General features: G+C 48.7%; 2 long non-coding RNA genes across 8 annotated transcripts; one reads left to right on the top strand and one right to left on the bottom strand.

Annotated features, from left to right (window-relative positions):
* Nucleotides 1-30,743: 30,743 nt before the first annotated feature.
* On the bottom strand, nucleotides 30,744-117,463 carry LOC140496605 (uncharacterized). 6 transcript variants are annotated; one of them, XR_011964332.1, is made up of 5 exons: nucleotides 84,738-85,580; nucleotides 84,488-84,571; nucleotides 65,570-73,562; nucleotides 32,047-42,235; nucleotides 30,744-31,283 (listed from the first exon to the last, which is right to left on the bottom strand). It is a non-coding gene; the product is annotated as an uncharacterized lncRNA (long non-coding RNA). The 6 variants fall into 6 exon arrangements; XR_011964335.1 differs by having other exon boundaries at nucleotides 30,744-32,175; nucleotides 42,148-42,235; XR_011964333.1 differs by lacking the exon at nucleotides 84,738-85,580 and adding an exon at nucleotides 117,087-117,463 and having other exon boundaries at nucleotides 30,744-42,235.
* Nucleotides 86,309-107,006, top strand: LOC140496606 (uncharacterized). Of its 2 annotated transcripts, XR_011964338.1 has the most exons (3): nucleotides 86,313-87,440; nucleotides 93,870-94,134; nucleotides 94,238-107,006. It is a non-coding gene; the product is annotated as an uncharacterized lncRNA (long non-coding RNA). The 2 variants fall into 2 exon arrangements; XR_011964337.1 differs by having other exon boundaries at nucleotides 86,309-87,440; nucleotides 93,870-107,006.
* Nucleotides 117,464-144,179: the final 26,716 nt, after the last annotated feature.

Genomic DNA, 144,179 nt, shown 5'->3' with positions numbered 1-144,179 from the left:
AGTCCCATGCTCCCCCGCCAACCCCGCTGCCCTCTCAGGCAGACAGATCCACCTCCAGTTCCCAGTGAGGATCTGCGGGCATGGACTGTGGGTCTCAGAGAAGGCTCCCTTCTGTGCCTCGGTCAGATTCCCAGGGGTTCCTCTACTGGGGATTGGTCTACTGTACACCAGTGGGGCAGCTACACCCCAGTCCAGTAGAGCGGTGTCTTCAGCAGGGAACATATGTTGCCCCCCCACCCCACCCCAGCTGTGGCCCACTGGAGCAACTGGCTGAGCAGGCCAATACCTCCACCTGCAGGGCAGAGAGAGCCATGGCAGGACTGGTCCAGTACGAAGAAACAAGCCTGGAATTGGAGCTGGAAGAGGAGGAAACTTGAGGCCCATAATGGGGCTGAGACTTGCCATAGGTCACCCAGTGAGGTAGCAGTTGAACTGGGTCTGGAAGCCAGGCCTCCCGTGTTTGACTCCCAACCTAGGGCTCCCTCCGCCCCAGAACATACCTATGCAGCTAACTTTTGTTTCATGAACCACTAGGAAGGCCAGGTACCTACAGGTTAAGATACCCAGAGACACAGAATCTGGGTGGCTAGCTCCCTCCTGAGTGCTGAAAGACTGCATGCTAAGGACTCCATCTCCAGTCCCAGCCCCGAGGGCTTGGAGTTTGCCACTGGCAACCAGAAGCCCTGGGCAGTCTCTTTGGGAATTCTCCCCAATTCCTTACTTGTGCTGCTGTCTCCAGGGCTGAGGGAGAGAGGGATGAATGACAGCTGTTCAGAAACCCAGGAACTCATTCCTCCCTTTTTATCCCTCTCCTTCCATCTACTCCATCACTCACATCTATCCAATGGAGTGATACACCAGCAAACATTAGGAACCGAGTCCTCAGGGCTGGGCCTACTTAATACATGCTTTGGTACTTTAAATTGAGGTCCACAATCACTCAAACTCTGTGTATATTGGTGGGATGAGGTACCTCAGGATGGGGGTGGGGTGGGTAATGTAACTAAGACTCTATAACATTGAGGTAAATGCTTTTGCAAAAGAACTGTCTCTGCCTGCTGATTGTTAAGGGTTTGGAGCCACCTACAGGCCTACCTCCCTTCCAGGACCAGGGAAGCAGCACCTTTCTAGGGACCCTATTTGTCAGGGTCAATTTAGAGAGTGATGGGAGGGGTGAGAGGCAGAGGGGAGGAGGAAGAGAGGGAGGGGGAGGAAAAGGAGAGGGAGGAGGGGAAGAGGGAGGAAGAGGAGAGAGAGGAAAGGAGGACAGGGAGGGGAGGAGGAGGAGGAAGAAGGGACAGAGGTATTATAGATACATGTATGTATACATACACAAACCTAATCCTAACCTTAAGGCTTCCTAACCTCCCCATATGTATATATGTCTGCACACACATGCACCAAATCATATGCCTTCTCCCTTCTTTCTTCTGCCTTCTCCCCTCCTTTTTCCTCATCTCCTCCCTCCTTGTCTCTCTTCCTCTTCTAATCTTGTCCATTGGATTCCTGTGAAAGGTACTGTGCTCAGGACCAAGGGGATAAAGACACAAACTGAAGTCGATCCCCACCCCCAGGTCTTTGCATTCCACTGTGAAGGGGTCGATGAGAAACAGGAAGAATAAACAGAGAAATAGAGAATGATCTCTGGACCTTAGTTTGTCTTCTCTGTACAATGGGGGAGTTGAACAAGATGCTCTAAGGCCCCCTCCAGCCCTGATATTCTATTTTTAAGGGCCCCTTCCACCCCTGTACCTCAGTTTCCTCTTATGTAAATTTGTGGGCAAAGGAGAGCCAGGGAAGAGAGCCTAGAAAACACTTAGGAGGCTGGCTGTGGGTGCCTGAGACCACTGGAAGTGCACTGCTGCCCTCTGCTGGTGCTTAGGCACTATTGGCTGGTGATTGGATTCAGAACTGGAAGCTGAGTTGAGTCCGAGACTTTCACCGTGCAGAGAGATTATTAGAGGCTGCCCCAAGGTCACAAAGCCAGTTTAAGTGGGTTGTGTGTTCTGTTCATGAAAGTTACATGTGCTCACATGAGGCATACATGAGGCCAGAAGCTGACAGTCTGCTCTCCTGGAAGAGAGGGGGTACTGGGCTAGAATTGCATCTATATCTTTTACACTCTATATAGGTTTCAAATTAATTAATTAATTAATTTTGAGTTTTCAGCATTCACTTCATAAGATTTTTAGTTCTAAATTTTCTCCCCCTCCAAGATGAAATCTGATATAGGCTCTACATATGCATTCATATTAAACATTTTCACACTAGTCATGTCGTAAAAAGGAATTAGAACCAATGGGAGCAGCCACGAGAAAGAAGAAACCGAAAGAGAGAGAGTGCAAATAGTCTGCTTCACTCTGCATTCAGGTTCCAGAGTTCTCTCTCTGGATGTGGATACATTGTCCATCACGAGTCCTTTGGAGTTGTCTTAGATCCTTGCATGGCTGAGAAGAGCTAAATCTAACAAAGTCAGTCATCAGACAATGTTGCCGTTACTGTGTACAATGTTCTCCTGGTTCTGCTCACTTCACTCAGCATGCGTTCATATAAGTCTTTCCAGGCTATTCTGAAGTCTTTCTGTTCATGATTTCTTATAGCACAATAGTATTCAATTGCATTCATATACCTCAACTTGTTCAGCCATTCCCCAATGAATGGGCATCATCCTAAATATTTCTAGATTCAAGCTGAGCTTCTGATGGTTATGCTTAAAAAAGTGCTGCAAGCTATACATCCCAGACTGGGCCCCCTTCTCACCAAATGAGCAAACATATCAAATAGCAAATAAACCCATTTATCCACTTGATAGCAAACAGACATCAGAAAAGGTGCACAGAGGAGAAGATGTGCCAGGCAATACACAGAGTCCATACACTCCCTGATGTGTCAAGATGTCCCAGCTCAGCTGAAAGAGGATGACAGATCTCACTGAGAGGAAATTCCCCAAAACCCCAGTGTAGCAAATGGGAGAAGGGCCAGATGGAGACTACCAGCCCCCCTCCACGTTGGCTTCTTCCTAGTCTATCTTTCCTGTCTGGAAACTAAAGAGAGTCTGTAACCCAGAAGACACAATCTCTCTTCTCTCAAGCTCCCTTCCAACTGCACCCCTTAGGCAGGTATGAAACATTGAATCATCAATCCCTACCAATGCAAATGCATAGTTGCACCAATCAGTCAGGATTTGGACCCAAGTCTTCATGACTCAAAGTCCAATGCTCTGTCTTCTGTGCTATATAATAATGTGTAATAACTAATATTTCTTTATGCAGGTCATTCCAAAAGTCTCATTGCAATTTTAAGCTATTAAAACCTAAAACTGCATGGAGATGTTTGGGGCACCCTTTGCAAAATGATGGACATCCGTTGTCCCATCTGGTCCTCATGAATTGCCCAATTCCCCATTTTACAAATGAGAAAACTGAGACAGGCAGTGACACACACACATATATGCATATATAAACACATATACATACATATATATGTATATGAGCAATGCTGCTCATGTCTAGCCTAATACAGATATGGATGGTTAATAAGAAGTCAAAAAACTTAAGTGTGGCACAGTGAAAAGTTCACAGGATACTACTTAGTCAGGGGACCCGAGTTCCTCTCCCTTTTGCCCTCTGCACTCACCTAGCTAGGCCTAATGCCCCTTCAAGCTTTCTGCCCATTAGCCAATGATGTGTCTTCATGGCCTCAGTCTGCCCTTCCAGGTCACAGCCCCTTCCACCCTTGAAGGGACATGTTCAGAGGCTATTGTGCTTTATAAAGGGAGTAAGGTCACAAAAATATCCCTAGGGGTGTCTCCCCTGCCAGGCTGATCTTCAGCTGGGGGAGAGGAAGACCCTGAAAGGGAAGGAGGCCCCAGAGAGAAGTGAATGAGAGATGGAGTCATGCATTTATGAAGCCCTACTATGTTCCAGGCACAGCCAAATGCTGGGCATACAAATGTCAGCAAAATAAAAGACAATGCCTTTCCTCAAGGAGCATCTGATCTTCCGTGGGAAGGAAGGTGAGGAGTGCTTGGGAAGGACAGGGGCAGGTTACCCCTGCAGGAACATGGCAGGAAAGTCCAGAGAATGAACGATGCCTGATCTGGGCCCATCCTCGTAAAACAAGTATCAGGCAGAGCTCCCTAATGGGAGAAGGAGATCTCGGACAGGGGAGGGCAGAAAAGGAGAACCACTGCAGTGTGGGGACTGGGATACAAATGACTGGTCTGAACACTGCCTCAGATTGACTGAGCAAGGCTAGGGAGGGGTGACTGGGTTTGTTCTTGGTTGCCTGGGTGGATCCTTCTCCTCTACCACTACCCCCAGCTCCATAACTTAATGAGAAAACACCTGGGCTAGTGGCGAGGCCAAAATGGAACTCGTTCCTTCCTCCTTCTCCCTGCTCCTATGTTCCCTATCTAGTAAGAGGGCAGCACCATTCTGAGTCTGTCAGGCTCCCAACCTACAAGGCATCCTGGGCTCCTCCCTGTGTCCTTTCCAAGCTGGTCCCAGGGCCTTGTAACATCTCTTAAACATGCCCCCTTCTTCCCTCTGATACAGCCCTCACCCTGGGACAGACCCTCATCACCTCACACCTGGACTACTGCCCTAGTTGCTGGGGGGGTCACCTGATTCAGGTCCATCCCTCCTCCAGGCCATCTGCCATTCAGCCACCAAAGGGACATTCTAAAGCCAAGGTCTGACCATGTCATCTACCACTCAACAAACCCCAGTGACTCCATATCACCTCCAAAATCAAATATAACATCCTCTTTTAGTGTTCAATGCCTTCTATCACCTAGCCCACTTCCACCTTCTCAGTCCTTTTATATCTTACTATCCCCCAACACGCACACATACACACACACGCATGCACGCATACACGTACTGTTCCTCATACAAAACTCCAGACATTCTCTCTGCCTGGGAGGTCCCTCCCAGCCCTGCCATCCCCTCTTCTAAGGCTCTCCCAGCTCTGACATCTGCTGTTCTAAATTCTTTTGCCCTTTTGCAATGCTGTCATTCCCCATTTTGTTTTCTATGAGCCCCACTAGGGAGGTGTGTGTTCTCTAGGAGGGGGACCTAAGAGCTCCAGAGCCAGAGCTCTGTCTTCTTCCTCTCCACCAGGGGCTGACTCAGGACCAAGTCCCTGTGCTCTCTCAGCCTTGGGTTCTTCTGCTTTGACCCTACTTGGAAGTTGACCCCACGCCCAGCCCCAGAATCAGCTGGGTGGGGCAAGGCAGGCAGAACCCAATGTGCCAAGCCAGAATCCTTGGCCCCACTTATGCATGCTCTTGGGCAGGATGGAGATTGAGTTTTACCTGGAATGGTTTCCAGTGAGTCTTATAGAGATTTGCTGTCATTTCTGGAGAGTACTGCCCCACTCTAGAACTGAATGTTCTCTTCTGACCAACATTTAAGTCAAAACAGCCACTGAGGATACAGACCACCACTAGGGGTGCCAGAATGCACAGAGTGCAGGGCCTGGATTTAGAAAGACTCATCTTCCAGAGTTCAAATCCAACCTCAGACACTTACCAGCTGTGTGACTCTGAACAAGTCACTTCACTTTGTTTGCCTCAGTTTCCTCATCTGTTAAATGGCTGGAGAAGAACATGGCAAGCCACTCCGGTATCTGCCAAGAAAATACTGAATGGGGTCACAGAGAGTCATGTAAGACTGAAAAGACTGAACACCAAACAGTTCAGGCAACATTCTTCACCTATAGTCTTCCATTCTTTGCCAAGCACAGGGGTAGGCAGGAGTTCTTCATTTGTCCTGCATCATGATCCCCTTGGCAGCCCACTGAAGACTATGGGCCCCTCTCAGAATAATGTTTGTAAGTGAACAAAAGGTAATACACAGGATTTCCAAGGAAAACAATTATCTTGAAATACAAGTCTCAAAATACATTTAAAAATAAAAACTTCAAGGCACAGAGCCAAGATGATGGAGTAGAAAGACGAACCTGTGGAAACTCCCCTTATGGCCCCTAAAATACCTGTAAAAATGATTCTTAACAAATTCTAGAGCAGTAGAATCCACAAAATGACAGAGCAAAAGAGATTTACAGCCCAAGACAGCCTGGAAGGCCTACAGGAAAAGTCTATCACACTGGGCTCAGGGCTGAGCACAGCCCAGCCACCATGGGGCACAGCAGGCACAGGACTGGAGCAGGCCTCAAGGCACCACTGGCAGTAGTAGTTCCTGGATTGCTCAACCCACAAATGCCAAAGACAGCTTCAAAGGTCAGTGAGAAAGTTCTTTCACCTGGGAGAGAGGGAATCTGATCTGGCCCCACTGACAGCAGCCACTGAAGTGGCAGCATGCATTTTTGGAGCCCTTGGCTTAAAGATCCTGGGGGAATTGAGCAGCTGATCAGAATCTCAGTCCTGAGAAGTGGCCTTGGAGTGAGGAGGAGCACTGGCTGGTGGAGGCTCTGGAGAGGCAATCCTGCTCACAGAACAGAGTTTCCTCTCCCATGATTGTGCCACCATGGAGGAACTGAGAACTTACAAGTCCCCAAAGAATACCTTACTCTTGACAAAGGACTCAAAAGTCAAGTAACTAGCTAGGAAAATGCCCAAAAAAAGGGGGAAAAAATAAGACAATAGAAGACTACTTTCTTGATGAACAGGTATTTTCTTCCATCCTTTCGGATGAGGAAGAACAATGTATATCATCAGAGGAAGACCTAACAGTCAAGGCCTCTGCATCCAAAACCTCCAAAATAAATATGCAATGGTCTCAGGCTATGGAAGAGCTCAAAAAGGATTTTGAAAATCAAGTAAGAGAGGTGGAGAAAAAATTGGAAAGAGAAATAAGAGCAATGCAAGAAAATCATGAAAAGCAAGCAAAAGTGAAACCCTAAAAATACTGAAGAAAATAATACCTTTAAAAATAGGTTAACTCAAATGGCAAAAGGGGTCCAAAAAGCCAATGAGGAGAAGAATGCTTTAAAAAGAAGAATTAGCCAAATGAAAAAGGAGGTTCCAAAGTTCACTGAAGACCTTTAAAATTAGAATGGAACAGATGGAAGTTAATGACTTTATGAGAAACCAAGAAATTACAAAACAAAGCCAAAAGAATGGAAAAATAGAAGATAATGTGAAATATCTCATTGGAAAAACTACTGACTTGGAAAGTAGATTCAGGAGAGACAATCTAAAAATTATGGGACTATCTGAAAGCCATGATCAAAAAAGAGCCTAGTCATCATCTTTCATGAAATTATCAAGGAAAGCTACCCTAATATTCTAGAACCAGAGGGCAAAATAAGTATTGAAAGAATCCACCAGTCACTTCCTGAAAGCGATCCAAAAAGAGAAACTGCTAGGAATACTGTAGCCAAATTCCAGAGTTCCCAGGTCAAGGAGAAAATATTACAAGCAGCTAGAAAGAAACAATTTGAGTACTGTGGAAATACAATCAGGATAACACAAGATCTAGCAGCTTCTACATTAAGGGATCGAAGGGCTTGGAATATGATATTCCAGAAGTCAAAGGAACTAGGATTAAAACCAAGAATCACCTACCCAGCAAAACTGAGCATAATACTTCAGGGGGAAAAATGGCCATTCAATGAAATAGAGACCTTTCAAGCATTCTTGAGGAAAAGATCAGAGCTGAATAGAAAATTTGACTTCCCAAGACAAGAATCAAGAGAAGCATGAAAAGGTAAACAGGAAAGAGAAATCATAAGGGACTTACTAAAGTCAAACTGTTTACATTCCATTACAAAGATAATGTTTGTTACTCTTGAAACTTTTCTCAGTATTTGGGTAGTTGGAGGCATTACACACACACACACACACACACACACACACACACACACACACATACACACACACACATTTATATAGACAGAGAGCACAGAGTGAGTTGAATAGGAAGGGATGATATCTAAAAAAATAAAATTAAGGTGTGAGAGAGGAATATATTGGGAGGAGAAAGGGAGAAATAGAATGGAGCAAATTATCCCTCATAAAAGAGGCAAGAAAAAGCTTTTTCAATGGAGGGGAAAAAGGGGAGAGGTGAGAGGGAAAAAGTGAAGCTTGCTCTCATCATATTTGACTTAAGGAGAGAATAACATGCACACTCAATATGGTATGAAAATCTATCTTACACTACAGGAAAATAGGGGGGAAGGGAATAAGTGGGGTGGGGGATGATAGAAAGGAGGGCAAATGGGAGGAGGGAGTAATTAGAAGTAAACACTTTTGGGGAGGGACAAGGTCAAAAGAGAATAGAATAAATGAGGGGCAGGATAGGATGGAGGGAAATACAGTTAGTCTTACACAACATGGCTATTATGAAAGTCTTTTGCAAAACTACACATACATAGCCTATATTGAATTGCTTGCCTTCTCAGTGGGGATAGGTGGGGAGGGAGGAAGGGAAAGAAGTTGGAATTCAAAGTTTTAGGAATTAATGTTGAGAACTGTTTTTGCATACAGCTGGGAAATAAGAAATGCAGGTAATGGGGTATAGAAATCTATCTTGCCCTACAAGAAAAGAGAGAAGATGGAGACAAAGGAAGGGAGGGGTATGATAGAAGGGAGGGCAGATTGGAGGAATGGGCAATCAGAATGCATGGCTTTTTGGCGTGGGGGAAGGGGAGAGATGGGGAGAAAATTTAGAACTCAAAATTTTGTGGAAATGAATGTTGAAAATTAAAAATAAATAAATAAACATTAAATAAAATAAAAATAAAACCTTCATGTCTCTCAGGTCAAAATCCCTGGTCTACATTGGGAATTTTGCTTTCTGCTTCTCCAACAAGTGTTCATCCCCTGTGAGAGAACAAACGCTCAGAAATAATCACCATAATAAAATCACATTGATATTTGTTTGACTTTGTCAGCCCTTTACATTTACAAACCACTTTCTGGTCCTCTCCACCACACTGTAAAGTGTAGAAATCTTATCATTTTACAGGGGAAGGGACAAAGGCCCAGGGATGCAGTCACTTGCCCAAGGTCACACAGGAAGTTGGCAGAAGCTGGACAACCTGATTTTGTCCAGGACTCCTTCCTAAGTTCCTCCAGTGACTCTGTAATGGTCCCTACCAATGGGCTGGTCCAGAGAATCATTGGATCCTTTAAAACCATTATTTTTTTAAAAGCCTGTTTTTATTCAGAGCTGTATTTCAAGAAATCATAAATGAAAACTGCACGAGAAAAAAAGTCCAAGGATGGAGGGGGTGGGGGGAATTCAGCTTCCAAACCCCAAAATATCTTGAAAATATAAGCCACCAAAAATTATATTCCCAAGGCCAGAGCACCCACAGTGAAAGGATACGGTGCCCCAAGTGGAGGGAGTGCCCACATGTGGTGAGAGGCCACCGCTGGATGTGGCTGTAAAGCCTCCACCTCATCCCAGTCGTGATTGGTTATCCTGACCTCTGTCCTGCCACTAGACGCTGGAGGAGAGGGTGAGGCTGATGCCTCTGCCAACCTCTGCCTCATTTACTTTCAATTCACGAGCACATCAAGATGTCAGAGGACAATGCTGTCTGTCTTCTTCAATGGCTGACTCCCTTTGTCCTAATGGATTCTAGAATTGTATCAGAAATCATCAATGATGTCCATGTGGAAGGATCTGCCTTCTCCCCTTTCCTCCTGTTGGCCCAACTTTTGCTGGTCTCCAGTTCATGACACCTCTGATATTCCTCCATAAGTTTTCAAAGATGCACAAGTCAAGGGATTCAGCCATGGCAGCCACTACAATTCTTTTGAAGGGCCCAGTTTGTATCATAGGACTACAGATTTAGAACAGGAAGATCTTTAGAGACCCTCTGCTCCACCCGCTTTTCTATTATTCAGATGGGAAAACTAAGGCCTTGTGGGGTCAGTGACTGGACCAAGGTTGCACAGATGACAAGTGGCAGAACCAGAATTTGAAGCTGTGTCCTGTGACTCAGTCCCGTGCCGTACCTTCCAGCCTACTGACTTGATCAGTGAAGCTTTCATCTTACTTTGGGTTCCAATTCCTTATTCATAATTTTTCCTCTAACCTTTTGAATCTCCAAATCTCTCTCTTTGGTAATGAAAATGGAAGCAGAGCCCAGAATTGAGTAGGTTTGCCCTGTGTTCTTCCCATGGTCCATCATTGTAGTCTTGGGGCCCCCAGCCATCCCTTTTCTATCCTGAGTCTTCATCAGGATGGTGTCATGACTGTCTGTGTGACAGTGGGTGAGTCATCGTCCTTTAACTTTCTGCTCCTTGGCTTGATCCTTGGACCCAATGAGGGGAGTGGAGGAGGTGACTTCTGGGCTCCTTTCCAGTGATGGAGCCAAACTGCTGCTACTCAGGCTTGGCTCATTCCGAGCTTGAGACCTACTAGGCCATGGGAGAGACTCCAGAGGGTAGCCATTTCAGTCCCTTGCTTTTACCGATGAGGAAACTGGGACACAGAGGGGATGAATGACTTCCCCAAAGTCACTGTGGCAATTAGAAGTGATCCTGCACCCTGCTTTTTAAAATTGGTCTAGAAAAAGCCCCCATTCTCCTACCCCTAGAACCACATTCCATCTCTAGACCACTCTCCCTTTTCTTCCTCTTCATTGTGTCCTTTATGAAACTTTCAGAATTATACTCCTGAGAGCTTCCCCTCTGCCCTGAGCCCACTTTTCCTACAGAGTTGAGTCCACAGAATCCTATCTATCTTTTGAAATCTGTCCCCCCTTCAGATGTAAGGGGAAGAAATGTCAGACAATGCCAGGTTTTCCCGTCTTTAGGGGTTACAAATTCTGAGTTGAAGTAACAGTTTTGCCCAGCCCCCACTGCCCCTTAGTCCCAATGACTCCCAACCCTCACTGCCTCCCCCAGTTCCCCCAGCATCTATTGCCCCCCCAGCCCCCACTGCCCTGTAACAGCTCCCATAGGGATAGGCTCAGGGCTTCTCTGGTGAATATTTTATCACCTACTTGCTGAAGAAGAAAATTTCCCCCAAGACACATTTCAGTTGACTTATGCATTATTCACATTTTCTCCATCATTTTCTTAAGTCTAGAAATCAACCAAAAGTAGAGCAAGACCTGAACTGTAGAATGTATGGATTTCCATGCCCAACACTACCCACTGTGCCATCCTGCCTGCCTGTCCTTTTTTAAAAGTCTCCCTCTGGTGATGTTTGTTTTCTCTCTTATGTTCAATCTGTGACCCAATAAATGGAAAGGCAATGTAGTCCAATAGAAAAAGACCTGGCAGTGGAGTCAGCCAGCCTGGCTCTACCTGGGCAACATTTGGAGTGGGGATGGAGTAGAAAGGATGGATATACATATTTATTAATCACCTACTGTGTGCCAGGCGTTGTGCTAAGCCCTTTACATAGAATATCTCATCTGATTCTCACAACAACCCTGGGAGTTAGGTGCGATCATTATCTCCATTTTACAGTTGGGGAAACTGAGGCAGACAATGAAGTGACTTCCTTAACTGAAAGATGAGAAGATTGAACTAAACAGCCTCTGCTGGCCTTTCCAGTGCTAAATCTATGATCTATGTTTTGGAAGTCTGGAGGTCTGGGTCCAGCTTCAGTTCTGCCATTGACTTGCTATGTGAAACTTTGCGTAAATCCTGGCTCCACTTGGAATCTCTGTTTTCTGGTCTGTAAAGTGGAGGCACTAGACTAGAAAGTCTTGGAGGCTCCTTCTGCTCCCAAATTCTATCCCTCTATGATTGGACCAGTGGAAAGAACACTGTACTCTGTCCCAGGACCTGCGTTCCAATCCTGCCCCTGCTTAGTCATCTGTGTGACTCTGGATGAACATTGTTCCTCCACAGGCCTCAGTTTTCTCCTTGGTACAATGAGAGAGTTGGATCAGATGGCCTCTGAGGGTAAGAATTCATGAAATGGGCACTCTACAATCCTCCGGTTCAGTGAGAACCAGCCTTCCCAACCATTCTCACATAGGCCACAAGATGGCAGCCGTACTTCAGGAAAGAAACAATGTACCTCCATGCCAGACTTGAAGATAGGGAGCTTACAGAGGAAAGGGCCTTGAGATTGCCTTCTATGTGGTCTATGTTGGAAGTTCCCTCTCACATCTGGAGAGCATAGGATGGTCACTTCCAAGCTACAAAGGACCTGAAAGGTCAACAAGTCAGGAACTGAGGCTCAGAGTTGTGCCTTGCCCAACTTCCAACAGCTGAGGAGTATCTGAAGCAGAATTTGCACCCACATCTTCCTGAAAGAACCCAGCACTCCTACTATACTGGCATACTATTGTACCAGGCTGAACTTTGTCAGTTCCTGCTTGAATTATACCTTAGAAAATTCTCTTTCTGGGAGAATCGTAGAGGTGAGATGGAACAGTGGTCTTGAATTTTCCAAGCTGGCCAGGATGGCCATAGAGCTTGGATCCTTGAGGGGTGAGTCCTGAATTCCTGTGGGAAAGTATAGATGACTGTGGGCTGGACACAAAAACGCTGGGTCTCCAGGGACTTCAGCCTATTGATTCTAATAGAACAGAAGTCCTCTGAGGGCAGAGACCATAGCACTTTGGGTTTTATATTCCCAGCATATAACACAACTCCTCGAGTATATCATTATCAAGTACCTTCTATATGCTTATCATTTTACAAATATTCTTCCATTTGAACTTCACAAATGCCTTGGGACAGAGATTCTATTATTTCTGCCCATTTTACAATTGAGGAAACTGAGGTAGATAGAGGTTAAATGAATTGCCCAGGACTATATAGCTAGGAAGTATCCGAGTCTGAATTTGAACTCAGGTCTTCCTGACTCCAGACCCAGTGCTCTACCCACAGGGCCACCTAATTGTCTTCTCCCTTTAGGATACTACTGGTAACCTTGAGTGCTTATGAGCCTTCTAAAGTCACAAGCCTTCTAAAACCATTGTTCACAAGCCCGATCTGGTATGCTCTAGATAGCTTCTAGAAAGGGGAGTCTTTATTGAGAAAGCATAACAGAGATGGTAATTGCTCATTCCCCACCCCAGGTGGGGATACACTTGCCCATGGCACCCCTAAAGTCTTTGAGGAAAGTACCTTACGGTACAGTGGGAGTGAAGCACATGCACAAAGAATAAATCTGGCCCTTTCCTGGAAAGCTTTTCATCCTTCAGAGAGTGGGTCCCATCCACACGGGTCCCACAGCTAGCTGTTCTCTCTGTTCCTGAAGCTACTACCTTCTATATCTTTAGAACTCAGTTGCCAGTAGAACCTCTCAGATGTCTCCAATGGCTCTTCCTGCCTGCCTCACATTTACCTGGGCACTCACAACTCAGGGTGCTTATTCACCTAAAGTAAGGAAAGAACAAACTTCCAGACCAGACATGACTCACTTGTGGACATTTAGAGTCCAAATAGGGGATGGGATGCCTAGCTTTTCCCCTGGCGACCCCAGTGTTCCTCCTATCCCATCTGCTCAAATCCTCTGAATGCACACTCAGCTCAAGGCCATCATAAATGTAGCACTTTGGAGCCAGACTGCCGTCATTCTGTCATTGGTCAGGCCCCTACCCCCACCTCATCACATTGAAAAAATGGAAAAAAAAAAAACAAGCTTATTGTTCTATTGACTCATTGTCCAATTGTTTTTAAACATTTATGATGAGATTTTAAAGTGGAATGTTAAAAGTAGGCTATTAATCTACTGCATTTGTCATTTTCAGGGGTCTGAAACAAAAGCTGGACCCAGAAAATACCAAGTGGGGTCTGTATGTGTGTATTCATGTGTGTGTGTATGTATGAGTGGGTGGAGCATGAGTATATGTGTGACTGTACATATGTGTGATTGTGAGTGTGTATAAGCATGTGTGGGAGAGACAGACAGTCAGATAGTGACAGACTGAAACAAAGACGGAGAAACAAAGATAACTCAAAGGCAGCTTTCAGGAGTGTGATCTCTTGTAGTAGAGGAGAGAATCAACTGTGTAAGAGAAAGAGTCCCAGCCATCAGGAGTCAAGATCCAGAGGAGTAGGAATGAAGAACCTTGCTGACTAACTCACCAAAGGAACCATACCCTGGGGAGAGCAGGAGCAGGACACCAAAGAAAGAAAGGACATCAGTGACCTACTGGACTAGAGATTTGAGTTACCTTTGCTACATGTGTTTCTGACATAAGGTCCTCATTTCCAGTGCACCCAAACTTTGTGCTCACCCTTTCCACTAATTTCCACTAATGGAAATGTTTATACAAAGCATTATTCAATGTTTGCGAGAATGTGCTCCCCAGTTTCTGGACCAAACGTTTTGCAATTACTGTCCTTCCTGTTGCTTTGTATCATCTACTGGCAGACCATTAAAGACAGTGCACTTGTGGCGGCTCATGACCCATCATTTTAGGACTGCAGACCCACAGAATGTCTTTGAAACTGGGGGAAACTGCCCTCCGGTTGATCTAACCCATAGATGTGCATGTGAGTACAAGTTGGGAGAAAAGTGGTACTACACTATTAAATCCTTTGTTAAATGGATAAAATGATAAATTTTCTTTCAGGTTAAAAAAGTATTTTTACATTCTTTCTTTTTTTAATTAAATTATTTTATTTGTTTTCAGTGTTCGACAATCACTTCCATTTATCTTAGATTTTTTTCTACTCCCTCCCTCTCATTCCTCCCTTCCTCCTCACTCCCTCCCTGAAACAGTTGGTACAGTCTTATATAGGTTCTACATGTACTTTCCTATTAAATACATGTTGCATAGAAGAATTAAAATGAATGGGAGAAACCATAAAATGAAACAAAACAAAACATAATACAAAAGAAAATGGTCTGTTTCTATCTGCGATGCAATTCCACAGTTTTCTCTCTAGATGTGGAAGGTGTTTTGCCCCAAGAGTCCATTGGAAATTTTTTAAGTTCATGCATTTCATTGAAGTACTAAGTCTACCAGAAAAATTCCTCACACACTGTGGTTGTTGCTGTGTATAAAGTTCTCCTGGTTCTGCTCTTTTCACTCAGCATCAGTTCATATAAGTATTTCCAGGCTTCTCTGAAGTCTTCCTGTTCATTGTTTCTCATAGCACAATAGTATTCCATTACATTCATATATCACAACTTCTTCCGTCATTCCCCAATTTGTGAACATCCCCTTGATTTCCAGTTTTTGGCCACCACAAAGTGAGCTGCTATAAATATTTTTGTACATGTGGGACCCTTTCCCATTTTTATGATCTCTTGGGGATATAGTCCTAGTAGCGATATTGCTGGGTCAAAGGTCATGCACATTTTTGTAGCCCTTTGGGCATAGTTCCAAATTGCTCACCAGAAAGGTTGGATCAGCTCACAGCTCCACCAACAATGAATTAGTGTTCCAACTCTTCTACATCTCCTCCACATTTATCACCTTCCTGTTTTGTCATGTTAGTGTGTGGGTTTTTTGCTTGATTATATTAACTTGTTACAAAGGAGGATTTATATTTTATTTTGTTTTGGTTGCATCATGAGGGCAAGGAGAATGATAGCAACGTCAAATTTAAAAACAAAAAGCAACCTGCCCGTGAAGCAGTTTTTAAAAAGAAGAGAGAAGGAGTAACAGAGAGGTACTGCAGATAAGTGGGATAGCTTTGGAACTAATGATCTGACTTTAGTACATACTTTAAAAAAAAATACCAACTTTTATATCCTGAGACAATAAAAAAGGCCTCAGTGTTTGAGAGGAGGGAATGTACTTTGTGTATGACATATTATCTGGGTTTTTATTGGAAAGTGTCGGTTCTGTGAAAACAAAATGTATAAATGATGTTTTCAAAAAAGAAATTGTTATTTCCATGAAAGTGTGGATTTACAGTAATTTATTTAATAGCTTTTCCTGGTTTACACATTTTTACCTTCTAAGTGACACAGTAGATAGAGTGCTGGGCCTGGAGTCAGGAAAGTCAGAGTTCTAGCTGTGTGATCTTAGACTGAGCTTCTGTCTGCCTCAGTCTCTCTATATGTGAAATGGGGATAATAATATCAAGGTTGTTGGAAGGATCAGATGAGATAATATCTGGAAAGCACTTCACACAATGCCGACACTTAGGAAGAGCTTAATAAATTTTTGTTTGCTTCCTTCTTTCCTTTCCTCCCTCCTCTCTTCTTCCCCTCCCTCCTTCCTTCATTCCTTCCTGCCTTCCTTCATCTGATCCTCACAATAGCCCTGGGAGGGAGGAAAACCATCATAGGATCCTAGATTCGGATCCAGAAGGGACCTCAGAGAAGGTTCCACCTGAGTCAACCCTTACATGTTACAGATGAAAAAACTGAGACCCAGAGGGAGCAGTGATTTTGCCCTAGGTCATTCAGAGCTACTGGTAGCACTGGAATTTGAACCTAGGTCCTCTGACTCCAAATCTAGAGATCTTTTTGTTACACCAAGGCCATTCCCCCATTTTACAGATGAGAAAACTAAGGTCCAAAAAAGTCCAAAGTCACATTGAGGCATTCTGAGCTCTGTTATCCTAGACACTGGCCCTTGATGGCAGTTGGCTTTCCCCTGACAGCTTATATTCCAAGTCCTGCTCCTGTGACCTCCTAGGTTTAAGAGCCTACCCAGCTCTGCTGCTGATTTGCTGTATGACCCTGGGCAAGTCATTTGCTGTTCTATGCTTTGGGTTCTTCCACTGCCCCTTCCTGTTCTAAATCCTCTATTGATATGAATGGCATTCCAGGATCAGAGGCGCTGCTGGACCCCTCTCTGTTCAGGGGAAGCAATGCTAGGAGGATAGAGGAAACCACCCTGACAGCCCAAATATCTGGGAGCCTTGAAGAGTCTTTGGAGACCCATGAGGATTATGAGATGGCTCCCACCATCCCACCCCTGCTCCTTCTCCAAAGAAGCTCACAGAAGCCCAGGCCAAGCTGGGGCCCTGCCAGAGGAGGTACTGAGGCAGGGGAATAAGTATTTCTAGAGCACCTACTATGTGCTCGGATTTTCACAGCTGTTGTCTCATTTGATCTTCACTTGGCATCGAACCTGGGCACCACATTTTAGAAAACGCTTAGCTTTGCTCTATGTGTAGCTGGGATGAGGCATGCCATCGCTCCCCTTTCTGGACAGTTGTCTAGGGGAGACCTGTTTAGAGATGCATGGTTGCCTTAGACTAGCATAGATGATTCCTTGTCAGTGTCTTTGGGGGTGACCTTCTCTCTCTGACCAGCCTCACACAGCCCCCTAAACTAGAGTGAGACCTGTCCCAGGAGTAAAGCCAGTCTCAGGACAAGAATTTCCTCCATGAAAGCCCCTCCTTATGCACATATACATGCTCGCACACATGTTCACATGCTCACATACATACATACATGCTCGCAGACATGTTCATACACATACACACACATTCACACACACATGCTCACACACATAGTGGCCAGTCAGCTTCTGCTCATTTCTCTTATAGGTGGCTCAGGAGGGAGGCCCAAAGCTGCTGCTCTGCCCCCTGGAGCCAGGCAGAACCAGGCTAGTCCCTCTTCCCCAGGAGAATTCTCCTGAAGATGAGGTTGGCATCTGCATGCTCCCCCCACACTCCAGCATTCCTGGTTCTGTGTTCTAAGGCCCTTCCCTGCCCAATAGCAAGCTATGGCCCCTAGATCTCCTAGAGAGCTGGCCCCTCCAAAGGATTCTGGTCCAGATGTGTGATTTCTCCTCCAGATTCCCCAAGAACAGTTTTGTTTCACCCTTGCCTATTTAACTGCTGGTTAACAGGATGGCCCAAGAATAGCCTCTTGGAGCCCTTCCTTCCTGTGCTTGGGGTGTTCCCAGAATGTCATGAGAACCCTTGTTCCTCAGACTGCACCCTGCCAGATCTTCAGGCCCTCTCCAGGCCAGGCCTGGCAGGCCCCAGGGCTCCCCACTGGGCCCCACTTATCTCTCCCACCAAGTTCTCAGAGTCCTCCCTAAACAAAGGTCATCTTCCTTCTGGTCCTGAGAGAGTATCAATGCCCCCACACACTTTGGGCAGAATCTTGGAATCTCTGGGCTAGAAAGGGTCACAGGCTGGGGTGACCCCAGCACTCTCCCAGACTCTCACATACTTCTCCTACAACCTGCCCAAGGTAAGAGCCCAAAAGCCTTCAGAGACCTAAGAAATCATTTGGCCCAGACCTGCCCCCCCCATTTTACAGAACAGGAAACTGAGACAAAGTGACTTGAACGTCCTGCAGTCAGGAGCAGCAAAGAAGACACTCAAACCCCACCTCTTAGACCCCAGAGTCTGCCTTTAGCCCTGGGCAGCTTTCCCAGAAGCATCATTATTGACAAGTCTGGTTCTCACAAGTTTGCTGACCATGGGGACTGAGGTCTTTAACAGTTTATAGAAGTGAAGTCACTAGAAATGCTGCTGCTGAAATAGTACACATAATGAATAGGGAGGGATGAACATTAAAGAGGGACTTTTTTAAAAAAAGGTACCTTCCAACTCTAAGTCAGAGACAGACTTGAGATAGAGATCTCCCTGGTGAGCAGGGGAATGGATTCAAGGCCAGACTGGAGACTGATAGCTGGTGGGTAGGTCTATGTTGTTTAAAGGCTTGGCCTCCAAAGGCAACAACTCTTTCTGGGAAGGAAATCTGTGGACAGTCTAGACTCAGAAAGATGGATTTCTTTTCTTGAGAACAGCTGAGGAGCTTCTCCGACCTGATGTCAGGGTGTGGAAGGGTCCACTACAGCTTAAGCTGAGCTTAATGGTGAGGGAAGATGGCAAAAGCAATGCCTCTTCTGATGGAGAGGAGGTGCCATGGCATCTGGGAGTGAGGGTCCCCTGGGACCATGAGATACCCTGCAGAAGGCTGTTGTTGAGGAAGGACCAGTGGGAGCCACATCCTGACAACACTGGGAAGAAGAGAGCAGCAGCCTGGAGGGAGGCTGCTCAGCTCCTGCTGTCACTGAGCATGGATTTCCTACAGTAATGTTCCTCCATGCCTGCTTCCTGGGCTTAACTAGTCTTCCTACTGAGGGGCAGAGACAGAGAAAGAGGGTGTGTAGAAGCTGATGGGTTGCTGGTCATCTTCTGTTGTTTCATTAAATGCCTTTGTTTTAAATGACCTTGGGTGACCCTGAGTGAGTCCCTTTCCCTCCCTGGGTCTCAGGTTCCTCCTCAATGAAGTGAAGGGATTGGTCCTTTGAACTGTGCCCTCTGACTGGGGAACCAAAGCAGGAATGAACTTTTGTTTGTCTATCATCCATAGAACAGCTCTACTCTGGGGTGGCCCTTCTGGAAGCCCCTCATACGAGAGAAGGCCATGCAAAATCACTCAGTGTAGGGGAAAGGGCTCTCCAGGATCACAACTCCACAGCTCCATGTAGTAGAAATCAGCCACTGACCCGGCTCCAAGTTTAAGCTCTGCCGCTGGCTACAAGGCCAACTTGGACCAGGCATTTCTGTTTCCTCCCCTAAAACAATGTGGCAGGGTTCTGGGAGCCCAATGAAGTCAGAGTATTCCCCAGCTGCCTCCCCTCAGCATTCTCTCCCTCCTTCTTGGCCCTGGAGACACACACCCCCAGATCCCCCAGGTGCCTCAGTCTCCTTCCCTGCTGGCTCCCCAGCCGACCCTGTGGTCTCCCCCAGGACATCAGCCACCAGGGCCATTCCCTGGCCCTGTCCAAGAAGACCAGCATCAAGGCAGGCAAGCTCAATCTCCTTGTGACCATGATCCTCCTAGCCCAGGGTCAGGGACACTTTCAGCTACAAATGCTTTGCTTTTCTACAAAAGAAAATCCCTGGCATCAGGACCAGCCCAGGAGCATCCTTCCTCCAATCTCATTCCTATAACAGGATCTCAAGGACAAGATGGGAGGCAGGGACCCCTCCCCAGAAGCTGCCTTTCCCTAGTTCTGGTCCATATCTACCTGGGATGGGGGTGGAGTGTCCATGAGTCCACCAATCCAATCCTACCATTCAAGTCCCTGACAGACAGATGTTATCCTGATTGACCCAACCAAGCGGAGGGTCCTTGAACCAAAGCAGGAAGCATTTCCCCCAGTGACCCCATGGGCCTTGGGCCTGTCTCTCTGGCCTGATCCAGTGACTTGGTTCCATCTGCAGCTTGGAACTGAGACCTGAGGCCCAGGCCCTGAGAGGGAGCTTGGGAGGCAGGAAGAAGCCCTAGCCCACCTCAGTTTCCTCCCTTCCCACTCTCAACCCAAGGAAGACCTTGTCCCAACTCAACTCCCTACCACCTCAGGCCTTCTCCCCCCGGTTAGTTATTCTCCTTTAGTCTGTGTTTGTCCTGACTGTTTTTCTTATTTGTACCTAGTCACTTAGCACCCTGCTAGGCACATAATAGGGAATGTTTATCCAGTTGTTGTCTCTCCCATCAGACTGGACATTCAACTGTCTTTTATCCCCAGGACTTAGCTCCCCTGAAGGAGCTCCATGAATGCTGTTAATTCACTAACTGACTAAATGACTTGAGAACAAGGGAGAGACTAGCAACTATAGGGCTTTACAAGATGACAGTGGAAAATTAGCCATTCACCCCCTCACTCCCAGAGTGGGGAGGAGGGCATGTTGGAAAAAGATTCCAGGAACTGAGAATCCCCCTTTCGCCACAATCTCCAAGATGAAGCCCAGCCACCCGCCCAGATCCAGGCACACAGAGAGAGGGGGCACATGTTTGACTGGGGGTTGTATCAGTTATTCTGACTGTGCCTCTGGAGGAATTATCCTGGATTAACTAAAAGCTAATTGTCAGGCTGACTAAGCGATATCTACTGATGATTCCTGGGGAAGCACATGGGGGGCTGGGGAGCCAAAACATTGCAAAATCACCGTCCACCCTCAGGGAATGTCAAGGCTGGGAGGGGCCTGAGGACAAGGAAAGTCCAGAATACAGAGAGGAGGTGTAGCTGCCTCTCTTGGAGGCCCCAACCTATGGTTCCAGTGGGGTTTGAGAGAGGGGCTCTAGCGTATGTGTTCCAGCAATGCCTGCCCTCAAGGGGGTCACTAATTGTGTGCCCTGGAGTATGTCCCTTCCTTTTTCTGCTCCTGAAGTAAGTAGAAGAGATGTCTAAGGTTCCTTCCATCTGACAGTCTCTTTTATGATCTAAGACCCCTCCCAGCTCTGATATCCTCTGTTCTCTGGCCCCTCCCAGCTCTGACATTATACATTTTAGGCTCCAAGATGGAACCCATATCTAGGCCATACACTGTACCTATTCTCAAGCATATTATTCTTCAGAGCAAGCAGAGAGCCAAGTTCAAATCCTGCCTCTGACCTTCAGTTTCTGTGGAACCTCGGGCAAGTGAGGAGTTTTCTCCTCTCCAGGTTGGACTAGATGCCTCCACTGGCCTTCCCAGCTCTGAGATTCTGGGAAGCTTTGACTGAACATCATCTTCAAGTCCAGGGTAAGAAGGTAGGAGGAAAGAGGAATAATGGGGGCTGTAAAGGTTAGAGGGAGAGACATCAGGAAACTGCCTAAGGTGGGGAGAGATAGTGAGCTCCTCATCACTGGATGCCACTTGTCAAGTGCATGAAAGGCCCATGTGGCAGAAGAAAGGGGCCTGGTCTGTGGAGGTAAGAGGACTTGGGTTCAAATGTACTTCTAGACAGGTCCCTTAACCCTCTCCTAACCTCTGTCCTTGATCTGTAACTTCTGAAAGAACTTAGGACTCAGGGAGCAAATATCTCATGTACAGAAGGGGCTGAGAGAAGCCAACACCACCAGCAAACCCTGAATGATCAGACAACACAGACAAGACTCTACACACACACACACACACACACACACACACACACATACACACACACCCTTCACACGCATGGTCAGGCACACAATACTCTCCACACACAGAACGCACAGGCTCAGGCATGTAGTGGAGCCCTGGTACTGCCCACTCCTTATCCCAAGAATGAGACATTCCTGGAGCCCCATGTGGATGAATATTTCATGAAACTGAATGAAAACAAGGCTCATTCCACCAAAATTCCCATTAGAAAGGACTTTATTGAAAAACTGCCAAAAACCTGTCCTGGCTGCCCAGCCCCCAGTGTGACCAGCCTTGGACAAGGACTTAGGGACTGAGGGAGGAGGGAGCTCACCCCAGTCCCTAGGTGGGCACCATGCCATCCCCTCAAGGGTCAGGAAGCCATTTGCAGCTGTGAAAGCCCAGTGGGCAGCAGTGGGTGGACCAGGCTGCCATGAGAGCCCGGTGGGCAGTGAGTGAGCTGGGCTGAGGCGGCCCCTCAAGGAAGGCAGTAGGTTGTATAGTTATCTTCTGATTGGGGCAAAATCACTACCCTGAAACCACACAACCTACTACCTCACCCCGCCAAGGCGCCGAGCAGAGACCATCTGAGGCAGTGGCCACACAGGCTTCCTTTCAGTCTCAAGCAGCAGGTCCTGAACCCAAGGGAAGGGCTCTCCAATCCCTGTTCGGCCCCCCAAAGCTGAGGCCCTCTCCTAGTCTCCTGGTCCATTTCCCCCATCATCACCTCTCGAAGCCCCCTGCCTTGCCAGCTCCAGGGTCAGTGCTTCTATCCACCTAGACTGAGCATTGCCTTGATGCTCCCCTAGGACTGGGAAAAGTTGAGGAGATGGCTGGCTCTGACACTCTATCTAAGTGACCTTGGGTGAGTCTTTTCCCCTGCCTGTGCCCCAGGGTCTTCTGGAAAAGGAAAGCTGGTCAGAAAGTTTCTAAATTACTTCTTGCTCCAAGTCAGAGGCTTGTAACCTCCCAAGTGTCCTGGACCTCACGGGTAGCCCATGGATTCCTTCTCTGAGTCATCTAAGAAAATTCAGAGAATTATCAAGGAAACCAGTGATGTGGAGAGAGTTACCACAGACCTGTCCTAAGACCCCAGGGCCTTCCACAAAGGAGCTAGGCCATCCTTGGCTGCTATGAGGTGTCCTGAAGTGTGCTGGAATAGTCTACTCTCTGTCCCCTCAGTCCTCATTGTGACTGCTTCTGAGAAACGTTGGACTTGAGGTGGAGTGGGGTACAAGAGATAATGAAAATTCCATCAAGGCTGGAAAGGAGACCTATGGGGTCATGGAAGCCAACTGGCTCATTTTATGGAAAAGGAAACTGAGGCACACAGCCAGTAAGTACAGCTTTGTTCTGGGTCTCTCAGCCCCCAGGCCAATGCTTTGATAAGCCACATAGTGACACACCCCAGATACACCCCAGAGCTTTGCCATGATGACCTGCCCAAAAGGGAAAGAAGAAAACTGTCTGACTTGTTGGCATTCACAGGCACCTTTCCAGATCCTTCTGCATGGATAGGTCAGTCTTTGTGATAGTGAGATTCTAGGCAGGTAGGCCAGTGTTCCTCCAGAAATGCCCACACTTCATGAGTTCTCTCTGGGTATTTCTTTGGCCTAAGGGTCTGGATGCTAACCAAATGCAGCTGCCCAGGGTCAGAGCGGGGAGGGGCCTGAGAAAAGGGGATGTCAAGACAGGGAGGGGCCTTAGAACAGGGAATGTCAGAACTGAGAGAGGCCTGAGTGAGTATTGGTCACCCTACACACATCTGTACCAATGAACAGCATGGTTCTTCACAGGGCATGTGTCTGAACTGCTGGGATTCTGAATGAGTACTGTAAAGTGTCAGTGTCTGTCCCTGGGGGGCTGCTGGGAGACCCAGAGACCAGTTCCCCCTCCCAAAAACATCCCTAGTGACCCCAAGGGAGCCCTTTCCTTTTATAGGGCCCATCCAATGAGAGGCTGGTGCAGAGGGTCTCTAAGCCCCTCCTCCCAGCCCTGGCATTCCCAGAATTAAAACCAGAGAGGACACTGAGCCTAGCCTCAGCCTTGGACTAGTGGTGCTGACCTAGTTCCCAGCTATCTGTTCTGGCTGGCTCCATGCCTGTGCCTCCCCTCTCTCCATCACCCAAGCAAAGTGGGGGCCATGCAGTTAGGGTGCTTCCCCTCCCCCTGTCCCCTCGGCGCAGCTGGACAAGGTTCCCTGGGCTCCCTCCAGCGGCGATGCACAGCCACTTCGGGAAAGACAGTAGACTGTATAGTTATCTCACAGACAGAGGGACTGACCCCCAAACTATACAACCTACTACCTCACCCCAAAGGGCAGTCGTTCTCCAGTGGGATGTTGGCCGGCCATCCATCCTGGGTGCTGGAAAGCCTAGAGAGAGAGAAAGCTGGACAGCAGTGAGCCCTGGGGATGTGTACACTTTCTGCCTTCTAAAAGAAGGTAGAACCCTTCTTTCAAAGCCTAGTTTAAATGCAGTCTCCCTTCAGGAGCCCTTTCCTGAACCTCTCCCCCACCAACAATTTTGTACCTTGTAAAATACTTTGCATTTTATCTCTGTCTCTATCTCTGACTCTGTCACTCTGTCTCTCTCTTTGCATCATCTACCCTACTAGAATGAAAGTTTCCCAAGAGCAGAAGCAGTGTTACTTTTGTCTTTGTACCTCTAGTGCTGAGTGAGCACAGTGTCTGGCCCATGGAAGGTATTTCCTAAATGGTTTCTGACTGACTGACTGACTTCTTGGGCCACTGAGGAGCTGCTGTGTGCTCAGAGGCAGGTGCCTCTGAGAGGAAAGGTCCTTGAGATCTGGTCCTAGGAGCATGGGGTGAAGGAACTGGGCACGTTCAGCCTGGAACAGACTGAGGGGAATGACAGGAAACTGTCTTCAAATATCCAAAGCGCTGCTACTCGGACAGAGGACCAGACTCCATCCAGGGGCCCCAGGGAACAGAGCCAGGAGCAAGGCTGGCAGCTGCAAGAGAGAAATATGGCCTTCTTAGCACTGGGAGCTGTCCAGCGTCCAGCTGCTCTGGCAGGTGCCAGCTTCCTCGGAGCTCTCCTAGTGAGCAGATGCTGGAGGACTTTCTGGCAGGGGGACTCCTGTACTTGCGGGTGTGACTAGGTGATGCTCAGCGCGTTCACATTCTGCCTAGACTGTCAGAAATAAAACTGGCAAACCAGGAGAAGCTCCCTTGGACACCCTCCTATCAGAGGCGTTCACACCCACATTGTCTTTAGTCACACTTTGCACTAGCCTCAACGCCCAGCCCAGGCTTCTATGCCTAGGAGACCCTCAGGCTGGTTGGTAGTGGAGTGGGCCAGGGCTTGACCTCAGTTAGGCCCCTTGGCTTACCAGGGACACTGGAGATTCCTCTGAGGTTTCCAAAGATGTTCATCCCACTTGAACCCTCAGAAAGTACCATACAATACACATCTTCCCATGTTGTGGGTTATCATCCTGGCTTGGCCATTAATTTACTATGTCACCCTCCTTGAGCCTCAGTTTCTCTATAAAACAAACAGTTTGGATTAAGCCTGGTTAAGCAGAAAAGTGCTAAATCTAGAGTCAGAGGTCCTGGGTTCAAATCCCCCCTCTGGTGCTCACTCCCTGACCTTGAGTGATTCTCTTAGTCACTCTGAGCCTCAGTTTCCGCATCTGCAAATGAGCAGATTGAGTCAGTCAGCCTCTGACTTCCAGCTCAAGGATCATGCATACTTTTCTTTCTCTCATAAACAGGATCACCCTCACCCCACTCCTACCCTGACTCCCTTGCCTTAGAGCCGAGATGACCCATTGTTTCTTCCTAGAATATTCAGTCTAGGGCCAGTCTAGTCCATATTGTCCTTGCCAAGATCAGGAGCTATCAGTGCTATGGGGACAGATGTTTCTGGGCCCAGTCCAACCTTTGAACAGGAAGGCAAGATCTCTGAGATGCACTCCCCCAGTGGAGAGTGCTCCTGAAATCAGAGGGAAGGAACCTCAGAGTGGGGAGGGGCAAAGCCAGGAACAGAGGACTCTGGAGCTCTGGAGGAAGAAGGCCCCAGGCAGACGACGTGACTCAGCTTCTACAGGCTAAGTTAGTCAAGTCCACATGCCGACATTTTGATTTTGACAAAGGGGCAGCCATTTTACTTGGCTACAACCAAAGCATTGTTTTAAGTGATAAATAGAATGCCATCCTTAGAGTCTCAGTCTATCATTTTTCTCCCTTTCTTCTTAAAAAAAAAATAGAAAGAACAAAAAATAACTCTGGCAACAGTTGGCTTTCCAGTGGAACAGATGTTTAAGATGAAAGAGCCACGTGACATTTCCATCTCCAATTGACTTCTCCATGACAAAGGACTTAACTCTTTCCAGGCTGGGAAGTGGTCACTGGTCTGAACCCGGGGTCTTCAGGGAGCTGCAGGCTGTCTGGGGGCCTCTCCTCAGTTCTGGGTCCTAGCCCCAAATCCTGAGATAACCATCTGTGCTTCTCCAATCACAGCTCAGCCCTGAGGAGCCCAGAGGTAGGATGTGTCTTCTTTTCTGGCCACAAATGGCATCTGACCCAGGTCACAGGGACCCTCAGATTGTCACCATCTTCCTGAGACTGAGCTGGGGATCCCAGGAGCTAGTGCATGCCAGGGAAGAGCCAGGGACAGCAGCAACACAGATGTTTCTCTGGGGTCTGGCTAGTGATGGGCCCTGAGGGTATAAAGTGGTGGCCTGGCACTGGGGAAAGACTGTGTCAGGATGCCTGGCCTCAAACACCAAACGACAATCAATCCTTGAGCGACTACTCAAACTTGGGTTTGCTGAGATGAAAACACCAGTCCCCAGATGACAGTGCCATGGATACAACAGTCACTATTCTTCATGAAACAAGACCCAGGCAGGTCTGTCACAAAGGGCATCCCCAGGTCCCTGACATGTGACCTTGTCTCCAGTGAGCCCCAAGATTAATTTCCCAGGGGGGCTTCCCTCAGGGACCCTGTGAATGAAGCTTGAAGAAATTAAGCTCACATTCAGGGTGCACAGCCACAGCTGGGAGCACGTCTAGGTGTACTAGGGTGCTCAGGCTTGAGGGGGCCCTAAGTGGGGGGCCCATCTCTGGAAGAGGAGGTGTTGTTATGATGATAGCTGCCTGAGGCCTTCTGGGGGAATCCTGGAGCTTCTGGTCTGTGTGTGTGTGTGTGTGTATGTGTGTGTCCTGATGTGTGCAAGTGTGTGTACATGTGTGCTGAGTGTATGTGTGTGTGTGTATGGTGTGTGTGCTGAATGTGTGTGTGTGTGTGTATGGTGAGTGTATGTGTGTGTGAATATGTGGTGAGTGTGTGTGGTATGCGTATGTGTGTGTGTGCATGTCTGTGTGGTATGTGTGGTAAGTGTGTGTATGTGGTGTGTGGTGTGTACATGTATGGGGGGGTGAGTGTGGTATGTATGTATGGTGTGTGTGTGTGTGTGTGTGTGTGTGTGTGTGGTTTGTCCTTCATTCTTAAAGAAGACATCAGGAAGATGAAACCATGACTTGCAAGTGAATGGGACTGAAGTGAGGAAGGGCCTCCAAAAGAGTAGATGGAGCAGGAGCCTGGGGAGTCCCATTTCTCGAACCGACTTGGCCAAGGGGCCAAAAGGATGCCAGGTGCTGCCCCTATCCCGGGAATCCCTGTGTGATCTCTGCTGGATCAGTCCTGCTCTGGACTCTTCAAAAAGCTCCATGCAGCCCTTGGGGATAGATGCCCAAGGTGCTTCAGGCTCAGCTCGGTTCTGCTTCTGATGAGATGCCTGCAGGGCACCACATTCCCTTCTCTCTGGGGAGAGGAATTTTTGCAGCTTTGGGTCCCTGACCAATGGCTGGTCAATGGCTTGGAGCCTCTGGTGAGAAGAGGACATAGAAGTCAGAGTCGAGCAGAGGCTTCCTACAGATCCACTCAGTGGGGAAAGTGGGTCAGAGGCACGATGAGGCACCACGTGGCATGGAGATGGAGATCTCAGGAATCTCCCAGGGTAGCTCTTCTTCATTTTTCTTTTAATCTTTTGGGTAGAAAAAGAGGAGAGGCCACCACACGCAGAGACATCCAAGCCTCAGCATCATTTTCTAGTCTGTATGGGCCAGGAGACTGTGAGGTTGGATGAGGTGGACAGGGGAAAAGGATAATTCTGCACTGAGCCAGGGGGTGGGGTGGGGGGCAGGAGGGCACCAAAAACTTCATATTAGGCTGGCACTAAAACTTTGCCTGGCTTCCTCGTACTGACAGGTATCAGCCACTCTGCATGCATCCACAAGAGACAGGAATGGGAGGTCATTACATAGGCCCACTTAGGGCAAGACTCTTATTCTACAGAGGAAACTGAGGCCCCACTGGGGAAATGCCATGTTGACTTCCAGCAGTACGCAAGACATACATAGGCCTGGAACCAGTGCCCAGGCCTTCTCAAGGATAAGGAAGAGCTAAAAATAGACGCAATCCTGGGTTGTGGATCTTTGGAAGAAAATGATGACTCCACAGGGGAGGGCAAGGCTGGGCAGAGCAAAGTTGGGCTGGGCAAGGCTGGGCAGGGCAAGGCTGGGCTGGGCAAGGCTGAACTGAGCAAGGCTGGGCTGGGCGAAGGGCCCAGCTGAGAGCCAGAATGAGTCTTAGGAGAAGCAGATTTCTGCTTGGAAACATGCTCCCAGGGTGGCCCAGATCAGCTCGACAGGATGGTGGGCCCCTGAGGGCAGTCCCCAGATTGTCCACTAGGTGTCACCAAACAATTGTGGAGAGCTCAGGCACACCCTGACCTCCTCCATCGGAATTCAATGAAATTGGTCCACAGGCTCCAAGATCGAGAGCCCAAGAGATATCAGCACCTCCCCATTACACAGATGAGAAAATTGAGGTACATAGAAGTTTGAATGATTTGTTCAAAGAAATGCAGGTTCTATAGGCAGAAGAAACTAAACTATCACTTTTTGCAGATGATATGATGATATACTTTGAGAATCACAGAGAATCAAGTTAAAAAAAACTACTTGAAATAATAAACAACTTTGGCAAATTTGCAGGTTACAAAATAAACCCACATAAATCACCTGCATTTCGATATAATATGAACAAAGCCCAATAGCAGGAGATAGAAAGAGAAATCCCATTTAAAGTTATGGTAGACACTATAAAATATCTGGGAGTCTAACTGCCAAAACAAACTCAGGGACTATATGAACACAATTACAAAACACTTTTCCCACAAATAAAGTCAGATGTAAGTAAGTGGAAAAGCATCAGTTGCTCGTGGGTAGGCTGAGCCAATATAATAAAAATGACAATTCCACCTAAATTAATTTACTTGTTCAGTGCCATACCAATCAAACTATCAGATAATTATTTTCTAGAGCTAGAAAAAAATGATATCAAAATTAATCCGGAAGAACAAAAGGTCTAGAATCTCAAGGAAACTAATGAAAAGAAATGTAAATTCTGTTATAAAGCAGCAATTATCAAAACCATTTGGTACTGGCCAAGAAACAGAGGGGTTAACCAGTGGAATAGGTTAGGTACTCAAGACACAGTAGTCAACGAATATAACAATCTGCTGCTTGATAAAACCAAGGACCCCAGCTTCTGGGATAAGAACTCACTGTTTGACAAAAATGGCTGGGAAAACTGGATAACAGTATGGAGAAAACTGGGCATAGATCATGCCTGGCACCATACACAAGAATACAGCCCAAATGGATATATGATCTAGGTATAAAGACTGGTACTATAAACAAATTAGGGGAGCAAGGAACAGCATATTTGTCAGATTTATGCAGAATGGAGAAATTTTTGACTAAACAATAGATAGAAAACATTATGAAGTACAAAATGGATAATTTTGATTACATTAAATCGAAAAGTTGTTGCACTGGGAAAGAATTTTTGCAACTAATGTCTGTGATAAAGACCTCATCTCTAAAGTATTTGGAGAACTGAGTCAAACGTACAAGAATACAATCATTCCCCAACTGATAAATGGTCAAAAGATGTGAATAGGAAATTTTAAGAGGAAGAAATTAAAGCTATTTATAATCATATGAAAAAATGCTCTAAATCTCTATTGATTAGAGAGATGCAAATCAAAACAATTGTGAGGTACCAGATTGGCTAACATGACAAATCAGGAAGATGATAAATGCTGGAGAAGATGTGAGAGAGTTGGAACACAAATTCATTGCTGGTAGAGGTGTGAGCTGATCCAACCATTCTGGAGAACAATTTGGAACTGTGCCCAAAGGGCTACAAAAATGTGCATTCCTTTGACCCAGCAATATTGCTTCTAGGACTGTATCCCCAAGAGATCATAAAAATGGGAAACGGTCCCACATGTACAAAAATATTTATAGCAGCTCTCTATGCTGGTCAAAAACTGGAAATCAAGGGGATGCTCATCAATTGGGGAATGGCTGAATAAATTGTGGTATATGAATGTAATGGAATATTATTGTGCTATAAGAAATGATGAACAGGAAGACTTCAGAAAGCCCTGGAAAGACTTATATGAACTGATGCTGAGTGAAAGGAGCAGAACCAGGAGAACTTTGTACACAGCAACAACCACAGTGTGTGAGGAATTTTTCTGGTAGACTTAGCCCTTCAAAGCAATGCATGGACCTAAAAGATTCCCAATGGACTCTTGAGGAAAAAGTAAAATGGTGGCTGCTTTGTCAGAATCAAAACGGTCGGCATGTGAACTCAACTAACTTAGCCTGGAGACGCTGAGTCACATGGTCTGCCTGGGGCCTTCTTCCTCCTGAGCTCCAGGGTCCTCAGTTCCTGGCTTTGCCCCTCCCCACTCCAGACCATACCAAGCTGTGGGGGATGAGTGGCTGGCCTTCCAGGACCCCTGGAAGACCTCGGCACCTGATTTCTCAGATGACTCAATGTTAGCGCTTGGGGGGGAGGGCAGAGCCACCCCTACTCTGTCCTTGCCCCCACCTCACAGACAGAGAGGGGCTGCTCTGAGGACTTGAAAAGACTGAGGACCTGGGTTAAGCCTGGTGGCACATGCCACCTTAGACCATTTTGAGTCCCACTGAAATGCTTCCTGGGGAAACCAGTCACCCCACCCCACCCCACCCCCACCCCACTCCTGTGGTAATGTATTCTCCTCTGCTCTTCAGCAGAGTTTCTCTCAAAGTTCTTTTGTCACAAAGTGATGCCCCTGTCTCCCCAGCTCTTATCTGTTTGCCAGTTCCATCACAGGCCATGTGCTAGCTCTGGAAGCCCTGGCACCTACACAATATGGAGCACTGCATTTAGCAGAGGGGGAAACTGAATCCAAGCAATTGACTTTTTTGAAGTCACATGAGAAAAAGAAGCAGAGATGGTTGTGACTCTGACTCCAGCGCTCTTTCCAAAGGACAAACAGCAGTTGAGAATTGAACAGTGACAAGAAACTGCACTAGCATATCCCCAACAAAGGCGCCAGCCTCGGAATTGGGGGAAGCCTCCCCCCATGTCTGTCACCCCCAAGGGCCACTCACCTCATCTCCCTAGGACTCTGGCAGCAGACTGGGGATTGAGTTCAGCCTCACCAATCCTTCCTGAATCCGCCAACTATTATCGCTCAGATTCCAGCCTCTGCTCACCTTCCTCTCTTGCTTGGAAATTCTGTGGCTCCCTCTTACCTATGGATGAAATTCAAAGGCCTTCACCCTGGTTTGTCTCTGAAAAAGGAGGAGAGAGCAGGAAAGGAGGAAGGGGGAGAGTGCATGGTCAGCCCTTCCAGGTCATGCCCTTAGACAACAGCATCTGCAGCACTGCCCCCTTACTTAGCATTCCTGATAGACCCAAACATGCCCCAGACTCTCGGCTGGTCTGAAGGCAGCACTGGGCCCCCTCCAGCTGAGATCAGTGACCATTTCAGGCTTGTCAGAGGAGGCTAAGGGAAACATCCTCCATATCCTGTTGGCTAACCTGGGACTTTCTCCCTGGCTCCCTCCCCCAGAAGGACCCTGGCAGAGGCTGCTCAGCACTCAAGGTGGGGGGGGGAATCCAAGCACAGTGTGTGTTCCACCCACCCACCGGCGACCACACAAAATGTCCCAGTCAGGTAGACAAGGACAAATGTTGGAACAGACACCCCAGGAAGAGAACGGACCCAAACCCCCTGGGGAGGGGTAACTCCCTCCCCCAAAGGGCTCTGGTCTGAGAATCAGGAGACTTGGGTTCTGGAGCAGGTTCTGGAGCAGGCTCTGTCTCTGGTCAGCTGTTACTTGGGGTGTTTCTCTCTGAGCCACAGGTTGTGGCGTTCAGGCTGCCCTCCCACTTTCCCAGGGTTCATGGGAGGAGGGAGTATTGGAAAAGGTTGAGCTGCAGAGACAGAGCATTGACTCCATGGGCACAGGGGCCTTCAAGAGACAGATCCCTCCACTGAGACAATGGGGTCACCTTGGGGAAGGCTGGGGCTCATCCAGAGAAGGTTCTCTGGCATTCCTCTCAGCTTCTCAGACGCAGTGTTCCACATCCCGTTCTGCAGCCCCTTCCACTTTGACATTCCCAATCAGAGCTGCGAGAGGCCTAAGGACAGGGGATGGCAAGGCTGAGAGAGGTCTGAGAACAGGGGATGGCAGGGTGGGAGGGACCTGAGAATAGGGGATGGCAGGATGGGAGGGGCCTGAAAACAAGGGATATCAGGGTGGGAGGAGCCTGAGGACAGGGGATGGCAGGGTGGGAGGGGTCTGAAGCATATCAGGCTTTGAGGCCTGGGTCTTCTGACTTGTGTTGGGGCTGGGCCCACCTGCCGACTGCCCAAGCACTGCCTGTCCCACCTGCTGCCAGGATGAGGATGTCCAAGGGCATCTGCTCAATGCTCAGTGTTCCCAGGCTCTGGCACTGCTGCCCGGGCACTACCTGACAAAGGGAGGCTGGGTCAGGGCATCAGGCTGAGGGCTGGCATCAGGGCCTGGCAAGGGGCCTTTGGCAGAAACCCTCTGACATCTGTTGCCCTGACTTTCCTTCGTCTTCAGAGCACATTCCCAGGGGCACCGCCTTTGTGGGCCAGGCCTCGGCACTGACTGCAGACAGAGGATGATGAAAGGAGACAGAACGGGCCAGTGTTTAAAATAGGGCTGGGGGGTCTTGGGCAGGGGGGGGAACAGCAAGGGACAGGTGTAGCCATGTCTGTGGCAGGCCCATCAAGGGGCCGGCAGACAGCCTAACCTCGTGGTAACCTCGATGCTGGCTCAGGGCCACCGGGCCAGCTTGGGGGGGCCCATAATGCGGCCAGTGTCTCTGCTCAGCAAGCCGTGTGGACAATGGAGTCTGGAAGAAAGCAGGCGGGGTGGAGGCTGGGAGCCAGGCCACCTCATCTCCATGTGAAAATAGCCCATAAAATTCACAAGATGCTTGCTAGGAGGAGAGAAGGGGAGCTGAGGACCCCTCCTCCTGTGGACTCCCCTGCCCCACCCCTCCCAGGGTTTGGGAAGGTCTGGCCCAGGCCTGGAAACCTGGGAGCATCTGAGGTCCATATTTCACATAGGAGGGACCTGAGACCCAAACAGGGCAAGGGCCTGGGGACTGACAGCCCCCGCCCCACTTTTAAGGGCCCAATGCCTCCTCCAGGTCACCACCTTTGAGTGCTGGAAAGAGTGCCTGGTCCACTGGGCAGCACAGTATGATACCCTTTCCCAGCTCTCTGGCCACAGCCAGCAACTGGGCCCATTTTTCTTCCTCACTTCCCCTGGACCTGCCTCGACTCTGGGCTCCCAATGATCCTCCAGACCCCAGACAGAAACACTTCAAGTGGACCAAATGCACTCCCTACTGCTGGTGGAGGAAATTCAGACTGAAGGCTCAGGGAGCCCTGGCCTTCCCAGCCTGCTTTCTCACCATGCCCTCCACAGTGGTCAGGTCTCTTCTCACACCTGCTGAATTGCTGCTCAGAGAGCCCCTCCTCCCAGGGACACACAAGGTCAAGGAGGGTCGAGGCTGGCCTCGGAGGCCAGACCCTTAGACTCAAATCCTTTCCCCGACCCTCCTAGCTGTGTGGCCTGGCCAAGTTACTTAGGCTCTGAGGGGCTAATCTGTAAAAGGGGACTGACCCATGACCCCTCAGGCTCCCTTGGCCCCAACAGTCTATGTTCAAAAGCCCCTCCCAGCTCTGGCACTGTCAGTTTTAAGGAGGTTCAGAGATGGGATTCCTGATCATGGATGGGGGACACCCCGAACCATAATCCCTTGTGGCCTAGTGGGCAGATGACCAGCTTTGGAATCACAGGGACCCACCCAGCATGCACTGGATTTGTGAACCTGAAGTCAGTCCTCTAATTGTCTCACCTCTCTGGGTCTATAAGGGACAGACAAAGGGCTGGTCCACAGTCTGGTAGCTCCCTTCTCCAGTGAAATTCAAGCCACGAGGACAAAGAGCCACCAGTAGCAGCAGCACCGTTTTGTACAATATTTTCCTTTCTGGAGCTATGACCCTAGTCCTCCTTGGGCCCCTGCATGCCAAGAGGCTCACTACCTGACTGTTGCTACATCAGAGCTTTGCCCAAGCTGCACTGAACTGCTCCAGACACTGTGGCCAGACTGGCCTTTGTGCTTAGCTGCTTGTGGCCAGTTATCTCCCCTGTGTCTAGCGCAGGAAGATGATCCAGAATGAATTAAGGATGTCTGCTACTGACACCTCCTTGTCTAAGTTGTTTAGGATTCTGTAGTTGAGTCTACAGCCTCTGAACACAAGGAAGATCACATGGCGGGGATAGCCCAGGCCATTTAAGCCATGTGGCAGTGGCAGCCAGATTCACTTGGAATCTAGAGGGAGACAGCCCCTGGGCCTCACCTAAGGTTCTCCTCATTCCCTAGTCATGGTTATCTGTTTACTCTGCCACTCTTGGGCAACAGAGAGGCTCGATCAGTGGTATTTATCTTGGGATAGTGGCAGGCTTCAGATACTTCTGTTCTGTGCCATGGTCTGGGTCCCACTGATGCCAAGGGAAGGGACTGCTGTGGAACGAGGCACAGATGGGTCGAGGGAGGCTCTTGTGGGCATGCTGGCTTGGGCACCTGCCCTGAGAGATCGGTCTCAGAAGCCAGCCCTGCCAGGGCACTCCTGGGCAGCACTCCCATTCCTGAATCACCACTAAATCCTCCACACAGAGAGAGTACAGGTCGAGAGCATCATTGTTTCCCATTTTAGAAATGAGGAGACTGAGGCCCAGAGAGGGTACCAAGAACCCAAGCTTGGACTCCCAGCCAAGTCTTCTGGGCTCTTCTCATGTGAGTGCCAGAGAGAGGATGGTGGTGGTGGAGAACCCTGGATCACAGAGCGGGGCTTCATCCTGCTCCCTGGGGGCTCAGTTCCAGGCACCAGAAGTCAGGCTCACCCAAGCAGTAGGACCAAGCACCTCCAAAGAAATATAATACCAAGACCCCTAATCCCCTCCATAACACAATGAACATCGACGATCTCTTAGGAGCCAGTGGGACCTGGGAGCTGAAGGTCTGGCCTCCTCACAGTCAGGAAAACCAGGGTTCAAGTCCTACCTTGAGGAGTCAGGCTGGGTGATTCTGGGTAAGTCACTGGCCCTCTATCCTCTTGTTCAGGGGCAGATGCACTTTGGTGCCCTCTCCTGGGAAGAGGCTAGGGCCCTGCAGAGGGTCACAGGGAACACCAGAGTTCTTCAATATAGCAACTAGTTTGGCAAATTTTTCTTTTGTGTCATTTTTAATTCTTTGCTCTAATGGATGGCTCTCTGGAGGGGGAGAGGGGAAGGAAGAAGGCACTGCTGTGGTAGAGGGAGCTTCCTTACTGGGAGGGTCTGTACCAATGGCTCCAGAAGTCCTGACCAAAGCAAGCTCACTGGCAGCTGGGGTGGGCTTGGCCTGGCCTGGGCACTGGGCACTATGGCAGCCTCCCGCTCTCACAGATAGCAGCCAGAATCCCAAACAACCCACCCTCCACAAGGGCACTGGGGGGACTGTGGAAAGGACAAGCAGCGTGCAGCGCCTTTCCCTGGCAGGGCAATCAGGGAGGACTTCACTGGAGGCTCCCAAGTGGCACAGGTTGTGGGGTGCCTCTCCCACAGGGTGCCCATCCCCTTCCCAGGGGCCACACCTGAAATTCCAAACTGATGGATTCAGGCATGCACCAGGGTGTGCCAGGAGACGCCAGGAAATGGAATTCTGAAACCTGCCCCATTTCATCCCAGACACGCCACAACTTTCCCCCTTTTCCCAAAAAGCTTAGAATCATGGAGACATCGAATGCCAGAGCAGAAGGGGAACCACAAAGCTCATCCAGGCCAATCCCTCATTTTACAAAAATTTTACAAAATGGTGAGGAAACTGAGGTGCAGGCGGGTGCAGACATGCTCCAAGCTAGCAAACCAATCTAAGCCAAGGGAGAGGAGACAGCGTCAGACAGAGCTCTTCTCGAGGTCCTCAGCTTTCTCATCTGTCACAAAATGACCATGGGTGGCTTTGGGAGTTGGAGTACTCTGTATAGACTGACATGTGTAGATGCTGCCCCCTGGGCCAGAACAGGGGAGTGTTCTGTGTAGACTGACATGTGTAGATGCTGCCTCCTGGGCCAGAACAGGAGAGTGTTCTGTGTAGACTGACATGTGTAGATGCTGCCTCCCGGGCCAGAACAGGAGAGTGTTCTGTGTAGACTGACGCACTAGCCAGGGTTTTTCTCCCAGCCTGTTACGATAATATAAATATTTTGATCACTGCATTTCTAAAGAACTGGTTCCTCTGGAAGCCCCTTGGATGCCCAGACACCCCCTCACCCGGCATGGGCGTCCAGCACTCCAAAGGCTCAAGGCTGCTCCTCTGGCCCCACGAGCCACACCCACCTCCGTGGGCTTCGGGATGTCAGGGATTCATTCTCTTTGAGGAGTTTCTGTTCCAGGCTCACCCGCCCTACATGCTTCAGGCTCCTGTGGCATGGTCCTAGAACATCCCCATCACAGAATATGAAACATGTGTTCAAATCCCACCTCAGAGCATGAGCTGTGACCACCCTGGGCCCCAGTTTCCTTCTCTCCCCATGAGCCTCTCTGCTGGGTCCACTTCATGCTCCCAGGGCTGGTCGGCCACCAGTGGTAGTGGGACCCAGCAGGAACTCCAACAATGACTACCTTTTTTGGCCTCAGTTTTCCCATCCTTAGAAGGGGGCTGGCAATGACTTCAAGGAGAGCCCTCAGGGTGGGCCGAACTGCCTTTACTCATGATCAGAATTCCTATCACGGTCTCCTTGGTGCAAGGCTCCATGCTCCCTGGGGTCATTGCACAGGCTCTTGGACAAGCCTATGGGTCAGCCTCCTTCATCCAAGCCTTCCCCTAACACTGACCATGTCAGCTCACCCACTGGGGTCCCCAGGACCAGAAGGTCATCCTCGGCCAATGGCTAAGAAGTCCAAGGAGCAGGAGTCGGGGGACCCTCCAGTCTGCCCCAGTGCTCCCCACTTCCCTCTTGTCAGAGGCTCCAGGCCTGGCCTGGAAGTCTTTGTATAGAGCCTCCTAAGAATACTCAGGCTCCAGTCACAGCCCAGTGGAGTTCCCAGCTTTCCCAGGGTCTCCTTGGGCAGAGGTAAGGCTAAGCTTCTGTGGGCAGGACAGACCCGGGTGTGGAGGACTCAGAGCCAGGGCAAGGAGGCTCCCAGAGTAGGCCATGTAGGGCTGGGCCAAACCACCCAGCTGTGCCAGGAGCTGAGAGCAGTGCATGGCCGGGGCCCAAAGCTGGGTCCTCAAGCCTGGCTCTGGGTGCCTTCCAGAGCTTGTCCAAAGGCAGCCAGTCGACTACGATCACCCAAGAAGAGGCCTCCCAGAGCTTGGACTCCTCCCTTAGGAAGCCACGGCCTCTCTGTCTGGTTTCCATTTCTACCACAGCTTCCAGGAGCCAAGGAGCAGACACAAAATGGCGACCAGGGAGAGGCGGACATTTTGTAGCCAGCCCAGGCAAAGCCAGCAGGCTCAGGGAGCCAGCCAAGATAGAAGGCAAAGCAGAAAGTGAGGCCGCCTCGGGACAAGGAGGGCCTCTGTACTCCCTGGTCAGGGTGGGCATGGAGGGCTGAATGAGCTCACTCTCACGCAGTCTCAAAGGGACAGAATCCCAGAGCAGAAAGAGACCTTGGTGGGCAACTCCTTTAAACCCAGTGTGCCCAAGACTAGAGGCTGCCAGAGAAGGAAACTGAAGCCCAGATGTGGGACTAGTCCAAGGTTACAAGTATAGGTAAAAAGTGACCAGCACAGGATTTGAATTCAGGTCATGAGACCCCCTATCTCAGGGCCCCTTCTACTATACTGAGCGATCTCTCCACAAAAGCCTCAGCTCATTTTCAGTCACTAGTTCAAGTCTTCCACAGATGGGGAACTCACTACTTCTCCACGCAGCCAGGGATGAGTACTCATTGCCACCTGAGAGTGCCTGTTCCACTCCTGGATAGCCTGGACTTCCTATTGGAGAGTCTGAGGCTCTTTCCATAGATCCAGGGGCCACATGGAAGGGGTTCTTCAAATATGGCCTGAGAGAATTTTCTGATGGGGTCACCCTACCCACATGAAATCCCAGGGCTAGCCCCAAACTCCCATTGTTCCAGTATCCTCTGGGGCTAGCCTGGGCTCCGTCCATCATCCATTCTGCACTCAAGTGATTTCTCTAAAGCCAAGTCTGGCAGTGTCCTCTCCTCTACCTTCAGGTACTCTCCAGGACCCTCCCAGGGCATCCCTCCCACACACACACTGTTTGACTTTTAAAGAACTTTCCTTTTCCTCCCTCTCCAATCATCAGCTGTGTTAATCCCACCACTCACAAGCTCTACAGTCTACACAGTCTACATGATCTATACCTGCCTCTGCCATGTCTAGGAGACTGCAAAAAGGACCATTAAGCTGAAATAGAGATTCTACCTCCAACGTTGTCAAAAGACCTGAATTCCCAAGTCCTAATTCCTGCCACTTATAACTCCCTGCTCTGAGCTCAGTTTTCTCACCTACAAAATGGAGATAGTAATGTTTCCTTCTCTTCTTTCCCATAAATGGTAGCAACTAGAAGTAGAGGAGGAGAGAAGAGGAAAGAAGGGAAGAAGGAGGCGGCCAGGTGCTTTAGTTTTTCCCTCCAGCCTTGGGCCTCTCCCCCACTATATGCCTCGGCCAAAGCCCTGGTCCCTCCAGCCGCACCAGCCTGTGCTGTGAGAATGACACAAGATTCTGTCTGTGAAGGGTTTTGCAGATGTCCAAGGGCTCCCCAAACACCCGCATTAGGATCCACATGATCGTGTCTGCTCAGTACAAACGTTTTCTAATTTAATTCATGGCTTCTTGCACTTGGACAAAGTTTAGCTGGCCACTTTGCAAACAGGTTTGTTTTTTACTGATAAGCCTTATGGAGGATGTCTTGAGGGACTAGCTTAGCTGGATGGGTCATTGAGGCTGGGGGAGGGGGACAAGGCAGACAGGGGACCTCATAGCCTCATGACCAGGCCTGTGGTTTTCTACTACAAGTCAGTCCCTGGGGACTGTCCAAGAAGGACAGGGAGGGGAGGATGCATCTCTGGGACAAAAAGAGCCCATCAGAGCCCCCTGAGGGAACCTGGGGGGGTCAGTCAGGAGTCCTACCTCATTGACACAGCTTCTATGATGTCACCTAGGAGCTGCCCCAGCAGACAGGGCCTGGACCTGGAGTCAGGAAGCCCTTCCTCTCTCTGTGAGCCCCCTTCCAGACCCCGCAGGCCTTCTCACCCCCTTCAGGTTCTATGGCTATGCTGCCCTTCCTTCCAGTGGCCTTCAGATCTACACACAAGACACAGATGTGGCCCGACCAGGGCAAAGGCCTGGAGCATCATCACCTCCCTGGTCCTGGAGGCCCTCCTCTCTCAGGCAGCTATATCAGCACTGGGCTTTGGGCCGGCCAAGTCACACACAGAGAGGCCCCAATAGGATGTGAGCTGTGAGACCAGAGACTATCATGTCCAGGACACAGTGTCTGGCCTACAGCAGGACATTAATAAATGCCTGTTGCCTGACTGACGGTGTGAGTCTGCAGTCTGCTGAAGCTCCCAGGCAGTGTTCACAGGACCTGTGGTGGGCCTATGCTTTCTGCACCTGTGAACATCTTTTTTATTTTCAAAGCAAGCTTTGACACTCATGCCTCCTGAACATCATTCTATTCCTTTCTGCCCACCATCCTGGCCAGCAGACATCCACTGTCCCTCCTAGCCTCAGGCCATCCACTAACTGGAACTCCTAAGGACATCTTTAGACCTCCTTCTACTCACATACAAAGACATCCTCTGAAAAGAAAAGAAAGTGACCTTGGGCAGTTCATCTCTCATCTCTGAGTCCCAGTTTTCTCATCTTTCCCTTTTGTCTCTCCAGACCCACTGCAAGGGAAGTCCTTTCTGTGCTTTAAGGGAGAAATGGGTTCATCCATGCCCTTGCTCCTGTCTCTCCCTCAATGACCAGAACACTGCTTTGCACAAAAACAGTGAAGTTCTCTGACAAAGGGGATGAGAAAAGTGGAACTGGGGCTGAGTTAGCTGAGAGGTCAACCCAGACCCTGAGTGGGGCAGGGACCCTGCCAGGGCATCTACCTCCAACCCTGGCACCTCCTCCCCTGCCAACTCAGTTGAGGACCCTGGGATAGGGAGGGCCAGGCTGGGAGCCCCCTCGGGGAAGAAGGTTGGAAGCAGCCAAGGGGGAAACAGGGACATATTTGTAACCAGCTCTCCTCCTCTGGTCTCCATGCCAGAGGCATCTGCAGCTGCTGAAAATAGATGCCCAGGGTGGCTCTGGAGGAGGGCAGTGAAAATAGAAAGCTGTCGATTTCAAAGCAGGCCTAGGAAGTTTCTTGATTCAAGGGTTGGGATCTGAGGGACAGTGAGACAATAAGCATTTGGGGCCAAAGAAAAAAACACTGATTGTCAGAGTTGGGAGGGGCCTTAGAACAGAGGATGTCAGGGCTGGGAGGGGCCTGAGAATAGAAAATGGCGGGGAGTGCATTAGAATAGGGGATGTCAGAGCTGGGAGGGCCTAAGAACAGGGGATGTCAGAGCTGGGAGGAGCCTTAGAACAGAGCATGTCAGGGCTGAGAGGACCCTTAGTCCTCAAGATGTCAGTGGCGCGAAAGATAGGAGAACAGGGGTTTCCAGCCTTGCCCACAGTGTTCTGTGAATAGATTTTAGGATGTCTATGAATTTGTGTTTTATATGCACACACATATGTATATACACATTTACACATTATGGATGTACGTGTACATATCTGTAGCTAGCCAGGCTTCCTTTGTGCTCAGCTCTGTTTTAGGGGCTACACTGACCAATGTGACTGAGCTGGCTGCCACCCAGTCCTTGGGCCACTGCCTAGTCATACACTGAGGGGAAGGATGCTCAGAGCTTGAGGGGGCTCAGAAAGCAGCTCGTCATACTTCACTTTATAGAGAAGAAAACTGATTTGCAATGAGGCAGACATTTTCAGGTATGGCTGATGTATTGATTTGGTCTGCTTGCTTACAATGATGCATTCTAAGGCTGGCTTCTACTGGAGAGTGATTGGGAAGGGATAGTTTATAAAAACAGCATCAATAAAACATTTCTAAGCTAAAACCTCTCAATGGGGTTCCTTTTTAAACAGTATTCTTGGAAATGAAGCATGAACAATCCCCCTAATTCCAATAGGACTCCAAGATTTTCCAAGTGCTTCCTTTACAATGGGAGGGGGCATCCAGTCTTCACTCAGACCCTTGGGGTCAAGGAACCCAGCCCTTCCCAGCCCCAGCTCTCATGATATGGAAAGCTGATGGCTGGGCAATCTGCCTCTCTGTATCCCCCCCCCCCCGCCCCCATCCGGAAGTCTGCCCAGGAGAGCCAAGAACAACACATCCACTCTGTCTTCCATAGGAAAGCCCTTCAGATACCTGAAAGAAGCTCTTGTGTTTGGTGGGGCAGTCACAGAGCTGTGAGTGGACAGTAGGAAAGATCTGAGATAGGGTCCCTGCCTTGGCCCTTCCTAGCTGACTCCTGCCAGATTTCCACTGCAAGCAAACAGTTCCTCTTTTCTGAAGACAAGACACAAGATTTCCATGACCTTGGACACCCAAAGGGAAGGCAAGAAACTAGGTTAATGACAAGGCCAGCAGATGCTTCTGGGGCACATGAGGACTAGAAACTTGTTTAATCCTCAGAGCAACCCTGAGCCCATGGAGGGTGCAATGGAGGTGTTCTTCTCATTTTATGGATGAAAAAACTGAAGTTTAGAGATAGTAAGATGAGGCTGAGGAGCTCATTCCCTTAGGACAGGGGATATCAGAGCCCCCTCCCCCAGCCCTTTGAGATCATCTCAATAACACCTTTATTTTATAGATAAGAAAGTAGGAGATCAAAGTGCGGACCTGCTGATGCCATCAGACACCCTACGTCTCATATCCATTATATATATATATGTATATATATGTATGTATATATATATATATATGACCTTTGCAATATGCGCAACACATAGGACCCATGTACACATAGATGTGCACCAACATACACAGATTTTTCTCACCACATATTTTACAGATCAGACAGTACTGTCCAGGTGGCCTCCATCCTCCCTTCCATCCAGGACAAACCTCCTTTCTTGGTCCTTCCTCCTGTAGAAACAAGGGCAAAGGTCAGAGGTCCAAGGTAAGCAGTGAAGGCCCCTCCTGCCACCTCCCAGATCTCAGTCACACTGGACAGACAGGAGTATTTCCGGAGAAATAAGGAAACACAGTGTTCCTTTTTTTAAAAAACAAGGAAATTCCTAGTCAATGACCCAGAAATGAAACACCAGCTCCTGTTCTTGGTTTCCAAGGCCTCAAGGTTACTGAGCCATGCCTTTGGGACCTCAGTCCTTTTTTTTTCAAATTTATTAATTTGTTTGTTTTCAGTTTTCTACAATCACTTCCATAAGTCTTCAATTTTTCTCCCCCTCCCTCTACATTCCCTCCCCAAGACAGTATGCAATCTTATATGGATTCTACACCTACATTCCTATTAAACACATTTTCACATTAGTTATGCTGCACAGAAGAATTAAAATGAATGGGAGAAACCATGAGAAAAAGAAACAAAACAAAACACAACGACACATAACAAAAGAGAAAATAGTTGCTTCATTCTGCGTTCTGACTCCATAGCTCTTTCTCTGGATATGGATGGCAAGAATCCTTTGGAAATGTTTTAGGTCCTTGCACTGCTGAGAAGGGCTAATTCTATCAGTCAGTCATTGAACACTGTGGCTCTTACCCTGGTCTCAGTCTCCCAGAGTCCTATGTCTAGCAATGGTTTGAGAAGAGTCCTGGCTCAAGGGTCAGAAGACCTGGGTTCAAATCCCACCTTCGAAGCTTCACCTCTGGTGTCCTATCTTTGGTCAGTCCCAGGGGGTGAAACAAGGGCCATCAGATTGACAATCTCACAGTATTAGGCTGATGATCATTGCAAATCATGTAATGATGACATTATCCATCCTGGTTGGCTAATGGCAAAGAGTGGCCATGAGATTGGCCAGAGTCAGGAAGCTGAGAGGGCCCGAGATTTGGAGAGAGAAGTGGATTCAAACTCCGGCTCTGGGTCCCTCTGGGCTAGGCCCTTCCTGGAACTCGGTTTCTCCCTTCCTAAAATGGGGCAGCTGGAGAAGAAGAAACTAAGTTTCTCCCATCTCAGAATTCTACCAGTGGCAGATTGGATGGTCTCTGAGATTCCAAACAGATCTAAAATTAGATGATGCTCCTATGAAAAATTAAGAAACTGCTTTCCAGGTGCTAACAAACGCATTTGCTGGGCCCCCTGGGAAGAACGCTGACACACACCTGACCCAGTGAAAAGACTTCTGATTTTTCACGTTACATTGAGCATTGTCTAGTGCTCTGGTGGTTAGATCTGAGAACATGGCTCAGTCCTAACTAGCGGGACTTTATTAAGTCACTTGTAAGGAGAAAGAGGAACATTATTGAATAAGCATACAGTGACTGCCACATACCAGGCACTATATGGAGATTCACAAATTTTATCTCATTTTTTCCTCACAACAGTTACTCTGAGACAGACAGAACTTAAGTGACTTGCCCAGGGTCACACAGCTACTAAGTGTCTAAGGCTGAACTTTAACTCAGGTCTGACTTCAGGCCCAGCCTACTATCCACAGGGTCACCTAGCAGCTGCTAAGGAAAAATAAGAACCTTTGAAAATTTCAGTTTACCTGGCTGACATACTTTACCTATACCTGTCAGTTATACTTTAAAATAGATCTTGGTACCCAGCTGTGTCCTTGCTGAAGAGTAACGTTTATGCAGGGGACCCACATATGAGTCCCTTTGTGGTTGTCCTCTGTGTGACAACCTCTGAGCCTCAGTTTCCTCATCTGCAAAGTGAACTACTGTTTCAGGGTTGTGGTGAAGGTCAAATGAAATCGTGACTACACAGACAACACACAACAGTATTATAAAGATAGATCTGAAAGTATGGGCACTGATCCACACAGTGAACAAACACAGATTCAAAGGGCTCTCAATGAAAAGTACAGCCTGGTTCCAGATAGTCAGTGAGCTCTGACGCTGAGTGACAAATGGTCTTTCTCTCTCCCCTTCTCTGTCTCTATGTATCTCTGTGCCTCTCTCTCTCTCTCTCTCATTTTCTTTGCATAACTTTACTCATTTGTAAAGGATTTTATTTTTCTCGCCTACTCAACAGGTGGGAGAAGGGGTAGGTGAGGGAAAGAATTTCGAACTAAAATGAAATTGAATTTTGAAATAAAAAAGAGACCTCAGATCCAAATCCTGCTCCAGCACTTAGCAATTCTGTCACAGTGGGTCAGTCATATTCTGTCTCTGAGCCTCAGTTTCCCCATCTGCAAAATGAGGGCAAATAATCCTCACCTATTTTACCTCACCTACCTCACCTTATAGAAAGTGCTTTGTAGCCTTAGATGGTCTGTGAAAATGAAAGGTTTCCCAAGAGAAGAGCAGCTTCTGTCGGATACTGAACAGATTTCAAATGGAAACTTAGGACTCACTCATTCATTGTACAAGCACTTATGGAGTGCCTACTGTATGCAGAGCCCCGTACTAGATACCATACTTTCATGCAGTCTTTTTGAAAATATGAATGGGGGCAGCTAGTGGCATAGTTGATAGAGCACTGGCCCTGGAGTGAGGAGGACCTGAGTTCAAATTTGGCCTGAGACATCGACTAGTTATGTGAACTTGGGCAAGTCACGTATCCCCAACTGCCTCACCAGAAAAGAAAAAAAGAAAAAAGAAAAAGAAAAGATGAATCAGTTCAGTCCACCACTCCTACAGCCTGGCAGACAGTTTCAGAAATGGCCAACCTTCAGGACCAAGGTCACAAAGGCATCTCCAGTGCATTGACCCAGGAAGCCAGTACTGTCCCTTCTGACCCTCCGCTTCAGCACTGGTCAGGAATTCCACAAACAGGATAGAATGAGCCTTTATCCTGCATCCAGGTGCCCAAGATGAGTAACAGATTTCAAGTATCCCCAGATTCTAGCAGGGCCCCACCCTCAAACAGTCAAGACCTTCGAGTCCCAGGGTACCTAGAACATCCTGTGCTTATGGATAAAGAGCTGGGAGAGGGCTTGTAGCTCAGTTACATCTCTCTCTCCCTCCCTGACACCATGAGGGTTTTCTTGGCAGAGATGCTGGAATGGTTTGCCATTTTCTTCTCCAGCTCATTTTACAGATGAGGAAACTGAGGCAGACAATATTAAGTGACTTGCTCAGGGTCACACAGCTAGCATGTGTCTGAGGCTCGATTTGAGCTCAGGTCCTCCTGACTCCAGGGCTGACACTCTATCCACTGTACCACCTACCTAGCTGCCCCATAAAGGGGGCTTAGAGATCATTAACTCCCATTTTCCTTCTTCCACAGAGGAGGAAACTGAGTCCAGATAAAGGAAATGACCCATTCAAGCCTTGAAGGACTTGATACCAAGACTGAGTTCCTGAAGGCAGGGATGACTGCTAAGCCTTTGTTTGCATCTCCAGAGTATAGCGCACAGTAGGCACTTAATCAGTGCTTGGCCTTATTCCTTCCCCTGATGTAAAGGGCCAAGATCTGCTGGGATTCAGCCTACCTTCATGTGGCCTCAGGCAAGTTCCTTCCCTGTGGCAGAGGGGATAGGAACCAAGGCTCTCTCCAGTCCCTCACTCCTCCAGCACTGCCCAGGGGCAGGCACCTTCTACCTTAGCTCTAACCCTCCACCACCAGTCAATTAACCTTCACGGGAGGGAAAAGATTAACCTTCTCATGGGTGCTGAGAAGAGAACTAGCTGGCCCCAGGCCACAGGAAGTGGGGAAGAGCCAAGACACAGGCTCTAATTGAGGCCCAATGAACTCTCCCTTGGGCTCCCCCGCCGCCCCCCCCTCCCCCCGCCGTGAAGCATTTCTTCTTTCCTAAAGGGCCTACTTCACCTTAATTATAAACGAAGAGGTAAGGGTTAACAGAAAGGAAGCCTATTATAGTGCGGAGAATACAGAACAGACAGCTGGGTTCCACTTGAAGTCATATCCAATGTTTGAAGCTTCCTCCCAGTTCTGACATTCCCTGTTCTAAGCTCCCTTCCAACTCTAACAATCCCTGTTCTAAGGCCCCCTCCCAGCTCTGACATTCCCTGTTCTAAGACCCCCTCAGCCCTGCCATTCCCTAAGATCTTTCCCAGTTCTGACATTGCCTGTTCTAAGATCCCTCCCACCGACATTCTATGACTCCATGTGGCTTCTGGGCTAGAGGATGCTTTTAATCCACTCACATGCAGGTATTCAGTACAAAAGAAAAAAGACTTCAAGAGAAAAACAAAGCCCTGCTTGGCCACTGCCACACACTCCCACCTCCCCCTCCTCCCTAACCTGCTCCAGGCAAACCTGTCCCCAGACTGATCAGCTGGCTCCCATGCCACAACCCTGGCTGCCACACCCCAGTGCTAATGCCCACTTCCTGGCTAGTTATCAGATCTCAGTATTAGAGAAGGCTCCCCCAGCCCCCACCCCTCAAGTCACCAGGGCGAGCGGATACATAATTCAATTACCCTAGAACATCATTGGAAATAGAAAACAGAGCTGAGCTGGAAAACACAGAGCATAGCTTGGTGGGGGCTGTCAGACAGAGCATGGGGGTCGGTGGGTGGTGCTCCTGCAACCCTGAGACCCAAGGAGGAAGAGGAAACTGTGTCTGGGTTTCCATGGGCCAGACGGTCTGGGCAGCTCAGCCCAAACTTTCTCCATGGTAAATATTCCACTGTCATGGGATTGGGGTGGGACAGGCAGCCTGGGCAGGGGAGAGGGGGGTGCTGACAGAGGCCAGCTGAAGGGCTTGGGCTTATCACTTCACCATTCTGGGACTCAGTTTCCTTCTCTGTAAAATGAGACTAGCCATGGCTGATGCTCATAGGACCTTCAGGATTCTCCTGTCACTGAGGTCCAGTGGGGGAGATCAAACCCAACTGTGAACCCCTGAATAGGAAACCAAACCCAGCTCTGCTAATGCCCCTCTGGGGGAGGGGAAAGCTTACTTTCCTATCACATCCATTCAGGATTGTTGGGCTCAGACTTGAAGCTAAGGTTTTTCCCAGCAAACCTTGGGGTCTAGGCAGCCCCAACCTGAAAAGTGATAGCAGATGACTGGGATGAAAGGCCCTTGATGGCAGTCTGTGGGGAGGAGGGAACTAGGGCCCAGAGAAGGCAAAGACCTACCCAAGATCGTCCAGCAAGGCCGGGGCAGAGTCCAGCTAGCTCCCAGGTCCCTAAGTCCAGGAATGGGGTGAGAGATGAGGTGGGGGGAGGTAGTCACCAGCTGCCCACCAATATCTGGACCTTCCAACTCCTATTCTAAGGGCTTAGCCACTCCCACCCAACACATATCAAAGGACCCCAAAGGCTCTCTTGGGAACCAGGGCATCTCTTTGAAGGCTGCAGAGGTGGGCATGGAAAGTAAGCCAGCCCAGTCTGAGAAGCCCCTCAGCCTTTGGAGAGAATTCTAATTGAGACACCCCAAAGACTCAGGGCAAAGTTGGACCCAGTGTGAGCCAGGAGCTTTGGACCAGGCAGTCTCCAGCATGTCCATCCACCAAAGGCAGGAGGAAATGAAACTGGCATGGCAGCTTCTAACAGGAGTTTGGGCTGACTGGGTGCCTCAGCACCTTGCTGAACCTTCCCCTAAGACTTGAGATCTCAGGGTCACAAGGGCCTTAGAACTCAGCCAGCCCAAACCCCCTCTTCCCACAAAGGAACCCTCTCAGACTTTGCCCAAGGTCACTCAAGGAATTAGCAGCAGAGCTGGAAATCACATCTGGGTCTCTTGACTCCACATCTGGATTTCCTCTCCATCCCAGTAGCAGCCTCACCATTCTGTACATAGGTGACCTAAAGCTCTTTCCTGTAGCACCTGAATTTTTCTTGGAATAAAAATATATTTGACTGTCTAGTGACTTTTCTAAATTGAGAGTTAGGTGGAAGGTTGGTGTAACTCACTGGATAGAATCCAAATCACATCGTGGAAAGATGGGCAAATAAATGGGTGGTTGGTGGAGTTGTGAATTGATCCAGTGATCTGGACAGCTGTTTAGAATTATGCAAAGGAAGGGCCACACCTTTGGTATAAAAATTCTCCCCACCCCCAGGCACATAGTCTAAGGATTCTAGAGAGAGAAGGAAAGGTCCCATAGGCACCACAGTTGTCCTAGCAGCACTGGTCTAGAAGCAAAGTAGGCATCTCTCTATTGGGAAATGGCTCACCCACTTGAAGGTCATGAATGGAGTGGGTTATACTGTGCTGTGAGAAATGATGGAGACTAGAATACTAGGAAGAGAAGCATGAACTGATGCAGAGTGAGACTGGAAGAACCAAGGAGAAAAAGTGTATCCAGGTGGAAGCAAGCAAAAAAAAAAAAAGAGAAAAGAAAAGAAATTTAACTGGACAATTCTATGACTGTGCTTGACCCCTCCTCCCAACAAACCCCACCTCCAGGAAAGGATAAAGATGTGGAAATCACCCAGAAAAATGCTTCAGTTCTCTGCCTGGCAAGCTCTCCTTAGGTCCTGTCCTCTCAGCCAAGGGACTCACTCAGCCACTTTTGAAATGCAATCATGTGGATGAGGGGTGAGCATTGGACTAGATGACCAAGGGGACTCTCCTGCTCCAAATCTCTTCATTTGATGGTCTGACAGCAAGTTGATGGGGAGAAGTCATATGGTGGCTGAATTCGGTTCAATATAAGGAAGAACTTTCTGATAGCAGAGCTACCCTGCAATGGCCATCTTCATAAAGTAGTGAGCTCCCTTTCACTGAAGATACCCAAGTAGAGTTCTGAGGATTCTCTGTCAAGGGTGCAATTGAGGGGATTCCAGCAGACTAACATGGAATTCTCACCAGTTATTTTGGAAGTCCCTTCCAGCCTATGGAAACTTCTCTGACCTCCTAGACTTAGCCCCAGACTTAGAGCAACAGAAATAATCATTCCTGACTCTCAGAGTCATGATTAGCAATTTTTGGAAACCAGGGCAAGCAGCAAGAAACACACCTGATGCAAGCAGCATAAATTGTTCCTTTAAATCAAGCTTGTATTTCTTAATATGAAAATAAAAGAATAGCAAAAAGTTATTTGAATCAAAAAGGGAATAAGTTACTTCAGCAATGCTAAAGCAGTATATTTACCCTTTTTGGCATCCTTTAAATTTTGGTGCCTTGAGATGGAACCCTGCTTGCCCTATCATAGTTACATCAAGGCTGACTTCCAAGACCTCTTCTTATCACTTGTTGTTCAGGCAGGCCAAATGGTATGAATACCTTCAAGGGCTACACAAAATAACTGTAAACAACTCCCTTCTTTTTTCCTTCCCCCACCAATTGTTGCTTAAGAGAAATCACTTCCAAATCTGTTACATAGCTCAAAACCATCCTTGGTTACCTAGGACAAGAGCAGTGCCTTCAGTTCTGTCTCTGAAAGCAAGTGAGGAGCAGTACAGGGAACAATGAACCTGGAGTCACAGGACCTGAATTCAAATCCTGGCTCTGACCCTCACTACCCCTGGTCAGTCATGACCTCTCAGCACCTCAGTTTCCTCTTTTGTAAAGAGTGGATTGAGTCAGATGGTTTCTGAGCCTCCCCTGCCACCAGTTCTAGAGCTAGGGTCCCATAGCAGGACTAAACCCCAGGACACTAATTTAGGTACTGGGCAAGGATCTCACCCCCTCACCAGTTCCCAACTTTCAAACATTCGTTGTGGAGCCAAGCCAAGGTGGAGTGAGGAGTGTGGAGAGACGCCCACCCTCAGCCCAGATGCCCCCCTTGGCCCATCCCCCAAGTCTCCATCAGCTTTGGTACTGCTGAGAGTTGCCACATCTGGACCTCCATGTTCTTCTAAACTACAGGCAGAACATCACCTCAATTTATGGGCAGAAATATCAGGGAAGGAAATCTGATCCAACCTCCTATTCTGTTTTGTTTTTGATGATTGAGGGCCCCCAAGGGATAAAAAACAGATTGTATAGAATGGGTGGTGTTCCAGCTCCAAGCCAGTCAGACAGATGTGTGGAGGACACATAAAACCAGATGTTTCCCCTTTCTTTCAGGTCAGACTTTCCAAGAAGTGCTCTGGCAAGGTGATAATCAGATACCGGAGCAGGATGCTTTCTTGATCAGTCTCAGTTCCAGGATCTCAAGCATGCTCAGAGAAGGAGTGAGGGTCTGTCCACTAGTGAGCACTGTTATCTGAGTCAGTTGGACTCTTAAAAGCTTCATACAAGTGGAGGTCATTTTTGTGCCGCTATGTTATGGTCTGTGGGACTCTTTGGTGGTTTTTCATATGGACAAAAGGATGGTTTTTATGCTTTGTAACCCTTTTAAAGTGTGATAACATAGGTATACATGCATATATTTATGTGTGTATGTGCTTCTACATAAGTCTCCATTTGTATGTTGGGCAGAAGTCTCATCTTTTCAAGTAAATAGATCCATTGCCCTGGGGCTTAGGGACCACTTCAGGACAGATGAACAAAGGCAGAACCTTCTAGACATCTGGAGTGTGCCAGTCTTCAGTTAGGACCCAAAGCCAGGAGGCAACCACAGAAGCACCAAGGATCTCTGACCTGGGTTCTGTTCTTGGGCTGCCATGTGATCTTGGTCTCTTCTCTTCCCTGGGCCTCAGTCTATTAATTTGCAAAGGAACCTTGGTAGAGCTAAGGTTGCATGTTCTTACTCCTTCCCAGAGAAGACAGCACTATTGGGGTGTGCGTGTGTGTGTGTGTGTGTGTGTGTGTGTGTGTGTGTGTGTGTGTGAGAGAGAGAGAGAGAGAGAGAGAGAGAGAGAGAGAGACAGACAGACAGACAGACAGACAGACAGACAGACAGACAGACAGAGAGGGAGAGAGAGAGGAGAGGAATGGAGAAGAGAGGAGAAAGAGAAGAGAGGCATACAGAGAGCAAGACAAATACAGAGAGAAAGAAGAGAGAGGGGAAAGGGGGGGAGTGGGGAGAGAGAAAGAGAGAGGAGACAGAGACAGAGAGACACAGAGAGACACAGAGAGAGAGAGAGAGAGAGAGAGAGAGAGAGAGAGAGAGAGAGAGAGAGAGAGAGAGAGAGAGAGCCCCACTGGGGGAAGTGAGAAAGTGTACACAGAAATTTATAGATGAATGAATGAAAAGAGGTGCTCTCAACACTTCTCGGTGTGGTGTTTGTCCCCTAATCCAAAAATAGTAGCAGGTCGCCCAGTACTTACCAAGCCTCTACCACAGCCCAGGGACCTGGGGAACATGTACAGACTTCAAAGCTGGTCCCTGCCCTCAGGAAACAGACAGTTAAATTTGGGCGATCAACATGGGCCAAGGTAATTGGCTCTACACATGAGAACGCAGGGAATCTCTGGACTGTGTTTGAGGCTCAGTTCTGTCCTTCCCTGGCTGGGTGACTCTGAGCCAGTCTCTCCTTTCAAATAACCCAGTGAGTTTAGTAACTGCTAAGAACCCCTCCAGTCCAGACCCCAAGTCCTCTAAAGTTTTTGCTTAGTCCCTAGCTCGCTTGTAAAGTCCATGAGGGCAGAAGGACCAGGGCACAGACCAGAGATTTCAAGCTAAAAGGGACATTTTTTATCTCCTTTTACAGCTGAGGAAACTGAGGCTTCAGAGACTAAGTGACCAGACCAAGACAGTGGCAGGTTCTTGGTCAGACAACAGATGGAGACAGAGGTCTGACTGGCCTTTCTGCTCTCCTTCATTCTCCCTGCCTCTGTGAGATCCCAGCTTCCTTCAAGGCTCCACTCGAATGTTTTCTCCTCCAGGGGCCTTTCCTGATCCCCCCCCCCCCCCCCCATCCATGCCTATCCTACCTTCTAGTTACTTAAAGTGCTAGGCTAAAGATCAACCAGCTGTGAATGAATGAACAACGCCCATGTCATCCTCCATTCCCAAGAGGCAGGTCATGATGTATTCACCATTGTCGCTGACTGCAAGAACCACCAAGGATCCTTGCCTCAGAGTCCAAAGGGGTCTTTGGGGGTCCAGGGACCAAGATCTGCCCTTCTCATAGAAGCCAGCCAGGCCTGAGGGCTATTGTCCTGGGTGTCCTCAGCCCTTTCCAAGTCTCTACAGGGTAGCCAGCAGAACTGGATCAGATTCAATTTCCTGAACCCTGAGAAAAAGCTGACCTTGGCCAGGGTCCAGCAATGGGGAAACAAAGGCAAGCCTGGCCCAGGCCTGGTCCTCAACCAACTTTCCATCTAATAGTAGGGAGAGGGCTGCAAAAGGAGACAAAGGACAAGTGCCCAAGCGCCTCTGAGGAAGACGTGGGCAGAGAAGGTGGGACTGGGGGAAGCCTGACAAGTGAAAGGTTGCTTATGGTCATTGTCTCAGGTGCTCTGGAGATTCCATTTCCTTCTTAACCACCCCACCTTTAAAATCCCATCTGACTCACTGCTCCCTGAATGTAAGGGGAGGGGGCCCACTGGAACCTCCATTATGCTGGAAGGAATAAGCCAACAGAGGGAGGCAGGACTCCCCAAGGCCACAGTCAATAAAGTCGGATACTCCTACCCTGCAACTGCCTCTGGGATCAGAGAACCCCCAAATTCATCCTGAATCCCCCAAACATGCACCTTCTTGGACCATGACCATGGGGGGGGATTATGGGATGTCTCTAGAAATCATCAGTTCCCAGGAGTCAGAAGAAGGGAGAGGCTGTCAGCCCTCAGTGGGGGGGGTGCATTTTTGTCTTGTCTCCCCTGCGCCCACCACAGTGCCCAGCCTACAAAAGGCACTTAATACATCTTTACTGAATTGATGTAAAGTGATCTTGGAGATGGCTGGAGGGGAAAACTGAGACCCAAAGAGGTACAGAAGCCACCTTTGGACGGGAACAGCCCAGTGGCCACAGGAATCAGTGTTCCTGCAGACTGCCTGAACACCAAGAAAATAAGCCCAGGTTCCTCCCCAGCAGGGCCAACACCTTCCCAAAGAGCACTTTCAATGACCCCACCTGCACCTCCTGCTGCACCAGCCCTCAGCCTGGGCAAAAGGGAGGAGGTGAATGAGGCCATTCTCCTGTCTAGGCCCCTTCCTCCAGGGAGTCCGCCCTCATTCTGGCTCTACTCCATGTTAGAAGTCAGGCATAGTCCCATAAGGACCCAGTCAGATAACTGACGTAAAGCACTTCATAGATGCTGAGGTGCTGGGTTGTTATTACTATTAATTATTTGTGCAAGTCTCATTATTCCCACTGGAAAACAGAGGAAACCAGGGTGGGATGCGGTATGCCTTGGCTAATGTAACAGACAGTAGACATCTAAAATAGGATTGGAACTGAGGTATTCCAACATTAAGTTGAGGGGGCCATGGGCTCAGAGGCCTAGTGTCAGAAAAGACCTTAGAGACCATCTTTTACAGAGGGGGAAACTGAGGCTTCAGGAGGTTAATGGCTCCTATTTCACCCAGATATCTCATGGACCCTTCAGTGATGCCATGATGGACAGGCTGGCTGACCAGCCCTCCCCCAGGGGACACAGGCCTGACCCCAAAGTCCCATCTTCAGATGGCAGCACTAAACCACCAGGTTTCCTTTCATCCACACTGACCTGGTTGGGACATGTAATCCTGAAGATCAAGGAGCCTGGACCTTATGTCAGCATGGAACATTAATCATCTTAGAAACCAAAGCTCTTCTCACCCCTTGGGGCTACACTGGAACATTCAGCTCACAACAGCCTTGTTCACAGATTCAGCCTCTGAGCTGATTAGCAGCATCTGCCAGGACAGACTGGGCCAGTCACAGAGAGGGCAGGGAATGTCCAGAGAAGCTTTGGGGAGGTGTTACCTAGCTCAGCCACTCTCAGAGGATCAGCTTTTATGTGGGTAAGGATAGGGTTATGTTAGGTGTTCTCTAAGGGCCACCCCCCACCCCCCCCAGCTCTACCATTCTGTGTTTCAAAGCCCTCCCAGCTCTGCCATTCCCTCTTCTCAGGCCCCTCCCAGTCCTGACATCCTCTGTTCTAAGGCCCCTCCCAGATCTGACCTTCCCTGTTCTACGACCCTTTCCAGCTTTGGCACGCTATAATATTAACCTTCATCAGTGTGGGGGAACAATACTGCTGATATTTAACAGAGTAACCTTATAAAGAAAATATGCCAGACCCCATCTTATTGATTCTTCTACAGAAAAATGAGGTAGGTGCCACAGAGTGGTAGAGACCCAAGCCCATTTCAATAGAAGCTGCATGCTAGCCTCAGGGTGAGCAGGTTTGTGACCTTGTACCAGTCCTTCCATCTCTCTGACTCCCCCCAACCATAAACTATGGAGAATCGTTTCCAGGCAGGGCTGGCTGAGGGCTCCCAAGGGGTGCTGAAGGTGCTGAAGGCCCTGAGCCCAGATTCAATCCCTGGTTCCAAGTGCTGTTCTCTCCAGCTCTCCAGTGAACCCTGAGTTGCTAAATGTGATGCCAGTCAACTTAAGATGACCTGCCTTCAGAAGCACCAAGGGCCCCGTTGGTTACCACACAGAAAGCTGGGCATGAAATTTTCAGACCACAAGAGCAAGGACCCAGGGCCATGCCAGGGGTATGATATACATGTATGTACCTCACAATTCACATTACATACATCTTTTCACTACACCTGGCAGGATATGTAACAAGCTTCCCCACCAAGATTCTCTATTCCCCATGGGAGACCCAGCTCTGCTCTCTGTCCCTGGGGCGAAGGTTGGGCAATTAGGAGTCAAACTTCCTTGGTCAATAAATCCTTCTAAAATTGTACAGAATCACCTGACCTTGTCATGAAGCTTCATTTTCTTGCCCCGCCCTCTCTTTTTCCTGAGGAAATGCCCATCCCTACGCCAAAATTCCCATGGTCCTAAGCTACAGTCCTGGCTCAGCCCTAGCTGTGGGTGTCAGTCTGGTACTAGAAGCCTGGCATGTTTGTTTTTATTTTATTCTTTATAAGGAGTAGGGCCAGAGAGAAGAAGGAAGGAGGTAACAAAGGCTCAAAGGATTCTCTCCATTGTGGATTACAAGTGGTTAAAGGATGGTTATTGATATTTCAAACTCATTAAGATACAGGTCCTAGTAAGGGACAAGGAACGTTTCTCCCTCATCTGGCATACTTTGCTCAGATGTTAGGGTCTGCTGCCCAGCCTCACAGAAAGACAACTGGATCCAGAGTTTGAGACCAAGATCTTAAGAAATTAATCCTCACCCTTGGCCTCAGGTTCCCCATTTGGAAAAAAGGAGGGAGTTGAAATATTTGCTAATGGTGCAAAGCTCAGAAGGACAGAGAACCTGACCAATGACTCAGTCCAGGTCCCAGCAGACTAAAGCAGCAAGCTGAACATGACTGACTTTCATTCCAGTAAATAGAAGCACCACTTGGGCTGTCCAGTACTGGTGGGAAAGGTGTGACTGGATAGTACCTCAGACCTAGGGGGAGAAACAAGGAGCAAGAAGTGAAATCCTCCAGTAGCAAATCTCAGTGGATAGAAGGAAATGCTCCCTAACCCTTCAGTAGCTACCACCAGAGAAACCAGGATGCTCCCCCTAAGGGATGCTCCCCCCAGGGGATGTTCCTGGACCTCAGAGAGCGGCTCCTCCATCAGGACCAGGCTGGCCTCAAGGTCTGAGGATCTCAGGGTTCCCTTCAAGCGACGATGCCTAAGGCCCCTTCCATCTGGGACATTCGAGTCTCCTGAGAAAGGTCATCAAACAGTATCCCCACAGGGGTGGAGGGGGGCTGCCATAGGTAATGTTAGGGAGCAGCAGGTGGCCAACCCACTCCAGGGAGCAAGATTCCATTGCATCTTTCCATCACAATTACTTGTAATTTAAAGCAGAGTTCACTGCTCCCTTTTCCCCTCCCTTGTGAACCATGGAAAACTAGGTATTTGGAGTGTTCATGCCATTTTTGGCTCCAAGAATCTCTGGAAAACACTCCATGCTTTCTGTAGGTGAGAATGAGGCTGTCGTCCTTCCAGGGCACAACTGGAGAAGGATTTCATAAGATGTGAGTCTTCAGGCTTTTACCAGAAGCCCATGAACAACTCACCTTCATCTGAACCACTCGGCATGTATTGGTTATAAATGAGGTTGGCTGCCCCAAGAGAATGGCCATTCCTTGGGACTGACAAAGCCCCAATCTCACAAATAGTCACATGAATAATTGAGGCTCAGAGAACAGAAGCAGCCTGCCCGAGGTGAGGTCCAGGAAGTAGCAGAGCCCATGGCTCCTTCCACTCCCAGCACTGGAGCACTTTCCCATTGGCTTAGGACAAAGGCTAATTACTGCCATTTGTGAAGTTTTTCAATGTACTTTCTGAGAACAGCCATTGGAGAAAGATATGGGAGGGCTGTTATTCCCAGAGAGGAAACTGAGACACAGAAAGGCATAGGCATTTGCCAGAAGTCACACAGCTAAGAAGGGTCAGGCTTGGCATTCAAACAGAGGTTTCTCCGAAGTATGTTTGCACCCTGCAATATCAGCTGGTCTCTTCCCAGTGTCTGAGGAACACAAGAGATGAGCAGCCCCAAAGCCTGCTAAGACAGATGGATTCTGGGAGGGGAAGTGATAAGAGCAGGGAGATGCAGGGATTACTTTTTCAAAATCTTGGCTTTCCTTCCACACAGAGAGCAAGGCTCTCTTTGCATACAGTAGGCACTTACTAAATGTTTCTTGTGACTCTTTTGGGCTCTATCCCCAGAGCTTATCACCACAGAAAACACTCTTAGTTTCATTTTGTATAATGAGACATTCAGTTTTTCATTCCTGCCTATTCACAACTCCTCCGGAACCTCCTCCCACCCCACGTCTGCTCTTGTGTCTTCTCAGGTCCAGGCTTCATCCTGCTTCTCTCTAGAAGAGGGGGTGGCTTGTGACTGTTCAGAAAGGCAGGCCAGGATCATTCCCAAACCATCTCATACTTTTCTCAAACATCCTGCTCCTTGATCCTTGACAATGAAGAGGTGGCATGTCAGGGCACATCAGGACCTCGTCTTTATGCCTGAAATAGTGTAACTGTGCCTGTGGTCAGAGCAGCAGGCCATACCTTGCCAGGGAGCCTCTGGCACCAAGAAGATATTTTCTCTTAAGATATGTGGAGTCAGCTTCTTCTAGGGAATATTTATTGGCATATCTGGTTTACATATTCTGGGGTAAGAGGGGCTGAGGACCCTATCACATGGACAGAGTGGGAACCACTACGGCCAAGCCCAACCCGAGTCTCTGGTAAAGCCAAGGGGCATATCTGAGCCCCTGAAATTCGACAGGAGATGTACAGTGTCTTTCTTGGAAAGACCACAACACTGGGGCAGCTTCCTAAGCTACAAAGCCAGAAGGAAAGTATTTTATCCAGTCTAGTGTCCTCATCACTACAGGCCCCACAAAATGGAAGCCCCTGGAGGCAGAGAGTTTTAGTTCATCTCCTATTCCCAGTCCTGGCACAGTGACTGACAGTTACTAAATGCTTGGAGGCTGAGACTCAGACAGTGACACTGCCAAGGTCACACAACTAATTATTGCTGAAGTAGATATTGGAAGCCAGGGCCCTTCCCACTGCTGGGCTCTTTTCAAAGGCACCAAATGATCCCAGACCTAGGCAACTGTGGGGCAGCAGGTTCAGAAGCACATGATCATTCAGGAAATAAACGTTTACTGTGCTGGAGATACACAAGCAAGAATGAAGTAGTCTGTCTTCCTGACACATAGGCATTTGTTACAGCCCTCTGAGATGCACTGAGCCCAGCCCTCCTGTCCGCCTGAGGAAAGTGAAGCAGAGACAGGGGAGTTGCCCAAGGTCATACAGAGTCAAGGTCATGATCACAGTCATTATCATTAAAGCTCCCACATATATTGGACTTGGAGGTTTACAAAGCACTTGGCCTGTTATCTGTGGGTCGCATCTCCAGAGAACCCTGAGAGCTCAGTGCCTGAATTATCTGCATTGAACAGATGAGGGGGAGGGGCTGGACTGGGGTCCCAGCCAGAAAGGCCAACACAACTTCCACCATCCCAGCTCAGCAGGAAGTAGAAGAACTCACACTGGAACCCAGATCCTGGGACCATATCTGGTATCATCTTCAACTCAGCCACTAGCTTGTTGTGTGATCTGGGGTACACTTTTCTAGGTCCCAGGGTCTCCTTTTACCAAAAGAACAAAAGGTACCCGGTACCTGAAGTCTGAGAGTGGCCTCCTTGGAGTCTCTAAGAGCACTGATGCTCTAAAGATCTAAAGGGAGGTGCCCAGGAACACTAACAAGAGTCACTTCTGGGTAAGGGGGGGTGCATAGGGGGAGGGCGCACTAACAGGGACACTTTGGCACTTCTGGATGGGGGAGGGGAGGAAGAGGGAGGATGATCTGAATTTCTGAGTCAGTTCCTTAAAAAAAACAGCCCATGATGAGTACTAACTGTCATCACTGCAGACTTACCAACCAACAGCCTGAGTACTCCTGCCCACATGGAACAAAGAGGGGCCTCTTGCTTCTAAGGGGCATTTGGGTTCCCATGCTTTTTAGAGCAAACCCACATTTTACAGGCTGTCCAGTCCCTGGAGAAGGCTGCTCATCAGTAACTCTGCTTCCTGGGTTCCCACTTTATCATTGCCTGCTTGGGACAGATCTAGTAGACTGTACCAGCTCCAACCCTCTAGTTTTACAGAAGAGGAAACTGAGGCACAGAAAGGGGGTAAGACTTGGTCAGATCTCACAGGCAGGAAGTGGGAGACCTGGGATTTGAACCCATGTTTTGCTGTCTCCAAATCCCAGGTTCTCCATGCTGCTCGTGACCTCACCTCTGCCACTGGCTGGCTAGGACACTGTGGAATGCTTACTTCACCACTCTGACCACCATAATCCTCTATCAAACTGGAACAATCCTCCTTTGCAGGATTGCTACAAAAGATGCTCTTTGTAAATAAGACGTGGAAAGACACAAGAATCATTTTTGCTAGTATGATCCAAGACTTCTTCCAGCTCTGACATACTCTGTTCTTAGGTCACTCCTAGCCCTGTGTTTGAAAGGCTAAGCTGGCCTTGACATTCAAGGCTCCGACAGCAGGGGTGGGGGTAGGGGGATGGTTCCAGACCTAGCTGAGGTTCGTTATTGATAATAAATTATTTCTTTCCCAGCTTCTGGAATCACTCCCAGGTAGGCTTTGGGGGGTCTTGCTGCTGACCAAGTCATCAACACATTTCTGATTATTCCCTGGGGGGACAAGTCAGCCTTTTTGAAAAATGCCAACTCCAAATTTCCAAGCTCTAGAGACCCATTTTAGAAGCCCATTACAAATTATGCACACTAGCAAGTTTCCAAGATTTGACCTACCACCCCCTTGCCAGCAAGAACAAGTCAAATACTCAGAGACCCCCGACTAGGCGTCCTCACAGACCCCCTATGCTGGACACTGGCTATTTTCTCACCAGGTCCTTGGACTTCTGCAAAAACATCACGAGCTACAATGCTACCCCTTCCCCCCCAACTCCACAGCAACTCACACCCTGTTGCTCAGAAATTTCCAAGGCTCCCTATTAGTCAGGGCAGGAGTTCCAAAACCCAGAACCTGGCATTATAAAACTGGGCTTCCCAGGCTGGGACATCGGGAGAGGTCCCAGGTGTCGAATTTCAGTGCTAGGAGGGCCCTTAGAAACTAACAAGGCCACCTCTTGAGTATAGAAGAATAAACTTGAGTCGCAGTGAGAGCAGAGACCTGCCAGTAATAGAACTCCCCCCTCTCCCCTCATGCTCATCAATCTCTTACTCCAATATACAAAAGGCAAGCTGAGGGTCTGAGCAGGACTCCCAATGAATACAAACGCCACACAAGGCCCTCTGTGGACTGAGTTCATCCAGGACAAAATGAACGTGAGTGAGTGACCAGACCAGGAAACCAGGCCAGGCCAGGCTGGCCCCTTCCTCTCAGCTCCCGGGCTTTGGTTTTCATGAAATATGTTGATGGGTCTCATAAATGCTGGCCCAGAGGGTACTGAGGCTGGGAAGCTGCCCACACAGTCTAGAGGGCAGAGAGGAAATGAAGGCCATTTTCAGAGCAAAAATAACGGCCACACATATCCAATATTTGGAATGTTAATTTAATACTTTAGAGAGGAAGTAGAAGAAGCTTTAAAAATTTTCTAAGGGAAGTCCTACTGCTAGCACTTGGAAGACCAGGATTTTATAGAATACAGCTTGGGGAAGATCTAATGTAGAACAGGATGTCAGAGGTGGGAAGGGCCTTGGAACAGGGGATGTCAGAGCTGAGAAGGGCATTAGAACAGGGGATGGCAGAGCTGAGAGGGGCCTTAGAATCAGGGATGGCAGAAGAAACTTTCTCAAGGTCTTGAAGAAAGTTACTGTGGCAGAGCCAGGACCTTCCAGGGATCTTTCTACTGGGAGACATGGCTTTCCTATTTCTGACTTAAAGCCTGCTGGGAAGTTGGTCTGGATGCTGCACATGCTCATCCTGGGCACAGAATGTCACCATGGACTGCACAGCTAACACCAGGCACTGCAAACTTGGGGGTCATCTCTTTAGACATTGCAAGGTCCTCATTAACTTGGGAGATCCTGGAAGATAGGGACTTTTGTACCCCAGAACTTAGCACAATGCCTGGCCACACAGTAGGTCAATGTTTAATGACTTGAACTAAGAAGGCCTGGAGTTTCCAGTCTCGCCCTCCCCTCACTTCCCACATGCCATCTAAACCTACTGTCATCTGGAAAGGTTCAGCTACTTCCCAAGATGCTCCTCAGTCTGGACTGAAGGCTTAAATAGAGAAGGTCTGCCTTCATTACAGCAGAAAAGACTGGACTGAAAGACAGGACACCCAGCTGTGACTCCTGGCACCCATAGCTACTTGACTTCACGACTAAACCTGTTGGAACCTCAGCTTCCTCTTCTGTAAAATGGGCATGACCTCCCTCAAAGGGTTGTTGTGAAGCAAGCATTGAACAAACTTGAAACAGCTTTGGAGAAACAGAGTAGGCATCATTAGCAAATCTCCACCATGCCTTCAGAAAGCTCTGAGTCAAAGTGCGGTGCCAAGGCTTTCCAGTTTCACCTTTCCCAACCCCCCACTTCACTCCTTCTCATCATCTCCCATCCCCTCAAGTGCCATTTTGAGAAAGGTGTCCTGTGGACAAGCTTAGAGAGACCCTGGGTCAGAGACCATGTCTTTGCTGATGCTCTGAGTCATTGAGGCCTATGGACAAGCATTAATAAAGTACCAACTCTGACTATATACCAGGTGCCATCCTGAGTGCTAAGAGCAGACAGAGGTGAGCCCAGCCCTGCCCCAGAGCAGAGACCAGCACTGACCAGGCAAGCCACATACGCAGAAAAGAAAAGAAGCCTCAAGGGACTACTCTATATAATGTGAGTTGAGGGGAGAACTGGATAAGGAACCAGAGGATCTGAGTCCAAATCCTGCCTCAGTCACTGCCTACCTGTGGGCAAGCCTTTCTCCTAGTCTTTCCCTCTCACTCTAGAGCTGCTGTTATTAGTATTATTAGAGAAACCATCAGAGATCTTCATGAAATCACCCCCCATCTCTTCTCCCTGCAAACGGCAAAGGCTGGAGAAGCTGTAACTGGACATCAGCTCCAAAGAGTTACCCTCTGGGTCCCAAGGTCGAAGAAGGTGAGGGTTTTGGCTGCCATCTCAGCCAGGGGCATGCAGGGTGAACAGGTACACACACACACACACACACACACACACACACACACACACACACATACACACAGAGGCCAACTTCTTACTAATGGAAAAGGTGATGTGGGGAAAATACATTCATTCCCCCCAGGCAGTGCATAAAAAGTTGGTAGGAGCCACAGACAGCTGAGGCGGACTGCACTTTAGTTTTTCAGTGGAAGAAACAGGCCCAGAGAGACTTGGCCCTAGACACACAGCTGAGATTCCAGCCCTGAGATTCGCTTCTCCACCTCTAGTACCCTCCTTTAGCTCACTCACAGTGCCCTTGTTCTCTGAGATCTTTCTGCTTTGACAGAAAGAAACAGCATGACTGCTGGCTAGGAAGCTGGGCTTGGAGTGAGGAAGCTCTGTGTTCAAGTCATGCCTTTTTCTTGCAAAGGAGAAAACTGAGACAGAGCTTTGGAGTAACTTGTCTCAGCAAGACACAGTTCAAGATTCTAACTCCCCAAATTGCCTGCCCCTTGGCAAATTCCAGCTAGGCAGCCTTGGAGGAGGGCATGATATTGAATTGAATTTAGAATAGGGTCACAGAAGAAGGATCAATCTTCTACTGAGCATCAGAAAGCAGTACTGAGAGTAGTGGAAGGAATTTGCCTAGAATTCAGTGGAGGCTGGTATCGAGAAAAACTGGGAGGTGAATGGGACTCTGTCTTGGGAGGTAATGAGCTCACTGAAGCTGCAAGTATTAAAGCAGACTTGGGTGCTCCCTCCTTGACTTGGAGTCTGAGAAGTTGGAGACTCTGTGTGCTCAGGCACAGGAAGGAGGATTCCATGACCTTGGAGGTCATCTCCAGCTCAGAGAGCCTTACTATCTCAAACATGGGCTTGTTGGTGCCAGATAGCACAGGGTGACATCCAAGGCTGAAAGTTGACCAATGCAAGCCCAGAGAATGTGCGTCTAAGCCAGTCCTATGAAATAAGGCCTCCCAGACAAAGCCTGGACCTCTGATATGTCAGTGGTCATAGAGTAAAACCAAGTCTGGCTTTTAGGTCAGAAGACCGGGATTCAAATCCCACATCTATGTCCTGGAGCTCAGTTTCCTTCTCTGTCAAATGAGAGGCTCGGACTAAAGGGCCTCTGAGGTGCCTTCCAGCTCTGGACCTGGGATCCTATGGGCCCTGAAATTCGGGCAAATGAGGGTTAGAGCCAAGAGGGCCCTGTCCCCACATAAGTCTCCCCACTGAGACCAGTGCATGATGAGCTGTGAAGCCACCCTATTTGTCCCCCGTGTTGGGCCTCCCCAAGATTCCTCAGCCACAAGGCCTGCCTGGCAATGGGACCCAAAGAGGAAGAGGGTCTAGGCTGTTTTCAGGAAGGCTAGTACTCCCACTGGCTATCAGTCTGGATAGAAACCTCAATGGTGGGACAGAGGACAGAAAGCCAGACTCAAGCACTTCCTTCTGTGGATCTGATTTTCAAATGCCGTCCTGAGGAAATGTCCAAGAAACACCCATTCTGAGAGGTTCTTTTCAGAGGGCACAGGATCCAACAGGTAATAAAACACAACCAGACTAAGAAACTATCATCTGAGGGTCAGCTGCTGGCCATGTGATCTCTGGCAGATGGCAGATCTCCTGGCCTCAGTTTTCTCATCAGAAAGGGATGAGGATGGCTGGCCAAATGGGGAATGGAATGGAAGATTATTGGGCCATAAGGAAGGAGGTCTAGAAACCTGGGAAGATTGTATAAGCTGATACAAAGTGAAACAAACATTAGTGGGAGATGGAGAGCACCAATGTATATAACAAATTGCAGGCAGAAACTCCCACCCCCAAGAGCTGAGGGGAGGGGGGGGGACAATGGTAGATACATTGTTACCCATGGTTACCAGTCTGGCTGCTGTTTCACTTCACTTTTCTTCCTTCCTTACGGGAATCCTGTGAACCACAAACCAAAGACAAAGACCAAAGTTTTTAGGAAAAAGAGAGAGGAAGATGGACTCCTTGGTTCTCGAGGTCCTTCCAGCTTTGCCATCGTGAGATTCCCTATGAGGGAACAACTACCAATTCTGGAGTACTTGGAAGTTGGCCAACCCTGCTCATTTTTTCTCTGGCAAAGGGGAACAGGTAAAGTTATCTCCATTTTACAGACAAAGGAACTGAGTTTCAGACAAGTTATGTTATTTGCCTAGGATCACACAACCAGTAAAGACCATAGCCAGAAGAGAGCTCCAGGCTCCCTCAGAATCCTGCTTCTCCCCAGTAATGCTCACAGAACAGAAGTAGCAGCAGATCTGCTTCCTCTCTCAGCCTGCTTTGGGGCTTGGGCCCTAGACCAGGTCGGCTGTTTGTTTGCTCATCCCTCCCTAGCTCACCGACTTCTCAGGATATTTGTTGGTCTTTTCCACTTTGGGAAAAAGAGCTAATCTCCTCTTAGCATAGATCAAATGAATAACCACAGGCTACAGTTACATGTACACATATGTACACACATGTGCACTACACACATGTGTGCACACAACAGCTACCTTCTCTGCTTTGCATGTCTCCACGACCCCTCTGATGTCTCAGGGACCAAAGATGAGGGTAGGAAGTCATCCTGAATAGTCAGAGTCCTTACGGACCCAAAATTTTAAAGGAGCTAAAACCATGCCCTGCGAGTGTTATTAGAACAACAACAAATAACCTGAAGAATGCTAGATGTGCAAACGGCATCATCCACAGCCACAGAACATTGGAAATCACTTAAATGCCCAACCATGGAGGAATGGCGGGCTGAATTGTTGCCTGTTCACATCATAGAGTACACTAATGCTGTTAAGACCAACAAGTATGAGAAAAACAAAGAAACTGGGAACAATCCTTAGGAAATAATGCTAGGCAAAGAAACTCCCCCAAACCAGAACCCGAAAACTAGAGCCTGTTCCAATGATGAGCACAAAGGAGACTGAGGAAGACAGACAAAGGCTCCTGCTCCCAGTACTGAAGAAGGGAAAGAAGGCAGGTAGGGGGAGGGCAAAGTTGGCAAAATTAATTCATTTCAATGGATAGTCACTGGACAAGTGTAGTGGATTGTATGGCTATTCCAGGGAATTCTTTAGTAAAACATTTTCCTAAAAGCTCATACTAAAGCCTCAGGTGCTTTCTCAAGATGTTAGTTACTACTGATCACAAACATTTCAGACTAATCATAAACCCTAATATGCCTCCCCCAGCCTCCTCACACAAACACACACATGAACAAACACACACATGTGTGGATGTATTCACACAGATACAAGGGCACATGTACATTCACACTCACAAACATGCCCTGCATGCACAGATGAATACACATGTACCCACATGTGCATGCACATGTGTAGGTGCATTTATGCACACGTGAGGGCACACACTGATATGTGTGCTTGTCCAGGAGCCCAGTCACTCTCTGGTGTTGTTGCCAACACCCCCCTAAGACTTTTGGCTTCTGAGTCAAAGAATTTTGTGAGGCTGAATCCAAGCCATCCAGGATTTGGAAGAGGGAGCCAAATCCTCCTTGCCTTAGAGTCACAGGACATGGGTTTGCATCTCAAGCCTTCCCCTCACTCACTGTGTGACTGTGTCTAAGTCCCATCAGGTCCTCAGTTTCCCCAGCAGCCCATTACAAGTGGCTAAGGATGAGTTAGCTACCTCTCTTACCTCCCAAATGATTCTAGAGGATTGTGCTGATGAGGAAACAAAGCTGAGAAGGGTTGAGAGCCAAAGGACCTAGGCACAATCCTCAGTTCCGAAGCTTCCTACCTGAGAAACTCAGGGAAGTTGCTGCTTACCGATTAGCCTTCCTGGGTCCAAGATGGCGCATTGGCAAAAGAAGGAGGTGGATTGGATGGTGGCACAGTGTCCAAGGTGGAAAGGAACTCAGAGATGGATCATGCCAATCTGTATCCTGAAGGGCCCTTCTTGGCCTCCAACTCCACTGACAGCCTAGCCAGAAAGGGCCCTTGTCAGCAGCACCTTGATGTACCAAGGAAAGTCGATGCTAACAGTGCTGGCCAGGCTCCAGGCTTCTCTGTCAATCCCTGATTTTCTCAACAAAGATGACCAGAAGACCATTTGGATTGTACTAGGATAGTGGAGTGGAGAGAAGGCTCCAGGTTCCCGGCTGGCAGCTCCCTCAGACTAGCAGATAGAGTATCGGGGAGGAAGTTCCTGTAACAGAGTGTTCCTTACACAGATGAAATCATGGCTTTGGATCCCCGCCCTCCCCTTCTCCCCTCCCCTCCCCCTCCATATACAGACAGTGGGGGCCAGTGGAAAGATTTGGAAAGGGAGGCCAGAAGTCCAGAGGCCAGCTCTGCTTCTGGTTTTTCTGGGTGACCCTGAGCTATCCTCTTCACCTTTTGGAGGCTCCAGTTCCTTGGTGTAATATGAAAGGACTGGATTATGTGACTCCAAAGGTCCTTTCCAGTTGTTAATCTAGGAGCCCCTGAACTCCCCAGCTTGTCCTCTTCTCACCATTTGCTTGTTTAAAAAATCATAACATCTCCTTCCACTGGGTCTGATTCCCTACTCTCTGGCTTTCCATCTCAAGTGTGCAAAATGGCGTCCTCTTCCTGGCCCACTGCCCGGGATTCCCGGAGAGACCATGATCGAACAGTGCCAGAGAAGCGAGTCTCCCAGGCTCTCCTTGTCACAAGCCTAGCCTCAACCTCCCTCCTACCTTCCAGACACATTTAAATGGATTTTAACAATCCCCCCCACCCCAGGTCGTTTCAGGGAGGGGCCTTTCAACCTCAGCCTGCAAGATCAGAGGGTTGAAAGCAAGAGGAGGATCTGGAATCTGAGCTGATCTGAAAGTGGCCCCCATACCTCCTGAAATAGGGCAGAAGGGCTCTTCTCAGGCTGCTGCCCTGTGTCTGTGGCCAAGTACCAACAGAAGCCAGTTAAACAAGGCCAGAGGTTTTGAGACAATGCATATGGAAAGGCCTAGAGTCCCCTCTGACAGGGGATGGGCCAGGGAGGAAGGAGATGGTGCTACCCAGACACATAGTCATATGTGCCAATGTGTCTATGTGTGCCCGTGGATGCATACAAGATGGCGCTGAACATGAAGAGACACACCCCACTGATCATCAAAGGCCTTGTTTGGGCAAGAGTTGCTGCCAGATCCCTTGGGAACCACCAAGAGCCTCACCCAGGGCTCATGTGCTCTTTTGTGCATGGATCAAAGGCCACAGGGCTTCATCTATCTGGAGCTGAGTCTGAAAATGGGCTTCTCTCCCATTCCCCACTCCACCACATTGCACTCCCCCATTATACCCCAACACCACCATAACACACCCTGGAAAACAATCAGTTTGGGCTTTTTCTACATCAGCATTTGTTAGCAAGTGACCCACTGGGAGGGCAGAAGGCAGGGTACTGAAGTGTCCTCCTGAACAGCTCCAAGAAGGTCCCCATGTGTATGGAGGTGACATGGAAAAGCCCAGATGAGAAATGACTGGAAAGCAATGGGGGGATGGAGATGAGAAAGCAACAGACACTGGGGGTTCTAGTTCATTTCTCCAAAATCCATTTCCATTTCTAATATTTGCCGCTGACATCATCATGTCTAGATTGACAGACATGAATTTTTCAAATACAAAAAAATACTAAACAGTAAAAATAATAATAAGCATCCCACTATATCCTGGGAGGAATGAGCTTGGACTCCCCATTATAGGTGGTATAGACCCCTTTGTAAAAAGCTTGGACTTCTTCCTGGTTATAGCAGACCAGCTGGGCAGAGATGGAAGGTGATGGAGTTTTCAAGGATGAATACAGAATTAAGAAAGGCACAAAGAACACTTAGGTCCAAACCAATGAGAAACTGATATAAGAGAAAAGCAAGCCAAAATGTGTGTGTGTGTGTGTGTGTGTGTGTGTGTGTGTGTGTGTAGAGAGAGTCATCTCAGAACTACCTATGTACAATAAAAAGAAATGCATGTAAATCTGATCAATAGCATTTATTAAGTGCCTAATATGTGGTAAATGTTGAGACAAATAATAACAGGTAAGGTTTATATCATGCCTACTATGTGTCAAGCATTGTGCTAAGCACTTTACAATGATTCTCTCATGGGAGCCCCTGGGAAAGAGGTGAAAACCCACAAAAGCAGAACAACTGCTTTGTCAGAGAAGTTGGAATTATACTTTTTAACAACTTCTTTTGAAGGGATTTATCAGAATCAGATGCTACTTTTTGCTCACCATCTACTCAGTTTTTGAAGGTGGGTATCGGTCATCCCAAATATCTGTAAGCTGGTTTTGTTCAAGGTCTCCGAATGGTTTTAAGCAAAAACCACGCTAGAACCGGGAAAGCATTCCATGGCCAAGAACGCCTTTAAAACCCGGAAAACCGAAGGTGTATTTCAACATCCAGCCAACATCACAAAAGAAGATTCACAAGGCTAGATGCAGATTAAAAATGGTGGAGGGCCTTGATTGTGGGAGGCTGAGGATAGATGGTAAAGATTTCTTCCTCCCTCTTCCAAATTGCGCTGGCTTAGGAGAAAGGGAATGGAAAGTTCATTTAATAAGGCTATTTTAATCAGCAAATATCACTTGTTTATTTTGACCTGAGTTCTTAGAAATTGTTGATTCTGCACCAGAAATATGCTTGGTGTCCCAACAAGTAACAGACAGTCCTAATGACAGACTGGCCCATCTGTGCTGTGAGAATGTACCATTTCAGACTGGGAGTTCACTTTATATAGAAAGGAGGGCTCAGAGCAGGCACTGCCCAGAGTTCTCCTTACACACACACACATACACACACACACACACATACACACACACGCATTTATGCATGCACTTATACATACAGATTCACATTCATGTGTTTCTCACATGCATACACACAACTGGCAAGGACTGTTTGTTATCAAGAAAGTTGATATTTAGACTAATGACAAATCATTTAGAGAACAGCAACAAAAAAATGTATTCCACGTTTGATCCTGATTTTTTCTTTCATTGTTCAAGTTCAAAACTGAGGGTAAGACTGTGGCAATTATATGGCATCAGCTAGTTAGCCAAATAAAGGCTATGGGACACCCTACCTCAGCATACCATTACGGCATGAATCCTAATGGAAAATACTGACTTGGGGAAGGGGAGAAAATTAATCCATTTTTTTAAAAACTGTAGTAGAGTAGTATGAAGTTCTATCAACTACCATTTGTTTGGCTATCTACCAATAAGCATTTATTAAACACTTGAACTAAGTAGTGATCTGTGCTTTACGGAGGAAAATTCCTCACCCTACACCAATAAAATCACAAATCTGCTCCTTCCCCACCCCCCCCCCAAAAAAGGAAACCTCCATCCCCTTGTAATTCTGATGTTCTAAATATCTACATTTACTACCAGAAAGTGTGGGGAGTGGGGAGTCGCAACACTTGATCTCAAAGTCTGACAGTAGCGATGTCCAGTCTCAATGCCTCCCTCGGTCTCCACCCCAGCACTGGCACCTTTGACCAGTGTACCATCTTTGGGACCTGTGGAACATATGGACAAAGTGGAATCCAGAGAAATGGGTAGGGAGTGAAGAGACGCTCTCCTTCCAGCAAGCATAGGTCTCTGTAGCCCATCGAGTTCGCTCCAAGGAGGTCGGGGCTGTTTCTCCCCAGCCGGGACACTGGCTTTCCGAGCAAAAACCACTCCCTATCCTCCTGCAGCAGAGCTGGCCAGTTGGCCTTAGAAAGCCACCCTAGCATGTCTCCAAAAGGGAAGAAGGTCTGTCTGATTGAGGCGGATTTCCCTGAGAGTGTAACTTTAATCTTTCTGTTCCCAAACAACGATTTTCTATAAATCACTATCCCATTTGACTAAGTGACAATGAAACTCAGAAAACGAAGGCTTACTTCTGGGCAGAAGTGAGTCGACTACTCATGTGCGGGAGATCGGAATTAGACCTATAACCACTCAGGCTTCTTTTACTGGCAAAATGACATTTTTAAAAAATTAGAAACTTGGACACTTTAGAAACCATTTGAACAATTTCAGTCAGCCCAAGGAACAGATTGAGAGAAAAGGCTACAAGAAAACCAAGGTGCACCAAGACCTCCAAAGTTATTCCCGGTTAAATCGAAACACCTTCAGGAATTGAGAGGGATGTGTCCATCCTAGGTCCACTACCAGAAGCTCTGTCGGTGGTTCTAGCTAAACTCAGGCTCAGGAAGACACCAGCTCTACTAGGTCCAGTGGAGCTGTTCTCCTACGACTCAGTCTTTGATGAACAGCTGATTTCTGATTAGACTAAAATGTCTAAATACAGGGCTTAATGCAGGACTAACCTCTCTAAATGGAAAATGAAAGAGCTCAATTAAAAAAACCAGGAATAACTTCCTCTAACAGAATTATGTTAATATAACAGAATCTGTAGGCATAAGCATTTGCTATTTTAAAAAAAATTAAAGCTCAAAGCATGAGTTATTGTTATTTAAAATGAAAAAAGAAAGAACGAACGAAAGAAAGAAAGAAAGAAAGAAAGAAAGAAAAAGAAAGAAAAAAAGAAAGAAAAAGAAAGAAAGAAAATCTGCCGAGCCAGGAGTCATCTGGGGCCGGCAGCAAAGGAAATGAAGCTTTTGCCTAGTCTCGAATGTGCCGAGTTCTGTTTTCATCCCTCGTCCAGCTGCTTGGTCTAGGCTGCCGCCATCTACGCTTCTTCTCTCCCTTGGCCAAACTGAACCACACAAAAGGGTGACATGGGCCAAGACTATTGATGGATCTCAGAGGAGGGAAAAGAGGGTCCCATCTGCTCCAGTGCTAGAGAAAAGGACGCAGGGAGGAAGCTGCCCCCCGCTCCATCTCACGGCCTTTGCCAAGGCTTGCGGCCGGCGAAAACAAGCTTGACTGGGGGCTGGTTTTTCTACATTGGGCGATTAAGGTTTAAAAAAAAAAAACTACAGAAAACATTTGGGAAACCTTGGCACGGTCTCTGCGAGGATTCCTGACAGCCTTCTCTGACTTCCTTCCCACCTCGGCAGCAGGCTGCTTGTTCCTCCGCTACAAATAAAACGGACCCCCAGGAAAGGACTTACCTATAGAGCGCACGCAGCTACCCAGCCTTTTCTTAAAAAAAAAAAAAAAAAAACAAGCCAGCTGGAGGCTTCATCTCCCCTTAGAAGCCAGGCGCCCTGGAGAACTCTGCAGCAATCTCAAAAGCCCATGCTCTGGGGGAACATCTGCTCTTTCCAAGCAGGAATTCCCGGGGCAGCTCAGGCGAGCTGGAGGCCCAGAGCCCAGCCGAGGAGCCCTCTGGCCTGGTTAGCGATGCCGCCTTGGCTGAGGAGCCCAGGGCGACAGGTTCGCACAGGAGTCCGAGACGGGCTATGAACACCACCCAGCCCTGTGCATGCAAAGAACACCACTTTTGTCTCCTCCTTTCATCTGAACTGGCTGCACAGGCCCCCACGTAAGCATGGGGCTGGCTGGCTCAGCCCCGCCCACCAAGAATTTTGAAAGATGCCATGGGTGCTGGGCTCATAGAACAGAAAGGCTGAGGCCAAGTGCGTGCAGGCGCGTGCGCAAACACACACGCAAAGCACAACGCAGACCCCCACTTCCCCAGCACCTCCTAAATGGTTCCGACAGGATATTGTCATCCGAGCACCCGGACTACCTGGAGATCGGCGCCAGGCCTGCCTTTCGGGAGGTGGGCGATGTGGCCGCCAGAGCCGCCCTCCCTCCAGCTTCTCCTAGCCCGTGAGCCCCCACTGCCAATGAGCTAGCTAGGGGGGCTCTGTCCATCTAGCCCCGCTAGGTTTTGTCTTCGGTGCCAGAGAAGCCAAAATCCCTCGGTCCCAGCAATCAGGATGCAAGATTAATTGCTCTCCTGAACAAACAGTGGTGGGGGAGAGCCAGCAGCCCCCAAGGGACGTGGGCCCAGCCACAATGAGGGGAGCCTCAGACACGGGGGGCGGGGCGGCTTCGGGACTGCACTCACACAGAAGGCTTTATAGTCTGAGAGTCCTTCAAGTCTCCATCTGAATGATGCTGCCCGGGTGTTTGCCCGTGTGTGATGAGAAATAAGGTCTGAAGGGCAGCTGACACTGAGGAGGCCTGTTCCTGGGAGCCCACCCCACTGGAGAGATAGCTCCAAAGATCGGCCTCCGCCATACCAGCATCAAGCTTGGCGGCAAGTGCCAGGCAAACAGATGGGGGGAGGGCATATGGCACATGTGCCTGGCTGCTCACTCATTCCTCGGCCAGGATAGAGGGGAAGTGTCTCATTTCCTTCCCTCCACTCTCCACCCAAGTCCTGAAGGCCTAGGACCCCCAATCAACAACAGACCCGTGGACCTAACAGAGGAAAGGAAATAAAAACCTGTCTCAAGGTCCCCTAAAACAGGCTTGCCTCAGGGCCCAAGGCCATGGTCTCCCTAGGGAAGTCATCTCCCAATGTCACTCAATGCAACAGCAAAGACAAAGCCTGAGTATCCACACTCCAGGAAGTGTCTGGACCTCAGGAGTCCTCTGTCCATCTACTCTTGGCTTGGAATTTTAGAACTCCCTGGCAGCTGGAAACACAGATGGAATGAAGCGGGCAGGCAGGCCCCCGGACCTCTGCGCCCCAGAGTCCCACTCTCCACTGGGTATGCTTGGGACCCAGGGGATACTTGGGATCCCCCTTCTGCCCACTCACTACATGCACCCAGCTGATGCCCATGCAGCCCAGACGTGTGGTAAAAAGGAAAGAAACCAAAAGCAGCCAATCGGAGGAGCTTACACTTTACTTCAAGGATTTCAGGAGGCACCGCTGGCCCCCAGTCTCTCTAGCTCCCCACATCACAAGGCCTGTCATCTGCCAGTCCAAGGAAACAGCCCCCCCCCAATCTGAGCAGTGCATTTGGGTGAGGAGGGAGGAATGAGCAGTGAGGAGCAGAGCCAAGAGTGGTCAGCTAGCAGCACAGCACCCCCCCACCCCACCCCAGCCTCGCTCTCTCACTCTGCTACCACTCTCCAGACTCATCCTTTCAGAATTTTGTTGGACAAAGCTGCCTCATCACTTACAAGGAAGCAAAAGTCAAGGCCTCATTGGGTTAAGATGAGGTGCAGGGATGACTATTTGGGCCTGTTTGCAGAGCTCTGCTCAGACTGCCTCACCTTTGGTCCATTTCTCTCTAACTGGTGGCCAGCCAACAGAGCAGAGATTGACTGCCCTGAAATGTGTGAGCCGGGAAGCCTTTGGAACCTCCTCTTTCCATTAGTTCTGGAGGCAATCCCAAGGACAGTCCTGCTTGGAGGACTGGATGATCATCTGGCTCCTCCCCACCCCCCATCCCAGGCTGAAGGTTCTGCAACTGGGCAGAGAAGAGAGTTAAGTGAGCTGTACTAAACTGGCCAGGCCTCATGAGCCTCCTGTGCTCCCTAGCACACCTGAGTTCAAATCTACAGCTGTAGAGGCCCCAAATCAGATTCCATTTCCATGCAGAGCCAGACAAATGCATAGAGCCTTGATACACAATGCCAGAATAGATTCTCTGACTGGTGGGGCCCACAGAGTCTACAAGTTTCCTTGTATCTCCTCAAAATCCTTACCCAAAGATCACAGAACATTCCAAATGAGGACAGTCAGACAAGAAGACCAACCTTAAGCTTTCTCTTTCCAAGGGCCCTTCCTCATGATGGAAGCCCATCAATGGCTGACTTGCATGGCACACCTCATGGCCAGAAAGTTCAGGGAGGCAGCCACATGTCTGATGAAGGGTGATCTGGGGAAATGCCTATGACCCCTGGCAGGTTGATGATCAGTTCAGTTGCTCTCATTCTTTCAGCCAGCTGCAAGAAAGTCACACAATTAGTAAGGACCAATCTCCTAAATGTGACATCAGGCCATAGAGTAGGGCTGTGAAGGTTAGTAGGGGTGTGTGTGCCATGGCCCCAGGGGAGTCCCTGAGCAGAGGGCTCACACAGCCCTCTGACATGTTATTTCAGCATTCCTGAAGGGTCTGAAGTAGCTAAAAATGGGCATGAAAAAAAGAGCCATCCTGTAGGAAGTGATTCTCACCAGGCCCCACCCTCGCCATGGGAAACATGGTCCACCATCCCCAGCTAAAGCTTTGCATTCCCACTATTGTAAGAGCCCCAAAGCAAGTGTCTGAGCTATAGGGTTTCTCCTGGAATGGTCAGCACAGACTCTGAGGTTGGCAGAGCCCGGAGAGGCCTTAAAACAGAAGATAGCAGAGGTGGGGGAGGGAGGATAGATCTTAGATTAGTTAGAGGATGGCAAAGCTGGGGGGAGGGACCTGAGAAAAGAGAACATGAACTGGTCCATGGGGGGACCTGGGAGGCCTTGGAGTACAATCTCCTTGTTCTGGGGTGAACATGGAGGCCCCTACAAGAGATGAGGCCCTGCATGTGGCCATGGAACACACAGCAGCCCTGCAGTGACCCATGCCCAGCCTCAGCCTGGGGTCTTTCTAAGACGCTCCCAGACTTGCTGCAAAGGAAGGCTCCCTTTATAGAACATCCCATGAAAACAATGAGAAAAAGTCTGTTCCATTGACTTTCTTATACAAATACAGTCTCATATCTGGAATAATTACAAGCCAGACTGGGCTCTTCTTGGCAAGGCCTCCATCGGTTAAATTAAGGGAAACATTTGCTCCCTGAACAATCGTAATTCCTCTGTCTCTTCCCCACTGCTCCCAAATGCTGATCACGTGTGTGCTGTGCAGAGTGCACACTAACACACATTGGTAGGTGAGTCCCCTACACACTTGCAATTTAGAATCACTTTGGTTATCATAAAAACGTATGGAAAAATCTCAGCTACAGCCTAATTATTTTATTATAATTTAAAATGTAATTATAAAAGACTGATCTAAATGTAAATATCTCTCTTAAATATATTCCAAAGGAATTCTGAATTTAAGAATTTTCAATGACCTGGCAAACATTTCTACTAAGTGCATAGGAGTTACAGATTGGGGGGGGAAGGCTCCACTTCCCTGGAATTCTGCATGCAAAGGTTCCAGAGCCAGCATTTCACCACCAGAAGGTGACAGTCTTGCCTGTGGTCTTTTTCTTCATTTGCTAAGACTGTGTGTGTGTGTGTGTGTGTGTGTGTGTGTGTGTGTGTGTGTGTGTGTGTGTGAGAGAGAGAGAGAGAGAGAGAGAGAGAAAGAGAGAGAGAGAGACAGACAGAGAGAGAGAGAGAGAGAGAGAGAGAAGGCAGGGAGGAGAAGTTCATCATAACAAAAGTCTGGGATAGTGGCCCCAAGTTCAAATCCCAACTCCATCACTGCCCTGTGACTTTGGCCAAGTCACTGTCCCTCCATGGGTCTCAACCTCATCCTCAGAAAAAAGGGAGGTCCTACAGGTTAGGCCATTTCTAGGCCCACCCCCCCCAATTCTGGCCCTCAGCTATCCTATGAAGTCCTGACTGGCTTAAATTGAAGCTAATCTCTTAATGTAGAGCAGTGGGTTGCTCCTCCATTGTGGGGGTCCTAGGCTAGGCTACATGTTACTGCAGATAATCATAGGCACCATTTGTAAAGTCCCCAAGGGAATCTCTCTTGGAGGAGGTAGATTCATCTATGAAAAATAACTAAAGGTGATCAGCTTCTCAAAATATAGAGATTATCTCTTCAGAAACAGACAACACATCCTCCCTCTCCCACTCCAGTTTCCTTCCCTGGAAAACGAAAATATTGCTCTAGGCAGTCTCTTAAGGCCGCACCAGCTCTGGTCTCCCAAACTTTGATTTGTTTGAAATCCCACTTCCAGGCACACGTGGATTCTGTAATCTAAAGCAATGGCCACCGGTTGGACCCCTATGTGTTCAGAGTCCTGAAGTCCATTGGAGAGATGAAGAGGAAAGGGAAGACCCTGCCCCTTCACTTAAGAAGCCACCAATCAAGGCAGGTCAGTGACTCTGGCATCTGAAGACCCGGGTTCAGAGCCCACGTGTACCTTACTGCCAGGGTGACCTAGGACCAGTCACTCAGATTCTTCACCTGTGACATGAGGGCTGGCCTAGCTTCCTCAGAGTCCCTTCTAGTTTTCAATCTACAAACCTACAATTACTGGCAGGAGAAGATAGCTCTGAGACCCAGAGGGATGTAGGAAAGGATCAGGAATGGTCAGTTGGATGGGGATTGGGGATGTCTCCATGATGGAGAGAGCACCGAAACTGGACCTCCAGCAAGAGAAGGATTTCAGGAAAGGGGGTCAAGAAGAGAAGAGCCCAGAGGATGAAAAGGGTGAGGGCTTGTGTGATGACCCATGGTGGCAGCATAGGGCAGGATGACTAGGCTATTGCTGGCATTCTATGTTGACTAGGGTCCACTTCCCACTCACCAACTCTGTTTAGTATGGTGGAGGAAGTCTATGGGAACTGTAGGAGTCCCAGCAGCCATCTCATTACAGCCCAGGCCCCTCGATGAGCTCCAGAGGCTGCAGCTCCTCCAACAGCCTTGGAGACACCCAAGGAAGCCATGCTCACCCCAGCCCTTAGAGCCTCGATGTCTGCAAAGCAGCATTCGAGGGTCAGAAACTGGCCCCAACAATGCAGGGTACAATCAGTCATGGAACAGAAAGTTTCAAAGTAGCCACCAGTCACTTTGGAAAACCAAAGAAAACTAGGATGAAGCTAAAAAGCAGACTCCCTGCCATGGGGCAGACCAGGGGCATCCCTGGATGTAATGGAATGGAATCCATCCATTCCCAGGATTCAGAACTGGAGGAGACTTTGGAAATATCTAGACCAACCACTTTATTTCACATAAAAAAGAAGAGAGACAGAGAAGAGGTCTTTTCCAAGGTCACCCAGCACCATCAGTGGCCCATTCACCAGGTTTGGTGAATGAGTTCTCTATCACAAAACTCTGGTACAATCAGATGGAACTCAAGGGCTGGAGAAAGCAGAGGGTGCTGGAGGAGTCCCAGCCATGCCCACCTCTATTTCACACAGCTGCTATGTGCCACAAATGCCCAACAAGCTGAAGAGCCCCTGCTGATGACTGGTGCCACAATTATTGTCCCAGGCACCATCAGAATAGGGTGAGAAATCCAAAATGAATGCATCCCTCCCTGGCCAGATCTCTGCAAGGCCAGCCCAGACACCCAGGTGTGGCCTGCCCCGGGGCAGGAATCCCCTCTTCTGTGCCCCCTGCACCCCCTCTTTTCAAGTCAGCCCAGTAGACTGGGCAGACATGGCAGAGCAAGGCCCTTCCCAAGCCTGAGCTCCAGAATATTGCTGTGCAGACACACACCTTAGAAAAAGACCAGGTCTTACTGGAACTTGCCATTTTTAGATGCTATGGGACTACTAAGTGACTATTCTTCTGGGTCTAACTTCAGGTATGGATGGCAAGAAAGGTGATCTGAGCCTCCAATCCATGATGCCAGTAAGCCTGTGAGATGCTGGTATGAACTGCAAAAGGCGATCTCATGGGAAGGGTGGGAGAGCGTCTGTTCAGGCTGGGCTGAGGTAGGATTCTCCTGACTCAATTTCCCCACCGACACCTGGCAGACTTTAAGCCTGACTGAATACAAGTGGACAATCTACTCCTGCCTGGAACTGACATGAAGTTGGGGAGATATTGTATCCCTGCAGTATCCCTACTCTTGGTGGCAATTTCCTATAGTCAAAAGGTTTATAAGCTTAATACCAGATCTATTAAATTATAGATTATTGGTAGGGGAACATCCAAGGTTAAATCTAAAATTAAGCTATTAGGCTTAGGACTTTAGACCAACAACAATAAGTTAGGGTCCTTTAATTCTTAGTAATACTGTGGAGACAAGGTCAAGAGGTCAAGAGCTTGTAAAGTTAGCAACATAAATATTATTTGTGTCTCAATTGGGTAAGGTTCAAAAAACTTTTTTGTGGTTCATATTGTAAATGCTTTAAAAAGAAGTATCACCTGACCAAAAGTTTGAATTGTTTTATCTGTTATAAACTGTTAAAAATGAAAAATAAAATTAAAAAAAAAAAGGACCAGGTCAAGTGCCAAGCCTGATGCCAGAAAGATCTGTCTGCTTTGCCAGGTACCTGGCACACAGTAGGCACTTAATATGTGCTTGTGGATCGTAAACATAGTCTAGTTGACCCTTCTCCAGTGATTGGCAATGGATTCGGACACAGCCTCTGACACATACTAGCTGTGGGATCTTGGGCAAGCCAATTCACCTTGGCAACTTTCTCAGCTGTAAAATGGGACCAATAAGAGTGCCCACCTCAAAGTCAGAAAATATATGGAAATTTCTTTGTGTGTTCTAAAGCACATTGTGGAATGTGAATGCACACTGCCACTATAAGGCTCTCAGGGTGTCCGCAGCCTGGGCCCTGGGCAGTCAGGCTCTTGAAGCCCAAGGACAGCTCTCAGAATCCTGCTCAGAAAGGCAGTGGAGGACCAGGGACACCAGCTCTGTTGAAATCATTTTAAAATCTTTTCTGTGAAAGTTCACAACCCCCATGTTAACAACTTCTGATTCGAGTCCAATTCTTCTTTTTACAGAGGAAGAGAGGGAAAGTGACCAGCCCAAGGTCACACAGCTGATACACAGCAGAATCAGGATTGAAACTCTGGAGCATGAGAGTGAACCTGGTCCTCTCTCTCTAACCTTACATTAACTACCTAGATGGCGGGAAACAGGGGAGGGAGTGAGGGGAAGGGGTGAAAGAGAGAGAGACAGAGAGAGACTGAGAAAGAGAGACAGAGAGAGAAACAGAGAAACAGAGAGAGAGGAAGGAAGGAGAAAGAAGGAAAGGAGAAAAAAGAAAAAAGAATGATAGAGAAAAGAAAAAGGAAGGAGGGAGAGAAATAAAAGGAAACACCAAAAGAAAGAGAAAAAAGAAGAAAGAAAGAAAAAAGAAAGAAGAGAGAGAAAAGGAAAGGGGAAAGGAGAGAGAGAGAGAGAGAGAGAAAGCAGGAAAAATTTCTGAAAGTTTTACTACCATAGAAAATAAGAAAGTCTTTTCTTGTTGGAATTTTCCAAGAATTATAGAAAAAATTTCTTTTTTCTTTCTTTCTTCCTTTCTTCCTTCCTTTCTTTTTTTCTTTCTTCTTTCTTTCTTCCTTTCCTTCTTTCTTTTTTCTCTTTCCTCCTTTCCTTCCTTCCTTCCTTCCTTCCTTCCTTCCTTCCTTCCTTCCTTCCTTCCTTCCTTCCTTTCTTTTCTCCTTTCTTTCCTAAACATGACTTACTCTTCAGCATCTGTGGCCTTTGGAAGACTCTGGGTTGTTCAGGCCCTGGGTCCCTCCAAAAAGCATTCATCAGTCCCGAAAATCAATATTTGATAAAGGCCCATTGTTGATGGTAGAAACAATTGTTTCTGTTTTTCCTGCTCCTGGCAGGCGGGAGTGACTGCTTCTCCATACCCACTCCCTACCCCCATGCTCTCATAGGCTTCAAGAAAGGCCAAATTCATGATCAGTCTGAGCTACATCTTTTCCTGGGGCCAGAATTGTGGTAACTATCTCTCAGAACAGCCCCCAGGGCTCCACTTAGAATCAGGAGATCTGAGCTCAAATGCCACCTCAGAGACTTCAGTCCATCAAGCTTTGCTTAAGGGCCCACTAAGTGCCAGCCATCACGTTAGACACTGGGGATATAATCACAAAAAAATGGCAAAATAGGGAGGAGGTGACAAGCCTGCATATGGACATTATCACTTTGACAGCAGGCTCATCAGTCACCTCCATATTCTCATCTGAAAAATGGATCCTTTTGTACTTGCTTGGTCTCTGAAGGCCCCTGCAGCCCAAGACTGGGGATTCTGCAATCGTGAGCATGGCACAGAATCTGATGATGGTCCAATCAGGACTGGGAGGGACTCCCTCATTTTTCTGAAGACAAAACCAGGGTCCAGAGAAGAGAAGGAATGTACCCACTGTTACACAGCCACTAAAAGGCCAAGCTGGAATTCAAATGCAGAGCCTCTGACCCCAAGACCCAGGGCTCTGCCCGCTGTCCCAGCCTCTCCCATCCTGCCTGTCTCCTCATCTGTAAAATGGAGATAATGGTGTGTCACATTTCCCTCACAGGGTTGTAAGGAAATTGGTTTACAAATCTCCAGAAATTGTTGTCATCCAAAGGTCAATGCCCAGCGAGTAGTAGCCTTCCCCTACTTCTGAACTCATTCAGATCACAGCAAATGTCTACAAGAAGCTAGAATTTCTACAGAGCAAAGGGAAAGCTCCAGTAAGCTTCTCTGACTCGCCTTTTCTCTCCTTTTGAAACATGGACTCCCAGGGCCCTCTTTCCCTCCTTTACCCAATGCCTCCACCTTGGCAGGATGAAATGGCAACCCATCAGTGATAGACAATGAGCAAAACCCAAAGGGTCTCAGCTCACCTCTAACATCACAATCCTCCCAAACAATCACCCCTGGGGGACTCTGGGAGTTGGGCATCTACAGATTCTGGCAACGTCTGCTCAGCCAAGAGACAACAAATACTCTATTTCTAGATCCTTGATTTTCAGAGTCCGGGGGGTGGTAAGGGGGCAGGGATCATAGTGAAATTCCCAGATCTGCCTCTTCCTAGGAAAGTGACCCTAGTCAAATCCCTTCTTGTCTGTGGGCTTGAAAGGAAGGGTCACCAGTTCCCACCATCTCTAAAAACCCATAATAGCCAAAGCGCCATAATAGCCAAAACGATCAGCCTCATGGGCTGTCTCATCAGCCTTGCATGGACTGGCCTTCAGCAATCAGGAGTGTTAGTTTCTTCCTTAGGATCAGTGGTCTGCAGACCTTTCCGAAAGAAGTTTACTTATGAGAACCCAAAGAAAAACAAAAACACTAACCTTCTCCTTCCCCCACCCCAAATGTGAAATGAGAAATAGACCCTCTGTTCTCATTGATTACACATGCCTCCCTCTTGGAAACCAATATCAGAATGCCTTCATTCACTAGTGCCCGGAAGCCACTTTTGCTCAAAAAACAAAACAATCCAATACATGGGTTGGGGGGAGGTGGTGTTTTTGAGGATTTACTCATTGATGAACCACCCTGAAAAATGGATTATCTCATCTTTCAAATATTTTTTCATGTTTCATTCTTCTCCCCCTTTTAGTTTGCCCCTTTGAGAAAAGGTCTGCCCACACCAAGGCAGCCATGTCTGCCCAGCAAGGAGGAAATCCAATATCACTCAGGCCAGAGCTCCAATTCACACAGTGCCTCCCCTGCCTCCCCCAGGCTGATTCCTCCTTCTCCTCAATGCATCCTCAGAAAGACCAAGGCCATGTGGTGCCCAGCAGATAGCACTGTTCTGACCCCATCATAATCACCCACTAAGCAAAGTGGGCTGCTTATCTACACCTGTTCCAAGAGGAAAACAAGTGATGCTGCGCTTATGGGAAAATGCCTCATTAGGACCCATTTCAGTTTTCTGAAATGCCACCCCAAAAAAGCCCAAGATTGGGATTACAGCATTCATGGCTGCTGGGTAGATCCCACACTTTGCTTTACACTATCCATCGGGCAAGTGAAGTGCTGCCAAGCGGAGGATGACTACGTCCTCCCTTCCTCCTCTTCCTCCTTCCTTTCTATGCCTCCTTTTCCTCTTCTCCATTACCTTTCTCTTCCTCCTCCTTTCCTATTCTTTCTCTCCCCCCTACTCTTCCCCAAGGCACTAGGGTGCTTATCCACCTCTCTGCCTTCATTCAACCCTTACCTCCCTCTCAGGGTGCCCAGGAGCAATGATCCCGGAACAGCATCTGTCCTGATGAAGAAGGGAGGGGGCCTCTGACGGCATGCTACATGCACACAATGGCACACAGGCTCTTCTCTTTCTCTTTTCCTTCCAGTCATATCTCAATATTTTAAATTCAGGAAGGGTAGAAATCCAGAGGTACCATCAGCAGAAGTGTTTACATGCCATGACTATGCCTGACTCTCCCTCTTACCCTGTTCTTAACCAGAAAAAAAATCCTTTTTTCTCTTCCCCTTATTTTTTTGCTTGAATGGGGCATTCTATCCCCCAAGAAAGCAGAGCTGGACTGCCAGAATTGTCTTTCTGAGTACATCTTCCTAAAACAGACACAGTAACAACAATAAAAATCCACCCAAAGCTGGGAGCAAGGAGTATGGGCACAACTGGGGTTTAGTGAGCAGGGTACCTCAAAGGCTCACACTTTCTCATTTGTTCTAGGAATCAATCCAGTGACTGCAATCCACAGCATGGCTGGTCACAGCTCAGCCGGCTTTGTAGGAAGGGGAGTAAGCAGGCTTCTCATTTGGGTTCCTAAAGGGACATCACTGTTTCTGCCTAATAAAACTCTCCAGGAAGGGGGGCCAGGACAGGGCCATTCTTACCTCTCAGATGTTCACTCCCCCCTCATCTCTCCATATCTCCCCTCCCAAGGGCCCTTCAAACTCAGAAATTCTCCAATTCCAGCAAAAGAAAACCCTCTCAATTCTTACCAGGGCTTTTATTAAGAGCTCATGTGGGACAAATGTGGATATCAAATACTGCCAGCAAAAAACCCACCATTCCACAATTGACCTCTGTTTTTACAAAATTCCCCTATTCTCTCCAACTTGACTGCAGAATATTCCAATTCTAATACATTAATAAGCCATCAAATATGGCCTCCAAAGGAGGGGACACAGGGTGTGGGGGGAGAGGGCAATGAATTTCTTCACCTCAAATCACCCTCCTCCACAACTGTCCAAAATTTCTTCTGAAGCTTAGATCCTTGGAATAGAATGCTGGCTGAAAGGCAGATGGGCCTAAGGTAGCTGGCAGTACATTCCATGTTGATGGTCAGCACTGCCCCCTCCCTTTTCCCAACTCAGCCTTCCTGCAGCTAATGAGAGGTCAGGCAACAGACCAGTTATCTATATGGAAGTCTCATTTGCTAGCCTGAAATAAGTCTTCCGTTAAAGAAGCCTTCCATTCACTGGACCTGGACTTCTATGAGGAAATTCCATGTGAAATTAGCCCTGAAGTCTGAGCTCATTTATGTGGGATGTTTGATGCAGCTCCCCACAATCACCCCCAGGGCCACCCTATTATTTTTCAGACAAAGCACCTTTCCCCATTCCCCAAATCACAATGGTGAGGCAGAAGTAGACCAGCAGAAGGCAGGCTGACAAGGCAGGGGTCCTAGGAGTCAGCCATTTTCAGGGGGAAGGTGACACAGTGTAGAACTTTGCATGTTCTGCAACAGGCAGAAAGCCATGCCAGCCCCACTCTCACTGCCTGAAGATCCACAGCCACAGCCTCAGCCTCCTCTAGCCTCCTCTGCAGGAATCCATTTCCCCATTGCCATCAAATCCAGGACAGCCTCAGAGAGGGCCTGCCCACCCACTCAGCATTCCTCCCTCCCTCCTTGTCCTCTCAGCCTGGCCCTGTGTGACCCACCTCCAAATGCCCACTGAGTACAGGCAGTTGGGAGTTAGTGCTGTTTGCTTTGCTTTGGATTCATGCCGCCATAAAAAACCAGCTCAAAGTGTGTTCCATCGGCCTGATTTCCAGCCTATCTTTGACCAAAGTTGGGTGGTAGAGAGAGGGAATCTGGGAACCCCAAAGCAGCACAAGCAAAAATCCAAGCAAGGATGGTGCTGGGCAGGTAAGAAATGGATCCAGGTTCATAGGGTTTTAAGAAGGAAGGAGTCGGGCCTCCGGAGAAAGACTCTTTGTAACCATTCTGAAAATGGATTTGGAAGAGCTCCCTTCTGGGCTTTTCTCTTGTTGGTGGGGTACAGGCTGCATGAAATAAAGCTTTGGGAATTTATCTGTGTATGATTTTTGTGGGCACTGAAGGATGGCTCTAAGGGTCAATCATTCCAGCCAGGCTCAACTATTCCCCAGAACAAGGGCCTCCCCAAACCAACAGGGGTTTCAGGACAATGAGAAACATCTTTCCAGCCCTGTTACCTTGGAGCTGTTGGAGACACTGCCTTCTAGGAGTGTCCTACATAGAAACCCCTCCAATTAGTATCTAAGTAGACACACACAGAGAAGGCGCAGAAAGTTACAAAAAAAGAATTATGTTCCTGAGGAATTCAACATGGATCTCACTTTGGAAAAAAAGAAAAAGGGAGAGAGGGAGAGAGAGAGAAGGAAAGAAAGAGAGAGAGAGAGAGAGAGAGAGGCCCTGAGAGCCTGTCCACTGAAAAAGTGAGGATGGTCAGGGGCTCAGACCCAACTCTGGAGCTCACCATTAAGCCTGCACTGCCCTTGGAGAAGGTTAAGAAAACTGAATGGGAGAGTAGGGGAGACCTTCTTACAACATTGCCTTTCTTCCTTTGGACTTTTCCTTGTACTTTAAAAAAAAAAAACAAGGTCTCACTAAAGGAAACAAGGAAGGCAGGGAGGGTGGCCCAGGCCAGGCCAGGCCTAGCTGGGGTGGGACTTGTGAATTCAAAATGCCAGCAGAAGTGGACCTGGAGCCCTCCTCCTGTCTTCTGCCTCTTCCTCCTCCTTCAACTCTTTCTCCCTGGTTTGAGAGAAGTTGGGGTGAAAGAGGGCCCGCCCACCAACTGTCTGCGAAGACTCAAATAGTGTGAAACCCCAAATATACAAGCTCCATTCCTAGCCACCAGGGTCACGAAGATTCAGAAGGGTCCCCTTTCCTGAGCAGGCTGAAGGGGGGAGTTACCCAAACTTCATTTCCCTCATTGGCACTGAAGCCGGATCGCTGGACCCCCCCCCCCCAGCCCCAGACCCACCCGGGCCGCCGCCTAGAACAAATCAACCTGCCATGTTACCAAGTGCCAATCAACTGGGTTAGATTTGACGGGAAAGACTTACCGGGTTCAGGATGAGGAGGGACCCTGGACTCGTGGGGAAGTGGGAGAGTCAGACAGTTCTCGCCGCAATCAATCCTGAAGGTTCCTGTGCAAATCAGAAAGAAGTACATATACTCGCTGGCACGCACGGAATCTGTCCGGAGGTGCGGGAGTGAGGAGACAGACAGACAGACACAGAGAGAGAGACAGAGACAGAGACAGAGAAGACAGACCCGGGAGCAGGCTGGGTCCAGGGGGAAGGCAGTTCTTACCTAGCAACGGGGCTCCGGGTCTTGGCGAAGGCGGAGGCAGCAGCTGCCCCGGCCCAGCTCACGGCTCCCAGGCCGTCCGCCCAGCCCACAAGAAGCGCAGGCTGCCAGCTCCCAGAAACGACAACAATAGCGGAGGGGGATAGCATGAAAGGGAAAGGAAAAAGAGAGGAGAAGAGAAGAGAGAGGGAGGAGGGAGGGGGTGGGGAGAAGAAGGGGGGCTGCGTGGGGCTGGGGGCGGGGAGGGAGAAGCGTGTTAAGCTCGTCTGGCATTAACAAGTCCTGAATGAGGAATGTTAGCAAACACACAAACAGCATGCCCGGTGCATGCTAATGGTCCCGGCTTGAGCCTGATATGATGAATTATTCAGCAGACAAAAAGAGGGAAAGAGAGGAGAGGAGGGAGGAGAGAGAGAGAGAGAGAGAGAGAGAGAGAGAGAGAGAGAGAGAGAGAGAGAGAGAGAGAGAGAGAGAGAGAGAGAGAAGCAGCAGGAGGAGGAGGAAGGGAAAACGGAAGGACAGGAGAACCCCCCCCAGACCTTTCACATGCCTACAGAGAGAGAGCTGGGAAGGGCCGACCCGACTGGCGGGGTGGGGTGGGGTTGAAAGAGAAGGAGGAGGAGGAGGAGGGCTGCTGCTTTTTTTTAAAAGTATCGTTAAAACTTTCTTCCAGTCTGTAGCTTGAAACCAAGTTCGAGAGAAGGGGGCACCCCGAGGCCTCCGATGGGGCCCCAGCCTGGGCGCTGCAAGCGGTTCGCAGCCCCGCCCGGCCCGGCCCAGTCCGACTCTGCTCTGGCCTGTCGAGTTCTGGCCGGGCCTCCTCTCTCTCTTCTTCCTTCTCTTGCCCTCCCCCCGCGCCGCCCCCCCCCCCCACACACACATGGGCCCGGCCCGTTTGGTCCTGGCCGTGACCGCCCCCTTTCTGTCTTTTGTCTCTCGGAGCTGGCACCTGTCCCAGATACGGGGAGCGGCGCCAGCAGGCAGGCGGGCGGGCGGGCTGGCCGGCCAAGGGCTTCTGGGCCCCGGAGGAGGCTCGGCGGGGGAGGGGGGAAGGGAGGAGTGGGAGAGAGGCATGGGGGGGGGGGGGGTAGCCCAGCCCGGCCCAAAGGAAGGAGGAAAACAGGGGTGAGCGGGCGAGAAGAGTGGCTTCACCCCCTGGCAAAATAAGGCCGACTGGTCGCGGGCACAGCCGGGACAATAAAAGACCCGCCAAAAATCGAAGGGAGGGAGGTTTAACCACACACCCCATTAGGCTGCGGGAGACCTCGAGGCCCAGGGCAGTGACCAGCAGTGCGACTGCCTTCCGCTCCAGGCCCTTCCAGTAAAGGGGGAGAGAGGGGAAGGCAGGGAGCAGCACCTTAATGGCTCAGGAGCCTGCGGGCGCAGCTCCCGCGGTGGCCTTGGAGACAAACCCCGGCACTGACCGCTTAGGGGGAGCTGGCTAGCCCCGACTGTGCACTTGCGGGTTGGGCGAGAGGAAAGTGGGGGGCTGCGGGCTGCGGACTGGGCTGGCATGCGGGGCGGGACTGGGCGAGGCTGGCAGGAAAGGGGGAGGGGGAGCAGGGCGGCCAGAGCTGCAAGAGAATGGGTGGGAGAAGAAAGAAGAACGGGAGAAAGGAGGGGAGAGGCCCGGAGAAGGGGAGGGGGGAGAGGTGCTGCCCACGGAGAGGGGAGGGGGCCCAGGCTTGCGTGGCGGCGGCGGGGACGCGCCCTGGGAGGTGCGCGCGCGCAGAGCCCCACGCAGCCCAGGCTGCCCCTCCCCCCGTCACCGCTGCCCCCCCACAAGGCCTGAAGGCCCAGGCCCCCACACGCAAGCTCTGCTCCCCCAGCTGCGCTCTCTCCCCGTCTGCCCCAAGTCGCTTGAGCCGAGGCTGGGTTGCGCGCCCCCGCCGCCGTGCTCGCGGGCCACTCGGAATCGCGTGCGTCCACAGACTGGGGACTGGGACTCCCCCCCCCCCGGGGGAGGGGCGTCCGAGGACTTGACCTTGACCGGACCGAACTCGTCCCTCTGGCGGCTCCAGGTCGGGGGAGTCGGAGCGCGCCCCAGTGTGTGCGCGCACGCGCGTCCCGCCCTTGCTTACCCGGGTTCTGCCGGCTCCCCATCCCCCATCCATCCCTCCCTTGGCCCCCCCTCCCGGGGCCCTCCTGCCGAGTCGCCGCCGCCGCTCCAGGGGACACGGTGACTGACGGACAAGCTGCCGGCCTCGCCGGGCCCTCCACCCAGTCCCGGCGGGGACCCCGCGGCCGGCTACACTTGGCCTTACTGACGGGGGGGGGGTGGGCGGAGCCCACCCCCCCATCTCCTTTTCCCCAAACCCCACGTTGCGCTTTTTGGCAGCTCACTGTAGGGCTTTTGTAAAGCCAACTTCCTGGCACCGGCCGCCTCCCCCAACCCTGTCCCCAACCTCCCCCCTCCGCACCCCCTCCCCCCGGCCGCCGCCTGAGCGCAACCGCTGCCAGGCCTAGGACTTTGCAGCAGCCTTGGCTTTTTCTGTTTTGTGCCCAAGCCCGAAAGAACAAAAAAGATCCACCAAAAAACCAAACTCAGACCCTGAAGATGACTTTTCTCCTCTCCAAATACACGTCTCCTTTTTTTTTCCTTTCCGACGGAGAAAGCCTGAAGTCCATATTGATGGACTGGACACATTTACGAATTTGACCCAACTTTACCCAAGAGAAAGAAGTCCCAGCCGGATAACTGGAAAGGTGGGGAACTGTGATTATCATGCCCACCACCCCATCCCCTCCCTGCCCCCATCCTCATTCCCATCCCCGTCATTACTATTGCTTGCCATGGGTTGGGCACTGGGCAGAGATCTGACCTAGAGAGGAGAGAGAGAATGCCTGATTGGATGGCCTAAACCTGGAGTGTCCTCAGAGGCTTGGACCGTGAGAGCCGTCCCAGTGCAAGGAGAAAGGAGGGTTGTGCACTAGGAGCCACACGGACAGGCAGACTAGTCTAATGCTTCCTGGCCTGCATCTCGGCTCCTCTGTTTCAGCTGTCAGGGACTGGGCTGCGAATGTGTGTGTGTGTGTGTGTGTGTGTGTGTGTGTGTGTGTGTGTGTGTGTGTGTGTGTGTGTGTGTCTCCCTGTCTCTCCCTGTCTCTGTCTTTCTCTCTCTCTCTGTCTCTCTCTGTGTGTCCCTCTCTGTCTCTGTCTTTCTCTCTGTTTCTTTCTGTCTCTCTGTCTCTCTCCTTCTGTCTCTCTCTCTCTCTCTCTCTCTTTCTCTTTCTCTTTCCCTCTCCCAGCCTGACTACCCACATCCTACGCGCTCCAAGCTGGGGGCAGCTGCTGGCTTTTTCAGAAGGCAGAACAGAATTTCCAGCTTCCTCTAGTTTGCCCCCCCTTCCCCCCACTACACCCTCCCCTCTCATAGCAACAGAGTTTCTTGGTTCTTGGCCCCAGCATACATCAGCGTTCCTTCCATCCAGTACCCTTCCACGTCACATCTCACCATTCTTGTCTACCAATTGAAACCTGCCCATTGGAAGAAAAATATATATACTTTTTATGTCATTGGCAAATTCAAAAGTTGCTGCCAGCCCTCTCCTTGCTGGGAAACTTCATTAAACACTGCATTAGCCCCATAGGCAGTACAAAGGAGAGGACCCTCCTGCACCCACGTGTCCCTCTACCCTCAGTGTCTCTGGCTCTGAGGGTCTTGGGCTCTGAGGGTCTCTCTGCTCCTCCCCTCAGTCCACTCTCACACAAAGGGGCAGCCGTCCTCTTCCATTTCAGGATGGCCTCGAGTGTCCTCGTCTGTCCTGCCAGTGGCCTGATTTCTCAGCTTGATCCCTAGGAGGAGAGAAGTCATGCTGGGCTCTATACAAATCAGGACCCAAAAGCACAGCTTCTACTCCATTGCTGTGGACCAAAGGCTGTGACAGGCTGCTGGTTGGGTCGGCTTGAGTACTTCCCATTAGATATGCAATATTTATAGAGGGGACTCTATTTATAGAGCAAGCTCCTGCAAGGGAGCTTGCTGAGGTCCAATGTTTGACTTGAAAATTCAGGGGGAAAAAGGCACTGATTTTTGCCTCCCTCTCTCCAAATACTCCTGCTCCCTTGCATGTGAGCACACACACACACACACACACACCACAGTAAAGGCTTTCCCTGAAATTCAGACACATTCATTTCTCAAATGTTGTTTAAAAAATATTAAATAAATGAATAACACCCAAACTCTGAATACCTTCCTGCCTTTGTCTCTGGAAGAAAAAGTTTTCTAGGATAACTTTTTATTGGAGTTGCCAGGTCTGGGGACCCTCACTTGGAAGATGAGGAATAGGATATCAGCGCTGCTCAGCCCTACCTTACACACAGGCACACTCACAACAAGACCATCACCCCCCCCCCCCAAAAAAGCATTCATTCCTCTGTAATGAAAACTAAAGCAGCCATTCCATCTTCCTCCAGGGGCCAGTCTCTATTCTCACAAAAAGCTTGATGAAAACTCCTTTCTTCTTTGGTCCTGCACAATTTTTATTCATTTTTACTCAACTGAAATTCATAGGACAAGACAAGGGCTAAAGAGGCTGGCCTCCGCCAACGTGGCTGTCCCCGAAAAGAACCGAGGTTTACTCCACAGCGACTGTACACACACACACACACACACACACACACACACACAGAGAGAGAGAGAGAGAGAGAGAGAGAGAGAGAGAGAGAGAGAGAGAGAGAGAGAGAGTAGAGGTTCCGGCAGATTCCTTTTTCCCCAAACCATTTTAACTGTGAAAAGGAATCCAACACTTAACGAACATCAAAACAGCCTAAATGGCCACCGCCGCCCCCCTCCCCTAATAACCCAAATATGCCTAGTCTGGTCTACCTCCTGACAAATATATTAAAGTCATTTTGTGGCTTTCCAATATTAGAGGAGGGTCGAGGACCTCAGACGTTCTCAGGGAGCTGACGTTGTGTGTCTGGGTTTAAGAGCCCAGGTCCTGACTGCTCCGATCCCCTCATGTCAAAAACCAGGAAAGGAAATGAAAGAAAATTGAAAAATAAAATAAAATAACCACATGAAATAAAGGACCAAGAATGAGCGACCCCCGCTGCCACTGTATTTCTCCTGCCTGCAAAATGAAAGAGCATGAGAAAAGAAAAAAAAACAACCAAAGATCAAGGTGATTAATAAACACCTAAGTAACTAATTACAGAAATACATAGACACCTGTTTCCTTCACATATGCCTCATTTCAGATACAGAAAATGCCTGCTCTTTAAAAGATATAATTATAAGGAAAATGAGTTGCCACCAAAAAGTCCTTTTGAATTCATTTTAAATCAATTTCTCAAGCACCTTAACTCATAGAAATTAATATACTCTATCTTGTGGTTTAAATCTAAGATCTAAAACATTGACCTTTCATGTGTGTGCAGATGGAGACAGAGAGAGAGAGACTGAGAGAGAGAGAGAGAGAGAGAGAGAGAGAGAGAGAGAGAGAGAGAGAGAGAGAGAGAGAGAGAGAGAAGGCACCGGGAGATAGCTCGCTCTTTTTGCCCCACAAAGTACAAACGACTTTTCTTCCATCCCCAAAGGCTACTCACCTCTCTAGGCTCTTAGCACCAATACAACCTTAACAACTACTTTCTTCCTGTTCTTCCTAAAGCTGGGGACTCATTGCCAGCTCTCTGCCTTGCAACTTTCACTTGAAATCTCTGGGTCTCTGGATCCTCTTGATAACCTTTATTTCTTGCTGGAGAATGATTTTCGCCCTGTTCGGAAGAAGGCATTTAAATGTGGCTGTTCCCTCCAGTTTTTATTTGGAACCAGGCAGAAGGCTGTTCTTGGGAATGTAGTTTTTTTTCTTCTCTGGATCTAGTGGAGATTTCCATATAATTATGATTGCAAATTGGGAAGCCAAATTCAGCTTTATTCAGAAATAATTAATACCAGTCAGGTAATTCCAGATGAGTAGTAGTCAGTGTTTCCCCCCCTCCATTTTCCGCTATCATTATATTATAATATTTAAATTAAAATATATTGTCAATAATAGCAAAAGGGGTTTTTAAAGTAATTTTTAAAAAATATTGAAATAATTACTTTGCATTTCATTGCTGGATCCCAAATCACTGTGAATGGCCTGCCCCTGCTTTTGGGAGGGGAGCTCTCAAGGGATGAGGTCAAATCTTTCCAAATACTGCTCGAAAGAGTTGTGATATTCCAGTAGGTTTAGATCTTGGGGGTGAGTTATTTTCTTCCCCTTTATCACAAGATCTGCCTAATGGAAATCTCAGCGAGGGACTTCCTGCTATCTGTCCACCCCTCCCCCACCAAAAAAAATTTGTTTTTCTTTTTCCCTGGTCCAATTTTATTTAGAGTGTGTCATACACTTCAGTAAAATGTGTGAAGTTTGAGGTTAGATGAATTTTGCTGCCAATTTTCAGGGAAAAGCACTTTGTAAAAACTGGCTTCAGAGTTCAAGGAAAGTGACCTGTTTTCTCCTCTACCTCACCCCCCCTTACAAAATCAGGATCATTGGTTTCACAGTAACCTCAATTTACCTTCTCAGCCATGTCCGAGACTTCTTCCAGACACAAATCCATATTATAGTGTTTAAGTTACAGTACATTATTGTTAAATAAGTAAGGAAAACAAGTGAGGAAGGATGAGGCTGGTGGGATAATTTAGATTTGGACAGAAATTTTTAAAACTTTACGTTCATAGTCAAGAAGACCAAATGCCCCCGAGTCTGTGTTTGTTCTCAGGGTGGTTGAAGTGGGCCCCCTAAACTTAATGCCCACAGAGCTGATGCCCTTGGGAAGATAGCTGCTCCAATTCTTTCAGTAAATGTTTCCCAAAGGCAGACTATTCCTAGATAAACAGACAGACAGACAGATAGACAGATAGATAGGTAGGTGGGTAGGTAGGTAGGTAGGTAGGTAGGTAGGTAGGTAGGTAGGCAGACAGACAGCTAATCAGAAAGTGGGGACAAAATCTAGGGACAGGTTTTAAGTTATTTATTATTATTATTTTGCTATTCATCAGATAAGATCTTGCTTTCAGGTCCAAGTAATTTTGCGCATCAGAAATTCCATTTCGTCCTGCCTCTTCAGTAATAAGCAGTGGGCTCTTGGAATTTATAGTTCATTTTAGACTTCTGGGCATCAACTTCCCAGGCAGCTAGATGGATGCACGTAGATACACATGTATTTTTAAAAAAAAATGTGGGAAGAAGATAAAACCAGAGCACATACCCAGCAAAGCAGCAAAGGCAACTCAAAATTTTAAAGTGTCTCAGATTGCAAAAAGACTCCATAAATGTGGACCCGTATTTCCTTCAAAACAGTGTGAAGCATTTCTCCAAGCATTTTGTCCACTCAATTTTTATCAGTAATGGTTTATAGCAAACTTGGCATTTAAGTGCTAGCCACACAAATGTGTGCTCTGACAAACAGACAAGTGGATCTGAGAGGGAGGAGAGCTCAGGAGGTGGGTTCAGCCCCCTCCTCAGTCCTCAAAAATTGTCATAGGAAAAAGTGGCAGAAAAAAACATGACATCGCTTCTTTCATGATTAAAAAAAATGTCAGTTTAAGAGCGTTCTAAAATGCACTCAGGCCTGGGACTGATGATTCTTTTGTCTTGGTACTGGTGGCTCCCAGCTCCACATTTGAAAAATAAAAATCCAGATTAGAAACTTCTAGTGGGCAAAGGGTCATCTGAATTATGTGACAAAATTCCAGCTTGTCTCTTCATTCTGTATCACACGTACGTATTTTCTGTAGTTCCCTTCATAGTCTACCTGTGAGTATAGACATTGTATCTTCGTTAGATATTACGTGTGGATCTGATCTCTTCATTCCATGAACTGTGTGCATATAATGGGCATCTTTTCACTCTACTACACATGCACGTGTATTTGTATAGATATAGACAGATCTTCTCTGTCTCTATAGTTTGTACTACCCGGGAAGATTGTCACATAGGTTTATTACATTCCACATGTGTACACAAATATTGTGGACAGTGTTTAGAAAGTCTCCATAGGGAGATAGCTTTTCTTATTTTATGCTATGTGCATCATATCGTTTATTATTTTAATTTACATTTATGTATATATTTTTCATTATATTGTACTTATATGTATACATACCTTAGCCATCTATTATGTACCACATTGTGCTTATCTGCTGTGTGTGTATATATAGTATATGTATATACACACAATATATATTTTTATTCTACAAATATATGTACATCTTATCTATCCTTTTCACTAAAGTCTATGTAAGAGCATGTATGTGTATATATATATATATACACACACACATAGTTTTATTTCTGCCTTCATTTTATACTACATCTGTGTATCTGTCTTATTTTTTAATTATATTATACATATATCTTTCATTTTGTGATCCGTGGATGGCTATCTCTCATGTATTCTGTCATTATCTGTTACATGTATCTTTTTTATTACATGCTACTGATATAGACTCTATTTCTATTTTACCATATGCTCTGTGTGTGAATGTGTGGATTATATATTATAGCTAAAAGAAAACGTGACTTAGATAGCAGCTAACTCTTCATTTTTATTTTTTCTAAGCAGTATAAACATACACAAAGAGAATAAGACATTGGTACCCATGTGTGTATCTGTGTGGGCATATGGAATAAATAGATATCGATAGAGATAAAGCTAGAAATGGGTGGATTTGCCTTGTCCAGGGGAGTCTGGAAAGCACATTTTTCCTGGGGTCTGCATGAGCAGAAATATAGGAGTTTCAAATTGCAGCGGACCCTTCAAAGAGACCCAGTTATTTGGGGCCAAGCCCCATTTTCCTGATTTTTTCTGGGGTTTGGGGGAAGGCATGTCACCCACTGCGTGTCAGAACTGCCATGTTACCTTCCCCCAAATTGACAGATTTTCTCTGATGCTCTCTCTCAGATTCATTAAAATGGCGTCTCCCAGTAGAAATGGCTATTTCTCTCTCTGATTTCTGGCACTGCTTATAGTCTATAGTCAGTCAATAGTGATTTCAAGTATTTAACTATTTCTGGTGACACAAATCCTGGTGCCCTGTCTGAGGAAAAACAAAAGCTGAGACATTAGATAGTTTGAAAAGAGAAATAGTGTCGGTCTTAGAAAAAATCATCAGCAAAATGCGTCTCTTGTTTTTCCAGACAGGGAAGACGGCTTTACTAGGAGAGAGGGGAGTTGCGGTAGAGGAGTGCAATATCTTAGATTTTTTCAAAGGAACTTGTTTCTCTGAAATCTCCCGGTTCAAGCCTGACCCCGTCCCCCTCTGGAGTAAAGCCCAATGGAACAGTGCATTGAAAGAGAAACTTTGGGAAGTATCGCCTTCTGCCTGTGGGTCTCACCTCCCTGCATCCTGACCGGCGAAATGTTAACAACAGTCAGTTAAGACAGTCAGCGCAGTCACCCGAGGTACAACTTTCCTTCCATGCATCAGGAACACAGGCCCAGAGCTGTGTTATTTCAGCTGGGAGCCCATTCACTGTATTGATAAAGCACATGTCCCTTTGCACAGACCAAGAACTGGCCAGGACAACCTTGGAGTCAGACACAGGAGAGGTCAATGCTGAATCTGCCTGGGACAGCGGCAGCGGCGGGTGAGTGGACGGAGACCTCCCCAAAGGAAGCGTCTGGGAGAGTTCTTCCAGAGAGCGATTAGTGGAAGCTAAGCAGCTTGGAGAGCAAAGCCTGGGGCAGGGGAAGAAGCAGGGGAACGAAGCCCGATGGGACCCGGTTCAGGCATTTAGGAAAATTCCATTTCAGGAACACCGTCCTGGGGAAATAAGTGTGTGTCTATATGCACATCTGCTAACACACACACAGACACACTGCAAATACATAGACACTCCACACACATATACTCACACATACACACCATACATACACATATATACTACACACACACACACACACACACACACACACACACACACACACACACCACTTCGAGCCTCAACTTTGCTATCCTTCTAGAAAAACAGGGAAATACAAATTCCAAGCCTAGCAGCTGCAGAGTCAGTCCATTTTCAGGGTTGCCTTCCCAAACGTTCTGCCCTCACTTTGTGTGCTTGGAAATATATCAGACTCTAAATCTAAAAAGATGGTGAGACTTATTCTTTCCCAGGTCAGAAAGCTAGTCCAAAGGTCCTATAGCAATGATTTGGGACTTGGAGATATTTAAGGGTGAAAAAAAACCCTACTTATCAGAGAGAGGGATGGGGTGTTGATGGAGGAATATATATAATATGTATATGTATATAGTAGGCAGACTTACAACTACTTAAAAGGATAGAAAGAACAAAAAAATAATTTTCCCTCCAAAAAGAACCAACATTTACTGCAAACTCAGACATGCAAAGAAATATTCCATTTCTTTTGGGCAAAACCAAAAATCTACTGGACTTACATAATTCAACTTAGAAAATGTATTGTTTAAGAAACCCCTGATGAGGGTTTCTTTCCTGTTGCAGAGTCCAGTTCTCAATAACCACTTCTACCAAACAAGAGCTTGGATTTCTGAGTCACTGACAGGGACCAGCCTTGCGGTCAGCTCTCTTCCATCCACCTCCACTTCCACCAAGGTGTGGTTCTTACAAAGATCAGGTCTGAGCTTCAAACTCATAGTGGCTTCTGCCCCAAGTGTCCACTAAGTGATATAGACAGGGTATGTGCCCTGTGGTGGACAGTCCCCAAGCCCCAAGAGGCTTGGACTCCATGAAGTCAGACTGCTCCACAAAGACACAATTAGGGGAAAGACCTTCAACTGCCTTTCTGGGTACACAGAGAAAACTGATGGAAGATGTAGCCACCTTCCCACAACCCCCAAATATATCATCACTTAAAAATGCTTACCGGAACACAGAATTCTTTGAAAAAGACAATAAGGAACACAAATCTATTAATAAACAAGCAGATAGTGACTCCTGGGTACCAGCCACTGGGCCAGGCACTAGGGAGGCAGAGAAAAACATCGATACCCACCCAGCTATTCTCCAGGGTGGGCATTCCAACGGAGACTACATGTGTACAGCTAAGGTACACAAAGAATCATTGAAAGGCTGTCTCAGGAATGGGCATATATGGCTCCCAACAAGTCAAATGAGACCTTCCAGGAGTGCTTCTGCCCCTGGAACACTAGGGCTCAGAATCCTAAGAAACTGAAAGATCCTAGAACCAAAGGTACTTTGGAACAGAGGATGTACCAACTGGAACCATTCTCTGAGGCCACTGAATTCACTCTTCACTCTAAGGAGACTGAGGCCCCCATTACTTCCCAGGGTCCTTCAAACAACCGTTGAGGGATTTCAATGAGATTGAGAGACAAAAATGAGCATTGCTCTCTTATTGAGGTGCCAGCCATCATCTCCCCAGAACATGACTACCCACCTCATCATAAGGAAGGTTTTCCTCATGGTATCTGTGAGCAACATACACAGAGCAGGCTTAACTCATGAATAAAGGTGAAGGGAGCTCAGAGGTACAAGGGATCACACTTGCCTTTCATAAGTAGGGAAACTGACATGAACCCAAGCAAAGAAGCAGGGATTTGAATCCATCTTCTGACTCTAAACCCATTCATCACTCTTTCCACCCCAGAATAGTGACTTGGTATTTTGAAAATAACAGCACTCAGGACCAAAATCCCAAAGGTCCCCCATCTCAGGAGATGGAGCCCAGTCAGTTTCACGGTGTCTGGATGCATCGAGAACACCGAGCTGTCTCGAGGAGACTGAAAGGAAACTCTGGAAGATGGGGGAGGGTAAAAGGAAGAGGAAAGGAGGGGAGAGGGAGGGTTCATCTGGAGACGATCTTTCTCCCCAAGTGCTCCACACCCAAAACCAATTCACAAGTCAGATGACTTCTGATTTCTAAGCATCTGTGCCACGAATCAAAACTGAGCATTCCATGGCCACACACAAACTAACCACCACCAATGCCATCTCAGTCACATTAGCACAGGGTCATGTAGTCATGTAGCTGGTTCATCAGTATCAAGGTGAAACACAATCCTGCAGATCTCTCTCTCTCTCTCTCTCTCTCTCTCTCTCTCTCTCTCTCTCTCTCTCTCTCTCTCTCTCTCTTCCTCCCTCTTCTCTTTCTCTCTCTCCTCCATGCTACGAGTCACCAGATATGTAAGGCAGTGCTTAACTCACAGTGGCTAAGGCAGCTGAAACTTTCCATGGAGAAGGCTTTGACACAGAATGACACAATTCCAGGCTGTATGAGTACCTACCAGAATATTCTACGTACAGTTCAGTTCTTGTTAGAGCTACGAGGACCCTTAATAGTCAGAACTTGGAAGGGACCTTGGGATAGAGATTCTTGGGGCTAGGAGAGAACTTCCAATATCAAACCTAGAATGGCAGATCTAGAAGGAACCTTTGATCTCAGCTAGTACAGCCCCATGGTTTTCTAGAGGAGGCACCTGAAGCCCAGAAAGGCAAAGCAATGGCCCAGGTCACACAAGAAGGTATTGGTAGGCTTGCGCCCTGAGCCTGCAGCCCACATTACAAGGCATAACTAGTTTCTTTTGCGAACTCTCGAGTAGCAGTATGTCCAAGCTATTCTTATGCCCCATCATAAATGATGACTAATTTTTCCCTTATGAATAGGATTTTATCTTACTGCAGTTTAATAAGCATTTTGATTTAATTTTTCCAGGTTATAATCATTGCATGTGCAAGTATAGGGTGGAGGAAAGAGAGATAGAGAGGGAGGGGGAGGGAAAGAGGGAAAGGATAGAGAAGAAGGAAGGGAGAGAAGGGGAGAGGAAGACGGAGGGAGAGAGGGGGAAGGAGAGAGAGGGAGAGAGAAAGAAAGAAAGAGAAAAAGGAGGGAGGTGGGAGAGAAAAGGGAAGGAAAGGGAGGGAGAGAGAGGAGAGAGTCCTTTTTCATTTTCTTTGGACTTTTGCATAGACAAAAAGCAGCCCTGCCACAATGACCCCATTGGAATGGGCACAGGCTGCCTGCCGTACACTCGGAATAGAACAGAAGAGGCTCGAGCTGGGTAGAAGGATGGGCCCCAGAATTAGGACAGGTATTGGCCACAGCATCATGCCGTCACAAGGCTCATGTGGTTTTCCAGATGGAATCGTATTAACTCCTTTGCTGCCAATCCTTTGAGAAATGATACCTCTCCATCAGGAAATGCTGGGGCACCAACGACCTTCCTCACCCCCCTCCAGCCCCCCACCCCTCCACCCCCACCTCCCCATCACTGACATCCTGGGAGCAGCTGCACATCATAGCAGAAAGAGCACTGGCTTTGAAAACAAAGCATGGGCCTGCAAATCTAGGTTCTGCCACTAACTACTAGTGTGACTCTGGGCAAGTCAAGTTGGTATCTTCTATGGGCCTCAGTTTGCACACTATAAAATGGGAATGGGCAGATCATCTCCAAAGCTCCTTCCAGCTCCCTTTCCATGATCCTGTGCTCTTGGGTTTGAGTCCTGTTCTAGAGTTAACAATCTGTGGGTCTTCCAGCAAGCTCTTTAACCCCATGAGCCTTCAGCTGAGGAAACCGAGGGTAAGAAGGAAAGGCTGCCCAGATGGAAGCATGTCCTGCCATTGGTAGGTGGCTTTGGAGGTTGGACTCTCCCACAGCCTTCAGGAGTCCTTACACAGAATTTTTAACCCTCTGAGTGCTGACTCTGGGCCTGGTTGAAAGAGTAAATGGCCAAAGAGAATCTAAAATCCCAGAATCGTCATAGTCCCCAAAACTGAGGCCCAGAACAACTGGAGAGAGAAGGCTTTGGAGCCTAAAGTAGCATTACCAGAAGGAGTGGGGATGTGAGGAAGACTGAGAGAGCCCTGACAAGGGAGACGGAATGGACATATGACAGAAATGAGGAAGAAATCTATAGATCCTCTTTGGCTGGGGGGTGGGAAGGTCCTCTTCTTTGCTCAGTTCTTTTGTTATGGGGAGAACAGAAGCAGACACAGACTGCAGGCCCAGAAGGGCATATCCTGACTCTTTCTTCTTCAGTAGGGTTGTCCACCAGGGCATCCTCATTTCACAAAGGGGGAAACTGAGGCCCTGTGGAGGGGCAGGAAGCAGCTGAACCAGGGAGGATCTAGTCAACAATTTAATAAGCACCTACTCTGTGATGAGCACCATGCAAAAGACTCCATCCTGTGCCTCTGAACTCGGCTCTTTGGACACCAGTTAGGACAACATTTCCCAAAAGAGGATCCAGTTGGTGAATTCAGACAACCCTGGGTGTTTCCATTTGAATGAAATGCTGCCTCACATCACCATCCTTTCAATATTTTCATTATCTGGGGAGAAAACCCAAAGTCTGAAAAGACCTGATTCTTTTTTTCTTTCCTCCTGCTGTCTTCCTTCCTTTCTCTCTTTTGTATTTCTTCCTTCCTTCTTTCCATTCTCCCTTTTTCTTGCTTCCTTTTTCTTTCTTTCTTCCTTTCTTCCTTTTTCTTTCTTTCACAGAGAGCAAAGAAGGTCCAAAGATAGCATAACCATGTCACCAATTCACTAAATGATAGTCTGCAAAGTCTACTATTTTGAAAAATCTCCTCTCTCCTGACAGTGGTTGCCCAACTCCCTGATTGAATACTACTTGTGACAGGCATCTCACTACTTAGCACAGCAGTCTATTCCATTTTCAAAATATCAGAATGAAATTTCTTCTTTCTTCAAAATCTACTCTACTCACCTGAACCATCTTTTCCACTGACCAGATTTTCCAGAGATAATGCACTGAGAGACCACTTTCAGATGAGTATAGGGGAAAAACACAACAAATCATTTTTTCATACGCTTTGTGTACTTTCCCTAAATAAAGTTTAGGACCAGAATGCTGTGGATAATGGCTATCAAACCCTTTGGTTGCATTAAATGCCTAAAATATTTGGAAAATATTGTTTTAAAATGTCATTTTCATTTCCAGCCTTCAGTTAGGTAATATGATAGACATGTGATGGGCAAAACATGTACAGGCAGGGCTGAAGGAGAATCCTGGAGAAATAATATTGGTTTCTTCCTGTTTGGCCCCAAATGTCCATATTTTCTAAATATGCAGCCACCATCTTCTTTTGAAATACTTATCACCTCAATTCCACTGAACAGCTCGGAGTGATGGGAGAAGTCCTAGATTCTGTCCCTGAAGGTGCCTCCAAACTGGTCTGTGGCCCAGTGCAAGCCATGTGCCCTCAATGGACCTCAGTTTCCTTTTCTGTAAAATGAGGGTGTTGGAAGACCGCTTAAAATTTAACTTATTAGGTGCAATGGGCTGGGCTGGACACTGAATTGCTGCCTTTGGTAACATGTTTGTAAGGCTGTTGTCTATGGTGCCATCTTTTTTGAGACGATATCATTGGACAATTTATCAAAATGCTAAAAGGGACCTAAGAAGGCACTGTTGCCCAATGCATGGAGGGTCAGAAACCTTGCTCTGCTCTGGACTCCCTGTGTAATGTCGGGAATGTGATTAGACCTCTCTGGGCCTCAGTTTCCTTCACTGTATATTGAGGACTAGATGGCCACCTTACCTGGCAGCAGTAGGTGCTTAATCGGTGAAGCTCTGTGCTCAGCATATAGCCTTTGGCTTCATTCATTTTGTACATTCAAAAATCATATTAAGAGCCTGAATTTCTACCAGTTGAGAAACAGCAGGGGTACAGTGGGTAGAGCGCCTGCTCTGAAGCCCAGAATACCTGGGTTCAAATCCCACCTGCCTGTGTAACTCTGGGCAAGTCACCTAACTACTCAGGATCCCAGGCAGCAATGTCTAAGCTGCAAGGGAGATGCTGACCTGCATTGGAGGATTGGACTCTGCATTGGACTCTCTTCACAGGAAATTCCCCAAGCAATGAAATGTCCTGTCCAGTCGGCCTCCCTGTGTGCCAGGCAGTGTGGTAGACTCTGGGGATGCTGACAGACTGAAAACAGCCACAGCACTGGAGGAGCTGATTTTATCTGGAGGAAAAAGGAGCCCAGATATTTGAGCATCCAACCCAGTCACCATCAGGAAATTGGATGGATTAGTGGAGAGGGTGAGATGGGCAAAGGTATCCGGGGAGCAGGGACTTTGAACTGAGTTACAAAGTAGCCAGGGGATCCAAGTAAGGCCCTTACCTCCTGTCAGTAGTGGTATACTACACAACACAACACAACACAACACACACACACACACTTCACTGCGGCTGTCTCCCAGGAGAGCAAGCAGCATCTGGGGATGACCAAGGGCAGGCGGTCATACATTCCCATGTGCGGGATGTCTGGGCTCAGGCCTCTGGCCTTCCCATCTCAGCCGCGGCGGCTGCTAGCTGCCTGCCCCGGGGCCGCCGCACGTGCCGGAATTAGCCCAGGCTCCTGGGTGAGCCTTTGCCATTGAGGCTGGAACAAAGGGCGCGACCCCAGGGTCAGAGTAGGACCCGGCCGAGGCCGCCGGCCCTTTGTTCTGGGCCTCTGTTTACTTTGCCTAAGTAAAGCTCACCCAGCTGGGCACTAAAGAGGATTAGAGGGGTCAGACCCTCCGGAGGGAGGCGGCCCCGGGCGGGGCACGGGGCAGTGGAAGGGAGGGAAGACACGGCAGGGTAGCAAGCGGCCCCGCACCTCCGGTCCCAAATTCCTCTCTGCTCCAGGCTGCACTCGCCTCCCGTCCTTCCCTGCTTCCTCCGACCGCCTGCCTCTATCTCTCGGTCGGTGGCACAGTGGGTGGGGGGCTGGCCTGGGGTTTGGACTCTGGACGCAGCTCCTTCCCGGTGTGAGACCTAGCCAGTGGGGTGGCAGCGGAGAGGGCTGCGGAGTCCAACGATCGGTGTAGCCCTCGGCCAAGGTCTCCTTCCAACTCCAAAGCCCGTTGCGGCTGCCTCTGGCCTCTCGGGGCCTCCCTCTGTCCTAGAGGCCCCTGGGGAGGAGAGAGGGGCAACTCCTGCTCCTGGACTCGGGAGAGAGAAGGGGCGGGGAGGCGGTGCCAGTGAGCCCTTTGGAGGGACGCCTGGAGAAGCCCGTCATGGGACCCGGACCCGGTCCCTGCAACCACAAAAAAACCCAAACAGCCCGATTCCGTAGAAATACTGTCATCAGCGGAGCAGGAAAGCAAGGTCAGAGAAGCCAGGTTAAGATGCCCTGGTCAGAGGGATGCGCGGCCCTTTCCGAGGCCGAGGACGTTTTCCATCTTGGGGCGAGAGGCGGAGGGAGTGAAGAGGAGTGGGAGAGAATATTTGGCGGGAGGGAGCCATTCGAAACTTTCACAGGGTCCTCTCTCCATACCTGGAGCCTCAGAGGTAGGCGAGTATGACTCCCTTGCTTTTCAGAAGAGGAAACTGAGGCTCAGAGCCTCACAGCTAGTAAGTGGCACAGCCGGGATCTCATATTGCACCCCCAGCCTCCAGATTCAGCTTTGTTTCTGCTGTTTCATGTGACGCCCAGTCAAGACAACTCTTGGAAATCCCTGTTTGGACAGTGAAGTCGTCGAACCTTTCATCTCAGCCTAAGGTCCCTCTCGATCAATTAACCAATCAATAAGCATTTATCCAACGCCTACTGTGTCCACTGCCCAAGCTGGGGCCACAACGACCTCGTTCTAATCATTAGAAACGGGTACCTTTCCAAGAGCCTGCTCGCCCCTGGACAGAGTACCTTGGAAAGCTCCGCCCTTCGGAAGAAAGACTTGCGTGTTCAGGGTGGGCAGGGGAGTTCTCCAAGGCAAGATTCCTGTACCTGGACTTGTGGCAGGCAGCTGAAAACTAAGGCTTCTCAGAGCGTGTTGTTAAACGATGCCAAAGGAAACACATTCCTTCAAAATTGAGTTATCAATTAAAGAAATCGTAAAAAGCAAACGCACAAGCCCCAGGCTTAAGAACCCTGTGCTACCATGACCCTCCACTGGTTCTCTCTTCTGTGTCCCCATATAAGTGGCGGGAGGGTTCTGAAAAGGCTTGTGATTAATTTAAGTGGAGACTAACTCTCAGCTGTAAAGGCCCCGTAGTTGGAGGTGCCTGTTTCCAGGTGGGACAATGGGAGGAGTGAGGGAAAGGGTGTTTTCCTGCCTTCAGTGCTCACTGACACAGCCCTAAAGCCTACTCATTGCTCTCTCCTACCTACAGTAAGCGCTTCCTCCTGGTCAACCCCACTTCCCCAGCAAACAATCAGAGGATGAGGGAGTGTACTCCTTGGATTCCCTGAATGGTCCACCACATGCTCCCTAAGGACCCTCTCAGTCAAGACTGCTGAGCATGGGCCAGTTTTGAAAACAGTTGGGAATGAATTTGGTCTCCCAATGGGCTATAGCCTGGGTTTTCCCAGATCATACAGTTCTGTAACATCTGGGTGCAAAAAGGGTCTCCTGCAGCCTCCTCCAGGGATGAAGACAAGCCTCTGGCCTGTAACCCTGAAAAATGTATTGAATGAAGGAGTTCTTGACCTGCCCACAAGGAGATGGACAGTTTGGAATTTGCTTACAGTAAAAGAAAGCCATGCATGGGTCTAAGTTAAGTGTCTGATGGAAATAATTCAGTCTATGAGCTCAGAGCCTTAATTCTCCAGAGTGCTCCAGCAGAAAGATCGAGGCTGAGCCCAGACTCACCGAGAGCCAGCAGGACTCTCAACCTACACCCCCAACACTGGAAAGAGCTTTGAAGACTGGCTCTGTTCCACCAGTGGCCATTATCACAAAACTTTAGCCAAAAAGGGGGAGCGGGAGAGGTGGCAGGGATTTCCATTCTCTTCTCTTACTGAATAGATAGGAAATATTTGGTTGAGAAATTTGAAAGGCCTATAGCCAAGAAGTCGTCAATAGTACCCCCACCTCAAAAAAAATGGCTAAAAATAAATTACAAATAACTAATATAGTGAATGATAAAAATTAAAGATAAGAAAATAAAATTACAAAAATAAATTGCAAATAATCAATGAGAAAAATCAAAGTAAATATATAATAAAATTCTAAAAACAAATTATAAACAAGTAGCGATTGACAAAAAATTTAAAAAGAACAGAATATAATGCAAAAGATGTTTTTCTCATCTCAGTTGGCCAAATTCGATGTAGGAATCCTGTGACCTCGCCACCATGTTCACTGGCCTGTCTATTGTCCAGGAAGTCAACCCTTCTATCAGATTTGGAGCATTTCACTTCTGTCCTGTTTAGAAAGGGCAAAATTGCTAATTACAGAAGAAGCAGTCCAATAAGGATTGGTATCTGAGTTCTAAGGCTCATCCTTGTCTTTAAAGCCTAATCTCAGCAAACAACATCTGTGAATCCCAGGATACACATGTAAGAACAGGTATAAGTATGTATGTATATGGTAAATGTTCTATATAGCAAAGAAAGAGATGTATCAGAGATCTGGTGGTTCAGAAACAACTACCAGAGCCTGGGTTTTTGCCTAATAAATTGGGAAGGCTGGCAGATGGGGGTGTGTATGTAAATCCTGTCCTGTGACCAAAAGATATTTTCCTTTTCTCTTCTATTCTCCAGTAGCCAATAAAGTCCTTTAAGCCAGGAGCCAGACACCCCACATTTTGGACCTGCTGGCTGAGATCATTCCTAGCCAACTTTGCCATTGCTTCTTTGAGGAATAAAAAAAAAGCTATGCGTGTTTGTGATTTTAGGAATTGTCCACTGACAGGACCATTTAGATAAAGGACAAGAAGAAAGACAATTGTATTCATACGCAGCAGCAAAACTGTCTTTGAACCTGTGTGACCTCCACATTTACAAAGCATTTTATTTTCTCTACTTCTTCACAACCTGGGCTCCTTTTCTGGGGGTGACCTTCACCTCCCACCTCCAGCTTGCCAGAGGGATGGGAGGGCCTCTGGGACCACCAACCAAAGCAACCACTTCATTTCATTGAGGAGGAAAGTGAGGGCCAGGGAGACGAGCGGAACAAGGTGCATCCAAACTAGCATTGGCTAACCTGGCTCTGCTGGCTACAGTCTGGACCCTTCCCTCTGGGCCTCGGTATCCTGGGGATCAGAGCAGCTCTTCTTTAAAGTTCCCACAGTCCTGTTGTGAAAGGAGCCTCTATGGTCTGATCAAAGGAGAGGCAGGAGTGGGGAGATGAGGGTGGTCCCCTAATTGCCTTTAAGTTCATTTAAGGTCTTCTGATATTTCTAGCCCTGCATAGCCTGCCTCTCATCTACCCAAGTTTCCAAGCTCCTTTTGAAGGAGTCCCACACACTGTTTATGAGTGGCTAAAATGGCCAAGTGATGTCACCTGAGACATCTCCAGATGGCTCCTATCCCTGGAAGAGTCCCTTCTCACATCTGCCCCCAGAATCTCTGGCTTTCTTCATCAGCTCATACTAGGCCTTTCCCAATCCTCCCCCTCCCCACCCCACTAGGGCCCCCTATGCCCAGATTCCTTGGAAGAGATGTTGTGTGACTCAAGTGTGTCCAGTATTCCCCATTCTCCCAGCAGACTGTCATCTTCCTGAGGGCAAGGATGGTTTCTTTGGTGACTTTAAATCTACATTGCCTGGAGTATAATTGGTATTTTAGTAAGTGCTTGTTAAATGAGTGAATGAATGAATGAATGATCTGGGCTTTAGTTTCAAATCCTAGAGCTGCCAATTATGAGTTCTCTGCCCTTCCTCTCCCTGGGCCTCAGTTTCCCCTTCTGTGAATGAGGAGGCTAGCTCCTCCACCTGACTACCATGGGTTCCCCGGCCCCCATCCTCTCCAAGGCCATCTCTCTCAGATCAGGTCTCCTTGGGGAAAGATATCTCCCATTCATTTTCCTCCTCCTTTGCCTCAAACACTGAGTCAGCAAATTACCTTTGGCCTTGGCATCAGAGTTTGGAACCTTACAGGGCAAGTCCCAACATGGACTCTGACTTAGCTGAGCTTGACACACCCAGAGTCTCCATCGGGTGTAGGACCCAGCTGGTGTTAAAGAACCAACTCCTCACGTCTTCCAGAGATTCTCTCGTTGGGAGTATTGAACTATCCTTGGCTTACAACCTCTCCTCCCTCCCCCCTCCACCAGGGGAAGGGAGACAAGCATAAATATCTCCATTTTACAGATGAGCAAACTGAGGTTCAGAGAGGATCAGGGATGTTCCCCTGTCTAACATGCAGCAGGAGCAGAGATCCCAGGCACATGTCCTGGCATATCCTTCCTCTGGCTCCCCCTGCCCCTGCCAGTGTCCAGGACACTGTTTAGCATGAGTGCCAATAGAACAGCCTTGGTCTGTCTCTCTTCTGCCTCCTTCTCAGTGCTCTCCAGCACCTCAGAAGCACATCCAAGGCTGAGTTTGTTGTTTCTGCCCCCCCCCCATTTCACTACTTTAGCCTTTGGCACTGCCCAGCTGCCCTTGGGGCTCCCACATTTGGAGCCCTGAGGCTGCCTTCTTCCCCTTTCTCAGACCTCTCACAAGCAATCAGTTCCTGATTCCTGCTCATTCCAGATCTGCAGCATTTCTTACCTCCTAGCCCTCCTCTCTAGACCCTCTGCCACTATCTCATTAGCCATCCTTGGGTCATGGTGAAAGCATCCCGGGAGGATTCCCACCTCTGTTCTTCTCCATTCCATCTTTCCACGATGCAAGGTGCAACTTCTCCACAGATCTCTTCATTCCAATCTGCTGCTCCAGAATTATCAGTAGCTCCCCATAACCTGCTACCTAATGCACACAGGTCTTTAGGCCAGGACACCAGCTAGTCTGACGAGCTCATTTACCAGAGGAAGAGATTTAATGTTCAGGCAGATGATGTGACTGACTGGCTGCAGCAGATAGCCAAGGCAAGATTCTCCCCCTGCTGTGACTCCAGCCTGGGACTCTTTCTTCCATACCTGCAGGCTCAGAGTCCTCTGTCTAGTGTTCAAAACCTTCCACCACTGGCAGCCCTGATCCAGATCAGGAAAAACAAATGAAAGTCTTCCAAAGGCAGATTTCAGCTCAATGTAAGGGTACTGGCGGGGAAGAAAAACCAAACCCTTTCTGACAAGAAAAGTCATCCCAAAGTGGAAGGAGCTGCTGCCTTGGGGACGATAAGCTCACCATCCCTGGGTACCTTTGGACAAATGACCATTCCAAGCTGAAGCCTGGGCATCTTGGCACATAGACCTTGGACTTGTAGGGGACCTCACTTAGAATCCTGCCTGCTACTGTCTGTGTGACTTTTGCTAAGCCACATCTCCTCTTAACCTCAGTCTCTTCATCTATAAAATGGGTAGGATGGATTAGATGCCTTCCCAAGTCCCTCCCTGGATGACATCTAGGAGTCTGTGATTTGTGGTGTCATACCCTGCTAACAATGACATGTCCTTGACCAACTGACCTTCTGAAAGTACCTTAAAAGAGTCCAAAAGAAAACAGGTCTCTGGAATTCTGTCCCTTGATTTCTAAGTATGGATTTTGTACAAAAGTCAGAGATGCTGTTGAGACACCGCACATAAGCAGGAGGTGCCCCCCACTCCATCCTCACACCACCCCCACCCTGGTGCTCAACCCCTCCCAGCAAGTCTCACAGAAATCAGAGTCAAATAGCCAAGCCTACATGGGAAGTTCACAATCCTTGGGATGCCAAGGCAGATTTTTCTACTGGGAGATCTCCCCAGATAATAATTCTGCCCAAGGGAGATGGAGCTCCTCCTGTATCCTGAGCACTGGACTGGGTCCTGAGGGACAGCAGAGCCCATGTGCTGTCTTTCTTTTAACTAAATATGCCCGAGTACCCATTAATGAAGGACCTTGGCCTTCCTGTCTCAGTCCAGTCCAGTCCTGTATTAAATCGTACAATGCATGTCAGGGGGCCAAAGTTTTTGGACCTGGCCTTGTTTGTGGCTGGCAAACCCTCTATGTAGTGGCCCCACTTGTGCTTTCTGTCACCTTGGGCCTGGGATTACACAGAACAGAGGCCCCCCTGAGAGGATCCTGTTGCCCCAGGCAGGGCTCACACTGGGGTCCTGGCTTGGCATGTTATTTCAACGCTGATGGTGACTCCTGTTCTTTGAGACACAAGGCTGTCCATTCTTCCCAACATGGTCTCTCTCATTCCAAATATGCTCTTCTCCCAGCCTCTCATTCCTTCCTGCAATAGCTGAGCCTAGTGTTAGGTGAGGTTTGCTCCCAGGGACTGTCAGCTCTGGGCCCTCCCCTTTCCAATATGGCAGAATCATCCTATTCCAAACATACGAGGGAACAAAATGATCAACATGCCCAACAGGGACCAAAGACAACAGAGAGTGTAGTGTTGAGTGCACAAGGGGTTAATGAAGGGCTGGGAAAAGAGGAGGAGAGAGCCCATCCTGAAAGAACAAAAGCCCAAATTGATGGGGATGTTATTGGGGAAATAAATGAGGGGCAGATACGGGGCTGGGCAAGCTACAAACACAGACCTCACTGTCTCACTGATAGACTCGGTCTCCCAGGAAGGGGTCAAGAGCCTTGAGTTACAAGGGCCCAGTCCCCCAGAGAGGCTCTCTCACAGTGGCAGCCTAGGTGTGGGGTAGGGGTGGGGCTGATAGCCTGGAACTCAAGGCCTCAGGCCAGCCTGGGACAGCATAGGGAGCAGATCGCTCAGCCTCCACCTCAAGGGGAGATGGGTCTTCACAGCAAGTTTCTAGCACCTCCCCCCAGCTCCTTGCCTGAGGCAGGCAGGACCCTCTGCCACTTTGGCTTGTGGGGTTGTTTTTTTTGTCCAAAATGGATGGCAGCAGGGGATGGGGGAGAAGAGAATGTGGGGAAGAATAAGGAAGGGCTGGCCACGAAGAGGGTCTCAAAGTGACCCACCTGGCTTCCTTGAACGTGCTCCCCCTTCCAATGAAAACTGGCCAAGGGAGGATGGGTGGACAGGGAGGTTTGGAGAGATTGGGGAGGGGGCTGCATGTGAGGGGGTGATGAGGGGCTTTATATGAGGGGGAGGAGGCTGTACGTGTGTGATGGGGAGGGGGTTGAATGTGATGGGGAGGGGCTGCATGTGTGTTATAGGGGGCTGTGTATGAGGGGGTGGTGTTCACAACCTTGATCAGACCCAACCTGGGTGACTAGTTCCATCTCCCAGATGTCAGAACAAGCCCAAGGACCTGCTCATGTGGCCCAGAGAGGTCTCACCTGCACCTACTGCACCCCAACCCTATCCCACTAAGGACCTGGTTCCCCCCATTCCTCCCAGTGCAATTTTCCCAGCAACCTCCCCATTCACTGACTGTGCTCTCCCCAAGTATTCCCTGGGCTCCTGTCAGTCCTGAGAAGCCAGGGGCTCTCCTCCGAGGCTGTGAATGTCCCTCCCTTTGGTGTCTAAAGACCACTCCTAGGTGGATCCAAGAATCTTGCCTGCACCTCCAGAGGAGCCCCAGACTGCCAGGGACCGGTCCAGGCTCAGCGGCGGTATTACAGTCATCGGGTTCAACCGTTCAGAGCTCACCTGGGAGAGCACACCCAGCTTGTGGCATATGCCCAAAGTGTGGTGGTCCAGAAAAGAGGGATGCCAGAGCCTGAAGGACCAGGAATCTGAGCAGCAAGGAAGGCCTGGAGGACCCTGCTTCCCAGCCTAGCTGCCCTGCTGGCTACACCCACTCATGTAGACAGATGTGTGCAGATGTACTTGCATGCATGTGCATAAATACACACTTGTACATATAGATAACAGTGCAGATCTGCATGTGTGTGGTATGTATGTAAATAGACATGCAAGATATGTGTGCATAAATATGTGTGCGGTGTGTGTGAATCTGCAGCTACATTTGGGATGCCATTGCTCTTTCTTCTTTCTCTCCTCTCTCAAGCCCCCAGGGACTCTCAGCCCTCCATGGACAGGAAGCCCCCAACTAGCAAATGTCAGAAAACATTCTGAGTATTTGAATCATTTCAAGAGGTAAAGTTCCTCACACACACACACCTCCCCCCCACTCATAAGCACACACATGCACATATACACACAAACACACACATGCACACACACATACACATGCTCGAGAATGCATGCACACACCTCCCGCTCCCCAGACACACGTGCAAACACACATCCCTCCCCAGTGGGCTTTGTCTGCCAGCCTCTGGGTGCTCTGCAGGGGTCATGGGCAGCTGAGAGGGTTGGGCAAAGGTGCCCTTTGAACTTGGGAAGGAGGGAGAGGGAGGAAGTTGGGGGATCCCCTTCTGAGGACCCCAGCCCCCATCAGGATTTCCTGGCAGGCACCAAACATTGAGTAAAAATTCCACATCATTGTGCCGGCCTCCAAAGGAAGTGAACTGTATGCTGGGGGGCGGGGATGGTGTGTGCTGAGCTCAGCAATTTGCTGGCCCCTCTGCCCTAGTGTGCACCTCCCTGGGGGATAGGGGCTCCTACTCCCCTCCCTAGGCTGTTCCTCAGGACCCTGTCCCCACTCTCCCCTGGTTTTCTCCTTCTTCCTTCCATTTTCTCCTTCCCTCTTTTCTTCTTTCCTCTCCCTTTTCAATTTCCTTTCCTTCTCTTCTTTTTCTCACTCCCTTTTTCACGTGTTCTCCTATTCCCTCATGCTTAGCCCCTCTTTTCCTTTTTCTCTCTCTCTTTCTCATTCTTTCTTTTTCTTCCTTTACTGGTCTCCCTCCCTCGTGCCTTTTGTCTCATCCCTTCTCTCTTTTTCTCAAGCCCTGAAAACATGTGTTGCCTGTCTTCCGTGATCCCCAGCACTGGGTGGGGTGAGTGGGGGAGCCCCAAGCCACACCCTCCCTGCTGCCTCTCCCTGCCCCACCTCCTTGCAGCACAGCTGGGTGTAGCACACACCCCCACATTAGGCTGTGGCTTCCAGTTCCCTGTCTCTGCACCCCACCCCCTTGTCTTGATGAGAACCTGGCCTCAGGTCAAGCTGCTGGGGGGTGGGGAGGAGGAGAGGAGGGAGAAGGGATCCTGGGGCAGTCAGGGGTGAAAGGGGGAGGAACAACATGGAGGAGGTAAGCAAGGTCCGGGGGGAGGGGAGGAAGGGTCTTGTCAGCTTGCTCTCCTGTCCCTAAATGAGAGGAGTTGCCTTGGCCAGAGCTGAAAGCCACTCCTTTGCTCCGCCCTAGGTGCTTTCCTGGGGCCCTGGGACTTCCACACTGTAGGACTGTGGGCAAGTCACTGTGGTTTGGAGGAGGGAGGCAGCCCTGGCCTGGCTGATCAACCCCATCCATCAGGTACCCAGCAGTAAGGGGCAGTCTGCTGGGATGCCCAGCTCCAGCAGGCGTTTTCTGGGAGCTCTGGAGAAGTGAGTGTCCGGCTGGGTGTGGACTGTCAGAGGACCAGCCCCTCTCCCCAGGCTTAGGATGCACGCATGCCCACTCATTCAAACCAGCTCTTTGGGCTTAGATCCAAATGTGCACTGATGACAAAGACTGACTTTCCCATTGGCCTCTAAGGGGGCAAAGTACTTTACATGCATTGCTCCCTAACACTCTGTCGAAGTAGACATATCATCCCCATTTTTCAGATGAGAAAGCTGAAGTTCAGAAGTGCAGTGACTCCCCATTTCTGGAGCTGCTGAGCAGCAGGGGCAGGATGGGAACCCAGATCACTTCTGATCCCAAACCCAACACTCTGCATGCAGTCAAAGTCTGAGCCATCCTGGGATGGAGACCCGGCACCTGGATCCCTTTCCTCCTCTGGTGGTCCCTGGGGCCACAGTCATGAGCTTGTCTCTTGATCTGCACTCCCACGACCCCCAGAATAAGGCAGAAGCAGGTTCAGCCAAGCCAACTTTTCCCCCATTCTTCTCACAGTACCCTCCATTTCTGGATAGTCACTCCCCCCATGCCTGGCATCCTCTCCCTCAGGCCTTCTGCTGGCTTGGGAGCCTGGGTTCCCCCAGAGCTCTGCTCTCTCTGCCTGCAGCTGTGTGCCCCACCTTTCTGGAAGTGCAGGTCGACTCTCCAGGGAAGGGAGGCTTCCCAAAGTGGGGGCAATTCTATGTTTTCTTGGCAACCTAAGTGCCTGGCTTCTACCATGGGAGGGGCCTAATAAAAGTGTGTCCCCTCCTAAGGGTATAAAGATGCACTGTCTCTCTCCCTTAACCCTGTGGCTTTCAAAGTTCTTTCCTCAAAATAACCCCTACAAGATGGGTGGCCATTTTACAGATGAGAAAATTGAGGCCTAGAGAGAAACAAATGGAGTGTGCTTATCTACTATGATCAATAGAGGCTTCACTTGACTCTTCCCAGCCTCAGTTTCCTCATCTGTGAAACGGAGACAGTCACAGCACCTATCTCACAGAGGAACAGTGAGGACTGAGTGAAAAATCCTTCACAACTTTAAAGTTCCAGTTAAATGGTACCTCTCATGGCCTACACTGGACACCAGGCCATGGCACAGAGCCACCCACCCTACCCCTTACACCATACACAAGCACAGACACACACTTAGACACATACACACACATGCATATGCATGCACAGACAGACATGCACACACTCATAGACACACACATACACACACACATGCCCAGGCATGCACACACAGACATACTTACACACACACGCACACACACACACACACACACACACACACACACACACACACAGCCTTGACGGGGGCCATTTCAGAGATGAGGGGAAGAAACTGGCCCAGGGTCACTGAGCTGCAGGGAATCACAGGGCTGTGCCTGGCCCCTCCCCAGGCTGGCCCTCCTCAGGACCCCTTAGTTTGGAAGACCCAAGTGCAGCTGTGGTGAGGCTACCCAGGACCAGTTGTGTCCTCCAAGGGCCCCATATCTCTGAACCCTGCCTGGAGTTCAGGGTTAGGGTGCCTTCCATCGTGGCCTCGTTCCCCCAAGCAGGTAAGCACAAACCCATCAAAGCCCTGGAAAAGCCCAGCCAATCCAGCCAGAGAGAGGGAGAAGAGCATATGAGAGCAGGTCAGGGCACGTTTCATGGCCAAAGGACAGATCAGCTCCAAGACAGAGGGATTCTTGAGCCTGGCTGAGCCAACCCCCTCTTTGTGTAGAGGAGACCCGAGACCCAGTCCAGACCACAGAGTTGGAGCTCTTGAACTCCAAATCCCATGCAATGAGGAGGGCTGGATTTCTCATCCCAGGCTGACCATTCACTATGGCTACTAGGCAAATTTACCTCCCTGAACTGGGGCTCCTCATCTATTAGTCAATTAGTCAATCAACAAACATTTCTCAAGGGCGTACTCTGCATCCACAATTAAGTGCTGGAGATTCAAAGAGGTGACTGAAGCAATCCCTGCGGCCAAGGACATTCACAAGCCTACTTCCCTGTGAGGGTATGAGAAGCATTACTCCATCGGGAGAAGCAGCCTGTCTGGCCTATGGGTCTCATGGCCTGATTTCGAGTGCTACCAGACAAATCTCTCAGAGTAGAATTTATAACAACTCTGTCTCCCTGGAGGGAGCCATAGGGACTAGGAATTCCCCACTACAGTGAAATCACTGATAAAGGCCTTGTGGGTGTGAGCAGGCCGATGGGCCTTTGGTCTGCAAGTGTGGCCACACCTATCTTCTCCCAAATGCGACGTCAACCCCAGAGCCTTCCTGTATTTGGAGCCCTGAGCAAGGGCGCTCAGAGCTCATTGACCAGCTGGACCCAGGGAAACCCTTAGGGGTCCATAATTACTCTATCCCTGGGGCCCCTGAGCTCCTGAGAAGGTCCTGGCCCCACCTGGGAAGGCAGGTTCCTGCGACTGACCCTAGATTCCTCATCGTTGTTAGAGTAGGGCGGTGGGGTTTGTACAGTGCTGTACCATCAGCTCTCATTATTACTTATTATTACTGTCCCTATTTTAGAACTAAGGAGACTGAGGCAGACAGAGGAGAGGGACTGGCAGGGTCCAGGTTAGGACTGAGCAGTTTGACTTGGGCGCAGGGATCTCTCCACGGTGGTCATCGCTAGGGCCCACATCTATTAAGCGCCGCTTGGAGGTCAGGGCCTCCCGTGGAGCTGACAACAGCCTTCAGCCATTGGATACTGATGATGACGACTCATCTCCTCCATCCCTTGGAGGGGACTGTAAGAAACAGGAGAGACTGTGGCAGAGGCAGCCAGAGCCCCAGGGTCAGGGTGCAGCGGCCTGGGGGCTGCGCTGGGCCGGAGAATTTGGCTTCCACCCTGTGATGTCGCTTCTGCTTTCTTTGTGTCTTCGCTGCTCAGCACAGCACATCTTACTATTGATTACATCATTGAAATTAAATAAGCGCATTAAAAACCTCAGCAGTGACCGAGCCCTTCACGGCTGACTGACTGATGTCCTCAGCTCCCTCCCCAAGTTAAAAGTCTTTCTAAGAACAGAAGACCTTGGAGCTCTGCGCATCCACTCGCCCTACCCAGCGTTTCACCTCAGCCGCGGGACGGACTCACTGCTCGCCTTGGTCTCTAAACCAGCGCCCCCTGTTACAGATGAGGAAACTGAGGCCCTGCCCAAAGTCCGCTTCGGAGCCACCCCAGGGCCCCGGATCCCCACCCCACCACAGAGGCCCTCCCGCCTTGGCGGTTTCTCCTCCGTGAACGCCCCGCCCCATTCCTGGGGGGTCAGCAATCTGGCTCGGAGGCCCTGGCCAGCCGGCTTCCCTCTGGAGGACGGTGAGGTCATTCACCAAAAACGTCCTGCAGGACGAACAGATGTTTCGACTCCAGCCACGCTGTCCCCATCTCATCCAGGCGGAGGCGGGACTGAAGGGGGAGAGGGCGCAGGCCGGCCCAAGGAGCCCCTCCCCCTTCGCCTGCCTGACCAAGACAGCTGGCACTGGAGCCACGCCTCTTACAAGGCGCGGACTTAGTGACTCTTACCTAGCACACAGGTTTAGTGAGCTTGCAGGTCAGAAGTATCTACACCCAAAAGCTCTTGAGATCATCTCACCGAAGCTTCAGGGAACCACCATTGTCCCAGAGTCACAAAGACCTGAGTTCAAATTCAGCCTCAGATATTAACCAGTGGTGGGATCCTGGAGAGGTCATTTCCCCTCTGTCTGCCTCAGTTTCCTTCAGTGTGAAATGGGAATAATAATGCCTACCTTCCAGGGTGGTTGTAAGCATCCAATGAGATAGTTTTTATAAAGTGTTTAGCAGGATGCTGGGCACACACTCGGTGGTGTATACATGCTTAAAGGCCATTCAGTGCAATCCACTCATTTAACCAAGAAGGAAGCTGAATAGGAGGCCCTCCTTGACCTGCCACCAAACCCCTCCTCCCAGCCACAGAAGCCACTTCTCTCTGCCTTGTGAAACCCAGGTGCAGACTCACCTGACTTGACCAGCAAACCTAAGTAGAAACTGGCAGCAAGAGCCAGGTATCCTAACCCATCTCCCTGACCCTGCCATCACTACAGACAACCACAGCATGTCAACTAGGAGGGAACTTAGAGCCTAGGATATCAAGCTTTAGGGGGAGGAGGAAAAGAGAGGGTATCTAAAAACAGATGATATCAGAGCTGGAAGGGCTTTAGAATTCAGGATGGCGGATCTAGGAAGGCCTTAGAAATCATCTGACCCAATCTTCTTTTCTCACAAAGCTAAGGGCTAATGAGGAGAAATCACTTGCCTGGATTCCACGTTAGATCTTCTCCCTCCAGACCCCAGGCTCTTCCTAGCAGACCACCCCCAAGTTCTCAGGACAAGCTCTATGCTGTGTGGGGGAGTGGGAGAGAGACAAGGCATCATCTAAACAGAAGCTTGGAGCAGGTGAGAAGCCCCATTGGTGGTGCCAGCTCCAGAATCCATGTCTTCAGATTCTGGGCAGGTGGGAGCTTTTCCTACAATTCTGCTCTCCTTATTAGCCTTATTCACCCTTGGAATCCTGGAGAACATCCCCTTCTACATTTAATAAGAGCTTAATTAGTGGCCTGAGTAGGAAGTGGATATCATTGATTCTGGTGTCAAAGGACACCAAATCCTGCTTCAGTGCTTAGGCCCAGGGTGAACTTAGACAAGTCCCTCCCTGTCTCTGAGCCCTTGTCTGTAAAATGAGGGGCCCAGCCTCAGTGGCCGTGGGGCCCCTTCTAGAAGTGGAATCCCCAGGATTTCAGACTTTGGGAGCCAGCAGAATGGACAGATCCTTCTCCAGGACCACTGCCTTTCTCCAAGACCACACAAAGCAAGGGCTCCACTGGGTCCTGCATCCCCTGAAGGCCCAGAGGGTAGAAATCAGGAGCCTGACAAGACCCTCCTGCTTCTAGTCTTTGGAAGGGGCCAACATGCACTTCCAGGAATGAACAAGCCTGCCATCTCTGCCCCATCTTCCTCCCATGTTCCCTGGCTTCCCAATTCCATGACTAGACCTGATCTGGCTTCCCTTCCTACCATTTGCAAATGTCTTCTGATTGCTAGCTCTGAGGCCTCAGCTGGATGGGGGCAGGGAGAAAGAGGAGGGGAGAGGGAGTCTCCCTGGAGGGCAGCTTGGGAGGGGGCAAGGCTCAGTGCCCAGAGGCCTGACTTTAAAGGTGTTGGGCAAGACCCCCAGGGGCCTAGAGCCAGAGGGGAGCTTAGGGACCTATTTAGGGGGAAACTGAGGCCCAGGGCCCCCAGAGGGGCTGGGCTGGGACAGGATCAGAACCCAGGCCCTCTGATTCCAAATTCCGGCTCCCCAAACTGAAGCGGAGCTGACAGACCAAACAAAAGGCAACCTCCAGCTATTTCCCCTTTAAGAAAAGCTGGTGGCAGCTGCCCAGCGCTTGGGACCTGAGGGCCCCTTGGCAAAGCAACCTGCATGCCAGATAAAGGCAAGAGGGGCCTTCGGCCGCCAGTTCCCAGGAAGCTGCTTTTTCTTTGTTCATTCTGAGCCCAGACAGGCTGCCCAAGAGCCTAGATTTGGGGCAATCTCAGAAGTGTGGCCCTCTTCCATGTCTGCTGTGGGGCTAGAGTCGGGGGTCTACACTGGCCTTGCTTCTGGGACTCAGAGAGAGGAAAGGAGGAAACAAAAGCTCAGAGAGGGCAGGGGATCTTCCTGAGGTCACACAGAGAGCGGTTTCCCAGCCTCTGTCTACACAAAAGCACTGTGGGCTGGTGTCAGTTGGGTTAACAGCTGTCTACCGGACTTGGATTCTGGGTCACAAAAACAGCCTCTGTAACCTGAGGAATGGCTGAGAGGGTCCTAAAAGTCTCCTCCATCTCTAAATACTTTTGGTTCTAGAACTCCAAATCTGGGAAGCCTGGCTGGGGAACTTTGTGCAAGATCCTTCCCCCTGCAGATCTGGCATAGTAACTCTGTGTGATCAAAGGGCTCCCTTCTCTGGGTTCTCAAGCCCCTCCTGGCTCTGACATCCCCTGCTCTAAGTCCCCTCAGAGCTCTGACCTTCCCTGTTCTAAGTTCTGACATTTCAGGTTCTAAACTCCCTCCCAGCTCTGACATTTGCTGATCTACCCAACATACCTTTTGCTGCACCTGCTGAGCCACTGAAACCTCTGGAATGAATTCTTTGCCCTCTAACCCTCATCAACAGACACTTAAAAACACAGGGAATCATGAAAGGGAAAGAGGAACTCACCCAGCTCCTAACCCATGTTCTTTTCCCAAGATCCCAGTGTCCAGTCGAATCAGAATCTCCTTTGGCCTCACTTTCCCTCTTTGGAGTCACTGGGGGTTGGACTCAGAGACCTCCCCAAGGCACCACTGTCTCATCAGAGCCTGACTCACTGTTGGGCAGCTGGGCCAGGAGCCAGGGCCCATTAAATCTCTCAGTTCTGTAGACACAGGATGCCCGACCAGGTGTGTAAGCAGGAGGCAGAGGCTAGCCTCCTCTTGGGGACTGGGCTCTGGGAGGCAAAGGCTGATGACTGGTCTCTGCAGCCCCTCAGCCACAGCCCTGAGCAGATGACTTAAAGGGCCAGGGCCCCACTCTGAGCCTCTGCTTGCTCAGGAGGCCTCAGAACTTTCCAGAGAACCCTCCTCCCAGGGTGGAAAGTTTCCACGCTGATCCAAAGCCAGCCAGGAAGCTTGGACTTGGCAACTGAGAATCACAAAGGCAGTGAGAGTGAGCAAAGGAGGAGGGGAGGACAGGAGAGAGGAGGGGAAAGGAGAGGCCCAGAGAAAGGGTGAGCCCCTGGAGGGACGCCTGGCACTCACCTACACTGAGTCCGCACTGAATGTCTGAGCCTGTTCAGAAGTGATTCAACCTTCAACCCAAAGCCTGCTCAGGGTGTAGGGGTTTGGGTTCAGTGGGAAGAGGATGCCATCCCACTTCCTCCGAATGCATTCATTCACCAAGTGATTTCCTTCATTCATTGGATAGATAGGACGAGTTTCTACCTGGACTTCCTTCCTTCGTCCCACTGATAATCACTCATGTTTAGTCAATGTTTATTGATGACCCATGTTCATTTGTTCATCCATTTGCTTGGAGACTGTTTAGTTGTGCTTCCTACAGGTACTGAACTTTATTCACTCAACAAAAAGATAGCAGTGGATTTACCTAAATTTCTGTGATTTTTCCGCTCATTCATTCACTTGCACCACAAACATTCATTAGTCTACTTAAAATAAAGGCCTGCAGCAGACAATTATTAATGGCTTATGTCTAAAATTCATCATCTAGTTATTCATTGGGCCTCTAATGATTTCATTCATTCATTCATTCAGGGATCATGGATGACTGATAGTATGATTCATTCATTCAGTCATAAACATTAATTATTAATGATTTCATTCCATCATAAAATATTTATAAATCTTGTTTATTAGTGATTCCTACCTAAATTTCATTCATTTATATATTCAGTTGTTCACCTCCTCAATCAACTCTCATTAATGGATCCTCTCAAGAGTGGGTAGTGTTGAGGGCAGTAGATTGAGAGTCATACAGACCTGGGTTCAAACCTTGCCTCAGACACTAACTAGCTCTATTTCCTCATCTGTAAGATGTTGAGACTGGACTGGAGAGATAGCCTCTAAAATCTCTCCCAGCTCCTGAGTTAAGGAGTCTACAAGGTTTAGTCCTTCAATCACTGATTCACTTAACAAACAGGGATCAAGTGCTGACTCTATTAGGAGGGCTGTGCTTTGCCTAAGGAAAGGTACAAAGATCATTAACAGAGCCTGGCACTCCCCCTCCAGCCCTACCACCGTCTCAGAGCTTACAGTGTAAGGAAACCCCGACAGGAATGAATGAAAGACTCAGGAAGCACTTGTGTTCTTAGCACTAAGACGACCAATGGAAAGAGAAGAGAATTGTTGCCCTCAAGAGGCTTACACCTGAAGTGAAGGACACTGTGCACCAGAAGCCTAGGAAGCATGAGGGCTCAGGACTTGGCAGTTCTGGACTCCTTGGGGCTGCCTGTGAGCCCCATGGAGTGGTGGGTAAGGTTTAGGGTCAGTCTTAGGGTTGGCCACCATCAGGAAGAGGGGACAAGGGTCAGAGGAACAGAAGGGATTCTGGGCTTCCTCCAGTGGAGGTGAGAACACACAGAGCCATAATTCTGAGGGTAGGCTCTGGGGCAGGGCAGGCCCACGAAGCACCAGCTTCAGCTCAGGTCTGGGTCATTTGGCAGGATAGTGGGGAGGGAGAACTTAGAGCCTGCAGAGAACCTGGTCTGCCTAGGCCCTCACAGGGACCTTTCTGTCTTTTTTCAGGACAGATTTTTATGGTCATCTTTTTGTTTTTACACCAGAATTTCTGTTAGCATCCTCCTCCACCCCTTCCAGAATCATCTCTCGTAACAAAAAAACAAAAAGGAAGAGAAAACAGTTTGTAAAACTGAACACCATGTGAAGAAAAGAGCCCCCCATGAGCCTCCTCTCAGGGAGTATGTGTGTGTCCCCACTCCCATCCCACCTTCCCAGTGTGCCTTCATGCTTGTGTTTTTCCTTGTGGATTGTCTCTATCCTTTTTACGTGGGACTTTCCTTCTTCTTGTCTCGCCATTTGACCATGAGCTCCTTGAGGCAGGGACCATCTTTGGTCTTTCTCTGTCCAGTGCTTTGTGCTCTCAAGGTGCTAATTAAGGACTTATTGACTGATGATAAGGTAAGTTTGAGGGAAGGAAAGGAGAGAGGTATAAAGGAAGAGACCCCAACGATTTGAATGAGGGACTGAGGAGTCTAGAATGGAGAAAGATGCAGCATCCCCTCCCAGAGAGGGGCACAATACCAAAGAATGAAGACCCACCACGCTGGCCAAGATGGGGAGCTTTAGCTTGGAATTTCCAGAGGGGGAGGGGATAGGAGGGAGCAAATTGTGGTCATCCCCAGACTCCAAGCAGCTCTGTCCCCACCCACCCCAAGAAAAAAGAATGACCTTGCAAGGCTTGTAGCAGGGCAAGCACTGAACCACATTGAACTTTGGGGTCTACATGAAGGAGACCTGGGAGGAGCCTCCCTAGGCACTTGGCCTCAGCTGGAGGTCAAACCAGGAGGGAATAAGTGGAAAGCAGGCTCTCAGTGTCCTGGGACAGCCAGGGTTCGATGTTAACTGACAACTGAGGGGAGAGAGGCTAATGGGGCATTATCTGATGGCCCAAGTGTTAGCTGGGTGTTGGACTTCATGGTCTGCCATCTTGGAAGATAATGAAGGTCTAGCTCAAAACTGAGGCAATGGAGGTGTTGAGTGATAACTAAAGTGGTCACTACTAATCAGGTTAGTAGATAAGCTGGGTTTTAGATGACAATTAGGACACAACTGATAGCTGAGGTTGTTATCTGATCTCTGAGGCCCTTGCTAAAGCCAGCCTTGCTCAGTTATCAGGAAGATGAAGGGGGCAGGGGGCACTGAATTGAAGGAAGGCCAAGGGGTGCTAGCTGGGGACCTTAGTTATGGTCCCCGTCTTTATTTCCCATCTGTTAAAAATATTTCCCCCCACCCACAGTTTTGCTGTATCAAATAAGAACACACACACATTTTCATACACATACATAGTGCTTTGCATATTTTTAAGTGACATACAAATAAATATCCACTGCTGTCATTATTGTTAGCTGTTTGCTACAGCCACTGATGTTAATTCAGACATTAACTGGTAACTAAGGCTCTGCTCATTCAGATGCTGAGGGATATCAGATCTGAATTCAATGTCCCTCCCCAGATCTAAATATTAGAATGTCATGAGGAGGGCAGCTTTAGAGTTAAAAGGGATGTTAGCCAGCCTCACTTTAGAGAGGGGAAACAATCCCAGAGAGGGCAGCAGCTTGCCCTGCAGAGTTATCCAGACTGCATGTGGCAAAACTGAGAATCAAAACCCTGCAACCTGTCCTTGGGCCACCACAGAGTCTTCTCCCTCCCTGACTCTGAGGACCTGTGCTGCAGGTCCTTTGCCTGAGGACTCCAGAACCCTATGACCTCTGACCCAGCCCCCCTGGCAGACAAGCTGAGGACTGGGGAGGGGGGAGGTATTGTCAGCCTCAGTGATTGTAGATTCTATGTCTAGCCCTCAGGCAGCTCCTAACCTAGTATGTTGTTCAGGACTTTTTACCAGGACACACACAATGCCAGGAAATATTCACATACCAATCTATCCAGGAAACCACCGGGCTTCTCAATATATACTGACCAAGCCCTCTCAGAAGAACATATGAGCACAGGATGGAAAGGGAGTCACTGAAACACAATCATCACCAACAAACCAAGCAGCCAATCCAAGGCAACAGGCCTCAGGGTCAGAGCCCCAAACCCAGGTGCTTTGCTTGTTCCAAAGAGGGTTCCTTGACTCTTTCTCTGGATGGGCCTTGAACACCAGCCTGGTACCCTTACTGGAGCTGCTTATAGCAACTGTGGTCTACCTACCTCCTTCCTGTTTGTGCTAATTCATGGTGTGCCTAACGCCTGTGCCATAAGGAGAACCATGATGTCCCATTTCATAGTTGAAAAAAACTGAGGTAAACAGTGATTAAGTGACTTGCCCAGGGTCACAAAGACACAGTAAGTTTCTGAGTTCAAATTTGAACTCAGGTCTTCCTGACTCCAGGCCCTGTACTCTGTAGCACCATCCAGTGGTCTTGCATGAGTGTAGATACAGGTCTGAATTTTTATTTTAAAACTATTATAGGAAATCTGCAAATTTTGATTCTAAGGAATCACAGAACCAATAACAAGGAGCCAGAATCTCACAATTTAGTCATGTCAGCAAGCATTTTTAAGTGCTTACTTTGTACCAGGCACTGTGCTAAGCACTAGAGATGCAAAAAGAGGCAAAAGAGAGCCCCTGCCTTTAAGGATCTCACAAATTAATGGGAGAACAACATGAAGAAAACTGTGTACAAACCAGCTCTATACAAGATGCATAGGAAATAATTAACAAAGTGAAGGCATCACAACCAAGAGGGTTTGGGGAAAGTTCCCAGTTAAAGAAGGGGCTTTAATTGGGACTTAAAGGAAGCCAGGGTTGTCAGAGCAGAGGAGGGAGACATTTCAGACACAGGGACAGACAGAGAAATTGCCTAGAGCTGAGAGGTGGAGTGCCTTGTTCCTCTTGTTGGTGAAATGGGCAGGAGGTTGTGTCACTGTGTAGAGGGGTATGTAGAAGGGAGTGAGTTATAACAAGACTGGAAAGGGAGGAGGGAGCTGAGTTATAGAGGGTTTTAAATGTCAAAGAGAGTATTTTATATTTACTCTTGGAGGCACAGGAGTCATGGGAGTTTATTGGGTGGGAGTGACATAATCAAACCTATGCTTTAAGAAAATCACTTCAGTGGCTGAATGGAGGATGGACTGGAGTAGGGAGACCCTTGAGTCGGGCAGTGCCCCCAGCAGCTGTCACCATAGTCCGATCCTGACATGATGAGAGTCTGCCACAAGATGAGGGCAGTGTCCAAGGAGATAAGGGGGTGCATTAAGGAGATGAGGCAGGGATGAAATTGACCAGAGAAGCTGCAGAGGTGAAATCTACAAGAGAAGCTGCAGAGGTGAAATCAACAAAAGAAGCTGCAGAGGTGAAATCTACAAGAGAAGCTGCAGAGGTGAGATTGACAGGTCTTGGCACCAGCTTGGTTGGGAATGAGGGGTGGAGCATGAGTTGAGAGACAGGGAGGAGTCCAAGATGACTCCCAGGTTTCCAGCCTGGGGATTCAGGATGGTAGTGGCATCCTATAGTAATAGGAAAGGTAGGAGGGAATAGGAGGACTCTTTAGGGGAATAGATATTGAGGTCTGTTTTGGTCACATTTAGCTTAACATGTCTACAGGACATTTGGTCCTAGATGTCCGCTGTTTTGTAGGAGGGATTACTATAAGTTGGAGTATGACCAGAGGAGAAAGGGGTTAAGCCTGGACCATGAGATACTAAAAACTAAGAACAAAATGAAAGAAGAAATTATAAAGTGCTTAGCACAGGGATGTACCCAGCAGTTGCTTAATAAATACTCCTCAATGGCTTGACTAACTTGCTCAAGGTCACATGGGTCATGTGTGCCAGAGCTGTGGCTGGACTCTGAAACCTCTGCATTCAAGGAGACAGCTGTGCAAGTAGACAGGATGTGAGAGACCAGACAATCAGAATGAACATGAAACAATAGGGAGTCCTGGCCTGGGGAACCTGGAGGGAGACCTCTGTTGGAGTTCTAACTCTGACTTGAATGGGCTACCTGACCTTGGGCAAGTCTTTGACCTTCTCTGGGCCTCAGTTTCTCCTCTGGTAAATGAGGGGGCTGGGCTAGTTATCTCTAAGGTCTCTGCCAGCTAGGGATGCCAGGTTTGATGATCCAGGTTCCTCCACGCCAGGGGCTCCCTCGGCAGGCAGCTGCAGACAAAGCTCCAGGCATGCACTGAATTTCAATCTCTAACCCGGGAGCCGGTGCCAACCTGGCCCTGTGCCATGCATTCAAAAGTCAACGGCTCTGCCCGGCTGCTTCCCACGGAGGCGTTGTGGGGAGACTGGGCCCCGGCTCCCCGACAGGCAGATGTCCTGTCCCCAGGCTCCAAGCTCTGCTGAGATGCAGCCTGCCTGCCTGCCTGCCCCAGAGAGCTTCATTCCCCCCATACAGGAGAGGGTCACCGGGCGCATTTGAATGAGGCTGGCTGAAAAGCGGGTCTGCAGCCGTGTGAGGAGAAATCCCAGATGCCGCCAGCCTGCCCGCCCCACTTCCCCAGGCCCTGAGCTTTAACAAGTGGGGCTTTGTGCCCCGGACTCTAGAGACTGGTGATCTCCGGGACACAGCCAAGCACTACCCCGCCTCACACACATACACGTACACATACACACAAATCAACCCACACCAATATATACATATTCATGTACACAAATTCACACTCGTATACAAATATACACACATACAGTATATATGCAGCATCTACACATATACACTCACATATACACATACACATATAAAAATGTATCACACACACAAGCATTCATATTCAAATACACACATACACTCAGAGACACACAATACATATATACAAAGCACAGGCACACATATGCATACACACATACAACACCGCCACACACACACACATGCAAACTCACACATAACAAAGGTAAACATAGACGCTCCCATAACACAACTCACACATACCTCGCATGTACACATCTACAGCTCCACCACCTGCTACTGGAGCATAGTGGGAGGGAGACCAGGGCAGGAGTCTCCCAGGAGGCTTCAGGTTCTCTCAGGTCCGTGTCACTTCCTAGGACAGAGCTGTGACTCTGCTGTCACTTACAGGCTGTGTGACTCTGGACAAGTCACCTGGCTTCTCCTCTAATTTTGTTGCCCAATTTACCTGCAAGTGCCCAAAGGTCTGATCGCCTAGGATCACCCTGAGGGCAGGGAAGGGGCTTATTCCAAGGAAACACAGCATGGAGGAAAGTGGGCAGCCGAAGGGAGGCTTTGTAGGCTCCTGACCTAGGAGGGATCTCACAGGCCCGGAGTCCAACTTCCTCATTTTACAGGTGAGGAAACTGAGTCTCAAAGGGGGAAGTGATTTGTCCAAGGGCACATAGGCCCCACAAAGTCAGTCAGGATTTGAATCTGGGTCCTTGGACCCTAGAGACCATACTCTTTTCACTGTGCCTCAAGCTAAGCTGGGCAGGGGGGATGCCCAGCCTGAAGCTGCAAGTGAGTTTGAAGACAATCTGATCCACAACTTCATTTTACAGAGGGGGAAGTCGAGATACAGAGAGGCAAAGAAAGGCCAGAGGCTTTGTACTCAATACCAAAGGACAGAGTAGAGGGGATTCTGGTCTAGGTGTAGACCGCACCAGGTGGCTCTGAGGTGCAGAGTCAATGAAATGGGGATACAAACCCCCAGTTTAATTGTGAGGAGACCCCAGCTCTGTCCCTCGCTCAGTGGTGGGCTGGCCTCTCCAGGCCTCAGTTTCCCTCACCAGAAGATGAGGACATTGGGACCACTGAATCTGAAGGTCCCAGGCAGCTCAGACACCTTGGGGGTCTGTGACAGTCAAAAAGGAGTCATTGTGAGGCTGTGTGGGGTGATGGGAAGAGGTGCGAACCAGGCCTGAGACAGAGAAGCTGCCCCCTCTACCCTCCAGAAACCTCATATGCAGAAACCCAGGCAGTTCCCTGGGGCCTTCACTGCTAGTGGCTGCCATGCCAACCTCTCATTCTTGGCACTGTGCCTGGTACAGGGTTGGGAGAAGTGCCTGTGCCCATGGGTCCAAAAGGGAAGGGGTTGGAGGGGGAAGCGGAGTAGAAAGGATGGGGTGGATGGCCCAACCACCTCCCTGTGGGCAGCTTTCGGGGACCTCTGTAGAAGAAGGCTAATGCTGCCTCCGCCTGGGCAGAGCCAGCACCTCGTTTGCAAGAAACCAAGGCTCTTTGCCTTTAAGGCTACACTGTTCCCTTCTGAGTGGATGGGAAGAAACAGAAAGAAGGCTGTGTTTGCAGCTGAGCAGCTGCCCAGAGGGCCTAGCAGGCATCGGCCACTGCAGAAGAAGAAGGAGCAGGGCCCTCCTCCTGGCACCTCCTCCTCTCCTTTCTGTTGCTGTTGCCTGGCAGCTCCCAGGCCTGATGGACGCTGAGGGCAGGGTCCAGAAAAGGGTTAGGACATAACAGTGGAGGGGACAAGGGAAGGGGAGGAAAGGGGAGGGATGGGAAAGAGAGAGGGAGGGAGGAAGAGGGAGAGATACGGAGATACAGAGGGAGATTGAGAGGAGTGGGGGAGAGACAGGTAGAAATTGCAGAGCACAGGAGCTGGACCACTGGCCCCTATACTAACCACAGCTGGGCCTGGGGTGTGTGTTGGAGGGGGTGGGGCAGACGATGGCTCAGGTTGTACCTTTTCTGGGAGGCCCCGGCATCTCTGGAGGAGGGTGCACCTCCCAGGCCCTGCCCAAACACCCTGTGGCAGAGCAGTGCCCTCTGGCGGGACACCCCCCCTCCGCCCATTGTAGCGGGAGCCCAAATAAATGGGACTTGTGGTGACAGGGAGAGAAGGGGGATACAGCAGCGGGGCCTGGGGGCCCAGGGCGGCAGGGTGGTGAGGCAAGATAGCCCTGTGTCGGTGCTGGTTATGAATGTTGCCTACTGGCCCACGTGAGCCCCCTCTCTGCCTATCCCAAAGGCTCCACTCCCTAATGAGCTCTCCTGTCCCTGCCCCTCCAGAGCCCCTCCCCCTTCCAGTTCCCTCCAGTCCCCTCAGGGTTCAGTCTTCCTGCCCCATACTCTAGGTGTTGGCTACCCCTTTGCCAGCCTCAATATCTCAAGCCTCAGTCCAAGGCCCATCCTCCCTATATCAGTCTCCTCCCACTCTCTCCATTTAGCGAAAGTGGTTAGGTGGCTCAGTGGATAGAGTGCCAGGCCTAGACGTACAAAGACTCACCTTCCTGAATTCAAATCTGGCCTCAGATACCTCCTAGCTGGGTGGTCCTGGGTAAGTCACTTCCCCCATTTGCCTCAGTTTCCTTATCTATCAAATGAGCTGGACAAGAAAACGGCAAACCAGAAAACTACAAATGGGGGAGAGTCAGGCACAACTCAAAATGATTCAACAACCATTTCCTAGCCCCTGAGAAGAAACAAGTCTGGGAGATGGGCCCACTGACTGATAGGTGGGAGTGTCCAACTCTTCCACAGAGGTGGTCAGGCCTTCCCTGCCCCAGCTTCCTTATTTCTTTTTCCTCTTAAGATACAAATCCAGGTTAGAGGATGTCAAAAATCTTGGTCAGACAGAAATCTAAAAGTTCTCCTTTTGTCATTGAAAACGAGCTCTCCTAAACCAGCCATTGATATTTAAACCCGATTCTCAATCTAGGATCCCAAGATTCTCTGGGTGTCTGAGGTGGGAGGGCCCTTCAAACAAGGGATGTCAGAGCTGGGAGAGACCTGAGAACAGGGGATGGCAGGGCTGGGAGGGGCCTGCGAACAGCTAAGAGGGTGGTCCTGACAACCCAGGTGCTTATACCCCGTACTTCTGCATCCATATGTCTGACAGGGTGACTACATGTGGGGGAATGGAGTCAGAAGACCTGGGATCTTCCCAGGCATCCTTTAAAAACCCAGCACAAAAGTCACCTCCTCCAGAAAACCTTCCAGAATCCTCCAGTCAGTAAGGACTTTTCCCTTAGGTCCTCAGAGGGTGCTCTGCCTGATGACGTTAGCATTTGAGCAACGGATTACATTCATCTCTGTTGGTGTCTTCTTTTTCTGCTGGTGAAGGGGCAGGAATCCTGCTTTATCTGAAATCTTTGCAAGTCCTCTCCCTACGTTCAGTTGGTGCCTAACAAATGTTGGCTGAGTAGATGAATACTGCATTTTCCCAATGCACGTAGCCCCTGAGCATAGACCTAGAACTGAACGAGACCTTGGAAGTCACTCAGTCTGTTTCCCTCATTTTACAGAGGGGGAAACCGAGGCCATGAAGATGGTGTTTCCCAGCTCTCCCCAGTAGCAAATGGCAGGGGCAAATTGGAACCCTGGTCCCCTGACACCACGTGGAAGGGACTCTGCTCCCAGTGTAAGCACAAAGAGCATCACTAATTCTCATTTATGTAGCATCCAACATCTTAAGAACGTCCTTTTCTCACACCCACACCGGGAAGGAGGAAGGTGGTGATCACAGTCTTCTCTGGACAGGGTTTTTTCCTAGAATCCTAATCCATCATCACTGACATGAGACATGAGACATTATCACTGACATGAGACATGAGATGGTGAAGACCCTCCAGGCTTGGCCTTGCCTCGTCTCCATGAGAAAACACGTCAGGGCTCAATCACTCCTGTGTCTTCAGAAACCGCACACTGGAAACGCCTTGGTCTACCTTCCACTAGAGTCCCAGAAACTCCCTTCAGGGGCCAAGCCTATCAGGCAAACTGCTCCTTTTTTAGGGGTAGCTGGACATGCGCCCCCTCAGCCCCAGGCCTCTCCCTCTGACTGGAGGTTCCTCCCAGTCCTCTCCTGCTCCACCCTGGACTTTCTCTATTACGCAAAGGGAGGCACCTTCCCCTCTCAGCTCCCTTTCCTGGGTTGGGGCCCCATTAAAGTGTAAGATTCCTGAGGACAGGGACTGTCTTTATTTCTGCTTGTGTTTGTATTTGTCTTCCTTCCAGAACGAAGGACAAACACGACCTGGGAGTGAGTAGCAGTTTCTCCCCTCCTCTCCCCTTCTCTCCCGTCCCCTCCCTCCCCTCTCCTCTCCTCTGGTGTTCTACCCAGGGGAAGATACACTTCCAAAACTTTCCTTTTTTCCTTTGGGTTTACTGGCTAGATTTATTGCCTTAAACCCAATTCACTCTGGAGCTCATAGACTGGACAACAGGTACCCAGGACCTAGTATAGAGTGAATGTAACTACTAAATAATAACTGTTTCTCTTTTACCCAGGAACCCTGAGGGTCTTCCTCTTCCAGTTTAATTTTTTGGTTATTTTTTTCCTTTTATTAAAAGGGGCCATCCTTTGAGTAACTGCTTAAAGAAGCCTGGGCAGCTAGGTAGTACAGTGGATAGAGCACCAGTGCAGGAGTCAGGAGGACCTGAGTTCAAATCCAGCCTCAGACACTTATCAGTTATGTCACTCAGCAAGTCATTTAACCTCAGTCCACTGGAGAAGGAAATGGAAACCACTCCAAGCACCCTTGCCAAGAAAACCCTAAGGACAGCTCTAGAGGGCTGTGGTCCGTGGGGGTTACAAAGAGTTGGACGTGACTGAACAACATTCTTTCTCAGGGGAGGACACTGAAGCTCAGAGAGGGAAAGAGATCTTGTCACTGACAGAACCAGGATTTAAAGCCAGGTCCTTTGACTAGAAATTCAGTGCCCTTTTCACTGGATCATGCTTCTTGTCAGTGAAAGCAGATGCACAAGAAAATGGAGAAAGGAGGGACAGCCTTCTGCTCTATCACTTCCCTAGCCACCCCAGGGCCAATGAGAACCCAGGGCTGACCCAGCATCCATCCAGAGGTGAGGGGGGTTGCTTATCTGTCATGCTCTTTTCCTGCTGGTCTTTCATTTACAGCCTCTGCACCGATGTCCCACCCCAGTCCTACCCATGTCTCTCTGCTTCCAGTGTGCCCTCTGGAACTCCCATTCCACAATGATTGGCCCCCTCTTCCTGTTGCACCACTTTCTCATACTCACCGCCCCTCCCTGAGACCCTGCATGCCCAGCCATCCTCTGCAGCACACATCTTTTGACACACTGGCCCTGAATTTTTTGATCCCCACTGTTACTTCCAGTTTCCCCGTTCACTATCACTTTGTAATCTCTCCTTTTTGGAAATTCACTCAATCAAAATTTTCCACCCAGTTCACGAGATGGTGGCTCAGGACATTCTCTCTTCTTTCTTGAGGAGTTCAGCACCAGGCTCACCATCTTGCTTTCTCCCTCCCCTCAAATTCCCACCCTAATATCTGGGGATTTCAATGTTCACATTGATGCTCAATTCAACTCATTAAGCTACTCCCCCAATCCCTCCATTTCCTTAGACTTCCTTCACTCCACCTGGACCACCCAAGAGGATGTCCACACCCTGCCTCTTAGTGATCCTCTCCAAATATTGCATTTCTGTGATTAAAAAAAGAATGAAGTCTTTGGCTTTCCCCAATTGACCCTAACCATATCCTCCCATCATTTCATGTCTCCTGCCTAACCCTATTCTTCAGTATTCTCCCACAGCCCTCAGTGCTCTCTCAGACCACTTCCTCTGCCCTGACCCCAGCCTCCCTCCAATGCCAACTCAAGAGTCAGCCATTTCACTCCAGACTATCTCTGCTCCAACACACCTGAACTTCTCCTACTAGCTTTCTGTTTTTGCCCAACTCCAGCCCTGAATGACGTTCCATTCATCCCTTCTGTTTCTATTCGAGTCCCAGAATGCTACTGGAAGAAGTCTCACAAGTGAAGTCAGGTCAAGTCAATGAGCATTTATTAAGCACACAACCAACACAAATTATCCAGCATCAACTGGGCTCTCACTGAAGCAGTACAGTTCTTTTCTTTCTCCCTAATTGATTCACTCTCTCAGTCCCCACAGAAGCCAGGCCAGACTTTCTCATCTCTCTTCAAGCCTCCATCCTTCCTTTTCTTCTCCCTCCCCCAAGACCTGACCTCTTACTCTACTCAGAAAATGTAGACCATTCCACAGGAACTCCTTCTTCTCCCATCCACCACAACTCATTGTTCCCCATGCTCTCCTGCTCTATCCCAGTCTCTGACAATGAGGTGGCTCAGGGAAGCTCCGTTCAATGTGGGTTTGGTGACCTCCCCTCCCAATTTCTTTGAAAATGGAATCCCCAATCATTCATTATTCCACTCTTAATTCTTCAGCCTTCTCCCATCTATTGGGTTCTTCCACCCTACCTTCAGACATCCCCATCTCCCTCATCCTCAAATGAAACAATTGAATCCTTCACCCTACCATCCCCTCAAGTTATTGTCTTCCCCCTCCTTTCCCTTTGTCAGCCTCAAAGTTGGAAAAAAGCTGCCTCCTCCTCCTGCCTCCACCTCCCCTCCTCTCTCTCACCACTCAGCCCTTTATAATCCAGCTTTTGACTTCATCACTTACTTCTCCAATGTTTCTAGTCACCCCCTCTTCATCCAGTCTGGTCTTTTCCCAGTCCTAAGCCTTCTCAGCCTCTACCACTTTGACACCCTCTGGGTTTCTACCTGTCAGTGTCTCCTGGCTCATACCATGCCCTCCAACTGTGGGTGCTCCACAAGGTTCTGACCTAAGCCATCTCCTCTTTTCACTCTCCTTTTTTCCTTCTGTCCCCTACCCTACCCTATAACCTCCACCTAAGCATTTCACTCTCTCTGCAGACAGATGTCTCTTCACCTCCACACTCTCCTCAAACTTCAGTTATGCATCACAATTTCCCTGTGGATATTTCCATCTGAATATCCCATAGACATCTCAAAGTCAATGGATTGGAAACTAAACTAGTTATCTTCCCTCCCAAACTCTCCCTTCTTCCAACCCTTCCTGTTTCAGTCAAAGGCATCATCATCCTTCTGGCATCTCAGGTGTGTAACTTCAGCATCATCCTGAACTCCTCATTCTCCCTTCTCCTACACATCTTATCAGTTGCCGAATTTTGTCTTTGTTACATTCACATCTTTCATTTTCAACCCCCTGTCTCACAGCCACCACCTTAGTTCAGACTCCCATCTTTATGTGGAGTTCTCTCTCATTAGAATATCAGCTTCTTGTGACCAGGGGTTTTCTTTTCATTCTTTCTATGTGTATGTCCAGTACCCCGCACATAGTAGGAACTTAATAAATGCTTGTTGATTGATTGATACATGTAAAGTCCTACACTTGGGTGAAAACAATTAGCCCCCCTGAATGTCCATGCCCTTTGACCCAGTAAACCTGCTTCCAGGGAGGTCAGTCACAGCAACCCAAATATTCAGAAGGGAACTTTTGGGGGGAGCAAAGAGGTGGCCATTGAGTAGGGGATGGCTGAAATCAGGTTTGGGGCTGGAATCTAAGGGACTGTTTCAGTTCTTAAAAAACAGTGAGCAGGATGAATCCTGAGAAGCCTAAGAGCCTTGCATGAACAATGCAAAGTAAAGTAAGCTGACCCAAGAAAACAATGGCTAATAGTAGCCAGTATTTTGTATAGGTTTTAGTGTTTGCAAAGCTCATCACAAATGTTATCTCACTTTATCCTCACAGCAATCTCAGGAGGTTATTTGTGCAGCTATTATCTTCACTTTACAGATGGGGAAACTAAGGCAGACAGAAGTGATGAGCCTAGAGTCACCCAGCTACTAAGTGTCTGAGGCTGGATTTGAACTCACAGTCTCATAGATACAATGATATAAAAGGAAAAACCCATCACTCTAAAAGATTGCAAAACGACAAAGCTTGAACTCACAGAATAGATGGGGAGCCTTGCCTCTTCTCCCCTTCTGCAGAAGGTGTGGAGTAGGGGAGAAGGTTGTAAATAATATCAGGTTTGGGGGATGCTATGACTGGGTTTGCTGATGTTTTTCTTTTCTTCCTCTTTTTCTTTTAAAAATTTTTTGTGGGAAGAGATGACTTCTTGGGAGGGAAATGTAGGTGACTACAAAACCAAAGAGATCAGTAAAATCCATTTTAAAAAATAATTAGCCATTCATCCAAATGGAGCAGGGGTGACCACCAACTCATGGACCAGGGAGTTTTAGTGAAGAGCAGGCTCCTTATTTTGCCATGTTGTTTTGTCCTGAGCACTCAGCACGATGCCTGGTACTGATCAACACTCAGATGCTTGCTGGTTGACTGACTGATGGAATAGGAATCATCTTTTAAAAAGCTGATGTGATCACAGAGTGTCCAGTGCAAGGACAGTCCTCTGCCTTCTGTCCTGGGCAGCCCACACAGGGGGCATCCAGTCCTAGGCACCTCCTTTAGGAAAAACATCAATAAGCTGGAGCACAGCCACCTCCAGGAAGAAGGACTGAAGTTTATGCCAAGGGGTAAACTGAGGCTCAAAGGAGTGGACTGACCTATTTAGGGTTTCCGAGCCTGCGTCGGCAGCATCAGGTTCATTGACTTGAGCATAGAGCAGAGAAGAAAGTTGTCCTCATTCAACAATCCCCACCAGCTTGTGCTCCCAATGGTTCTTTCCCACATCCAGATGGGGCACCGGGTATCTGCCTATAAGGCTCAAGGGAAGCCCTAAGCAGCAGTAATCATGGTGGCAGCTGCAGAAGGAAGCCCAGGCAGGGACAACTGCCCCCAGGAAACAGAGGAGGAACCCTCCTGGCTGGTGTCTGTTGAGAAATGAGTCAGGGTCTTAGGTCTATAACTGCTTTGGGGTTACCTTAGACAAGTCACTGCCCCTTCCCTTATCGATTTTATGTCTTAAAATGATTTGGTTAAACTATATGATTTCTGAGTACCATTAAGCCCTGCCGTCCCCTGTTTCAAACCCCGCCCCAGCTCTGACCTTCCCTGTTCTAAGACCACTCCCAGCTCTGACACCCCCTGTTCTGAGGCCCCTCCCACCTCTGACATTCCCTATCTTAAGGACCGTTCCAGGCTCTGATATTGTCTGTTCTAAGGCCCCCCCAAGCTCTGACACTTCTTATTCTGAGGCTCCCTCCCATTTTATGAATGGACTGCTAGGTGGCCCTATGGATAGAGTGCCAAGCTTGGCCTCAGGAGAACCTGAGTTCACGCTTCCTAGCTATATGATCCTGGGCAAGTCGCTTTCCCCTGGTTGCCTCAGTTTCCTCATAGGTAAAATGAGCTGGAGAAGGAAATGGCAAACCACTGCAGTAACTGCCAAGAAAACCCCAGATGGGATCACATAGAGTCTGAAATGACTCAACAATTTTATATATAGGGAGACTCAGACTGTCCCCTAAACAGCTGTGGTAGCAGCACCCCCACCTTCAGCTCTGTGGGCACATTTGTGTCTGGCACTCTTTACAGGCTATAGCATAACTGCCGATTTGAACAAAATTTCCTGAGAACTCTCCACTTGGTGTCCTTCCACTGAATCCTCTCCTTTTGGAGCCGGGATTCTGACCCTGGACAGAGGCCTGACCTCCCATTCTCAGAATTCACTTCCTCTCCATCTCCCCCAGTGTTCCCCACCTTCCCCCAACTCCTCTATCCTCTCCTGGCAAGTGGAGCTGACCTTTACCCTCCCTGAGAGGAGCCCCACCCCACCTGAACACCATCTCAGCCTCCAGGAGGCCCCAAGGATGCAGCCTCCTCCAGGAGGCCCTCCCTGATGGCCCATGATCAGCACTCTCACCTTATTAAAATCACTGTGCATTTGTGGCCCTGAGGACAGGCCCAGCTTCTAATAAAGAGGTTCATTGAACTGAAAAGCGTCTTGGGGATCATCTTGTCCAATCCCATGATTTTACAGATAAGGAAACAGATCCTAAGAGGTTCAAAGGTCACACAATGAATGGAAGTCGGGATCTGAACCTCAGAAACCTGTTTCTTGATTGTCAGGTACAATCAGATGTCTCCCTCCAAAGTCTTCATTTTTACACAGCAGGAAATGGAGGCGCAGAAAGGGAGAAAAGGGGGCAGCTAGGTGGTCAACACTACACAGAGTACTGGGTCTGAAGTCAGGAAGACGTGAATTCAAATCCAGCCTCAGACACTTACTAGCTGCCTCGATCTCCTCATCTGCAAAATGGTAATCCTATCGGTACCTCCCTCCTCAGGATCAATTGAGATCAGAACTGTAGGGCTCTCACCCAGGGCCTGGCATGTAGACAGGAATCCAAGGATGTTCTCAGTTTCGTATTATGGTTATCGGCTTGTTCCAGATCACACACTGAGTGAGCTCCATGGATTAGCCATTTCATAGCAATCTGAAGTCTAGGCTAGACCAACTGAGGTCTTTAGCACAAGGGGTATGGGGTTCAAGGACCTAGGTTCCAGCACCAGCTCTGCCATTACTGGCTGTGTGAGGAGAGCCCAGTGGCCTCCTTCTCTGAGTGTGTAAAATTCAAACAAATATAGGGATGTGCCTCCAGCACAAGGTGGTCCCAAACATCTAGCAACATGATGGATGCGGTCGCTTCTGTTCATGCAAGGATCCAGGGACAGGATCAAGCCCAAACTAGCTCAGGAGAGCTGATTGGTAAATTGTCAGTGTGAGCCTTGATGCCTCAGAAATCAGCCAGAAATCGGTGCTGATGTATTGTTTGGCTGGTTTCTGGACTTCTGGAAGGGCTGAACAAAGGCTGATAATGCAGAGTAGCTGGAAAGTGGGTTGGGGGAGCTCATGCTGCTCAGCCCCGTCCCTCCTCCCATTTAACAGGGGCTTATCAGGAAGGGGCTTATCTCTGGCCATAGCTCAAGAGCCAGGGTTCCTGGACTTTCTTCATACTGCCCACTGAGATCATCCCCATTCTAAAGAACAGGAAACTGAGTCTCTGAGAGCCATCAGTGGTATGAGGGCAGATAATTTTTCAGCCAGTCAGCAATTGTCCCAGTGGCTAATCATTTGCTTGCTAATCACTCCTGGACTCACTGAGCAAGCGAACCTGCCCATGCACAAGGCTGAATAAACTCCAGGTAAAGACAAGGGAGCCAGCCAGAAGCAACATACTGCCTTCCTTCTCTCTCCAAGAGACGGAGACGGCAAGGCCTTGTGGGCCCTCTAAATGTGTGAGGGATGGGTGCAGAAGTAAGTGAAGAGATGAAGTGAGTGAGGGATAGAGCAAAGGAATGGATGGCCACCTGTAGTCATTAGAAAGTGTTTGTTTTCCTGCTCTGACCTCAGTTTTCCCATCTATCAAATGAGATCACTGCACTAGAGGATCTGAGGTTCCTTCTGACCAAAAGAGTCTCAAGTTCTAGTCTCAGTACTGTTACTCAGTCTCTCCAGGGCCTTGAGGGAGGTCCTTCTCCTCAGGGGGCCTCAATTTCCCCTTCTGTGGCAGCTCAAAATTCTAGAATGCTTTACAGTTTGCAAGCGGGGTGGGGATTGCTTGGTTTTCTTAGAGGCCTGTTCCAGCTCTCCAAATCTTCATTTTTGTAGAAGAGACCCCCAACAGCCCAGGGGCTGGACCACCCCCCGCCCCAGTCATCCTTCCTCCTTTCCTCCCTTCCACCCCGCCCCAGCTTTTTAGTCCTTTTTTGTGAAAGCATAATGAAGAGGCAGACGGCCAGCAGACGGCCGGCCAGGATGGTGCTGGTGCCCAGCTCTGCAGCAGAGAGGAGACTGGGCATGTACAGACAGCGCAGCCGTTCTCCTTGGAAACGGCAGCCCCAGCACATAATCACAGCCCCCACTTTGCTCCCCCATTCAGAGCAGCCCCCTGCCTGCCAGTGCCACCCCCAGGACCGGGGCCTGCCAACCTTCCTGGCCCCCTTCTCCCGCCCTTCTCACAGGGCCAGCCCTGGGAACCCAGGAAAGAGATGGAGGAGGGTGTGAACAGGGAGGTCTGCCCCACTCTCCATCTTTCTATCTCTCTGTCTGTCTCTGTGTCTCTTTCTTTGTGTTTCTCTCTGTTGCTGTCTCTATCTCTCTGTCTGTCTCTCTCTGCCTCTGTGTCTGTCTTTCTCTGTCTCTCTCTGTCTCTGTCTGTCTCTGTCTCTGTCTCTCCCTCTTCCCCCCCCCCACCACATTTGCTCAGTTATCATGTCTATGTAGATGACTCCCAGACTCTCAGAAGCACACAGGCCAGATTTGAACTCATGAAGATGAGTCTTCAACACTCTCCTCTGCAGCCACCTTGCATATTTACATGCTTTACCCCCTAACTGAATGTAAATTCCTTTGGAGCAAAGACTCATTGTCTTTGGCTTCAGGTATGCGGAGAACCTAGTAGGCGCTCACCATATGATGATTATTGGTTGGTTAAGTTCCTTTGGGCAGATCGAGGACCAGACCCCCAGCATCTCAGAAGCGCAGAACTTCAGCTGCCACCTAGTCTAACCCAGACTTGACCAAGAATCCCTTCCAGACCCTGCCAGAGGGGCACCAAGCCTCCAACAAAAAGTTTTGCTCTCCCTCCTGAGGTAGGCTGCCCAGCCACTGGGAGGCATCTCTAATTATCAGGAAGCTTTTCCTGACTTCCAGTCTATGTGCAGTATCCCCTCCCACACTTCTGCTCCTACATCTGACCTCTGGGGCCACAAAGACTGAGGATAACCTTTCTTTCAAATACTGGCCCTCTGAATACTGGAGCAGGGCTCCCCTGACCTTTTGAGCCCTTTCCTCACCAGGCTAAGTCACCCGGTTCCTTCTATTGACCTTTGTGTGGCCTGATCTCCTCAGCCCTCCCCCTCTCCTAACAAGTTCTCATGTTTTTAGTTTCTTCCTAAAATGTGGCATCTAGAATTACACTAAACACTGGCACAATCTTGTCCCAGAAATGTCTTTAATGTTCAATCCAATCAACTTGCACTGAGCCAGTGTGCTGGGGATCCGGAAACAAGCAAATCCCTGCCCTCATGGAGCTTTTGTAGCAGGTTGGGGATGAGCCCTAACAGTTCTCATAGAGGTGAATGAAAAACAGCAACAACAGCTTTAGGGATGGGAAACCATCACAAGGAAAAGGAAGCCATCCCCGCCCCGCCCCCATCTCCATCTCAAACTGTCATGAAGCACAGATCATTGATTCTATTTCAAATGACTTCTTCTATTAACCCTGACCCCACCCCACCCCCCCAAAAAAGACAGAAAGAGTCAGAGGAAGAGAGACAGGGACAGAGAGGGGAAGAGGGGAGAGAAGGATAGACAGAGAGGGAGGGAGGGAGAGTAAGAGGGGGAAGAGGGAGAGAGAGAGAGAGAGAGAGAGAGAGAGAGAGAGAGAGAGAGAGGCTTCCTAAGTAAGGAAGATCAAAAAGCCAGTGTGAGCAGTAGCTCAGAGTTCAATCAACCCAGTAACACAAATTTTTAAGAGGTCTCACTATTTACTACAAAATTGGAAAATAGTTTGACCAAAAATAAAAAGATGTAGACAAATGATTTTTAAAAATGATTTGTTGATGATGAATAAAGCAAATTCCTATGGCACAGTAACAGCCCTTCAGATGCTTAATGATCACTCTCATGCCCTCCCCACCCCGCCCCCAATTTCTTTTCTTTGGATTAAACACCCCCAGTGCCTTTGCCCCTTCCTCATAAGGCCGAGACTCAAGGCTTCACTTAGAGGCTGCCATATTACTAAGACAAAAAGTTGGATAGGACTGAAAACTACAGAATTGCACCAATGCCAACAAGATGAGCTGACCACTCTAGACAGGGTGGGAGGAGGGCAGGGGACAGACAGGGTGGCAATGACTGTGCTAGTCTTGGACCCTCTGGCACTCACCTTGGCTGACCAGGTTGCTGATTCCTATTCAAGTTCACAGTCCTCCTGGTTCTTCTGCAAATGAATTTCTCTCTCCTCCCATCTTGTACTTTGAAGGTTGGGGATGGAGAACCCACGTGTAAGACTTTACACTAAATGTCACCTTGTTCCTCTGTCAAGATCTTTGTCATCCAGAGTCTGCTCGCTGTCAGTCCTAGCTTTGGGTCATCCACAAATTTGATGAAGGTACCATCTCTCCCTTTAGTCAAGTCATTCAGAGAAACAATAGGGATTCTGAGAGCCAGAGAGGAGGTATTGATTGGACAGCCTATGTAAAGGCCCTGAGGTGGGAGATGGGATCCAGAGAACTAGTCCAATTTGGCTGACAGGAAGGTGTGGAAGGAGCATGGCAAGGTGGGCTGGAAATGGGTTGTGATCCATATTCAAGGAGAGATTCCTTTAGGCTATGCCGGAGAAAACACTTCAGGTGATTTTTTTTCTTTAGAGTTTTTTTAAGTTATCATTTTTAGGAAGTGAGGAAAACATACAATTTGAGAACTGGAGTGGTCTTCGAGATTGTTTTCCCCAAACCCCTTCACTTTACAGAGAGGAAAATTGAAGCTCAGAGGGAGAAAGGGATTTTCCCAAGGTCACACAGCAAGTTAGTGGCTGAGCTCAGCCCAGACTGAAACCAGGATAAGCAGGACTTTATTATGGAGTGTACATGCCAGCCTGCAGGTGTTCCCTAGGAACTCCCCTGCCCCTCAAGGGTCTGAGCTACCCCTCTGAAAGGAGGGTCTAGTGATTCCAGCAGGTAAAGAGGATCCAAGATGCCAGCTGAGCACCTGGTGCAAGGAAGGAGTTAAGACAGTTCCTAGGGCATGCTGGGCGTTGTGGTCCAGTGGCAGTCCAAGTATGCTGGGAATTGTAGTACTCAGCAGCTGCCAAGGCCTGGCACGACCTTCCTCCCCTCTGCTGCTGCTCCTGCTGCTGCTGTGACAGTTGCTGTCTCAGATGCTCCACTGCCCCCCCCAACCCTGTCCTCAGCTCCTGACCCTGGCCATGCTGGGAAATGGCAGCTAGCCCAGCCCAGCCCAGCCCAGCCAGGAAGGCAGGAATTTCCGGGTGTTTTTCAGGAACAGGGGGAGTTGAGGAGGATAGAGGCTCAGTGTGGGATCCACTCTGCCCCCCCATCCTAGGAGGAGACACACATTAGCAGGGATAGAAGGGACCTCTCCAACCCCCATGTTTTCCAGAGAATGAATCAGACCCAGAGAGGCATGGCACTTTCTCCAAGGTCACACAGCCACAGAGTCATCAGATATCAGAGCCAGAAGGAGCCTCAGAAAATGTGGGACCCAGCCCCCTGGTTTCACAGGAGGAGGAAGACTTCAGTCCTGCAGAGGAATGCCCACGCTGGCCAAGCTAAGAGCGCAGTGCTCTCCTCAGTAAAGGGATATATCTCAAACAAAAGAGAGCCCAGAGAGGCCCCAAGGCAAGGAGGTGGCCTAGATGGCTTGCCCCCTCTGAAGCCCACTGGGCGGTATCTGGTTTGTTCCATGGCACTGATAAAGCAAGGGTGGGCATATGCAGGGCTGGACCGAACCTGACCCTTCCTGGATCAGGCCTCACAGAGGGAGCCCAGGCGTGGAGGGGGATGGAGCAGCAGCCTGGACCACTGGGGCCTGCCCCAATCTGAGCCCTGTCTTGTAGCCTGAATTCCCACAAGTTTTCAACATCTTTTCCTCAGCATCAGTGCATTTGCTGGCTCTGAACCACCCCCCAGATGTGGCCAAAATAGTTTTCCTAAAACACAGAGTGACCGTGTCTCTTCCATGCTCGAGAAACTCCCTCGTGTCACTGGCACTTCTGGGACCAAGCAAAGGCTCTATTTGGCCTCTAAAGCCCACCACAGCCCAGCCCATCTACCTTTCCAGCCATAGCATACATTTCCCTTTTCACCCACTGTGCAGCACACATGATACTCCATCTCCCACCTTCAGGCCTTTGCTTTGGCTGTCCCCCATGCCTGAAATGCCCTTCCTCATTTCCTCTCTGCTTTTTGGAACCCCTAAATTTCTTCCACCTTCTACAAAAAAACTTTTTCATGCTCTTCCCCCCACCAAATTACCTTGTCTTTATTTTTGAATAAATTTACATATGTTACATGTTCTCTCACCTGATGAACCATAGACTCCTCATGGAAAGGGACAGATTTAGTTTTATCTTCCCATCCCGCATACCTACAGGAGGGCCTGGCATACATTGGACATTTAATAAGTGCTTGTTGATTTTTTACTGGTCTAGTAGGGGCAGAAAGATCTGTGGAAATCATTCCATCCACACTCTGTATTTTGTAGGATAGGAAATGAGGCTCAGCCAAGTCTCCCCCAAGTCCCAGGCTCTTGCATACTGCTCCCTCAGAAGAAAGAGACCTAGAGGGAAGTCATTGGCTTGAAAGTCTATGAGAAGGAGCAGAGAGTAGTGAACCAGGAGGGTAGGGCAGGGTCTCAGGAACTGGGGCACAGCCCTTCCCTGAATGAGCCCCAGTTTCCTCATCTGTAAGGACAATGGAAGGTTGGGGCTGGGGGACTCGTCTTTTTCCAATCCTCCAAGTCTCTGATTTCAGAAATTCCCCAAACCAAAAAGCTTGGTCTCTATAATCACCAGCTTTCTCTCTGGGGCTGCTTCTCATTTTCTTCATTTTAATTCCAACAACTGCTGCGTACCAGACACAGACATGGACAATGGCAGTATCCTTGCTCTCCCGGGAGATAATCTCGTTTTGCCATATAACCCAGAAGATCTCACTGAGCTTCTCTGTGAGCCATGGACCTCCATCTTGTAAATCTCAGCAGAAACAGAACCAGCTCCAGATGCTTTGGTACAGGAGAGGAACCAAAAGGCATCCCAAACTTCAGTTGGGAGTTCAGCTAGAGAAGGACTAATGTCAGCCTGAGGGATGGGGTCAGTGGCTTCAGCAGTAGTTGGTGACAGTCTGTTGAGAACACTCTCCTCTGCTGGTTCTTATCTCCATCAGCACTGAGTACTAGAGGTGGCCACAGGTCTTTAACTCACAAACAGCCTGCAGGGCATCACAAATGTGCTTTGGATTGTTCCTGTCAGCATACAACTTCATCTCATCTGTCTTCTTACTCAGCCAAGAATCCTGCATCTCTTGGAGCTTTGCTTGTACTTTGTTTTTGATTAAGTTAAAGGCTGCTTTCTTAGACACTGATAAACTTCCCTCTTGGTAAACCCTGTGAAAAAATTTTGACCATACTTTTGTGTATTGACTTCAGGATGGGAGCAGACCAGGGTTGGGTGAAACAGACCATTTTTAGGGCACTTTTCCTAGCCCCTTCCTCATGCCAGGAAGTGAGCAGTGCAGTCCTTAAAAAAGACTGCTCAGTGACAATTATCAATACAATCTGATATTAACTAAGAAATAGTGTGGAGGATCAGTGGGATAGATTAGGTGCACAATACATTATAATAAATGACCAGAGTAATCTAGTATATTATAAACCCAAAGACTCCAGCTTTAGGGACAAAAAACCTTATTATTTTACAAAAACTGGAAAACAGTACGACAGAAATTAGATATAGACCAATATCTCACACCATATACCAAGATAAGATCAAAATGGGTATGTGATTCAGACATAAAGGATGATACTATAAGCAAATTAGGAGAGCATAGCATAGCTTACCTGTCAGATCTCTGTAAAAGGGAAGAATTTAGGATCAAACAAGAGACAGAAGACGTTACAAAATGTAAAATGAATAATTCAGATTATGTAAAATTAACTTTTTGTACAAATAAAACCAATATAACTGACATTAGAAAGAAAACAGTAAACTGGGATAAAATTTTTACAGCAAGTCTCTCTGATAAAGGTCTCATTTCTCAAATATTTAGAGAACTGAGTGGAATTTATAAGAATACAAGTCATTTCACAATTAACAAATGGTCAAAAGATATGAACAGGGAGTTTTCAAATGAAGAAATCAAAACTCTCTATAATCACATAAAAATGCTTTAAATCACTACTGACTAGAAAAATGCAAATTAAAACAGATCTGAGGCATCACCTCACACCTATCAGATTGGTTAATATGTCAGAAAAAGAAAATAATAAATATTGATGGGAATGTGGGAAAATTGAGACCCTAATGCATTGTTGGTGGACTTGTGAACTGATCCAGCCATTCTGGAAAGCAATTTGGAACTATGCCCAAAGGGCTAGAAAATTGTGCATACCAGCAATACCACTACTAGGTATGTATCACAAAGAGATTTTTTAAAGAGAAAAAACCTTTTTTGTACAAAAATATTTACAGCAGCTCTTTTTGTGGGGGCAAAGAACTGGAAATCAAGGAGATACCCATGAGTTGGAGAATGGCTCAACAAGTTGTAGTGTATGAGTGTAATGGGATACTACTGGGCTATAAGAAATGACAAGTAGGATGATTTCAGAAAAACCTACATGAACTGATACAAAGGGAAGTGAGCAGAACCAGGGGAACATTCTACACAGTAACAGCAATATTGTATGAGGAAGAACTGGGCATAACTCAGCTATTCTCAGTAATATGTGGTTCAATAATACATATTCTCAACAATACATATTCTCCAACAGTAATCTTAAACAATCCCAAAGGACTCATGATGAAAAATGCTATCTGCCTCCAGAGAAAGAATTGATGTTGTCTGAACAAAGACTGAAGCATATTTCTCTCCCTCCCTCCCTTTCTTTGTCTTGAACAAAATGACTAATATGGAAATGTTTTACGTGATTACACATGTATAATCTTTATCAGATTGCTTATCATCTCCAGGAGGAGGGAGAGGAGGAAGGGAGAGAGAGAATTCGGAACTCAAAACAAAAAAAAAAACCAAGGAATGTTAAAAATTATTTTTACATATAATTGGGGAAAATAAAATAAAATATACATATATTAAAAGGCTACTCAGATACCTGGGGGTTGCCAAATCCCACTGTTTTCTTCTCTCTGGTGAGAAGATGACCCTATGGTCCAGGTCACCTGTGTACAGGATTGTGACTACAGCTCCCAGCATGTTTGCATCTGCTGCTTGGTTACTTGCCCATCACCACAAGACTTCAAGATGGTAAAATAGTAAAAGAGTAAGATAGTACAATCATAAAATCATAAGATAGTGGATAAAGGCTCATGCCTTGACCTGTGTGTGAAGGGGATTCAAATGAAGCTGAGCTGTGCCAAGTTGTCAGCCTCATACTCTCATCCAGTGGCAGGACAAAAGTCAGGATGCCAGGCAATGACTGGGATGCAGGGAATGTCTAATCAAGATCTAAGAGCTACACAGTTCTTGCTTCAACCACCTTCATGGCCAGTGGGGCAAACTGTTCTCATGGTCCCATTTCATTGGTGGAAAGTCTTCACATGCTTGTGAAGCAGTATAGGGCCACTCCCAAGGTCTCTCTGGAGAACTCTGGAATGAATTGAGAGGTGTGGGAGACACTGACACAGGACCACCCAGAATGGTGTGCCTGCCTCAGAGAAGGCACTGTGCTCTATGAGCAAGACAAAATGGCAGTAACTCAGGAGAATGTGAGATGCACCAATTTAGAGACATCTTCACTCCAAATATTCATATGGATTATTTGTGTTCAGCCCGCGGTAGAGCCTTCTGAGCTCTTGCTGGTCTGATCAGCGGGTCCTGCAGTCATGAAGGACAAACAACTTGATATATAAATATCAAGCCCCAGTCCCTGCTTTCAAGGAGGTCCTGTGATTTTGTCATTCAGTCAGTTTTCAGTTGTGCCCAACCCTCTGTGACCTTATTGGGGGTTTTCTTGGCAGAGATACCACAGTGGTTTGCCATTTCCTTCTTCATCTCATTTTACAGATGAGAAACTGAAGCAAACAGGGTGAAGTGACTTGCCCAGGGTCACACAGCCAGTAAGTATCTAAGGTCAAATTTGAATTCAAGACTTCCTGACTCTAAGCCAGACACTCTAACCACTGTACCACCTAGCTGCCAAAGTCAGAACTGAAACCCAGGTCTCCTGACTCCCATTCCAAAGGTCTTTCCTATACCACAGTGCTCTGAACATCTACCCAGACCAGCAAGGCCTCCTAACAGTAAAAGCTCAGTCTTCCAGAGATTCATGCTCCAACACTTTGGTATACAAAGACAAGGCCCTGGCAATCACCCCACAAGAGAAGGAGAGTATTTCCTTGTGGATTCACACCTGCCAGATGCCTCTTACACAAATCAAACCCAGAGTAAGGAACACTTAGATTCTAAGTACTCCAAAGAGATGTCCAGCGATGACTAACAATGATTGGGAGCCATCTGCTGGTGCATGGCACTACCTGCTTCAAGGTAAAAGGGCAGACTCCCTGCCTCGCCTTGCCCAGGTAGTAGCCTAATTACCAGTCCTAGTTATTGGGGAGTCCACATCCCAGGGTTAGCACATGCTCTAAGCGTTTTTCTGGGAGCCAACCCTAAGCTTT

The sequence above is a fragment of the Notamacropus eugenii genome, chromosome 3, assembly GCF_028372415.1.
Source record: "Notamacropus eugenii isolate mMacEug1 chromosome 3, mMacEug1.pri_v2, whole genome shotgun sequence".
NCBI lineage: Eukaryota > Metazoa > Chordata > Mammalia > Diprotodontia > Macropodidae > Notamacropus > Notamacropus eugenii.
This window is presented reverse-complemented; position numbering and strand designations above follow the sequence as displayed.